Source organism: Rhipicephalus microplus, chromosome X, assembly GCF_043290135.1.
Source record: "Rhipicephalus microplus isolate Deutch F79 chromosome X, USDA_Rmic, whole genome shotgun sequence".
In the NCBI taxonomy this organism is placed as follows: domain Eukaryota; kingdom Metazoa; phylum Arthropoda; class Arachnida; order Ixodida; family Ixodidae; genus Rhipicephalus; species Rhipicephalus microplus.
Genome location: NC_134710.1, coordinates 10504426 through 10648604, shown reverse-complemented (window position 1 = coordinate 10648604; position 144179 = coordinate 10504426). Strand labels below are relative to the sequence as shown.

Here is a 144179-nt window from a genome sequence, read left to right as displayed (position 1 = left end):
CAGGCTACGAGTAGCGTTGGCGAATACTCGTTGATGCGCACCTAATGCATGGCGGCCACTGTAGGTATGTCGTGTGTATAATGGGCGTTCTACTTGACTTTTGCTGCTTGTATGTAAATTGAAAATGAGAGCTGCTGGTTATGTTTTATTATCCCTTTAGAATTTATTGCACAGGTGAAATACGTCTCAATTAACGCAGTTTTACACATATAAAATGCAGTAACATTTTAAAAATGGCCGTTAAACGTGGTTCATATTGTCTAAAAACTGAAGACCTGTCGTCTGCTGACAGCAGTTGATAGGAAGAGCTCAAGTTGAATAGATGGACGTTATAGTTAGAACATTGCAACGTCGCGAGCACTGCGAAAAGCCATTGTTTTGGTCTCTCGTTTTTTCATTTATCGCCGAAATGGCCTCTATGCAGGGCTTTGTTTCTGTTGTGTATTTCGGTATAGAACGTACAGCAAGAGCAGCTACTGTATAGCGTGTGGTGGTATCTCGAGGAGTGTATTTCAGTGCCTGATGTTTCCATTGCTCTGTTGGTAAGCACAACGAGGGATTCACTTTGGAGAACAAGCCAGATTTAGATACGTTCAATGTGCAATCAAGGAAAAAGAGCTTTTAATGAAGCACTGCATGTAAAAATTCACGCACCACGAATAGGTTAAATAGGCTCCTGAGTGATTGCATAGTAAATCGCCGAGGAAATGTTACACAATGTTAATGACGGAAGACGCTGACATCAGTGGAATTGATCAAGTTAATCACCAGAGAGTGGTGGCAAGAAAAAATCAAAAGATACCTAGAATGATATTTGGTTTCCACAAATCCTCAGGACTGTATCAAAACGTTCGGAAAAGGAGTAGGGATGATATCGGCCTACTAATACCACGTCTTGTTGAAAGAAACGTCACGCTTTATTGATTGTGTGGCAGTACGAAAACGGCGTATGTACATATTTTACATGAGCTGATAAGTCATTCGACTTCGATTTCTACTATTTGCTTACAACTTTACAGTTATGCACAAACTAAGCGTAACGTTTGACAAGATTGGTCACTAATAAAATGATGTTTATTGGTTCATTTGTAGAACGCAAGTATTTTGGCGAATTTCCAAGGTGAAGGAACGGTAGCAGAAAAAGAAATCTACTAGCCAATAAGGAATATCAAATAATCGCATAAATTTGAATATGTTAAAGCTTTCTTGTGTTTCGAGCTATGACGCCATTTACTCTGACCACAATGTCACTCAGTGATAACCTTCAGGTGTGCGAAGCAGTGATAGTTAGAATTCTTCGGCATGCCATGGGAATGCCTCAGGGATGTAATCTTGCCCCGCCGCGGTAGTCTAGTGGCTAAGGTACTCGGCTGCTGACCCGCAGGGCGCGGGTTCGAATCCCGGCTGCGGCGGCTGCATTTCCGATGGAGGCGGAAATGTTGTAGGCCCGTGTACTCAGATTTGGGTGCACGTTAAAGAACCCCAGGTGGTCTAAATTTCCGGAGCCCTTCACTACGGCGTCTCTCATAATCATATAGTGGTTTTGGGACGTTAAACCCCACCTATCTATCTATCTAGGGATGTAATCTTGGTTTTTGCTGGACATGCACTATCACTCGCAAAAGTTTGCGAAATCTGCAGCGCATGGCAGAGCGGTCGAAAACTGCATTACCACGCCGCCTACCGTGACGTGGCATGATGTTGAGATTATAGGCCACGGCTTCCGAGATTAGATCAGGAGCGGCGGATTGTCTAAACGCACCGTTACTAATCGCTGCGGCCACGTATGATAGCCTCAACACCAAACCGCGGCATGGTCGACGTTCCAGCAATGCACTTTTACTTAAAGCTCCTTGATCTTTAGAAAGTACCACCATCCACTGTAGTCACCGCCACGCGCTCGACCTCCTCTTTTTCTCTCCCCCTCCCCCGTCGGTCTCTGACACTTATTCTGCACGATGATTGGTCTTCTTCGCGGTTGCCCTTATAGACGCGTAAATCTTGCAATTTGCTTGTGTTTTTCTTTTGCGCTTACATCATTTTCCACCGACGCTGTAGTCTGTTTTCGCTGCGAACAATATTATGTGGGTTGACGCAGCTTCTCGATCGCGCTTTTTGTGACTGTTAAGATTCGTTTACGAAAACATTTGTTGGAGAAAACAAATAATGAATGACTAGAGATGACATTAACTGGCGCTTGTTTCCGTAAAGGCATCTATTTTATTGGGTTTTTTTTGCGAAGGACAGGGTATGAACACACACTAATCATGAAAGGGTTGCGGTTCATCGGAAAAGGAATGAAACACAGAGGCGCAACCAAAAGAAGGTATAGCACAGTGACAGCAAAAGTGAGCCATTTTCGAGGATACCGTGGCCGCAATCACTTTGGTCACGCCTGCGTGTTGACCAGTCACCAATAAGAAACTATAATATAGTTTATACCAGTGTCACACGGATACTAGTGACCGGGATTAGTCAGTCCAGATAAGATTTTTTGATCGCTATCGACGCGCAGATTATGATGACATTCCTGAGCAAGAGTTTATCCTCTCACAAGTAACCTGATCGCTAGTTTCTTTGACGAAAACGTCAAAACACATTTCTAATTAATAATTTTCTTATGTTTCTGTTATTGTGGTATATGAGTCACCGTTGGCGACACTTAATCGTATTGACATTGTTCAAAGGCTTTCTTCAGTTTGGAGACCACTGCGCAAGGCTACTTTCACGCCGGGTAGATGAACACAAGACTAAACGATCCACCATCCACGAAGCCATTGCAATATGCGACGCTGTAAGTACCTATGTTGTATACTGGCGCACAAGCACGAAAAAAATTCGAACACAGACGGACATGCCCTAAGCAGAACTATATCAGATCAGGCGTACAGCATGTTCTTATGCAACAGAAAAACATCCACATCGTAGAACTCCACATAAAAAGTTATATTTATTAAGCATGCCCCACTAATACGACCTTTGAACGAAGCTTATCTTTTAATAAATGGTTGCCTGAGTGTTCTTAGTTTTATTATAACTTTTTATACAATTTCAGCACTACTGTGGCGCGCAAAAGGCTGCAAATAACCCACATTCTTTGAGTTCTGTGGCACGCCCGCGGTAGAGCCAGCGATAAATGGCGCCGCGCAAACGGCAACTGGGCGAGGAGAATAGAGGAGGAAATGCGTGCGTGGAGGAGAGTGTCATTACTTTCCCAAGATCAAGGCGCTTTACCATAACCATCGTCGTTGCGCCGAACAGCGGGAGAGCTCGCAAGGCGCGGAGGAAACACTGCCGCGATTCCCCATCATGCCAACCCGAGGCCTCTGCAATACAGCGGCCACGCAACACCTCGGTCGTCGTGCTGCGCCTTCGTCCGAGCCCTCCGCATACCGGGCATAACAACCAGATGGTCGTCTGGAAAGCAGCCCAGCGGCGAGCAAGGGCACTGGAGGCCGCAGCCATTGCGACCGATCCTATAGTGGCGGGTACTGTACCGTCCCTTCACCCCTGGCGGCTTGTTCACGGGATCATCGCGCTTGACACTCGCGGCGGCGCGCGCCAGCAGCCCAGTGTTACGGCGGTGCGTGTTAATCACTGTCGGAACATCGTGGCTGTACACGCGGCAACGCCAGCGTATTTCTCCGAGCTCCTGACCATCAAGGAGCTCAGTGGCGTTCCCGTCTCTGTCAGGGAGCCTGCGGATCGTGGTGGCAGCGTCGGCTTCCTCCACGGCGTGGATGGTGATTTCACCGACTCGTAGTTGACCGGTCCACTCGCGTCGACAGTTCAGATCCGGGCTGCAAGCAAGGAAGGGCAGATGGTGTGGTTGCGTTTCGCCAGCAGCCAACCACCCGACCGGGTCACCCTTTGTGGTCTGAAGCTGCGGGTGTGGTACGCCAGACCAAGTCCGCTACAGTGCTGGCCGTGCGGGCGCTTCGGGCACGTGTCCGAGACATGCCTGCGCACCGGGGTCTGCATCAGATGTGGTCGTCAACACCTGGCAGCCACTACCTGCCATCCCCGCTTTGTCAACTGCGGAGGGGGGCATTCTGCTGACACACCAACCTGTCCTCGCTGGCAGGAGGAGTGAAAAGTGGCCACACTGCTGGCCACGGCACCAACGCCGCTCTCGAGACGGGCGGTCAAGGCCGCAGTATGCGATGAGTACCGAGAGGTTCGCTCCTATGCTGCTGCGGTCAGGGTCAACCTTCCTGAGAGCCTCACCAAGGATCCTGGCTTGCAGCACCCCACTCCAGCGCTGCGCCGATCCTTTCTGCCACCGGTGAGCCCGTCCGCTACGATCCCATTGCCTGCGCCACCTGCCGAGCCTGCCGAGGATCCGCGGGACGCCCTCATCTACTCCCTGCTCGCTGCACTGCGCGCGGTTGGCGACGCACTTTCACCGGAACACACGTTGTGTGCTGTGTGTCTTGCGGCGCTGAGCGGGCAATCCGGCATCACCCTGCTCCACTAAAAGCCCTGCCACCGGCGCAGAAGTTCCCCACTATGGTTTGATGTGAAGTGCCCCACTGTGAAATACAAAAGAGAGTTAGATGAAGGAGCGTGTGACTTGTGTGCAAGCAAAGCAGAAAACTCGGATGCAGTTGTAATAGTGTCTGTCGGCGTGCAGCCAGCTGTAGTGACAAATGTTGTTGGTATGGCTGATGGCCATATGGATAACTATCTTATGAACAGACAGAAGTTCATATTTAGTTCCTATGATATTTGCACTAGTGAGCTCAAAAAAGGGCAGAGACACCTGTCCAAGTGCATATGGCAGTGTCACAAGTGCAGCCAGTGAGAAACGATGAAGTCCAATGGCAGGAAGGCCGAAACATAAAGATCGACTGTATTCACAGTAAAACTGCCAGCCTTGCAGGAAGTGAACAAGACTATAGCAAGCTATCTCCACTGCAAAGCTCTTTCAGCTCAGGTGCCTTCTGTGGCGTCAGCTCATCAGGACGTTGTTCGAGTTACAATCTCCGAAAGACGTCTGTACCTAGACGAGGTGATAACGTGACTAAACAGCGCAGTGGAGTGTTCCAGACCGCTAACACTGGTATGATATGACTACTGCTGTCTTCCAAGCATTGCCGCACTAACCCAAATAACTTGTTGGACTGTCAGACTATCCTGAGGCAGAAATACAAGCAGGTGTCTGATAGGAAACGCTTCAAGATTTTCGTTTTACATTCGGATGAAATAAACAAATATGCTGTTCGTCTTGTGTGGGACGATATAACCTTGGAGTCGTGTTCATATAACCGGTTGCTCCATCCGGATTTAGACCATATGGACAAGGACTTGCATCCTTTGTATATATCATGGGTTTAAAACTGTAATTTCACGAGTAGCGTGATTTTCTTAGTTACGCTGTAGCTTGGCAGTGAACTGTGTGGTGAACTTGCAGTAAATTTTGTGTGAACGTGCAAAGTACAATAAATGGATTGCTTGTAATATTGTAGAGAACGTTGGGCAGGATGTGTGTTATGTGTGGTGAAACGTGGCCTTACCTGCAGTTTTTTCGTGTCGGAAAAACTTTCCGAAAGGGGGGCTTTTGTGATGTAATTATGTGCACTTGAAAAGTGCGCCACGGCATCAGTCTGAACCACAGATGACGATGAAGATGATGCTCGGTTGTGGCACGTGTGGGCGTGAACATTTTAAGCCAACAAGATGCCTTCACGGAGATTTAGGAGAGCCACGGGAGAAAAACAGCGAAGCCAGGCAGACGTGGCTCAGTCGGGACCGAGTGAAGAACGTGGCCAGGGCGCGGGAGTGGCCGCCAGCAGAGCTCCTGCATCAAGGTCCCAGCGCGCAACCGCCTAAACACAGAGCTCTTTTTTTCATCGCCTGACGTGGGCCAGGCTTGTTCTGGTCTTCTGTCGTTGGCCAAGAAACGTCTCCGGCTTTGTGTGTGAGCTGCGGCTGCCAAACGTCGAAAGGTCACTGACCTCGACCAGCCCGACGCTTCCTTTTCTGCCAGTCAACGACGTGAGTGTCTCAACCTATTCGCCAGTCTTCGCCTGCTGCACGAGTGCGTCTTCACCGTTGCTCAATCGCATCAATTGATAGCCCCGCATCACCGCTGTCACCATTTGCGTGCGTTCGTCGCTTGGTAGCAGAGCCTCCGCTGCAAGCACCACATCCCGCTATGTTGTTATAAGGGTTATTTTCTGCTGAACATATATTTCCACGCACTGTTCACGTTTTAGCCATTCGTTCTTCCTGCTAACCTCTTTCTAGTTATACTTTCTGTGTTCTTTGTCTGCTATTTCTATTTTAGGTGTTTCTGAATTATATTGAGTGTTGCTGAATGCAAGTGGTCTTATCGGCTCATTTCTCGATGTCGTCAGTGGTTTTTGCTTTACACGAACTGACACGAGAGCTTGCTCATTAAACAGCCTCATGACAATAGGCGTCTGGTGACAGGACGAGACCATTTTCATTTTCCACTTACCTCTCTACAGTAGAACAGGAACATGAGTATGGCAGACCTAGAAGAGTTGGCAAGACGCGTTGGTCTAAAGGGCGAGGAAATAGTGGCTAGGTGTGAGGAACGCAAGAGGCGCATTCGCAAAGAGAGGGAAGAGGAACTTGAGTTTGAAAGGGAACTTAGAAAGAAGGAAAAGGAAATTGAAGAGCTAAAGCAAAAGACGTTTCAGGTGCGGCTGAAACTGGCGGAGGCCGAAGCGAGGGAACTAAAAAGTAGAAACTAGCGAGAGGAATATTCGTATCTGAGCTCCAAAGAGCAGATAATCGATTTGTCTTCAAATGGTAGGACTTTTATGACTAATTCAGTTTCTTTTTTCGATGGCACACTTGAGAACACCTGTGATGAAACTTTAGGTGCAGATTCCCTACAAGTGGACGGTGGAGTAGAAGAGAAGAGTAAAGGCGAGACCAGTCGAGGTTGTGTGACCATGATCAACATGGCTTCGCATGAAATTTCAGAGAAGGAACAGTCGAGTTTCTTTATAGCCACGTGGCTACACGAACTGCTGCAACCGAATGCACAGTTTTAGAAGAAGTATGGAGTCCTCTGGACATACTTGACGAAAGGGTAGTTGATTTTCGCATAAAGTGCACCTCCGGAAACCAAGGGGCAGTCTCAAAAGAGACGCCGAGTCTTCCAGTACACCTAGTAAAGCAAGTGGTAAAGCAAGGAGCGTATGTCTTGTAGACAACTCTAAGGCGGTATCCGTAGAGTCATCCTGCGTAACACTGCCAGATGTTAGCAGCGGCACAGGCGTGGTCGAGGAACATATTGTTTAGTCGCCTCAACAGGACGCAATGATTATTTCATGTCAAAGTAGAGAGTGTAGCGTTTCGTGCGAAGAGCAAAAAACGACTACAAAATCGTTCGGTTTGAAAAAATTGGCCTCGTATCTGCATGTAGTCCACAAATGTCGTCGAAAGACGATCTTGAGTGTGGAGAGAGTGAAAAAAACATTTATTTGATGTTCTGCGCAAGAAAATTGGTGAATTGTATTCCTGAGGCGCTGCGTTGCCTCGAGCGTGCAGCGGAGGCGAACGAGCGCATCCAGGCACGTTAACCACGAACGCCATCTGGCCGTTATCTCCGAAAACGAAGGAAGGCCGTGTGCCTGCGGAGAAAGGTGCGTGCCTTCTCGGAGGCGACAAGGTGTAGAACGCAAAGCGACGGGCAGATGCCACTACCGTGTCGTTTTAGCAAACCGTTGGTAAAACTTGCTTTTTTCAGCCCCCCGTCGCACTGTCAGCGCAGCGTGTTTAACGCTACGGTCCTTAGAATTACTTGTGTGTGCGTTTTCTAGTATAAAGGCTCATATACAAGACAACGACGTGTTGTTATGGTACCTCAGATATGTGCAATGATTGCTTTTTATAGACAATCGCACACGTAAGAACGCTGTTGCTTGAGAAACATTGGTGGGCGCTGCAGATGGGGTCGGCCGTTCGGGCTATCGGTTGTGTTATTTTGATAACCGGTTTGCGGTAACGGTGGACAAACAGGCACATGTACAGACAGAGAGACAGACCGAAGTTTTTGCGTCGAAAGTCCCCAAGGAAGACTATCGTCTTTAAAAACAAAAATGAGTTGCAGTGATGGCGAGAGGAAGATGAGCCACGCATCAGGGCGGTCGGGTTTCGGACCCTAGCCAAGGCTGCAACCTCCATCGTCCGGGGACCAGAGGGGCTCCAGGACTACCTGGCTGCGCTGCCATTCCCGTGCCTGTGGACAGATCTGAGCTCTCGATCTTTGGGTTCGAGCTCAGACGAGGCTGTCCGGCCGGGACTTTACCTCGAGGCTAGTGCGTGAAAGGCAGCGTCAGCTGGTGCAGCGTCCACCGGCAGCCTAGGAAGGCTGCTTCTCCTGCGGTTCGTGTGGCTGTTCGACGCCGACTGGGGCGACGACATTAGGTCTGTCCTTCGCGCCCAGGCTCCTGCGCAACGACGTTGGTGAAATGCCGCTCCTTTAACGTTCAGCGACGCACTCTATGTATAGGAACTGCGTGCGGACGTTTTGTATAGGAACTAGTGTGCAGCTTCTGTATTTCTTGGTGACTGTATGTGAAAGATCGGACTCATATTTTGGGTTAAGTAGTCTGAAGTTGTTGCCAAAAAATGTTTGCGTCAAACGGACTCGTCCTTCGGGAAGTGTCCTGAGGTGGCTCCTCGGCCTTCCCAAATCGAACCTGCACGTTGTGCGAAACAAAAACAAGAACCACAACGTTACACCCACTACCACCGAGACGCTCCACAGGACTCTCCTCTACTCCTGGCTGCTGTTAATGCTAACGCAACTGCCTCCCCGTCCGCGTGTTGCGACCTGCGACCTCTGCTGACTGCTTCCAACCCTATCTTCTACTTTCCCATTGTTCATTCTCCTTACCCCATTTTCCTACAAGACGCTGCGCAGTGCTCCTTTAAGGGCTAAAGAAATAAGCGTCTTTTTCCGTTCTTCATTAAAACACTACCACCTAATCGCGAATTAGCCCCGTCGCACCTCTTCCCCCATCCTCTACCACCTCAAGGGCAGGAAGAACAACTTTCTCTCCCCCAGCTGAGACGCGATCGCAGCACAGCTCTCGAAGGTGCCTACACGAACCGAGTGCGCGTTAACTTCCGCGGCAACGTTGTTGCGGTTGACACCACACCCGGAGCTGACACCTTCCCTCTCCAGGCAGTGAAAAGCATCGGGGAAGTGGCTGTCAACGCCAAGACCGCCAAGAAAGGAACTTGTACCAGCGTCTTTTATGGAGTTGACGCAGCTTTTGGCGAGGAGGTCCTCAAAACCAATATATAGAGCTCTGCCCCCATCCTCTCTTGTACCCGTACTGGACGGACGCATTGTCCTTCTCCGATTTGCGGATAACGCACCACCACCTGAGGTGGCGTTATTTAAGCAGACCTGCGCTGTGCATACTCGTCGTCGTCGCCCTCTCCAGTGCGTTAGCTGTGACGCCTTCGGACACACTCATGCGACGTGCACCAGCTCCTCACGCTGTTCGCGCTCTGACGGCAACCACGCCTACGCTGACTGCGCTGCACCCGGCCCCAAGTGCCTACAATGCAGCGGCCTCCATCCCGCCACCGAGCCCCGATGCTTTCGCTGGCAACACGAGAGGAGGGTGGTAGAAATCATGGACTTTGCAGACCCACCCCTCTCTAGTCGTGAGGCCGAGAGGAACCTTAAGAGCGAGAGAAAAGGCGTGCCTGCTCGAGCACCGTGCACTGGCATTTCCTCGGTAGTGCAACTAGGCCGAACGTACAGCGCGGTTGTTTCGCCCGTGGCCGCCAAACCCTCGGCCCCCGACAGCGAGGTGTAAAGGACATGGTCAATGTTGTTTGGCCGCTGCCACGCAGGCGTTCATGTGGTCAACGCTGACATCCGGCCCTGTGTTCGAGCTGTGCAACGCATCCCTGACTGCCCACACTACCCTCAACCAAAATGGCTAGCAGCAAGGTGTTTCGGCCGCGGATACTTCAATGAAACGTTCGTTCCCTCCGCTGCCATCATACCAAGCTGTCTACCCAACTCCTGCGACGCGAGTACGACGTCTTGCTGTTGCAGGAAACCTATGCTCGCGTCGGAACACTCAACCTACCTGGTTTTGTCGGATATCACAGCACCACGCAGAGCAAACTTGAAGAGTGTCGCGCAGTCCGGTGCAGCACTCTCTGGTACCCTCCCGTCACGTCGCGGCTTTCGGTGTATGTGCGTGCCGGCCTCCCTCACGCTGTGGTGGACATCGAGGACATTCTCTGTGACACCCTCGAAACCGTCGCCATGACTGTGCGCATCGGGAGCACGGACACCAGAGTCGCGAGTATGTACGTGCGCATATCGAACTACTTGGCGCGCTGGGACACCAATTTTGTGTGCCGCCTCACAGACCGCCTAAACCGACACGCGATCGTCGGTGGCGACTTTAACTCTCACCACACTTCGTAAGGCAGTGCCGTGACGAACCACCGTGGACGCGACTTCCTCGATGCCGTGCAAAAGGCCGGACTGCTCGTTATAAACACGAGTAGCTGTACTCTCGCGCGCCGTGATGTGTCCGAGAGTACCATCGACCTGACTCTCGTGGGTGGTACATGTAAATATCAGTGGCAACAGGCACCGAACTCTCAGGGCTCCCACCACAACCCCATCGTGGTCAGACCCCCCTCAGCTAAAGTCAGAGGCACTCGGACCTACAATGTTGTGAAGTAAACGTGCTTCGGAGAACTGTGTGCTACAGCGCCAATACCTGCAAACTTCACCGCGCTGGCTGAGTGACATGACGCAGCTACCACCAGGGGCAGATTCAGCCACTCATTTTAGGGGAGGGGGTGGTCACTTGAAGTAACACCGGAGAGGGGGGCGTTGTCATTTCTTTTTTTTTGTTTTTACTAGCACAAAAACACTGTCACAGCGTAACTACTGTAAAATTGAGTCAAAGTGGTCCTACTCATTTGTCCTGCCACGTAGGCGTAGTCACTATAGCGGGGTCGTAATACGGCTTCAGGCGACTCACATGCACCATTTCTTGGCCACGACGGCGTAAGTCATGAGACTGTGTCAAAGGCTCAATCTCATAATTGACTGGTGACGTACGGGCGAGAATGTGGTAGGGCCCATGGTATTGTGCCAGTAATTTCGACGAAAGGCCAGGAGTGCTCGGTGGAATACAGAGCCAAACGAGAGCACCAGTCGTGAAAGTAGAGAGATGTCGGTCGGTGTCATGCCGTAGCTTCTGGTGGCCTTGGTCCTTGGTTGTCAGTGAACGGGCCAATTGCCTGCAATCTTCTGCGTACCTGGCAACATCAGAAATTGCAGTGTACTCAGAGGAGTTGGGCGTGTATGGGAGGATAGTGTCCAGCATGCACGATGGTTCGCGTCCGTACAACATAAAGAAAGGGGAAAACCCTGTTGTCGCGTACGTAGCGGTGTTATACGCATACGTGACGAATGGAAGGACAGTGTCCCAATTGGTCTGGTCTGAAGCCGTGTACATCGTCAACTTATCACCAAGAGTGCGTATCAATCGTTCTGTGAGGCCATTCGTCTGCGGGTGATATGCTGTCGTCATTCGATGAACCATGTTGCACTGAGCGAGCAAGGCTTGAATGGTGTCAGACAAGAAAACACGCCCCCGGTCACTCAAAAGTTCGCGGGGAGCACCATGGCGAAGAACAAAGTTGCGCAAGATGAAAAACGCAACTTCCCTCGCGGTTGCTGCGGGTAGTGCTGCCGTCTCCGCATAACGCGTGAGGTAGTCCACGCCGAATTATCCACCTATTTCCAGAAGACGACGTTTGAAGTGGTCCGTATAAGTCGATACCGACGCGGTCAAATGTACGCGCTGGACAAGGCAGAGGCTGAAGTGTATCAGCAGGGCGTTGAGGTGGGGCTTTACGTCGCTGGCATGCAGTACAAGCACGTACGTACCTGCGAACAAATGTGTACATGCCGCGGCAGTAGTACCGCTGACGTAGACGGTTGTACGTTTGAGAGCGCCGCCCCGCCGTGGTGGTCTAGTGGCTAAGGTACTCGGCTGCTGACCCGCAGGTCGCGGGTTCAAATCCCGGCTGCGGCGGCTGCATTTCCGATGGAGGCGGAAATGTTGTAGGCCCGTGTGCTCAGATTTGGGTGCACGTTAAGGAACCCCAGGTGGTCGAAATTTCCGGAGTCCTCCACTACGGCGTCTCTCATAATCATATAGGGGTTTTGGGACGTTAAACACCACATATCAATCAATCAATCAACGTTTTGAGAGCACCGGCGTGAGCGCTTTGGGGGTCGCTGTGGAAAGCAGTACAGATTTCCGAGCGCAAGTGGTTGGGTATCACTAACAGCCACCTCCAACCTTCAGACGTGTAATTCCGCCAATAGAGGAGGTCGTCTTGAATACCGAAATGTGTGGCTTGACGGCGAATAGTTCTTGAGACCAAATTAGCTAACGGATCAGTCAGAAAGGCGAGGAGTTGGGAAATCCACCCAACTTTGCGTTGTTCCGATGCCATGTCTGTGAAGTCGATTGGTGTTATCACAGCTGAAAAAGGTGACGAGGAGGTTGGGTCAGGCGGTAGCGGCGAGCAGGATAGCGCATCAGCGTCGGAGTGCTTGCGGCCGGATCGGTATACAACACGAATGACATATTCCTGCACGCGAAGCGCCCAACGACCACGGCGCCCCGACGGGTCTTTGAGCGATGATATCCAGCATAGAGCGTGGTGGTCCATGAGGACTTCAAAAGGGCGGCCATAAAGGTGTGGGTAGAACTTCGTCAAAGCCTAGACAATTGCGAGGCACTCTTCCCCGTGACGGAATAATTACACTCGGCTTTCTTGGGGGTTCGACTCGCGTAATCGACCAGGTATTCTTGGTATTCTGGTTTTTGTTGAGCCAATACAGCACCAAGACCGACACCACTGGCGTCGTTGTCGACCTCCGTAGGCGCATCAGGGTCAAAATGACGTAGTATTGGAGGTGATAGTAATAACCGCCAAAGCGCGGTGAAAGAATCGTCGCACTCTTTTGACCAAGCAGAAATGCCTTTGGAAGTTGTCAACAGGTTGGTAAGAGGCGCGATGATGGAAGAGAAGTTGCGCACAAATCGACGAAAGTATGAGCACAGGCCGATAAAACTTCGAAGCGTCTTGATGGAGCTGGGTTTCGGATAGTCGGCCACGGCGCGCAGTTTCGCCGGATCCGGGAGAACATCCTCTTTGCAGGCGACGTGACCCAGTATAGTGAGCTTATGTGCGACAAAATGGCCCTTCTTGATGTTTGAAGGCCAGCAGAGGTGAGATATGTGAGAATAGCACGAAGACGAACAAGGTGAGTTGAAAAGTCGGAGAAAAAACTACGATGTCGTCTAGGTAGCAGAGGCACGTGTTCCACTTGTAGCCACGAAGTATGGTGTCCATCATCCGTTCGAAGGTAGCTGGGACGTTGCAGAGCCCAAACGCCATGGCGTTAAACTCATACAGCCCATCAGGTGTTACAAATCCAGTCTTCGATCGGTCAGGATCAGCCATTGGAACTTGCCAAGATCCTGAGCGTAAATTTAAAGAGGAGAAATATTCTGCTCCTTGCAAGCAATCGAGAGCATCGTCGATCCGTGGCAACTGGTACACATCCTTCCGAGTTATCTTATTGAGCCAGCGGTAGTCGACACAGAATCGGATAGACCCATTCTTTTTGCGCACAAGTACTACAGAGGACGACCAAGGGCTCTGCGATGGCTGGATGACACCACGCTTGGGCATATCGTCGACTTGTTCATTGATAATACGGCGTTCTTCCGCTGAAACTCGATATGGTCGTTGGCGTAAGGGAGCATTAGTACCGGTGCCAATGTGGTGCGTGATGTTCGCTGTGCGACCCATAAATGGTTGAGCGCAATCGAAGGCAGAACGAAACTCTCGAAGAAGGGACAAGAGCTCGCGTCTTTGTGTCGGCGATAGCTCAGCTGCAACAGAGGGCTGGAATGAGTCTGGCGCGGGCAGTGTAGCCACAGGTGGCGTCATAGCATTGAGCTGGAGGCGAGGTGGCTGTTCGGCAAACTCCAGAGGGCGCAAGATGTCAACGTCTTGTATATTACCCAAACATTCTCCGCGAAGTAAGGTAACTGGCTACGATAGCGAGTTCGCAATGAGCATGGCGGTAGCACTGTATTCCACGGTGACTATGGCAAAGGGCAGGTGTAGACTACGGCGGCGGGTAAATACGTCAGACGGAGTGAACAAAACAGTTCCGGCAGGAGCGGCCGTACAGGTCAGGGCTACAAGGGTGGATGTTCTCGGTGCTATTTCCGTGTCTGGAACAAGGACAAGTTTGTAAGCTACAAAGCGAATCTACCAAAGAATAGGTTGGCAGCGATGTAAGGCCAACTTCTGCATGTGAGCAATCTATGATGGCCCGATGACGCGAAAGAAAGTCCCATCCAAGAATGATTTCGTGGGAGCACGATGCCAGCACAAAATATTCAATGGCATAAAGTTGACCTTGGATAATGACAAGTGCAGTGCATACAGCTGTAGGTTCTATGCACTGCGAGTTGGCCGTGCGGAGCATCAGGCCCGAAAGAGGAGTCTTCACCTTTTTCAACTTGCGGCATAAGGTCTCACAGAATATGGAAACGGCGGCCCCTGTGTCGATAAGCGCTTGTGCGGCGGTCCCCTCAACATTGACGTCGATAACGTCTTGCGGCGAGGAAGATGGAGGCCTTAAGCAGTTCGAATTGTATGCAGCTGTTGCCTCCGGAGCTGCAGCGATCAGTTTCCCTCTTCCGTAGCAGGTCGGCGACGCATAGGTGACAGGGAGCGTCGTCGGGGCGATGGTGGCCAATGGATTGCGTCGGGTCGATGACCGTCAGTTGTGTACCTTGATGGCGTCCTAGACGACGACGCAATTGGCCTGCCCACGGTATCAACCGGAGGGGAATCTCAGCGACAGTGGCGGGCGACGTGTCCAGCAATACCACAGGCGAAACAAGTGGGCCTATTATCCGGCGTCCTCCAAGCGTCTGAGCGACGGTAAAATGAAGCTGAAGATCTCGCGTAGGGATACGGCGCAGCAATTGGGGTTGTAGGCACGACATAGGATGGCGTGGCAGGTTGAGCATACGGCATACGCTGTTGCCTAGGCCGAGCAGCGACGGCGGCGTACGGGAGAGGCGTGGTGACAGGTGGTTGCTGATGCATCGGTGGAAGGGCCTCAGCGACTTGGGTCCGAATGGCGTGTTGGAGGTCCGGTGCCAAGGCTTGCGTGGGCTCATGTGTCAGTGGCAGCAGTGACAGCTGGCGCGCCACCTCTTCGTGGACGAAGTCCTTGATTGTCGAAAGCAGCGGCTGCTGATCGGTAGGAAGGGCAGCTAGGTGCAAGCTTGCGAGCGTATCTGGCGTCGTGAGCGCTTGACGAGCAATTGCGCGCTGCCTACGCAACTCATCGAAGCTCTGACAGAGGGAAACGAGCACAACGATTGTGGGGGAATTTCTCGCGAGCAACATCTGAAAGGTGCCGTCGTCCATACCTTTCAAAATGTGCCTGACTTTTTCTTCCTCAGGCATGGTAGAGTTGACGCGGTTGCATAGATGCCACACATCTTCCATGTAGCCCGTGTAGATCTCGCCTGGTTGCTGCGCACGGTGACGTAAACGGTGCTCGGCTTGAAGCTTGCGCGCCGCAGGTCGTCTAAAAACGTTCGTAATAGCAATCTTGAATGCAGACCACGTAGGAATGTCAGCTGCGTGGTTATTAAACCACAGTTGCGCGGCGTCCGCAAGGTAGAACGTGACGTAGCCCAGCTTACTTGGGTCGTCCCATTTGTTACTTGCGCCGACTTTGTCGTACATCGCCAACCAATCTTCGACATTCGACTCAGTGGAGCCTGTGAAGACAGGAGGGTCTCGTCGAGGATACACGGCGCCGCAAGTGACATAGACAGTCGAAGGTCCCACCTAGAGAGGCGTCTCGGTGGCCATGTTCATGCCACGTAGAGGGGGAAGCTTACGGGAGCGAAGTTCCAGGTTTGTGCGGGAGTCCACACACCTCTACCAGATGTCACGTAGTTTATTTACGTACAGACCTACTGGAAGGCCGAGGAATGTCAGAAGAGCGAGGAATGCCAGAAGAGCGAGGAAAATACAAAACAAGCGCAAACTTGGGCGGTGCGTGTGCACCAACACTGTGGCTTGCCGTTTCTTGCCGCTTCGTCGTCGTTCGCATAGTTCCCTACAGTCCTAATTGGTGACAGCTGGTGGACGGCAAGGACTAGAGAGAAGGAGAGGGGGTCCCGACGAGTTTTTTTTTGGGGGGGGGGGCGATGGCCCCTACCGCCCCCTATGGATCTGCCACTGGCTACCACTCTTTGCACCATGTGTGTCGGCTCGCAGAAGGTGGAACATTGGCGTCCCTATAATTGTATTGGTGCGACGTGCTGCAGGAACGCCAGACGCCGTCGCGACCAGAGCTGGGGGAACCTGTGCTCGTCACTAGAAGACTCTCAGAGCCACGCCCAAGCCTGGCGCATCTTCGCTGTTGTTCATCACACCAGAGAGCTTCGTTGCCCGGTTCTTTGTGTCGCTGTTGCAATGAATATTGCCACGCAGGAGTGTGTTGAGCTGCTGCAGACGAGTTTTCCCCTCCTGCTTGTTCAAAGCCAGCGCAGGGACTACCACCTCTGCCTGCATTCAACAGACCTGAGCTGTTCTCTCCCGAACGGTACTTCCCCACCGAGGGTATTTTTCTGGATATCCGTGCATTGTGCACGGAGGAGTTTACTCTCAGCGAACTGACCGTTGTGCTTAACAACCGCACGAAGCGGTCTGCCCCGGGAGTGGATGGCCTCACCAACCAGGTGCTGTGCAATATTGACCCCTCCGTGCGGCCGCGGTTGCTGGAAGCCTACAACAAAGTGCGACGCACGGGTCAGGTGTCTCCCGGCTGTAAGGAGACACTCATAGTGCCCATCCTAAAGCCACGGAACCCGGCCATGGAGCTTTCCTTCTACCGGCCAGTTTCACTCACCTTGGCCGCAGAAAAGAAATGGAAGCCATGGCATTGCGATGCCTTTGCTGGATTGCCACCACCACCAACGCATTCCCTTCTGAAAAGAGCGGATTTCGCTGAAGGCGCCGTACGTTTGACTCACTGGCTGACGTGATTGCCACACTCGAAGAGGCCAAATACCACGGCGATTACGGCATCTTCGTGCTGCCCGACGTGAGAGGTGATTTGACTGTTTGCCCCACGCATCAATTTTGCACACACTTCGTGACCTCGTTGTGTGCGGGCGGATTTTATGCTACCTCTAGAGTTTCTTAGGTTAGCCCACTCTTCGCATTCGTGTTGGCTCCACAATCAGCGGTCCCCACCCCGTCACCGCAGGCGTACCCCCATGCAGCATATTGAGCCATTATCTGTTCAATATGGCTCTTGCCAAGCTGCCCGACTACATCCCGCGCAACACGGCGTGTGAAGTGCATGTGGCGATTGCCGCCGATGACATTGCCCTGTTTGCCTGCAGCCCCAATCGCCACCAGGCAGCCCTTCTCGAGTCCCTCCAAGTGACCATCGACGCGGTTGACGCATTTCTTAGCGGTATTGGACTGGCGCTCGCCGTCTCCAAAACTGAGGCACTGCTCGTCCACCCGCGAGCGTCGACACGCCGCTCCACGCCTCGGCTCTCATTCCAGGGTCAAGTGGAGCACGAAGGAGCGCTACAGTGGGGTGACCCTAGACCACTGACTCAGCTGGCGACCGGGCATCAACGATCTGCTGATGAGCAACCACATGGTACTCGGCGCCGCATGCAGTCTCCTCGCGCGAGGTTCCTGCTGCACCCCTCCCTTACCCTGCGAGAGTTCAACGCAGTCACATCGGCACGCGTGATCTACACGGAAGCAGTGGCTTCGTTAAGTGCTTGCCAGCTGGCTTTCTTCGACGCGGACCATTGCAACGCCGTGCAGAAGTACTACGGACTTCGCCACATCTCGCAGGTGGGCCTAAAGCTCGCCGAAGCGGGGGAAACTCCCATATCCCTACGTCTGACCCAGACGACACTGAATCATGTACTGCGGCTGAAAACCACAAGGCAGGGGTAGCTACTTGTGAACAGGCTATACGCTTTACCTCACTCATTCATGGGGCAGCGGGCGAGTGTGCTCTTGACAGTTGTGCCAGACACGCAGCACCCCAGCTGTCCGGCCATCCCCACCCTACCGCCACATCCCTCTGGTGATCACCAAGACCACTGGCGGCATCAAAGCGAAAGTGCGCACTCCGCTCACAGCGATGCAGCAGGAGTGCTCAACCCTCGTTCACGAGCAGCTGAACGGCCCGCTACTTGTTTACCTCAACGAGTCACTGCTTCGCGATGGCTCCGCGGCCTACGCCTGCGTTGTTCCATCAGTCAGCGTGGTTCTCAGGCGCCGCCTCCCCTCCCTCACCTCCTTCACTGTGGCGGAACTCGCCGCTAAAAATTTTGCAGCCGATTTCTTGAGCGAGCGGGCATCCATCAGCGCTGCACCCACCATCTCCGACTCCCGGGCGGTCTTGGCCGCGATCTCGCGTGGGGAAGACGGCAACCTCCTTGCTGTCACGAGCATCGCGCCGACAAAACGATTAGAATTTTCTGCAATCTAGCACGAAAGATATTTAAGCGAGCAGCGGAGAAGGGAGATCACGAGAAGAAGAAACTTTGCGCCAGTGTGCGTAGGGAGGAGAAGAAGAAAGTTTTGCGCAAGTGTGCGTAGGGTCATTCCACCGCGTCGACGAAGGCTTCTGTCCTCAGTGACTAAGCAGGTGATGAAAAGAGTTTCCACCTGAGGGGTGGAAGCTTGTGTTACAAGCAGAAGAGTGTGTCTACAGCCAGCGAGCGAAGACGCGTCGCAGCAGCGGCACGTGGGAAGCCCAAGTGTTACCGGCGAATAAGTTTGGCGCTTGGAGAGCGGCCAATTGAAGACGCGAGGTTTCTTGGAAGAGAAACTTCGGGGGCAGTGGATCGACAAAAGTGCTGGACTTTGAGTGAGTGATTCTTGGAAGCGTATCTTTCAAACTTTGTTCCAACGACTATGGACTGAATAAGCTTTTGAACTCTTCAGTCTTTAAGTGTCTTGGTTGTTCGACGCATGAGATTGCATTGTAGCACGTATTTTTGTTTGTGTCAGTTGTTTCGGGTGCAGGTGATTTTACTGTGTGTTACGTGGTTTGATTCGTGACATCTCGGATTCAACTATTGTCGAGTGTGCATAGTTGTGTATCGTTTGATCTTCCATATTTTAAAATAAAATTCCGTTTTGTTTATCAACTCTCAGCTCTGGCTCATTTTTTGGTCCACAGTCGGTGTCCACTGGCGTGCTGAATAGGATCACTTCTAAACTGTCCGCGCTTTCGAGGTGCAGTTTGTGGGGCTGATACTTCGGCCCTTGGAATTAGCCCGGCGATCGCTTCCCTAAATAACGGGACCTGTGAAAGTATTCTGGCGTCCGCGACAAGGACCTTTTTGGTGTAAAGAGTGTCCAAAGTAGTGAAAAAGAGCCTAGAGTCATTGATAATGCTATCGGAACAATTTTTGTGTGTTCCTCAGCGTTCTCGTTAACGAGTTTGCAGAGGGTGTTTCGGTAAACTGAGTTAGGCAGATGTGTTGTGCACGCGGCTACAATTTTATTTGAGAGGCACCATGGATCTGGAAAAGTTAGTAGCTCTTGGTGAGGAGATGGGTCTTTCTGCCACCGAACTACGGAAGTGGGTCAGGCAGAAGGAAAAAGAAGAAGAAGAGAGGGCCAAGGAAGAAAAAGCAGCTGAGTTGGAGAGAGATAGAGAGAGAGGTTGGCAGCTGAGAGGTTGAAAGAAGAAAGAGATCAACAATTGAAGTTGAAGCTGGAGAGAGAAAGGCTGTAAGCTGAGAGGGCTAAAGACGAAAAAGAGGCAAAGGAGCGATAGCTGAAGAAAGAAAGAGAAGCGGAGATGGCTGAAGCGCAACAGCAGTGCCAGCACGAGATGGAACTCGAACAGCTTCGTTTGCAACAGCGAAGCAAAACTCCCGCCCAGGCTAGAGTCGGAAGCAGCGAACGGGAAGATCATGGCTTCAGTTTGAACCCAATCGAGCTGATCGTAGCATTTGACGAAAGGAAGGGCGACCTTGATGCGTACCTTCACAGATTTGAGACGATTGCAAGGAGATTGGCCGGAACATCAACGGAAAACTGCTTTGAGTACTTGCTTGAGTGGCGAAGCGCTTAGCGTGTATGGGAGGCTGACGCCACCCGATGCAGCCAACTTTACAAAGGTGAAAGCAGCTTTAATGAACAGATTTAGATTTACTGTGGAAGGTTTATGGGACAGATTTTGAACAGGAAAAGCAATTGATGGTGAGACGGCTACGCAGTACGCCGTCCGACTTCGCCATTATTTTGAGAGATGGATCGAACTTTCAGAGACAGCACAAGAGTACGATGAGCTTAGAGAGCTCTTTATTAGAGAGCAGTTTCTTACCAGTTGCCACCCAAGCCTGTCACTGTACTTGAAAGACAGAAGAGCTAAGCCACTTGAAGTAATGCTTGAACTGGCCGATCAATTCTTGAAAGCACAAGGTGGCACAAAGCTGGCCAAAGTTCAGAAGGAATGTCCCGAATATTCGAAGAAATCGGTGCCCGAAGAAAAGAAGCGTGCACCGGAGAGTGTTCCGCCATGTTTTTTGTGTAACCGAGTGGGTCATCATGCTAACAGCTGTCGAACTAACTTTACGACTCCCACTGTTGTAAAATGTTTCAAATGTGGTCAGACCGGGCTCAAGGCAGTCGCATGTCGTAATTGAGCGAGTGAAACATACAAGTAGCCTGTGTGCAGGCGGCACCAAAAGCCCATGATGATGACGTCGCCAACGGATTTGTAGAGTTGAAAATGGGAAGAAACTTCTGATTGTGGGTACTCTAATGACAAAACGGCCAACAGGTGTTAGGAAAGGGATGCCAACACTGCCTGGAAAAGTTGCGGGCAAGAAGGCTACAGTGTTAAGAGACACCTGTAGCTCCACTGTTATCGTGCGGAGAAACTTGGTACGGGAAATTGAGTTAACGGGCAAAACGAAACCGGTTTGCTTAATTGACAGTACGGTTCGAGTGCTTCCTGAAGCGGAGATTGATGTTGAAACCCCGTACTTCAACGGAAGGGTTACTGCCCTGCGCATGACGTCCCCACTGTACGACCTCATCATTGTAAACATTGACGCCCTATCGGAAAAATTGCCATGGTGGATACTGGAAAACATGGTGGGCGTAGTGGAAATAATAGTGGGCATGGTGGAAATTATGATGGCTATGGTGGGACGTAGTGGAAAATATGGTGGTTATGCCAGGATATACCGGGTGGTATGATGTACAGATGATGGGTAAAGTGGAAATGATGGTGGAAAGCAGAGGCTAGATAGTGGGCAATAATGGGACACTCTGCCCACCATTGCGATAATGCTGGGAAGCCCTAAGCATATGGTGGGTGGTGCTTATTATGGTGGGCTACATGGTGTACCAAGCTGAGTAACTCTTCCCACCATTTCGATAATGCTGGGAAGCACTAAGCAGATGATGGGTGCTGCTTGTTATGGTAGGCCACATGGTGTACCAAGCTGAGAAGCTCTGCCTACCATCGCGATAATGCTGGGAAGCAGTAAGAAGATGATGGGTGGGCTTATAATGGCAGGCAATTTATATATTGTACCAAGCTGAGATCTGTACACTACATGTTCTACCACCATGATTTCCACCAAAGGTTAGGCCTACCGACGGAGCCCGTACAATTGTGTTATCCGTGCTTCCGGGTTTCAGAGTACACGATTTCGACGATTAAGTATGACAATACAGCGCAGCCATGGCATCAATTAACCTAAATGAAGCATTTTTCATTGTGTATGGTGTCCGCTGAAGAAGCAACAAACATCGATGCGACGCGATTAAAGCACTCCCAGAGAACGTAATTAGGTGTCTTCTCACCGACAGCCGCCGGTCGCACTCGCCGGCCCTTCTCTAGCTTTTGTACGAAAACTCAGACGTGGCAATTCGTATGCTTGGTGAACCAATATGATAGCGTAATGTTTCCGGCACACTGCATTCGTTTTGGCCAAGCCGTTATGTAGTTGTTGCTTTAGCGAAAGAGCTACAGCATTGCGCTGGCGCGACCGCCCTCTACATTGCGCGAAAAGCATCCCAATACTCAATAAAATAAGTTAGGCTGGCGTATCTATGGAATGAGCCTAGAAGCGTCATAAAGCGTGAGCAGATGTCGCCCTTTAGAACGAGCGCGAAACGGATATTAAACTTGGCAGACCCCACCGGTAACCTGTTGCTGCTCCCCAGTTCACTTGGTTTTTTTTTCTTGAAGTTGTGAATTGTAAAAAAAAATAGCACTAGTGCCATTATCATAGTAGCAATCATTACAGGCCGCAGTTGCTTGTGTTTAATAAATGTGCAATTTTTAGTAGCAGGTGTAGATCTTGTCTATGTTGTGTACACGACAAACATAACTCAAGTTGAACCGTAAGTCTGTAGGCCAACAGAGTATTTAACACTCAGTCAACGTCATGTTGGTGTGGCGCAGTGGTTAGCATCTTCGAATGAGAATCCGCAGGATGCAGGTTCGATCTGTGGCACCTCGTTTTTTTTATTTTTTACGGGACGGGTGTTTTTTATACCGTTTTTATAGAATTCTTTTTTATTTTTTGTGGCAGCTCGTCACGGTGATTCTGACGTCATTTCGCGCTCAAGTGTTGCCGGCACTGCAGCACCCACCATACCCACCATGCGCCATGGTGGGCGTTTCCCACCATTCACCCACTACATTAATCCACTATAATGGTGGGTGGTGGTTCACACCATGCCCACCATTCGTTTTTTTCCGATAGGGCGGGGCGCGAAGGTCGAGCGATCCCGAACGTTTGGGGGGAAGACCCAATAAGAGAGCCCTCGCCGACATAGGGACCGCGAGATAAAGTGGAGGAGTATCCCACGACGGATTTCACCTGAGCTCAAGGAGAAGCCCGGGTACAAAAGACAGTGAATTGGGAGATGATCATGTTCAACGAGAGAACGTTCTGTGCAGCTGGACTTGCGGCGGAACGACCTCAACCAACCAACAGTGAAAAGGTGGCGGAGGCGGCCAGCAAGGCCCAATGTCGTGACGTGAACAAGCTGGTGAATAACCAGACAAGATCGGTTGAACGTTATGACCCCTTAACGGTTCCGAAAGTGTCAACGATGTCTGAGACGCTGCCGCAGATACCATCGTTTGAAAGGGCACATCCGAACAGAAATAAGAGCAATAAGAAAAAGGTCGAGTGAGCGCCGCAAGCGGGGGTGTAAGCGCAGCACTAAGTGTACAGGATAGAAGATTGGGTTGGATTTCAATGCGTGTGACAGTGCTGAGTGCATTATGTTGTGTTATTATTGTTGCTATCCTGTGTCACAAGTGTCAAAGTGTTTGTTGCGGTGACGTGATGGAAGGATTGTACAATTGTTCTAAAGACAAACCTTTGTACGTCCGACTTGTTTAAAATGTGTGATCGATTGTTGTACTCAAGTACCTGTGTTTATATTTCACATGATGTGAAATTAGATTAAAAGGGAAATTGTATTGAGTGTTCTGCTGTGACTGTGACGTGCCGTGAGCGACAGTCTGTGTTACGCACTTTTTATTGTGTGGTGACTGTTCGCGCTCGTTTGCATGGTTTTGAATATTATGTCATAATTTTCTTAAAGTGGGGGGCAGTGTCACAAATGAGCGCTCAGAAAAAGAGCGCGCCACCGAATTCTGGCGACAGTGATGATACCAAGCACCAGAGGGACGCCTCAAGGTCAATACTAAAGAAATAAAACAAGCATACGAAGACTCCCCGGGCACGCGTCTCTCCCCCTCGGAAGCGTAGTTTCGCCGACCAACCTTCTCACATCAGCCGCCAAGCAAGTTCTAGAAAGATCTGGAAGGAAAGGGGCGTGGTGATGTAGAGTTGCGTCACGAGTCGCGGATGGTCCTCAAACCGTCTCGCTCTTTCCCCAGCTTTGGCTGTGCATCGCGCCGATGAAACAATTAGAATTTTCTGGAATCTAGCGCGAAAGGCATTTAAGCAAGCAGCAGAGAAGGAAAATCAGAAGAAGGAAGTTTGCGCAGTGTGCGTAGGAAGGACATGAAGAAAGTTTTTGCGCAAGTGTGCGCAGGGCCATTCCCCCGTGTCAGCGAAGGCTTCTGTCCTCAGTGACAAAGCAGGTGATGAAGAGAGTTTCCACCTGAGGGGTGAAAGCTTGTGTTACAAGCATAAGAGTGTGTCTACCGCCAGCGCGCGAAGACGCGTCGCAGCAGCGGCGCGTGGGAAGCCGACGTGTTAATGGCGAAGAAGGTTGGTGCTTGGAGAGCGGCCAATAGAAGACATGAAGTTTCCTGGAAGAGAAACTTCATGGGCAGCGGATCGATAACAGCGCTGGACTTTGAGTGAGTGATTCTTGGAAGAGTATCATTCAGAATTTGTTTCAAGGACTTTGGACTGAATAGGTTTTCGAACTCTTTATTCTTTAAGTGTCTTGATTGTTAGATGCATGTGATTGCATTGTAGCGTGTATTGTTGTTTGTGCCCGTTGTTTCGAGTATAGCAGATTGTACTGTGTAGTACATTGTTTGATTGGTGACATATCGTATTCAACTATTGTCGAGTGTGCATATTTGTGTATCGTTTCATCTGCCATATGGGAGATTATAATATTGTTTTGTCTATCAACTCTCGGCTCTGACTTGTTCTCTGGGCCACAGCCGGCGTCCGCTGGCGCACTAAATAGCACCACTTCTAAATTATCCGCGCTTTCGTGGTGCAGCTGGGGGGGGGGGGCAATACTTCGGCCCTTGGAATTAGCCTGGCGATCGCCTCCCTACTTAACGGGACCTGTGACGCTTGCGCAGAGAGAAGCTACACGCCGTGCAGCAAACGGGTTGTGTTCTTTCGCTGCACTGGGTGCCTTCACACATCGGAGTAAAAGGCAACGAGGCGGCCGACTGTGCCGCGAGGGATGCGCACGACCCGGACGCCAGCGTCACCAACTTCGTGTGCTCTGTGGATGCCGGCCGTATCCTCACCGCCCGCTACGTGCGCGAGCGTCATCCCGATCATCAGAATCAGAATCAAATTTTATTATTACTATGATGTAAAGTCATTACAGACAGTATACAGAAGGAGGTCCCGTAGTCGGAGACTGAATTGGGACCTCCTGTGCATGATGAACATAAAAACAAATAAAACATAGCTTCGACAGGAAGGGAAAAATTCCAATAATCATAATGATATGGGTGATCAAGCACATTTTATAACATAAAGAAACGATGTAAGCACGAGATGTAAAGAAAAAAAAGAAAAAATATATATAAATATATACACACATATATACACACATACATATATACACACATACATATACACATATATATACACACATACATACATATGTGTGAGACCTTGCTTTAGGGGCTATGAGAATGAAGTGCTACGTGTTGTATTGGTTGACAAAGAGCTTTTTCAATTCTTTTAAAACGTAGCAGCTGGAAAGCCGCCTCGGCAGCTCCGTCTCAAGGGATTACTAGGAGGGAGAAGTGGTTATAAGATGAAAAAGAAGAGAAAAGTGAGCCCCGTAACTGTCTGCATCAGGGTGCGACACCTCACAGTAGCTCATAATGGATGCGGTGAGGAGGGATAAAAAAGATAGGATTAAAGGTATATATAGAGAGAAAGATGCGCTGGGACAGTGAGCGAGGACATATGAGGAATAGGAGAGACAGGGAAGGTGGAAACATGGTCACAGGGTTCCGAGGACAGGGCACCACTTGCGAGAGCTCTCGTCGGCGTCAGGCGATGGCGTAGGGCAAGTCCAGTAGGTCAGAGCTACGCTGTCGTCGGAGATCGGCGTCAGGAGATGACGCAGGGTCAGCCCAGTCGGCCAGAGCTACGCTGACGTCGGAGATCACGAGCGCACAACGGGTCGGCACGGAATCCAGCGAGCGAGTGATTACCAAGACAAGACCGTGGTTTCTTTCTCCGTTTTGTTGACGGAAGCAGACTGCGTGAGCGAACTTAGCGAATTCGCGCCCCGTACATTTGGTAGGCGATCAGAGCGTCCCCCCTTTCTTTTTGATCTCGTTGCTCGCTCTCTCCTTCCCTTTTCTTCTCTCCGCTCGAGTCTATTACCCTACCCATTCCCCTTCCCCTGTAAACCACTGCTGCGGTGTCGCACTTAGCTGCAGACAGTTGCGGGGTTCACTTTTCTTTTCTTTTCCAGTTTTAGGAACCAATTCTCAGAACCACTTCCCCCCTCCCCCCAGATAGAGTGCACTAGTACACTGTACCCCAGATGGACATAGTTGCTCATTGTTACACCTATTGGAAAGTTCCTGTGTGTTTTTAGCGGCGATGGCTGCACTATCTCGGCCTTTTTCTACGTAGTTCGAGGTCTCTCAAATGCGCCTACAAATCGCCGAATGGGCTTATATTTGTCGTAATCCCTGCCGAACAAAATGCATTAAAGGGGCCCTGAAACACTTTTTCAACTAACAATGGAAAGAATTCTTTAGAAGAGCTCATGGACTCACGAATTGAACGCCGCAAAAAATTTTAAGAATTCGTCCAGTGCGAGTGGAGCTACACAGGTTTGTATTGCATTATCTCTTTTCTCGTCCCGACGAAAGCGCTGGAAGCTAAGCATGGAGGGGTGGCAGGGGCAAAGAAACTACGTCTCCACGCCTCAGACTCACATAAACGCTTGCAAACTTTGGAGCAGTTATACAGGCTAAAGTGAACGAGAATTGTTTAGTCACAAATATTTTTCTGTGACAAAACCACAAAGTGTTTCGTCAGAGCACCTCAGAACAGGCCTTTTCTGTGTAGGTCATCCGCGCATGCGCGCCGGCGTCGATGAGGCACGCGGCTTAAGTTTTGGTCGCTTAAAGTAGACGACAGGAGTCGACCAAAGAACATCTTATTTGTGTCAAAACTTTCAAATTGCCTCCCTCCCCCCACAAACAAAAAAGAGCGCCAATGCCGCCCTCTGGCATTGCCTGATGGCGCGTGGAAGGCGATTTCAGTGGTCAAGGACCACCAGTTTTGATTTCGACGATCTCCGCTGGTGGGTTTGTTCCGACCCGAAAAAAGCCGATCATTAGAAACTTCTTGAGAGTTCAGTTATGCTTTCTTTGAGGGTATCGTGGATGACTGAATCTGATATTGTGTATAATGTTGCATTGATAGAAATGGGTTCACCATGTGCCACCGAGTCAAAAGCCATAAAATGTAACTAGCAATTTTAAGCCACTGTAACATTGCTAAGGTCCGGTACAATTTCGCAAATAAAACTCGTAAATTGACCATACTGAACATAAGTCTTTTTAGTTTGAAGTCTTGCGCCTTTTAAATAAATTTGATTGAGTGATTGATTTATTCATTGATTGATTGATTGATTGATTGATTGATTGATTGATATGTGGAGCTTAGCATCCCAAAACCACCATATGATTATGAGAGACGCCATAGTGGAGGTCACCGGAAATTTTGACCACCTGGAGTTCTTTAACAGAACCCAAATATCAGCACAAGGGCCTACATTTCCGCCTCCATCGAAAATAGAGCCGTCCCAACCGGGATTCGGTCCCGCGACCTTCTGGTCAGCAGCCGAGTACCTTAGCCACTAGACCACCGCGTCGGGGCTTGTGAATCAATTTAATATATAAAAAGCTTTTATTGAGAGTGCCTGTAACAAATACCCATTAATAAAGTTTATGATTGTGGAGTAACAGCACAGCTAATGTTCGTTACTTTTTGGTGACGGTAACGCGTTACTCTTTTTTTTGTAAGTTACGTAGGGCAGTAACGCGTTTCTGTTTTTTGCTTGAGTATTAGTTATTTTTGGTAATAGATACAACACTACTTTTGCGTGCACTGACACCACCATAAATTACCTATTGCTGCAATACGCGAGCTTTGGTACAACGGGAAACTCTTCTGTAAAGCTTTCATTGCTTGGCAGTTTGAAAAATACTTACGGAAGATATTATTTATGTTTGGGAGCGCCAATGAGTATTTCGAAATGAGTGCTGGTGGCTGGTTTGGTTGCGCCTTTTTAGCTAGGGGTCACTTCTTCCGTAGTTTACATGTTTCGTTGTACACCTTCTTGCTGGTCGTTTCTTTACACTATTGTTTCCTTCAGGTTGCTTGAGTGGTGAACGTTGTCACCATCGTCGTTAGAGATCCTTTTTACACACCTCGCCTGTCCTACAGATATTCCTAGTTTGCAGTGTCGCGGGCAATGACAAGTCTAAGATAGGTGTTGTTGAATTTCTGTTGGTTTTATGCAAAGCTTCGTATTTAATTAATCTGTTTCAATAGACACCATGGTGTAAGTTAATTTCACTGTAAGAATGATGTATACGGTAAAACAATAATAGAGTGATACCTGTTACAGTCATCAATGATTCGCAAGGTCAAGAATATTCTGACTTGTGTTCTCTTTTTTTCTCATCGCAACATGTCCTTCAGCCTACTCGCATAACTAATGAGAGTGCAAATACACTAGACTTTATTCTTTCTACTCAATTTGATGTTTTTTTCTGATTTATTTTATTTACCTGGATTAAGTGATCATTTGGCTATTTCATTTGATCTTTCTATCCCCACTAAGAAAAAAATAAAACTGACAAAGCGCATTATGAATTCTAAAAGAGCTAATTTCGATTAAATTAGCGCCGAGATGATCCATTATTTCGATTTTTTATAATTGCTTTCAAAAAGCGAAGAGTAATGTAAAATTGTAACCTTTTTCTGAGTAAAATTGGTGAACTAACGGAGAAGTATATTGTCTTGCGTAATATTTCATGTCGTTCTGGATCGCAATGGTACACTAACCGTCTAAAAAGATTGTCTAATAAAAAAGCGACTCTATCACCTTGCAAAGAATTCGTCATCAAGCACCCGCTAGAATAACTATGAAGCAGCAAGCATTGCCTACGTAACAGCCCTCAAACAAGCGAAAGCTCACTTCCAGCAACATATTTTACCATCCATGTTAACCGACAACCCAAGAAAGTTTTGGCGTGTCATTAATCCTAACCGTAACAGCATGTTGCATCTAATTGATAATAATGGCATCCTTATTGCCGAGTCTCATTGCGACGAAATATTAAACTACGTCATCTTCAACAGCTTCACAAGGTACACTAACGTGACACCTACTTCTCAACCCGGTTACAACTACTCAACAATGAATCATATTATCATTTCGCCCTGTGGTATCTCTAAACTTATTGATTCATTAAAGACATCGTCAAGCCCTGGCTCTGGCTCAGCTACTCCCAAATTTTTAAAAAAGCACCAGTGCCATTTTGTCATTGTTTCTTGCACAAATTTTTCAGCTATCCATCAATAACGGTGTTCTCCCGCAGGACTTGCAGGTCGGGAAGGTGGTTCTGATACACAAGTCAGGTAGTAAAGTTCACCCTGAAACTACCACCCCATATTATTAACCAGTATTCCTTGCAAATTATTAGAGCAAATTATTCACACTAACCTCGCCTCATTTTTGAAAACACACCTTTCTTTTCAGATGCGCAACATGGTTTCCTCAAAAATCGATCTTGCGAAACACAACTGGCATCCTTCATTCACCAACTTCATGTTACTTTAGATCGTAGGTGACTAACTGATTCTATTTTTCCCGACTTCTCTAAGGCTTTCGACAAAGTGAGTCATTAATAACTGCTCGTAAAGCTCAAACAACTAAACCTTGACAATAACGTCATCAGATGGATAGAACATTTCCTACTTAACCGCACGCAGTTTGTAACTGCCAACGGGTGTTATTCTTCATCTCGTGCTGTTCTCTCGGGAGTACCAGAGGGTTCCGTCTTAGAAACCCTTTCATTTCTAGCTTACATTATTACTTTGACTTTATGTGTTTCTTCTAACATAAATCTGTTTGCAGATAACTTCATTGTGTTCCGGGAAATTAATAGCCTAAATGACGTCACTGCCCTTCAACACGACATTGACTCCATCTTTAACTGGTGCACGACTTACGACTTGGCAAATGGAACTAAATATTTCCAAATGCAAGGTATTGCGCATTTCCCGAATATCTTCTCCTGCTACTTACTCACTTAACCGCATCCCACTCGAATCAGTCACCTCTTACCGTTATCTAGGCGTACACATCACCACTTGTTTATGCTGGTCACTCCGCATCCACCCCATTATCAACAACGCAAACCGCATGCTTGGGTACAATCATCGCAACTTCTATTCTGCACCTGTCTTACCTACACTACTAATGTACAAGACGCTGATTCGTAGCAAGATGAAATACGCCACTGTGGTATGGGATCCGAGTTCAATTAATTTGATCAATGCTCTTGAACTAATCCAAAACAATTCTGTTCGCTTCATTTGTTACAACTACAGTAATCACGCTAGCATTTCTGCCATGAAATATTCACTCGAACAGCCGTCTCTTTCTTCTCGTCGTACGCTCTTCCGCTTATGTCTATTTCACATAATTTATCATCATATTCCAACTCTTCGCAAGGCACTTATTTTTCAGCCTTCTTACGTATCATCTAGAATTGATCATCCTAATAATATTGGTGTTATGTCATATCTAACCCAAAAAAACGCAGCGATTGATTTGAATAGACAGGAACCACCTTTTCGGATCTGTGGCCACCTTGACCGATCATCACGTGTTTCTTTCTGCGCTAACTAGCATTGTATAAACACCCACACTTCTATACTTACTTGTTCTGTTTGTGCACAATGCTTATATTTTGTTCTCTTTTATTTTTAATTTATTTTTATGATTGGCTAACAAGTTATGAGTGAAAAATTGTGTTTCACCCCCCCCCCCCCTTCATAATTCTTTTGGCCCTCAGGGTATTACGAATTAAAATAAAATATTAAAAAATCGTTTTGGACTCACACCTCGTCGTTGTCGATGGTATTTCTGCTGCCGACGCTCACGTTCGGCGTCCCTGGCTCGCGCCTCGTCAATGTTACGGGCGCGACGTCGCCATTTGCGAAGGCGATCAGCTCTGCTAACCCTCGAAACGCCGGTGACAGCCAGGTTAGGTCGAATCACTTCGGCGCATATTTCGGTGGGCGAAGGGGCTTCGCTTTCCGGCGTCCTCACCATCGCAGATTACCGTGCCGAAAGAATGTTCACTTGATCTGCGCTCGAACGTTGCGAGCGCTGTAGAGGGTGAAGCGAGAGAAAGGTGACACATGGCGAGCGCGCAGCAGGCGAGAGACAAAGTGACGTCACCGTGCACTGCGAGGGAAGGCGTGACCCATCATGAACTTGTTAACAGCACAACACTAGAAACACAGGACAGGCAAGGAGCAAAAGGGAAAGAAAAGGCGGCGCTGCTCTTTTTTTGCTCCTTCCCTGTCCTGTGTTTCTAGTGTTGATTGATTGATTTGTGGGGTTTAACATCCCAAAACCATGATCTGATTATGAGAGACGCCGTAGTGGAGGGCTCGAGAAATTTTGACCACCTGGGGTTCTTTAACGTGCACCCAAATCTGAGCACACGGGCCTACAACATTTCCGCCTTCATCGGAAATGCAGCCGCCGAAGCCAAGATTCGATCCCGCGACCTGCGGGTCAGCAGCCGAGTACCTTAGCCACTAGACCACCACGGCGGGGCTGTGTTTCTAGTTTTGTGCTGTAAACAAGTTCATGATGGATCCCAAACAAGTGGCCCAACTTACCTTCTTACTGCAAGGTTGGCACCGGCCCGAAACATGCGGCGAGTGAAGTGAGGTGTGGCGCGTTGGCATGGAGACACGGACGGACAACGTTACACAGGTTAGTCAAAGAGCTGCTTCGCATCTAATATCTCATCTAGGTAGCGCTATGGATAGAATACTTGACTGCAGATCATTTCAACAGCTTCTAGTCTAACTTTCTCATAAATGTAATGGCGTATAATGGCAAAAGACGCTAGGTGAGGTCATGTTATATTAGATAAATGACTGTATAAAATTTTCATGGCTACTTAGTAGGCGCATTGTTTTTAGCTGATATAAGAATGAATGTGATTTTCGCGATAAGTGCGGAAACTTTCTGAATCTTCGAAAGAAAGTAGAAGCGACCTGCTTGCTTGTATTTGGGCATGAGGATCTGGTGCTCGGAGGGTGTATATAATTTCCTGATTACAAACTGTCATATGATGTGTTGTATTCTATGAATATATTCTTGTGCTGGGTGCAACACTAAGTTTAAATAGCGGATGTCACTGCTGAGTTCTCTGATAGCTTCGTTTTTTTTGTGATTTTTGTAGGCCAGATTACTGAAACTACCATCCACATCTGCAGGTTTAATACAATGTGCTTTCTGTGAGTCGTTTTAAGACATTATGTTCTGGATAAGTCCAGCTCTTTGGCACTGCAATCTCTTCTTCAGTTCTTGCTTCTATTTTTGTGCTGTTTTTATATCCCAAGCATGAACCAGACATTAGCCCAACTTTCACTTTTAGGGGCGTCATAATATTCATATGCAGGCGAACTAATCTTGTCATACTAAAAAAATCTGTAAACAGGGGTTGTGTCGAGCCTGGGTTCAACACAATCTTTTATTACAGATTTTTTTTATTGCAAGCTTCCATGTTCCTTTTCCTGCCGTTTTTTATAGTTAAGTTATTTACAACTTGTAGCTCCAAGACCATGCGAGGAGAGGGAAAAGTATTACACTCTTATTTTCATGCATATGCTTCTTTAAGATGTTATCTACTGTTCATCAATAAAAGCCCCAGTAATGTTAGCGGTTTTTCTATATTTGTCTGCAACTTTGCGATAAAACTAATGTTTATTTTTGGCTGCTTTCAGCTCCCGTTCTAGAAACTTACTTCTAGAAAATTACCAAGCCACAGTAAAATCTGCGCAAGACCATGTGCTCCCATACTCATTTACAATGATAGACAATGGTCGAAACGGCGATGTTGTGACAATTTTAACATCGCAGAGCGATCACTAATGACATGAGCAGTGGGCGAAATGAAGACAGGTAATTAAACACCAAACTTTTATTCGAAAGAAAACACCATAGAACTAAGTTAACAATGAGGTTGAAGTTTGGACTGCGTCTCAAAATTTGTAATTTTGCGCAATTTGGTAAACGACAAAAACCTAAACACAGTGTCACTGCTATATAAAACACCCCATATCTAATTTTATTCTGTGAGATTTATATACTAGTGACATCACAAAGCTATTACCGAAGCAGCTCCAATATATTCGTTTATTTTCACGACGTTATTGAGCACTACAACAGCTGTTCCAAAGAGTGAATCGTTGCCTCGTTTGGAACGCATCTGACGTTGCACTCTCATGTCTCGTATCAATTCATGACAGACAGCTTGCATAGTTCTTACTGTTCTCTTTTGTAAGCAGTACAAAGTATTTTATGACACATGAAAAAAATCAGCGTCCGCGTCAGCCATCACATGTCACCATATTATAGCACAACCTTGTATTGTCACATGCAAGAGTTCCATATAGGCCTCTCGTTAATGTCCACTCAAAGAAGAAAAAAAAAGAAGACGCACGGGCGACAAGTTGACACGCTTCTCCCAATGCTGCAGAGGACATCTCGCCTGGAAACATGAGAAGATTCAGCCACTTTGCAGTCTATAGAAGAGACTGACAAGGTTGGTAAACCTCGAGGACGCGCAGTCTGGCATGAGCAAGAATAACTCTTGCAGTACCGAATGTTGGGAGCACCTAAACGATTTAATGAAACCTTGCTTGGTGGAAAGCACTGCATGAGTGTATTTATAATGGTGCTAATGATCACAGCAGTTACTGCAGACGAGAAGCCTCGATCACTGGTCCCTGAATAGCCATCTATTCCATGGCTCTTAACTGGTCTTCACCTGCAACTGGCGACTTGGGTGTTAATGTGCGTCTCCTGTGCTCTGTCGAGGCACCCACCACGTGAGTGTTTTTGCTGAGGGCGTTGTGCAGCGGGCTCCCGAAATGTTCAAATCCCTGAAAGCCCAAAACGGGCCCACCTGCGTCTTCATCGTACGAATAGGCTTGGTAGCCACTACTAGGACCCTGCACATAGTAAGGCATATGGCTAGAGCTGGCCTGGTTATCAGCGTAGACTCCGCCACGGATTAGCTGAAAGTTTCCACTGCCCAGAGAGTCGTAGCCGGCAGAAAATGCGCTCGTGGTCGAGCGTCCATAGTCAAAGCCACCACCATAGGCTTGCTTGGAGTTTTGTTGTCGGCTGGGGCTGGCGTAGCTTGAGAAGCCAGTCGGAAAAGGTGTGGACGAGCCGCCATCTAGAAAAGCTGAGTAGGCAAGCTCCTGGCCGCCTCCGAACGGGCCCGCTATGGGTATGAAGCCCGTGGCTGCAGCTGTCGTGCTCGATGGCGCCAGAGTTTTCGTAGCGGCCCGGCGTACACGTGAACGGGCTGCAACGGAGACACGACCATCGTGGTTGCCAGCTTTCCAGGCAGAGCCATCCTTGTCAGCATGTTGATAACCGTCCATACCACGCCAGTGAGTGGTCGATAGGGGTGGCTCTACCTCTCTCAAGGCACGTGGAATCCAGAGAGTTCCCGCTGCCGCCGTATTTCTCTGCGATGTAACAATAGCTGGTCGCCTGTGGGCATATACGAGGCCCTGCTGACCACGAGGCGCTCTACCACCAAGCTCTTCTTCGGTAGACTCTCTCGACGACTCCACAGACCCGTCGGGAACCTCGACAGATTCCTGCTCGGGGGCGACTCGCCGACGCTCCTCAGAAAGTTCCTGTGATGCCAGGACCAAATGCTTCGGCACAAGAACTGCAACGTATGAGGTCAGGCGAGGGTAACGGGAACGTGGCTCCCCTGCGATAGAAAAACTCTATGTCATTGACACGTATCAACGCACTGACCATACTTTTTTTATAGTTTTTGGGCCTAAAAAGATTGCCCACTATTAAATCTCGGCTGAGCTGTTGTGTTTCAGCCTGAGCTGACGCGCATTCGTGCCGTAGCATCAAAGTTTGTGGAACACGTAATTTTATGTAGATGCACCCTATAAGGCTCCCCTCTCCTGCGTGCTAGGTAGGGTAAAGAGCTAGTTTTAGGGTAACGCGCTCTACAAAAACACCATGCTGAAGTCCTACTAGGCATTTCTTTGAACCGAAGGAAGCTCATAGAGTCAAAATATTAAACTTTGCAGAAAAAATAAACTCGGAATGGTTTACCAGCGCTACTTATTTGGAGAATATGTACAGTGAGCACAAACTGCACGAGGTCACTGCGATGGGGTATCAAAAACAAGCTTCTTGTGCGAGAAACAGACAATCCCTGAAAGCGACGATAGTTATAGCGCGAGAACATAACGGCGACACAGAGACAAGAAGGACACGGAGGACACACTGCTGAAGGCGAACTGTGTGTCATACACTGTTGCATTGTTCAGTGTGTAAATAAAATGGAGATACAAGAATGAAGCGCCAATAAGCAATCGCGCGTCCGCAGCTCTACACAAGTAACCATTGTTCTATGCACGCTATCAAAGCTTTCGGGTATATTTTTTTAACTTTAAGGATACTGGCGGCCACGGTAACTTATGCGCACTCTCAGCGAAATTTATTTTTGTTTGTAAGTTATTCGATGTTTCCTTATGACTCTTTATTTATTTATTTATTTATTTATTTATTTATTTATTTATTTATTTATTTATTTCAGCCCCGCCGCGGTGGTCTAGTGGCTAAGGTACTCGGCTGCTGACCCGCAGGTCACGGGTTCGATTCCCGGCTGCGGCGGCTGCATTTCCGATGGAGGCGGAAATGTTGTAGGCCCGTGTACTCAGATTTGGGTGCACGTTAAAGAACCCCAGGTGGTCAAAATTTCCGGAGCCCTCCACTACGGCGTCTCTCATAATCAAATGGTGGTTTTGGGACGTTAAACCCCACAAATCAATCAATCATTATTTATTTCAACATACTCCGCTTTGAAAAGCCATCGCAGACATGGAGGCAGAATACAAAAATTGCAATACAACGCAAAATGTACAGGACACGAAGATGACTGAATAATAATGTGCAAATTGAATTAATGATGTGTAAAGGTTTAATATAGGTGGGCAAAGCATTCTATATATGAATAAGGTGGACATAAAAGCTGTTGGCTTGATAAGTGTGATGTATAGTTGCTAAGTAAAAAAAGTCATGGGCAGTGCATGAGTGTAAAATAGATTGGGGAAATCTTACGCTTCGTCTTTAAGCGTTGAACGCTAAAGCCATATTTCCTACAGTGCTTCCAACCCCTAAAATATGAAATTTTTTCGCACTTGCTATGCACCCATTACGTAGGCTTAAGGGTGCAGTCACGTGTCTGCCTTTTGCAATAGGTTACTGGCTTTAAAGATGAAGTAATTATTATAATCCCATGTTATGACACCCGATCGATGGAAGTATACGCTTGTACCACGCCTTATTACGGTAATATGTCGTATTGTGAAGCATGTACACAAGATGCTTGTGTTTGTAAAGCATGAAAGTTACTTTCACTGCATTCAAAAGCAGAGGCGTGGCTGTGTGGTAAAACACCCACCTGCCTCGCAAACGACCCGGGTTGGATCCCCACTCAGACCCAGAATTTATTAAAGCGACAGCGTTAGAAAGCTCGTGTCACAGATATTCCGCTGTCGGCGTCGTAATCGTTGGTTGTGAGCGAAAATCAAGAAAGAAGCAAACAAAATAAAGAATAAAATTTTCAATGCTATTGACGATCGAACCAGGGCCGTTCGCGTGACAAGCAGGTGTCCTACCACAAAGCCACGATGTTACTTGCAGATGCTTTGGAAAAAAACACTACATAAATGCCATGTAGTCGAAGGAGTCTCCTTAACGCATTTTGTTCGACAGGCGTCACGACGAAAACGAGCCCATCCGGTGATATGTAGGCGCATTTTGGGAGGCCAACAAACTGCGCCGAAAAAGGCAGAGATAGTGCAGCCATCGCCAATAAAAACATACAGGAACGTTCAAACAGCTCTAAAAATGGACATATATGTCCATCTAGCGGCTATCGCAATCAACCCCCAAAGGCGAAGCTTACGCGTTCCCCAATTTTTAGTTATTTTATTTGCGCCTTTCTCAATTTGGCAGCCACGCAGAGATCATTTTTTGCTCACAACCAACGACGCCGATGCCGGAATTTTCGCGAAACGAGCTTTTTAGTACCATCACTGTAAAACGTTAATGATTCACTAATTCCCTACGAGAGTTGGTCCATCGGTACAACGCGATAATACACCGGACTTAGTATTTACCCGTAACGTCACAGGGTGCACCTGGACCAAGGGGAACCTGGGCAGCGATCACTACATCATACGTACTGAACTACCCAACGCATCAGCCCCACCCCGTACGTTACCGCTAACGGACTAGGATTCATTCCACACCCTCCGCAAAAACAACACAAAAGAACACAACAAATTCACTGAAATACTGACCTCACTTCAGGAAGACATAGCCAAAATAATGAAAACCATACAAGCGGAATTCGAGATGCCGAGAATGGACCCACACCTCGCACATTTGCTCGAGGCAAAAGCGCTAATAATATCGTGCTGGAAAACACTAGTTCTAAACAGATGCTTACGAAAGTGCGTGTCAGTACTAAACCAAGACATCGCGAAATATTGCGCGGAGCTCACACGACTCCAATGGCACGAACTCTACTCTGCCGATTCACAGCCGCGTGCAAACGAGGGATAAATAGAGCCTCCTAATATATATGCTCAACGACCGCCTAATAAAATACAACCAGAGCCATGCCATAGACAGTCTCCTACACGCGCAAAAAAAAAAAAAAGACGGGAGGAACGGAATCATCTTTTCTTGAAGAAATCGGCGACCGACACCTCCCCCCTTAAGACTGCACAACCCAACGACTACCCACAAATAGAGTGTGAAACAATACCCAAACTCAACGATCCTTTCACTTAGTCTGAAATTCGGGAAGCATTACACAACCTCAACAGTCGGTCCGCCCCTAGTCCTGACAAGGTAACCAACCGACTGTTGCGAAGTTTAGACAACCAAGTGATCACAATACTCACAAAAGACATCAACCACATGTGAGAAACCGGCTAAGTACCTGAACAATGGCGCACGGCCATGGTGATGCTTCTCTCAAAGTTAGGCATACCACTCAACTTCGACAATCTGCACCTTATCTCTCTAACCTCATATATAGGAAAACCAGCTGAACATGTCATTTTAAATCTTGTATCGCGTTACGTAGAGGATCACAAACTTTTTCCATTCAACATGGTCGGGTTCCGTCCGTACCTATCAACCCAAGACGTCATGCTATTACTAAGGAAACAGATCTTCGATTCAAAAACAAGAAATATCCGTCGCATCTTTGCCCTGAACCTCACCAATGCATTCGACAGCGTCTCCCATCACTTTGTACTGGAATTCCTTGCCCGCCTTGGTCTCGGTAAAAGATTCCAGATATCCATTTGTTCTGTCCTACAAGAACGAAAAGCCCAGCTACGAATATCGCAACTTACATCCGACACTTACACAATAGGTTCCAACGGGACACCACAAGGGGCAGGCATTTCTCCACTCCTTTTTAACATAGTAACGAAGGGACTGTCTGACAACTCCATGATATCCCTAACATAAAAGCCACGCTATATACGCAGATGACATCACCATCTGGTGCCCGGGAGGCTCTTTGGCGGTGTTAAAGGAGGCCCTTCAAACCACTCTCGATACCACAGAAGCCTATACCTAAAAAAACACTACAGGACTGCGACTGTCGCCCATGAAATCAAATTTGCTACTGTATCAGTATACGCGCCAAGACGTCCGTACTTTAAAGCCCTTATGTGAGCTGCCCTTAGCGCTACACGCCAAAGACGGGCAACGAACACTTCGCGTAGACTCCATACGCATTCTCGGCCTCCTACACTGTAAATGAAAATAAGCCGAGATGGGAGTGAATGACTTGTCCTCTAGCGCATGCCCCGATGGGGGTTTGATAAACTCTGTCCGGAGGGAGTAAAAAATTTACTCCCCAACAGGCCGGGGTTTTAGGAAGGATTTCCGGGAGGTATTATTTACCTCCATCGGGGAACTTTTTCACGTCAGTATGGGAGTATTTATTTACCTTCATCGGGGAGATTCTTTAGCTCTGATTGAGATTGCTTTTGCCAGTCGAGGCCAGTTTGGTCACGTGGCAGTAATTAGAAACATAAACCGCCATTTAGCAACGAGAAAAACAAAATACCGCTAGGAGCAAGCAGCGTGGCAACGCGAACCAACAGTAGACCACTAAACCAGCAGCAAAAAAAAAAATGCGTCTGTCTAATGAAGGTGATAGTATTATGGCAGCGCCACCTCGCCTCCTCCCGGTATTGTAGTTCAGTACGCCACTGCTATCATTATTTTGATACAGCAGCCAAAGGTACAGTTTCCGTTATCTAAAGGGGTGGGTGTTCTCGTGTGAAGCCCACTGAATCTCCTGCGCCCGCTGCTGCACCTATCCCCAATGGCCCCGAAGCTTTCCACCAGAGCAGCAGCGCAGCGTTGTCGTCGCTCTCCGCACTTGAGCTTTTGGGCTAAAAGACACGCGCTGACGCGCTGCAACGGGTACGTGTGGTCAGGCGTTCACCGGCGCGGACGTCAGCTTCGCTTGGCGTCCCCATAGCGTCTGCTTCGCGAGGACGCTATGCGGACGCCGAGCAGTTGACGCGACGTGGATGACTAGCAGCGTTTCAGAAGGCCACGGTAGGAGGGTGGCCATAGTAGGGAGACTGCACCATCAACATCCATGGTATTGTGGCGCCATCGAGTCTTGAATGAACAAACCAGCTGCGGAAATTGGTTTATACTTTTCAAAGGTAGCGCAAACTTTATGGAGGAAGGAAAAGCTCAGGAGAGTCCCTGACGTGATTCGTTTTGAAGCAGTGGGGAAGCCGGAAGTCGGCCATATTGACTGGGCAAATTCTCCTCTCTTTTATCTCTTGTTTACATTCGAATGTAAGCAGAAGGCACGACTCTCTTTTCGGCTCGGAAAGCATGTGGGCTGCGCGGTGTGCGTGTCGTGGTGATCCAAAACCAACGTAACTGGGCTGAAGATGCTGAAGATGCTGGGCCAGCGCGATGTCGTTGGAGAAATCATTTCGTCCAAATATAAAACAGCGAGTAACAGCTCGCCGACAAGGATGTAAGCACAAGAAAGGCATGCTAGATGCACTGATTATGGTGAGTGTGGTGCTAATGTTAAAACGATCTGCCGTGCGCCAACTCCTATAATTCCGTCGCTGACGCAGCCGACGCGGCACCCGGTCACCGTATCCGTGTTCCACGTAAAAGCTCACCGCCGTCACCATTGAGCAGCCGTGGTGAATTTGTGCACGATGCGAGTGTCACTCGAATGCAGTTGCTGTAATGGCGAAGGGGTGAGCATAGCAAGCGAAGCAGAAAAGCTGTTTTAATACGCACATGAAAGTTTTTACTGTACCCTTATCAAACACGAAACTATGTGTGCACATGGCGTCCTTAGCACAAATGTTACGTCCGTTGCCACAGACACGAACACTGCAGGACCTTCACTGATCTGCAAGACGTTCGTAATGGTATCATTTTGCCGTGGTGTTTAAACGATATTTCACTGAGCCCTTCAACTACTTCATCAGCCGCACATTACATGGATATACGCGCTCGTTCTACGCACTGCTGAGGCCCTCTGGCTGAAAACCGGATTTGTAAACGTTACTAGGAGTACACTAACCACCGGGAGAATACTGCGTAGCTAACAACGCGGTCTAAAGCATGCATATTATCCGCCACGGGACAGTACGAGACCTATGGAGGTGCACATGCCACCGGCAGCAGCCGCCGCTCACTGCTAGGCCGACTACACTGCACAACATGTAACCAAAGCAACGCCGCCATTGAACCCAGTGAATATGGCCACCATGACGTCATTTCCTCCACACTTTCACGTAGCGCGCCGTCTGGCACGCTACGTGAAAGCCTTGTCCTCCCCATGGTCTCCCTTTCCTCCGTGGGCGAGAGTCGAGACCAACGTTTTTAGATTAACTCCGCGGCCCTCTGCAATCGCCAAACAGGCGGAGGCGCTGTGCTCGCTATAGGATTAAAGTCAGTCTCGGCAGGTCGTCTGCTACTGCGCTACTTCTTCCAAGGGGCTGAAACGTGACTACTACAACGGTTAGCTCGATATGGTAGTTGATCTCATTTGACTTGGCTTGAGTTAAACACACGCTTTAGCTATATCTTAGTATTATAAAAACATACAAGCAACACGTAAGATAGCACATGGAAATATAAATAAATAAAAAACAAAAACACTTCGCATTGCGCGTATCTTCATTTTGTTTGGCGTTTTGCGGTCATTTATTTTTTGTCTGCATATGCGCAAGTATATTGCGATCCCGTAGGGCTCCATCACACTCCAATCTAAGTTCAACATGTAATACGCAGGCTTCAGAAAACCGCAGCAAGTTAAACATCAGCGCGAAATCCAGAAGAAAAAGAAAACAACTTCTTGTCAATTTTCTTCGATTTTGAGAAAGAAAATGCAGCGGGTACATTTAAAGCGACGTATTTACGGGGCGCGTGCACGAGTATTCAACAATTGACTTTCAAATGAAACAGTGCCTTCGTCAATAGTATCATTGCATCGAGAACTATCGTCTGTAAACCCGAATACCTTAAATATATTTCAAAACATCAACTGCACCAAAGTGAGGATGAAACTGGAACGTATGTACGATAAACTTAAGCCCTGTTGGCTTATTAGTGGTATGAATGACGTGAGCTCATGTAATGAGAACAGTTATTTCGCCTTCAATGAGCAATCACGATGTGTGAACAATTATATGGATACAAAAAAATTACTTATTCCCTCCAGATTCTTTCCTAACTTAAATCCTGCCGTAAAAGTGCTCTAACAATTTCGATTTGCTCCCAATAACTGTCTACAAGAAAAGTATCGTTCATGTGCATCCTTTCTACCATACGCCCACAATTTATGTGTACCTATAGCATGGGTCCTTTACAATACGTATCGACCTCCTTTCAGCTCTATATGCGTATATGCCAAACCTGAATTCCTCTATTCTGCTATGTGCGCAAAAACCTCGAGCGCTGACATTGCACAGAAATCGGGCGAGACGCACTACTCGTTTGTGGTCCAAAAAGGATTTAAAATATAACGCAGTAGCAGAAACCACCAGCAACTATTTCTGTGCAGACGTATAGTAATCAATTGAGAAAGATCTTAAAGAACTGTGGCAATGGAACCAGCAATAGACATCGGGGTAGCCCGTTCTGGTTTGCTCACTAGCGCGAAATGCTTGGCCAGTGATTTTACTTATTGTGATAAAAATATTTTGGTTTAAAATAGCTCTGTTCCATAAATAAAGTTCTTTTTCGCACACAGCGCGTTTTTTTTTTTTTTTTGTTGGCATGCCAAACAACTCCCGGTGGAACAATTTATCTAACGACGCCATATGTTGCGATGCGACTGACGCTCTGTATACTGAATGATCACCATAAACTTTCGGCAATGTAGATATCACTTGCATGTATTGTAACCACCCATGCACGGGCTGTTAAGAACCTGCAGTATTCTACAAACAAAAGCAATACATTTTTGACATTGTCCTTTCTGGGCTTACTTTGTTATTCTGTAATTTTCTGTTTTGATACCTTGAGTATAAGTAAATGAATGAATAAATAAATAAATACTAAAGTTATGAATACGAGGACGGAAACATCCCTTTTACATTTGTTCTAAGAACGGCTGTTTTATATTTGTTACTAATTGCAGTGACTACGGCGACCAGCTAGTCACAAGGTCACTGGTTTGATCGATGGGTGTGCAAGAGGACCATGTAGTGTGCGAAGTCACTCCACAAAAACGTCCGATGGTCCAAATGTTTACAGGCAATACAGCGGCGTACTCCATAATCATATCGATCGTGGTTTGGACATGTAAAGACTGCAGATATTATTTGCAAGTCACTATGAACGGGACAACCAACACTTGTCTCATCACAGCCCCAATGTGTGTCAAAGAGGGTCCGAACAGGCGGTTCTCTTGCAGCTGAATAGAAAACTTGGTTTCAAAACCTCTGAACACAGAAAAAAAATCTCCCCTGAAGCAATGTCACGTGACATGACTTGAAGTAGTGGAAATGCCTTCCAGCATTTTGGATCAGCCATTGAAGCAGGCAAAATGTGATTTTGGAGCAGCAACTTCTGTGTTTGGAGCACATTAGGGCTTTTCATGATACACAGAGAGAAAGAAAATTTAGCTTTAATTTAATGTAACGCTCCATTGCCGAGTGTTGTGAATTCGCAACATGCCAAAAAACTTCGAGCAAGCATGTCACCAAATACGTGCCACCTTTATTGCCGGCTGTCAAGTACCCACGGGGAATGTAGCTTTCAGCATGAACAATCTGGCATCGTCTCGTTCGAGATATTTATGCAAAACCGAATTCCTTTGTAGCTGATGGCGGAGAGCATAAGGCGCGTGCAGCAGCCTTCAGTTAGTTTTTTCTAGCCTGGGTGATGGACTTCTACAACCAATAATTTTGTTAACTTGCTGTGTACGCACCCAAGAGTTGGTACACGAGTTGGTACGCAGTTCTGAAGTACATTTTTTTGTCTCAAGGTTCTCACGTCTGTGGCATATGAATAATTTGCGACATGAATAAAAGTATGCATTCAAGTTGCATTTAAGATAATTTAACTGCAGAATCAAATAAAGGTCGTTATTTAAAACTGGAAACTGGACGCTATCGGGACTAGAATTTATAGTTGTAAAAGCTCCATGATTTAAACTCGATGGAGACAATAAGATTGTTCGATTTAAGCGGGGCTCGAATTACAGGGAGGGCTTTAAAACGTATACAAACATTGCACCACACTGCGCGGGAAAAACCTAAGGAAGCCAACTCGGACACTTCGTCTCGAACTAGGCGCTATTGTGCATTTTTTTCGATGGGGATTTTGTTGATTGAATTCGTCAAGGTTTTACTCAAGACAATGATACGCCTGAAACACACACCTGCCCCATGCATTCATGTAAGCAGTCAGCCTTAATATCGAAACTTACGACGCTATTTATGCTCGTAAACACGTTTATCTACATGGTATAAAGCTAACGCAATCACGTTAAATGTAATCAGAGTCTTTCCTGCGCGTTCTCTAAATCAGAATAAGGTCAACTCAACAAGAATAATAATTTTCCTCTGCAAGCACGTTTCTTCTGTCGCAACCTAAGTCAGCATCATTCGAAATTTCATCTGCTTGGAACTGGTTTTGTTTTGTTGTTGACCGTCTCTTTTATTTTGGTTTTGCAACATACTGTCATCCCTCCGGGCGCGGATCTACAAAAACCGGAGGCTGCCAGTGTGAATTAACCATCTTGGATACCGACTTGTTAAAGTATAGGAAGTTTCCACGCATAAAAATACACAGGACTGTGCCGTGACCAGGGCTTCAGTTCGAACTACCTTAGTTGTAACCAACGAGTTTTTACTGTATTTACACTAACTATTAAACAAGAAGCGGACTTGAACAATTAAGAGAAAAGGGGCACCTGGAGCTTTGAAGATAGAAGAGGCCAGATGAAGAGATAGGACAGATTATTTGGATTAGCTTTTTTCTAATAATTCCGTTATTTGGAACGCGAGAGAAGCTAATAAACACTGGGTGAATGTTTATTGTTCGCCCGTCTTTCTTTTATATTTCATTTCTCGCGAAAATAAGTAAGGCTCATGTCAAGACGGATAAGTAAAGCTCGTTATATTTTGTAATCACATTAAAAAGCCAGAGCCAAACATAGAAAATGCGGTGTTTACAAAAGCCACAATGAACTTTTTCGATGACAAATTGAGTTATGTTTGACTAAGTGTCCACATACCTGTCTTCGTGGTTCATCGTACCTTGTACATTTGGCGACAAACCAAGAAAGTCGCCCAGCTTGCGCTAAGTTGTGCCCCATGGGTGCAGAGCTGGACTAAAACGAACGCTCGGACGGCAAATACTGTTTATGGGGCCGCACGCTGCAGTTTTTTGTTCACCATCAGCGCCAAGCGGCGATTAAGCAGCGCCTCATGATGACTATTTTCGATGTACGATCCACGGCAGACCTCGATCATATGAGCTTCGCTATAACCTATTACTGTGCAGGTGCGCATGGCACCCCACTGATGCGCTGTGAAAATGCGTAGCACGCAACTATACAAATAGTTTGTGATTGTCTTGCTAAATCCCAACGTGTGATGCACCCATACTTAATGTATCAGTAATTATTACACTTTTAGAATCACTGCTACCACTCCTTTGATTAGCTAACAAAATCATCATCTTTTCTGAGCTATAAAACTACAAGCTAATGCGTGATCTGCTCTATTAGCAGAGACGCCTCGAGTTCTCATTCTATTACCTCGGTCAATTGTGCCAATAGTTTATCTTCTATCTTAAAATAAGCGATAATTTTTGCAAACTATCATAAATACCGAGACCCCATGGTAATGGGACACATACAGAAGATGTCAAAATAGTATCTAGTATGGTATCTCAGATCCATGTTTCTTTGATACTGCCCAGCCCTGTCCATCACCAAATCTTAAGCGCCCGTGAACTTTTGGTAGTCCACCATGATGGGGGCGCTACTTTCTTATCATTTTTGGTCGTTCGTCTTGAAGTTACGGAAATTGCTTATACATAGCAATGTCATCGCATTAATTATGCTACTAATTACGGCGTTCACGGCTATTTTTTACAGTATAATGGACAAAGGATCACCACAAACAAATTCCAGCAATGGAGGACTTTGCTGTGTCGCATCTTCTGGAAACCATTTTGGTTTTCTGTCCTTCTCATAATGTAACCTCACCAGGTTTTTCCTTTTAATAACTCCACCGGGGTGTGTCTAATAATAATAACTCCACCAAGGCGTATATTTTCTTTCACTGCTTGGTCCTTTCAAGTTTTATTGTTATTCATGTTTGTGCACGTATGTTACAGCAAGCAAAATGCCATAATCTTACATTTCTCGAAGTATGGAATGGCGCACAAGCTATTCTCAACTAATGACTGACCACTTACCAGTACCCTCTTCTAATACGACTGTCACTAAGATGAGAGTGGTACAAATATGCCATAACAGTTTCGGCGAATTCCCTCCACATAAACAGGTTAGCATTTGACGGAGTGATTTAAGGGCCTCGTCATAACTCTCTTTTTCTAATCACTTCGACGGTTTCGCTCTTTAGTACTGAATGATTTTCATTGCAATTTCTTGCCGTCATTGCTGAAGTGTACGATGTCGTCTGCTACTCGTAAATTGCTACGATAATACTTAAACTTTACCTCTTATTTAGTCATTTTTTCTGGACAAGCACAGAATAACGATGAATATATTGTTTCCTTGGCGGGATATATTTTAGATCAGCATGTTGTTAAGTTTCTCGAAGAAAAACGGAGCAGTTGTGAAATCTTATAATGGCTTTGGTATATTACACGTACTCCTGGCCAATGTCTCCAACCACTGGTATCTCTACCGAGTCAGATGTTTTTTTCATAATGCCTTATCATGCGTTTCCTTCTTACTTGGCAAGGCAGATTTCTCAATTAATGGGTATAAAGTGCAAGTCTGGCATTTCCCTTTTCTGTTATATATATATATATATATATATATATATATATATATATATATATATATATATATATATATATATATAATATTTGCGTCTTTGCCCACCGAAGTCAACTATAATCCACTGCAGGTTTTTACTATTTATAGATCTTGGTGAATGGCCGGCGCTGCGCACAATAACGGTACTGCGCGAGCCAGTTCAGTGGTGCGTGGCTCGCTTCCGGAGCGCGGCCCACTGCCCATTGGGGTTAGCGGTGGCGCATCTAATGCCCCTCGGTTCCGGCGCAACCGAGCGGCTCGAGCTTTCTCTTCGGGGACAACCACGGTCCGGCTATAAATAGGGCGCCGGAAACTGGGCCGACGACCCACATGCTGTCCGTCGATTGCACTGTCAGGTGTGACACTGCTCGCATTCGAACACTCACGTCTTTTTCAGAGAACAAAATCCGCCGTTCACGAATGCATATAATTCGCGTCGCATCTGACGTAGCTCACTCCAAAGCACACTCCGAGGAACTCACACACTCACTCACTTTGCCTGTTTACGGGGGCACTTTGCCTGTTTACGCAGCTTCAAAGACCGCCAGTCTAGCAGGTGCCGGACAACACTGCATGCTCCCACGAGTCACATAAATGACTGCTGCGCCACCAGACGCGCATCAAAGAGAGCCGCGTGATATCCGGGGTTTGCTTCGACTCGCGGGAAACAGGAGTAAGTTTGTAGCAGTGGGAAAAACATGCTCGACACCAGCCACGTGTGGAGCTTAAGCAAAAAAAAAAAGACAGTTTTGCTGATGTGGAACGAAGACAGTCTTGTTCGGGCTCGTCCGCTAGCGAAACGCCTGCCTGCCTCGTGTTTGAGACCTCCGTCGCATGTAGTACCACTTCAGTTGGGCGCCGGTTTAGCTGGTGCCGGAAAAACCATTTCGCCCCGCGCAACACGGCCGGACGAGCGTGTACTCGAGTGCGTCGTGCACGAAGGATCCGTTCCAGAATAAGCAAAGGTAAAGAGGAAGAGAAGTTCACTTTTCTTATATTCGGCAATTAATAAAGCGCCCCTGCAACGCTGCCATCGAAAGTCTTCAATAAACGAATTTGCTGCCTCACGAATCCACCACCACGGAAATTTTTAGACTAAGCCAAAAAATTTTTAATGCGTCAAGTCTTTAAAAAACCTAAAATTCTAGCCATAAAACATTTATAATTCTGACTAAAGAATGGTCATGCCAACAATTATTATTTTGGTTCAGAAGGATACTCTGGGAACATGTAATAACGAGAACAGATTTCACCATTTTACATGCAAAATTCTATTCACAAATGTATGTTCCTTCAAAAATAAAATTCCAAATATTTATTTTTGTTATTTTTAGAAAATATTTGTAATTTATTATGACATTCACCGAACTTATATTGAAATGCCCATTAAAGCAACTTGCAAAATTTCGTGAAGTTTCCTTTGAAATAACACAGCGGTTGGTTGTAGTAGTTGCAAGACTGCCCGTGCTATCATCCCACCATAAGACAAATGTTCGTGCAGTAGTGGGCATACACACAGTACTTCCAAAGCATCCATAGCAGAAGGTCAAAGACAAAATACAAAGAACATACTGTCAGTGAAGAAAGCAAAAAAGTAAACGGAAACAAAATCAAGATTCAAAATGGGCACCTCATGAAAAGCCACTGAATACAATATTGACAAATAAACGACGCAGTGAGTTACACTCACGAACAAGCATACGCTCAATAATATGTCCCTGTAAACACTTGATAGCAGGGACCTGCAAATAAGCATACAATAAAACAAGAAGAAAGCTGCAGGTTTAGAAAAAAAAAAGAAAACTAGTTGATATGGCACGTGCGGAAAGTTTGATGGCATACTAAATAACAGCATATTCATGTTTTTGATAACGGCTCGAGGCGCAACTGAAGTGCTGATACAAAAGCTGCCACATGTTGCGAACCAAGAATATCAGCTGGAGGTGAGCTCAGTAGCTCTATTGTTGAGAAATAAAAGAGTATTTCAGTGCGTTGCAGCGCGAAAAAAGTAGCATATTACATTTAACATGATTACTTCTATTGTAACGGCGTCCGAGTGGCCCCCGGAAGTTGGACTTGGTTGACTGTGTAAGGTTGTGGTAAATGAGATAAAGAAATTTCAAACGAGCTACCTTCCTCCGACAGCCCAGCGTTGATGTGCCTGCTTGGATTACACTGTAGTGCCTGGAATACTCTATATGAACTTGAGCACCCTGTTTTTAATATTTTCTAATGCGCAGCGTAAATGCTTTTCATGCAGGTTCCACACAATGCTGCCGTACTCGAATATAGGCACTTAGAGTCTTATAAGCGGTTTTTCCTGAAGGGGAGGCTGTGGCTAGCTCTCTTCGTAAAAATTCCAGTTGTTTAAACACTTCGGTGGAAACGGTATTTATATGTAGGTCCAATTTCAGTAATTTTATTATCATTATTCCTAAATACTCTACCGAGTTTATACTTGTTCTACGCTAGATTGTTCTGTATGTGATGTTTCAGGTCTGTCTGGAAACAGCGCAAAAGAGAAGGACAGTAAAGGCACACATATAACTGCTCGTAGCGGTGACTGGCAAGTGAAGCTTATTGCAGCGAAGAATGTAGACACATACATATACACGTATCAACCCTCATCGATATAATCAAGAACAAGAAAAAGAAGGAAACCACGCAATGACACCGATGCAAGATGCTTTAAGCACATGATGACAATGACTATATAACAAGATCCAGCAGCAGACACATACCGCCGCGATGGTCTATTGGCTAAGGTACTCGGCTGCTGACCCCCAGGTCGCGGGATGAAATCCCGGCTTCTGCGGCTGCATTTCCGATGGAGGCGGAAATATTGTAGGCCCGTGTGCTCAGATTTGGATTCACGTTAAAGAACCCCAGGTGGTCAAAATTTCCGGAGCACTCCACTATGGCGTCTCTCATGTTCCAATGGTGGCTTTGGGACGTTAAACCCCACATATCTATAATCAATCATCGAGCGAGTTAGGGATGGAATTTTTTCGAATCGTTGGGCCCAGTCGTTAACTGTGTGAGGAAGCCGGAGCTGTAGTACTATTGTTTTCAACTCAATCGAGCTGGATAGCGATCGAGAGCGGCCGCGCGACGGCCGCATTACGCGCAGCTCTCGTATTACGTTCGTATTACAATCGCGGCTCACGAGAGCTGATGTAAATCTTTGTTCAACAGCCTCGTCGCATCCAAGATTCATTTCGCTTAAGGTTTGAAAGCAGCATTCAATTCAAGTGCTAGTTGCCAATTCGATTATCTTTTTTTTTTTGGGGGGGGGGGGGGGCGCTTTACCCATCAGACCGATTTGGATATGCAGCAGACACACGCTGACCAACCCTGCATACATAACCTATTCGCTGCATCCATGGGTAATATAAATAGAGCAACTTTAGCAGTACCGTGAATAGCTAAAAAGAAGCCAATTAAGCGTTTATTCCTCCCTTACTGAGCAGTAATCTTTCTACAGCAACAGCCGCTGCACCCGCGTCTACTCACGGGCTGTATCTAGCACCATTCAACACAGATGCACTTGCTACCACATTTCTCGTGACCAACAGGCAACGTAGCCACAGTACCGAGGAAGTGCGGCGGGAATAACAGCTACAGGTGGTGTCAATTACGCTTGAGCTGCCCGGAATCTGCGTAGCATCGGTGTTGTCAGTGTCATCGGCGTGGTGTTGGCTTCTCCGCAGTGCAAATAAACCACCCATGACCACGTGATGACGCTCAACCAATAGCGTTGCTGAAATCGTTGAAGGCCGAGTGAGCGGCGTCGGGAAAACAGTAGCGCAACTCTGCTACTTACAGTAACTCTACTTTGCGCCTATATAACAAGCTTGCCAGGGTGGTAATGACGTTATTAACCCCACCTATCACAACGCGAGACTGCCATTACTGCAACGCGAGTCGTTAAGTCAGAGTTTGTTACATGTGTTGCGAGTGTTGTGTACAGAATACCATTGACATGTGTTCAATACCACGTGGGCCAGGCTGACAGTTGTTTAAACCAGTGGCTTCGCGAACACCAGTACAACATAACGAGGGTCTGTAAGCGGCCATCTTGGCATTCACCGCAAAGAGCGCAACTGCAGCCCCAAATTCCGTAAATGTGACGTGTTAGCCACCCACAGGAATCAACTAACGCGTGAAATCATCGAGACCCACAAGGAAGAAGGAAAAGGAAAGGAGAGGCAGGAAGGTCCAGTTCGCTATAATCGCCGACAACTTTGCTTGGCAATGAAAGGGAAGCTACGGGGGCGGAGCTATATACAGTACATGTACTCCTCCGTCAAGTAGTGCGGTACGGCTCGCGTTTTGAATGACGGCCTTGTTTGAATGGTATAACACTGCATTCAATTTACTACGTCTGCTTAGACAGCCATTTGTGGCTGAAATTCGTCAGACTTTTCTTGGGCGAGTCATTGAAATATCCGGATGGCGACGAGCGCTCACCCAAAAGCGAAGACGGCATTTTGACAGTGAGGTGTACCTGAAACGAGCGACGTTTTCACAAGAGCAAAAACGCAAGATGACAAATCATGAATTCGAAAGAAAGATATGGATATGTCATAGGTGTGAGCTGTGTCTCTTTATCGACAACATCCCGTAAAAAATAAAGTGGTCTTTTTTTGTAATTTTCACGTGGATGATACGGGCACGATTGCGGGAGTATAGTCTCCAGCATTGCTATATGCCCAGTTCGGCTATGTAGCCTTGCCTTCAATGTCAAGATATGTTGTGCGCGAGTATATCCTTCACTGGATGGGGAAGGAGGGATTGAAGAAGCCCGCAAGGTTGCTTTGTTCAATGTTTCTAGCCGTATGGTTTACCGAAGGCTTGGCATAGAATACACATGTAGATAAATTAACGATTGAGCTTAGTAGAACGGTGGGATGTTTATACAATCTCTGCTTAGTTTTGCCAAAATGCTTACAAGTAGAGTTATATTTGCACTTTTCTATTAGAAGATGACATACTTTATCTTAGTATGAGTAACTACCAAACAGACGAATTATAAAAAATTACTAGTTCTCCAAAAACGTTTTACGGAGCATTTGAGCAAAACCACGCCATTGTCAGAGACTTGAAAACTAAAGCACTCTTTGAAAAATATGAAATGTTGAAGGTAAAACAGCTGTATTACTTCAGACTTTTGCAATTGGTTAAGAAAAATATGCCCCAATGTCTTCAGAACACACGTGGAAGTATTAATTACCACATGCGTCAGCAACGCCGAAAATCCCAACACGTTGGACAACTTATGGTAAACAACACATTCAATACCACATACCTACAATGTTAAGTTGTCTACAAGGTCTAGTAGATTACAATTCCATACCTTATAACATCATTATCAGAACCGTACTAATGCATTACAATATTGAGTGCACTATTTGAAGTTTGTTTGATTTTTATTATCTTGTTTATAAATTTGCAATATTCTTGCAGGATCCCATTGTGTATTTTCACGTTGTGTAATCAATGAAATTCTGTGAAAATGTTGCTTTGTGATGAATTTTGTGTTTAAGTCACACTGGGTAATAATACTATGCTAATGTTTGTTGTATTTTGTGCAATAATATATTTAAAATATTTGTTAGATATGAAGATGCTCAGTGGCCTGCGCGCAAAACTATATTTAGGAGCAGAGGCCATTTTTCAGGCTCTATAGCGTTTAGCTACTGCTCCTGCTCTTGTAATCTTTTTCAAGGCAAATAAATTTTCAATTAAATTCAATTACACTGAAAATATGGTTGACTAGCTCCAGTTTGTTTGTGGACCTTTTCGGCATGTTCGGACATGCGAATAGAACACACTTTGTTGTTAGTAAGCGCCATGGTTTGAGTCTTTTTTTTTTTTCTCATCTTGCAGTGCTATTTTTGTTTACTGAAAAACAGCATGATTTTTTTGCAATTGAAGAATTTATAACAAGTCTCGTTTATGACAAAATAAGTGTCGAATACATAAACTGCACAAAAGTTATGACTCCATACGGGACCCATTTTGCAGGAAACATGGTTGCGGCGGCATCGCCCCCTAAAATAGCCGGCAAGGAGTGTGGGCGTTCTGCAAGTCACACGAAAAGCTACCAATGAATCCAAGGTGCGAAGACACCAAGATTTTGCAAACGCACCACAAGAATACCTGCACTTGTCGCAAATACCTTCAATCTTTGACAAAAAAATAGTGAAAAATGACATTGCTTATGCCGAATTCGAGCACTAAATGATTATCCGACAGCAAAGAACTAACCGTTTTCTTTGTTTCATTAAAATGGGTCAAGCATTACAAAAGTTTTTAATAGGAAGGTACACCTCTCACACACCTTGACACCATCATACATGAGAACAAAAACATAAACACTCCAACAGGCGCCTCTGTATCATGGAAGGTACGGTACAGGCACCAAATGTATGTTTCTTTAATGATATACGTACTTACACAATTACCTGGTCGATACTGAGTTGACTCAACAATTCCTCAGCCAACATTGAGGCGCCAGCGTGGCTTGTCACCGAAGTGGGAAGGCACTTTCCGGAGTTCACAGGAATACTAATGGGCGCGTGGTCAGTCACTGCCGTTGGGAATGCGAGACGAGGGCGAAGCTGTGGTTGTGTAGTATACAGAGGCGCACCTGTGAAACTGCTGCGTCGCGAAGCTAACACGGAACAGCCAGTGAAGCGGCACGGCCTCGTCACCCAGATTGGAGTCCGACTCGGTCGTCCGTGAAAACGCGGCCATCGCGCCTTTCTCTCCGGCCGCGCCCAAGGGCGGCCCGCTCTTCACCTTGCGCTATTGTTGGGCTACACGGCGCAAGTTCCTGTCCCGTGTGCCGGCTTCCGCGTGCATTGCCACGCCACATACGTGAACATTGTTAGCAGCTGTATTCCGTTCTCGAAGCCGTAGGAGGTAACAATACTGATTCTTGGCCTAGTTGGTACTTGCTTAATGACATGCTTTGGCCACAAATACAAAAACGCAAAGTAAAGTAACTTAGCAAGGTACTTGTTTGAGCTATTTAGTGCTCCACTGAACTGCCATGTAGCGCAAACTTCAGGGACGACCGACAAGAGAATGTGACACACAAGTGCTAACTTCCACCTGAATTTTCACAAAATAAACGCATGAAATATATAAAGGCAACCACGCGCCTGCGCAGTTCCACCGCCACAAAACCACATCTTAAAGTGATAAGATTAAGCTCTCAAGGTGCACCAACAGTTACGTTGAATAAATTATTATATATTAAATAAATAACTAATTAAGTTATTGAATCAGGTGGCTCTATAAGTCGTACACTTGGAAAACACAGGCACGTTCGTACAATGCATGGCTATCATCCTTGGCCATCTCTGCTAGTTCTTCCATTTCTCGCGTTTTTTTTTTTTTTTGTCGGCATAAGCGGAAGCACTGCACATTTCTTTCTGATTCCGGCGTACGATTACGCCTTCGGTAACGCATCGCCACGTCATCTAGCGAACCTCCCCGGACATTGTACAAATGCTCCGCGAGATGGTCGATTAAGCATGCAACCGGTCTTTCCCACACATCTGCTGCCACATATTAAGGAAAACGAATGAACAACTGCTTCTTTACACTCTGCAAAAAGCCCCGCCGCGATAGTCTAGTGGCTAAGGTACTCGGCTGCTGACCCGCAGGACTCGGGTTCGAATCCCGGCTGCAGTGGCTGCATTTCCGATGGAGGCGGAAATGTTGTAGGCCCGTGTGCTCAGATTTGGGTGCACGTTAAAGAACCCCAGGTGGTCAAAATTTCCGGAGCCCTCCACTACGGCGTCTCTCATAATCATATGGTGGTTTTGGGACGTTAAACCCCACAAATCAATCAATCAATCACTCTGCAAAGCATACGCTATGCTAAAACACATGCACTTTTCTTTGGCAGTTGGGCCTGTCGTTTTGCAAAGGCTTAATAATTTCTTTGGTGCCGACATGACAACATTGACATGTAGGAGCAAATAAGAGGAAGAGAGCGGGCGCAAGCCTAAACGACCATCTCAAGGAGCATTCGTACTATGTCCGGGGTGGCTTGCTAGTTCACGTGGCGACGCATTGATTGATTGATATGTGGGGTTTAACCTACCAAAACAACCATATGAATATGAGAGACGCCGTAGTGGAGGGCTCCGGAAATTTTAACCACCTGGGGTCTTTAACGTGCACCCAAATCTGAGTACACAACCCTACAGCATTTCCGCCTCCATCAAAAACGCAGCCGGGATTCAATCCCGCGACCTGCAGCTGAGTGGACCACCACGGCGGGGCGTGGCAACGCGTTGCCGAATTTGTGGTTGTACGCCGGAATTTGAAAAATGTGCAGTGCTTTTCGCTCATGCCAACCGAAAACGCGAGAAATAGTATAGAACTAGCAGAGATGGCCCAGGATGATAGTCATTTTATCAGCGTGCCTTCAGTAACTTAAAGAAAGAATAGTGTGTTTAGGTTTAGCACCTAATAGTGCCATGTGACTTAATAACTTTCATTCGTTTATTTTTTTTTCTACGTAACTTCTGCTGTGCATCTTGAGCACTGAATAATGACTTTGGGCTGTTGTAGTTTTGTGGACGTGAAATTTCGAAGGCACGCGGTTACCTGCATATTTTGTGTATTTCTTTAGTGAAAGTTTAGTTGGAAGTTAGCGCTTGCGTGTGTCACAATCTCTCGTCTGCCATCCCTGAAGTTTGCGCTACATAGCAGTTCGAGAGGTAGTCGTAGCGAGAGAACAACACGTGAAGAAAAAGCTCGTGCTCCACAGGCGCTCGGAGGCAGCCAAGAAACGCCGGCAGCAACTTTCTTTATAAGGCGAACGACTCATTGCAGACTACACTGGGCTGCCTCCATGACTACAAAGTGAAAGGCGTGACATACTGTTCACATGGTCGGTGCGTCCTGCAGCATGCAAGTTGGCACCGTATGGTATAACCTGCCCTTATAGCGATGAACATAAGCTAGAAACACAAATCGTTCATCGATCGATTCGTGTCTCTAGGACTTGCCAGTACAAAGAGCCGCTTCATAGACAGAGCAGTCTCGTACTTCGCGGCTCACGCCAAATTTTCTGTTTTGAAAGACCTCTGTGAATGTTCTTCCTGTATTCTGCGACAGCGTATAGTGGACAGGGCGAAACGAGGGGCCAATTGCCTCAGTGAAACCGGCTAGTCCTCCTGAGTGACGCGAACAAGGAGGTCCCGACAATCCGTAATTGGCGCGCGCTTTCTCTTTCCTCCTTCCGCGCGGCGCAAGGAAACTAACGCATGTTGCTGCACGCGATCGCCGAAGGGCCTTCCCGAACGCCTGTGGTCATTCAAGTGCAGTACGAGCCAGCACCTCACAATGGTAGGCCACAGCGCCAATGCACAGGAAGTGAAGCCAAAACAGTGCAAAGCCGCTTACGGGGCTGCCATAGGTGACCTGCAATGTATCGTTTAATCGTTTAAATGCTGCGTGCGGCTCACCCAAAGTGGCTCAGCCGTAGAATGCCTGCTTTTTAATTAGAAGGCCCTGAATTTAGTTGCCGTTATAGATGGTGGGTTTCACAGCAAAAGCTGTATGTAGCTAGGAGAAACGGAAAACCATTCAGCATCGGTGTCACGAGTGGTCCCCATTAGCTGTGCTATCAGTTACGTCATTCTGAGCGTCGTACCCAAACACGCGCGCCATTGGCCGCATTGCGAGTGACGTCGTCCATCCCGTCGCAGTCGTGGCGCCGAGCGTAAGCGCATCAGTTTCTACTGAGATCTTCTTCGGAAGGCCACGGAAATCTCTAGAGGGGCACCGACAGTGGAAACATGCGAGCTCACATCCGCAGGGCTGATAGTGCAGTCCATGCACAAAAACAGCCCCGAGAGGCCGAGTGCCGGTATCAACTTCGTACCGATGATCCGGCCGCCTTCCACGCCGCACAAAATTGTGATTGGCAATGCAAGCGCTGGGGGTGGGCGGATCCTTCAAACCACGCCGCTGAATTAGCTCGCGATGTCAAACGCTTGCCACGACGCGCGCCGAACAAGCGGCTTTGCGGGCGCAACGTGATGATTGCGAGAGAGCGTTCACCGGGGTAAACGCCCCTTTTCGGCGGGAGTTTATCTAGCGGCACTTTCGCTTCGGCTGTGACTGCCGTGACCGCATGCACGTGGCTTGAGAACAGCCACTGTGATTAACGCATTACAAAACGCATCTAACCGCTCGTTACACTATTCCATGACAGTGATCAGACGAGGTACATGTGTGGCGTGTGAAATAAACACTGTGCTCAACCCAAGCCAAACGCGTGTCTAACCTCATTAAGAAGCACGAACATGTAACCAACAATTGTGAAAGGCCTCAGTGCAGCATCGTGTTGAAAGCACAGTTAAACACCGGGGCCGCACGCTTGAGCTTTGGCTGGTTAACCATGTATACAGTGCTTGGGTAGTGATTTTGCTTAATTCAGTTTCCCTTTTTGCAGCTGTACTTTTTTCTTAAAACTACACTCTAAAGAACAATGGAGTAAAATGGTTGTGTGTTTGTACCACAACAATAATCATCGTCCGGATAGCCTGCTCTTCCTTTGTTGAAAACTCGGAGTTGACGGCTTTCATATCAAGAATGCTATACCAGGCTGAGCACACGTATGTAGTTCGTGACCTGAAACTGGGAGCACGGCGATAATGACAGGAAAGGAAAGCAAGAGAGATGACGATTATTGTTGTATACAAAATTACACCCCTTTTACTCGATAATTTGTGTAGCTTCACCTTCTACGTAGTCCTACAAAAGTAACACTAAATGTGATGTAAATTCAAGAATTTCGACAGAGATGAAAAAAAAACAGCTGATCCCTCTGTCATAGGAATCCGTTAAACATGAAAGTGAAACATGCCTTCACAGAGGTAGTGGAGCGTTTCTCTCCAACTGCGAGGAATGAATACTAATGTCATGCAAAGAATGACGAGCAGTAAAACAGAATACTAGAACAACAAACTGTAATATCACGCAAGGAACGACGAGAAGCTCGAAATTTGCAGCAAGGACGCACGGAAAGAACATACGAGCACTCGGTGAGAACTAACCATGGACAGTCACAATTGTTGCATCTTTCTGCGTGAGAAGCACGCTTCTTTCGCAAATGTGACCGTTAAAGCGAATGCAGTAACTTCCGTGCTCTCGGTAACTTCATGCAAACTTCCTGTGAAAGCACAATACGTGCGCACCGCCCCCGTCAAGGAAAAACGCGCGCCGCCCCCATCAAGGACAACGCCCTGTAGAGGAGCCTGCGGATCGCAACGCGTATACTCATAAGAAGAACACGCTGGAGCTACCGAGCTTTGAGTACATGGGCTCTGTGGCCGAGTGGATAGACCTCTCCCTGTTTGCAAACAGTGTGACGTCACTGCGAGCGCCCCTTCCACAATCCCTTCCCTCGGAGCAGGGGTGTATTGGCAAGCAAGTTCAACCGGCGGGTCCCTTCTGCAGAGCAGCGCTGTGTGTTTCTACATTTCTTCTAAAGAGTTTTCTCCATACTGTAATTTTCTAAAGCCACAGCTGTTAAAAGGAAGAGCCACTACCTTAATGCACGACTATGTAAGGGTAACGTCTGGCGATTTGCTCGTCATAGATGACAGCTATGAAAAAAAAATTTATCCTTTCACAAAACGAACGTTTTACACCTTCGCGATGACTGGCGCTTTCAGAAATATTTGCGTGGCGTGGATGCGAAGGTAATTATTTTCGTTGTGACGTGTTTATCGCAGTTTTAAAAGGTACACAGCGATGACGGCAGTATAATGCTGCTGTGCGCAAGGTCACGGAAAAGATTCTAAAGTGGAAAGATAGCAACCGCCTCCCCTTCAAGGCAATTACGGAATTGCCTCGAAGAAGGAGAGGGTTGCAATCTTGCCGCTGGTTCCATATCACCCATGACTGGTTGTTTTGCTCGCCTGGATGACGGGAATAGGGACTTTGGTTGATAATGCTCCCGCTTGAACGTGCTACAAGCAGCCGCCGGAGCACGCAGGCCACGAATTCGCGTGTTCCCTTTTATAAAAATTGACACTGTACTAGAGCAGCCATTGTACATTGTTTTACCCCAAGGGCGAAGGAACGAATGCTGCAGTCACGCGAGGAACGGCAAACAGCTCAAAACTTGTAGCGCACACCTCAAGCAGCAAGCAGTACACGAAAGGAGCCTACACAGGACGAGCGCGGACGAGCAACTGTCCCAACTCGATACTTGAAGCACGCTGCTCTAACAGAGAAAAGACGTACGAAACGAACGCATAAGTATACACCTGTACGAGCACGAACGGCCTCAATTTTTACTTGTTCGTGTATGAGCAGCGTGCATCTTTCGTAACAGTGGCCGTGGAAGCCAGCCATATAGAATAAAGAACCAATTGAGAGAAGGGAAACAGTAGCCGCAAGATAAGAAGCGGTAGCGCATGGAACTACCGCGGGCACCCAAGAGATAGAGCCGACTAAACAGGAAGCGGAAAACAATTTTTTGTGTGTGTGTAGGAAAGAAAACGGCCGCTTTTTTATTCCGTTCCGAGTGCATACGCGCCTACGAGGTTGCCTCGGCTGATTCTTTATTCTATGGCAATCCTTTTTAAACAGAAGTGGACGAAAAAAATCAGGACTCGTGCAGTGCTATGGGTGTCTCATCATCTTTCGCTCAATTGATTTAAGCGCATCGTCGATACGGCCAGCAGCACACCAAAGCGTTCTTCGGAACACAGTACCTATGCGTACAAAGGTTACATGGAACCGAAAGGCATTCATTGGCAGCTGGCACCAGTAAAAACAATTCATGAAGGAGTGCGGGGAACATTATTTATTGACAGAAAACCAGCAATCATGTTATCATGACAATATTTATTGACAGTAAAGCATAAATCTTGTTTCAATGAAAAAAAAAATCCATCGCGTTAGAAGCAGTATCGCGAGTTTACAAACGGCACATCTTCGTTTTCAGAGGCAAGACGAACAGAAAAGCGTGTCTGATTAGTGAAAACTATCATTACAAAACAGTCATAAAAATTAGCATGACGTGCTTTAGTAACAGCTTCGAATTACAGCTCCTGCTTTCGCCGAGAACGGCTTAACACCCACACTTTTTATTGCATTACGACATAGTGCGGCCAAGCTGAGGACACCATGAGGTTGGGTTTTTTGCATGGAAATCACGGTGGAGCGAAAGTAGAGAGAAGTGCAAGCATTCGAACACGTGCAGAATCGGTGCAAATGAACGTAGTACACAAATACACAACACTGACAGTGACAAGCTGACGGGAAAGAAATTACAAGCTGCCCCCGTCAAACCGCAGCAGCGCATGATTTCTGCTTCGTCACTGTCACCGATAACAAAATCTATAGTAGCACTGCCATGGCACTGCGATCACTAAGCAAATTTAGTGCTCAGAAGTACCACGCAAAATGCGGAATTGTAATCTCACCCTTCCATACTATAGAAAAGAGCACTTTTTCGCTAAAATACAGTGGCTCTCTTCACATTAAATTTTGAGCTTACTACGGTGCTTCTAGCGGTTTTTTTTTGGGGGGGGGGGGGCGTCCCCGAGGAGTAGTTTTGAACGGAGCCACTATGTTTTTTTTTGTCGATTTTTTCACCCATCATCGGCGATGGGTGCAGCTTCAGACTTTCCGAGGCCTAAGCCGGTGGAGTGACGTTTGTGCTCTGTTTAACTACTGTTACCTCAAAGCACACTAGCGGTGGAAACACAAGAGGTCCAGAGCGCCCGAATCCCGAGATAAGCGCGCGCGCTGGCGAGCCACTACGCTGGACAACATTTCAATTTTTCGAACAGGCCATGTAGAAGAAGGCGAGCACATCGACGCTTGGGATGCCCAGTACAACAACCTTTAGAGTGCACGCGCACAAAAAAAATTACGGCATATTCACGGGGTGAATGATGATGAATGGGCGAAGCTCCGGAGGGATTCATCGGTAAACTGTGAATCTTCCGTGTAATTCGCCCAGTCGATCATCATGTAAAGACGTGAGAAACGCTGTGTGTGTATATACACAAATCAACTTTTATTTGTTCTTAGACGATGAATGGCTTGCGATGTCCCTTGCCTCGCGCGCTCACACATCGGGATTCTGTCTGCGAGCGCGCGCTGCTGCCGCCTTGCGCTCTCTCCGCTGTGCAGCCTTATCCATCCGGCGACTCCGAGCGCGCGCCAACAGCGAACGGATTTTATTACAACACTCCCCCTAGCGTACGTCGCCGCACTAAATCGAACGATTGCCTTCAACCAATGACACGCGCCATATGTGACATCATTCCTATTTTATAAGATCTCGCGTCTTTCATCAACTACAAGTACCGCTTTCTAGTTTATAACATCTTGCATCTTTTCATCATCAGCTACAAGTATCACCATCTAGTAAACACTACAAGAACTAAACGAGAGGTGGCTACATACAGGAGACGGTACCACCATCTAGTGAACACTGCAAGAACTAAACTAGAGGTGGCTACATACAGGGGACGGTACCGCCATCTAGTGAACACTGCAAGAACTAAACTAGAGGTGGCTACATACAGGCTACAGGGGACGCACAGCCCACGCCCTAAGGAGCTTCGCCCCTAAAAGCGCTCGTCGTGCAATCTCGATACTGATTACGGAAACGCGCATTACGATATGTGCGTGACGACAGTGGAGAGCGTCGCGTCCCTTCCCTGTCGCTTCATAGCATAAGCCTTCTGCAAAGCTATCTCCGCATAACTGGCACCCAACTTGGATTCGGCATGGCTTCAGAGCACACTCCCTCGAGGCGCTCGTTTCTTTTCGATACCGTGGCGACGGACTTGATCTCGTTCGATGCGGACGACCTCGGCAGCACTAGGTATAGGCTCGCCTTGCGGCTCTGTTTTTGGCCACCGGGAGAGTGTTACGGGACTCTTTGGTGATTACCGCTCGAATGTGGACTGTAGTCCTAGCCCAGCCAGTTTCAGGTTTTCTCAGCTGTACGAGACACACGCGGGCTTTCGTGCCCCTCCAATGCATCATCTCCGCTCGCTGGTCTTCCTTTGTTAACAACGCAGCTCGGGGACCACAACGCTGATCGGAGCGTCTTTATGAAGGCCATTCCGTGGTGCTGGCGCTTACACACTCGCAGGCCCCTGTTTGTCACGAGCGTACAGCGTTTATCTTTTATTTATTGATTGATTGATTTATTTATTTGTTCATTTATTTACTTGGCCCTTTTTATGTCTATGAAGGGTGCAAAACAAGAGAGTATCTCCTGACTTGGCCCACTCTTCGTGAGGCACCTCGGGCAGGTGCAGCAAAGTAGTACATATATTCAACAATTACCAAACCAATAATAAATAAACGAGGAACACTACAACTAGCATAAAAATATCAGTTAATTATACAAACAAAGATGTTCCTTAGCGGTAAATACGTAATGCATTATCATCACTAATGTCCTATATTAAAATATATAAACATTGATTGTAATATGAGAAATAATTATGAAAAAACAATGATCACTATCAATATATTTCATACATTACCCATCTTCAGCACATGCACCCTAAAATTGGGTTTAGATTACTACTTTCATAACTCACTTCCTAAATTTTTTAACGTTTTTAGTCTCCCTAGCGTAGAAAGGGACGACGTAGTAGCAGCACTGGCAGATGTGGAAACATCAGCTCCTGTTTTCTCAAAGGTTTTATGCCAGAAAATTGCAACCCATGTTCCCAAAACGTGTTCCAATCAAGGTGTGAAGTGCTGTGGATTGCTCCGATATCAAGACTTTCCCGGTGGGCGGACAGTTTCCCAGTTTCTGAAGCTTCGTGAAAGGACCGCGCCCCATTGTGCTATAAGCCTATAACGTGCGCCGCACGACGCTGACCGCGAGAAAGGTCGGCGACTGCTCCCGACAAGTTAGCGATGACGGAGATGATTGTAGAAGGGGGGATTTACCCCCAGGAGAGTTCACTGGGGAATATGGCAGGAAAACAGCATCTTCGAAGAGGACGAGCGCTGCAACCGGCAGAGTCAACCACCACGTATACGTTCCGAGTCGGGATGGGCATTGCATCAGCGGAGCTCCTAGCATGAAGACGGGCGGCCATTAATTGAAAACCCGAATAGTGAGAGCATCTCGCATGCCACTAAGGCCGAAATAACACATTACAATTGTGATCAGACCAAGGGGAGGACTTGACATCACCAAGACTGGGCCCACCGTGATTGGAAGGGCAATCGTCGAGGCGGCCGGGCTCGACCCGTTATGTACTAAGGAGGACGTAATCTGTCCCAAGTACCTGCAAAACATCATGGTTGCTAGCACTCCTGCGAGGCGCAACGCAGACAAATACTCCAGAATCAGGCTAATCTCGACTGGAGGCAAGGACTTCGAAGTCAGCACCTACAAAATGACTCCGCACAGCACGCGTGCAAGGGTGTCAAACGCAATATTATTATCAGTGACGGTTCGGCGGTCCAGGAACATAACATTCTCAATGACAGGAATTCACTAACCCTGGCAGTGGAGAGAATCAAGAACGCGGGTACAGTCATAATCGGTTTTGATGGCCAAAAGGTACAAAACTTCATAAGATACGACCCGACCCTGGTGAGATGTTTTCTCTACCGCAAACACGTGGACGTTTGCTACGCATGTGGCAAGCTGGGACACCAAGCGGATACACGTCAGACCCTGGACGAAACAGTTTGCAGAGATTGGGGTACACCGAAGCCTGACAAGTCTCAATGATGCTCACCGCAATGTGGCCTATGGGGAGGACCACAACTTACGGCTGCCTAAGACTGCAAGCAACGTTTCGAGATATCATAGGTTGTCAGAAGGTGAAGATGAGAAAGGGCTAACGAGTAAGCGAGACTACTACAAAGAAGTGGCAGCACGCTCAACAGTGGTGAACTAGCGGCGGGAAGGCATGCTCGTTTCAAGGGACGCTCCCGTGCCAAGAATCAAAAGGCTGTTCGAGATCTAGGAGCCGATTCAGAGCTCGGGGACGCTATTTCTCCAGCGGGGCGCAAGTTGGCTTTCAATCACCTGGGAACTTCACGTACTAGGGAAGAAGATCGTCCACGACAGTCAACCTGAGTCAATCGAGTCCGATGAGGAGTGCATGGAACAGATGTAACGCGTGAGCGAGCGCCAGAGCATGAGCACTACAGAGCAGAGAGTAATAAGGTAGTGCAACTAGAAAGAGAAAATAATAAGCTCAAAGGTATGATAGGTAAACCCATTACGGAAATAGAACAAATTTGAGGTAGCTCTCAGATAGCCGTACAATATCGCCAAACCTCAGCTATAGCAATCAATCAGAAGTCTCTCGACCCATGGAAGTTGCCAATGAGAAAAGAGATAAGGAGGAACCCACGCTTAAGAATCGAGCCGTAACTCCATGTGAACAGGTACGTACGAGGGCAAACTCTTAAGGCAAAGAAATGCTCACAGCACTCAGAAATAGCGTGAGGCAGATAAACGAAAGGCTGACACAATTTCAGTCAGGTATTGCAGCGATGGAAGAGCGCACCAACCGGTGAATTCTCCAGATTGAAGCATAGCTGAACAATACGGTGGTTCCTGCTCTGACTCCCAGGGACCCTAAACCTGTTTCTCAACGTACGAAGCCTAACAGTTTTACAGAACTAAAACTGAAATAGTGAATCCCAATCGAAGTACGATGGCAGCACGAACTAGTAAATTTAAAATGTGGCAATGAAACTACAAGAGTTAGTTACCCACATAAAAAGCCCCCTTGCAGCAATTTATTCGATCTCACCCCGGAAAACCGCATGTTATCTTACACTAAGAAACGCTCACACCCAATGGCATTTTGCCCTGGTATTGTTCGGAGGTAAAGAATGTAGATTGTGGGAGGAGTATCGCAACCCCAGTTTATAAAAGAGCTGCATACGTCAGCTAGGATCTGAAGATCACAGGTAGCAAAATTGAATACGTCATGACGGAAATCATTCCAAACTCTTCGATTGTCAATCAGGAGAGCATATTCATTCTCTATATCTACAGCAGTTTGAAGAAAATGAAGCAAGCGTTCAAATTCCTACTTACCAAAACCATCCAACTAGCTCGAGACTCTTCGCTAATTGTTCCTGGAGACTTCAACGCTCCATATCACGCATGGGGTTCCTACTAATATAAAAAAGGGGGAGAGTCTATGGCGCAAAGCGACAGACCTAGAGTTAACACTCATCACACACCCAGCATTCCCCACTAGACTCGGCACATCGACATATCGAGACACAACTCCAGACCTCACTTTTGTGCGCAACGCTACGGAGCCCACATGGGATAACTTGAACCAAGACTTTGGTAGAGATCACAATATATTAAGGATCGACCTACGCATTGGACTAAAGAAACCACACAAATTTCTGGTCACAGACTGAGACAAATTCCGTAAAATAAAAAAGGAAAGGGGGATTGGAGAAGTGAGCCCGAAAGAACGAACTGCACAGCTGAGGGAGGACGTTGTCATCACTACTGAAGAAGTGCCCACACATCTCCCGATCGAAAGAATGGACAGCCGACTAGCGCACCTCATTGAAGCTAAACAATCCCTACTTAAGCGATGGAAGAGCCAAAGGCGAAACCGTAGGATGCGAAAAAAAAAACATCGCCCAAATCAGTCAAGCGTTGAAAGAGCACTGCAAAACCTTCTTCAAGCAACAGTGGGATAAGGTTTGGAACTCTATATATGGCCAGATGAGAAAATGAGAAACCTTGAATCTACTTAAACAGAAAATCTGCCCAAGGACCCGTCGGGATAATAAAAAAGATGCTTCGCAATTCGGAAGACGATTGTATAAAATATTTAATGCAATTATTAATCGAAATGTGGAAAAAAGGTGAAGTTTTTAGCGATTGGAAGACCGCTAACACCTTTTTAATCCCAGAACCAGGCAAACCTGCTGGCCTCGAGAATATACGACCGATTCTACTCACATCATTCGTGAGAAAGGAAGCTGAACATGCCATACTAAACAGATTATCTAGGTACCTGGAAGAGCACGACATTTACTCTCACACGATGATAGGCTTCAGGCATGGTCTGTCCACGCAAAATGCCATGCTCATGCTCAAGAACAAAATATTCAGTTACAAGAAAAGGGACACGCGAGCAATACTGGTACTAGACATGGGGAAAGCCTTCAATAATATCCATGACACCTTCATACTCAACACCATTTCGAACCCTGGTTTAGGTTGTAGCTTTTATCAATATGTCGAAGCATTTCTCAGCGGTAGGACGGTAACGGTCATAGCTGGGGACCTAAAATCAGATACAGTAAAACTAGGCAACCAAGTCACACCCCAAGAAGCGGTCATCTCGCCTGCCCTTTTCAATATCTTTATGATAGGTCTCGCCAGAAAACTTGAAGCATCGAAGGCATAAAGTGCACTATTTACGCAGATGACGCCACTATATGGCGTACTGGAGGCAATGACGGAGAAATAGAAGAAAAAATACAAGAAGCTGTAAACGTGAGGGAAGAGTACCTTATTCCCACGGGATCGACTCCGATGCTCACCTAAGAAATCTGAACTCCTGCTATACAGACCTAAAAGAAGAGGCCGCAAACCCAGAGTATGGATTCCAACACAGGAGAACGATATAACGCTCTATACCATCAGCGGAAGCGTCATTTCAAGGGTGGATTTTATGCGGGTTCTGGACTTGGTGATGGAAGCCAAAGGCACCAATGACCAAACTATTGAGCGTATCGCTAAGAAAGTGCACAACGCAATCACGCTCATCAAATGAGTTACTAAATGCAACGTCGTAAGACTAGTTCACTCGTTTGTGTTGTGCCACTTCGCCTACGTAAGCCATGCCCGAGTGTCAGAGATTCGAATGAGACAAACTTAATGCATTACTGAGGAAGACAATCAAAGTAGCTCTTGGGCTACCTATGTACAGCGAAACTGAAAAGCTCATGCAGCTTGGGATGCACAACACATTAGGGGAAATCGCCGAGGCACAAGAGAGAGCCCAGTTGATTAGACTCACAACGCGAGCAGGAAGACACATTCTCAAATGAGGTGGCACACCAATTACAGCGATAGATGATAATCACAAATAAATCCCCAACGAAATGACGGACGATATCACAGTTATGCCTGTTCCGATAAATGTTCACCCCAATCACAATGTGAGCAGAAAGCAAGCCAGAGCCACAGCTGAAAAAACTAAAAGTGAGACTGAAGAATGCTCGTTTGTCGACGTGGCTTTTGCGTCCAATAAACGAGCTTTAACAACAGTACTTGCGAACGGCAAAGGTCAACTAGTCAACTCCGCTTCCATCTACACCACAGAGTTGGAAATCGTCGAGCAAGTAGCTATTGCATTGGTACTTTTAGACTTAAAATAGATCGAGGATCCACAGCGATTCTAGGGCCACCATGCGAGAATTTGTCAAAGGATTAACCTCTAGACAGGCTCTAGCAATGCTCAACGGAAAAGTAATCAAGCCACACACGATTATTTGGTTTCCTGCTTACATGAGAGAAATCAACGGTGATCCAACAAACCTTAACAAATCTGCCCACGATGCTGCACTAGAACTTGCCAACCATGCAGCCAAAACGCAAGAAGATGCTGAGGTTTCAGAATGTGAGGATCACCTCCTCTCGTACAACGAGCGAACGAAACATTTCTATCTAGGACGCAGGGTCTTCCCCCCTCCACCCAGTGAACTAAACGGAGTTCAGGCCATTACGCTAAGGCGATTACAAACATAGGCGATTACAGACCATAGATCTTGCTTATATGCTCTGGCATATCTCCGCGTTACGCAGCGACAAGAAAAATATTGAATAACAATGGGACGCAGCTTTGCGCATGCAGTGCTATGTATACATTAGATGGACAATTATGGGCAGTCCAACGGGCCCACGAAGCGGCTGAACGACTATGTCTTTGGGTCCCAACGTGGAAGCAGCCCGCTTCGGGCTACACTAGCACGACCTATTAAACCTTAATAAATTTCTTTCATCGATCCATCCCTAGCGTATTCAATTACTTCAGAAATCTTGTTGCACAGTAGAACAATTTCGTTGTCAATTGACCGTTGATATAGTTAGTCCGACACATCGGCCCAACCAACTCAGTAGTACGGAGATCATACGTAAGATCTCTACTTAAGCATGTACAAAAAAACTCAGAACGTTGTTTTTATATTTTTATAGATTAACATGACTAGTCGTATCCTATAGCTCTTTGGGAATGGCATTATATTTACAGACAAAAAGGGGACCAATTTGTGGGGAACCAACGTAGTTGGCAGGCGTAGTGTGCATTTTTGGTTAATAATACTTTCTGTATTTGTTTTGTTACACTAACTCCAAACTAAATACTATGCGCGATTTACAAGTGGATTAAAAAAAGTACAGCGGCCGTTTAATTCTCCCTGGAAGTAGATTATGCAAGTGTCAGAATAAACCGATCAGCCTCGATACCTCTAATTGAAGGTTATCCCCATGCTCAGACCAACTAAGGTCGCTTTGAAAGCATACGCCATGAAATTGAATTTTGTTTACTTGAGCAATACTATCGCCATTAAAATTACATAAATGGCATGATCTGCAGGTCTATTTTTTCTGCTGGAAGAGCATTATTTAGTTTTTTTTTTGTATTTAGTTCTAACTGGTTCACTGTAAGCAATAATTTCAGTTCATCCAACCAGCTATTCTCAGTTGTCTCAATGTCGCAGAGATCTGAGCCAGGAAAGAATACGTTGGTATCATCGGCGTACTTGACTATGTTTGGTGTAGAAGAAATGCTCACAATGTCGTCGATGTAGAGTATGAATAGCAAAGGACCATGTGGTAATCCTTGCGGAATCTCATACTTACTTATACCCAAGTGAGACTTGAAATTATGAAGCTGTACATAATTTTTTTCTTGCCCTGAGGAAGCTTTTCATTAAGTCAAGCGTAATCTCGCGTATTCCATACATTGTCGTCGGCATGCTGGCTCGCATATGAGACACCACATTTTGACAGTCTGGTATTGCTGTCAGCACGATTATCCGTTTGCGTAGTCTGGTATCGCTGCGGGCACGTTGCATTCGCATCTGTTTGTCCCGGATTCGCATCCGGAACGGAAATACGTCACGGAGTCGTGATGGACTCCGGCATAAAACACTTTCGTGTTAAAAAAAATCACAGCATATCCACGGACGGAAGGATGATGAGTGAGGCGAAGCGTTCGCCCGTCCGTTCGTGCATCCATCCGTCCATCCAAGCATGGGTCGACCTGTCCGTCCGTGCGTCAGTCCATCTGTCTGTATGTCCGTCCGTCTAGTGAACACTTTAAGGATCACCATCTCGCATATTTTCATCGTATATTGGTCGTATATAAATACCACCGTCTAGTGGACATTGCAAGAACTAAACGAGAGGTGGCTACCTACTACATACATCGAGGACGCACGACGCACGGCTTAACAAACTTAGCTCCTAAAAGTTTATCTCCTGTGACACATACCCGCTCTCTCACGTATGTGCCACCGGTGGTTACAAATGATAACGGGAGACGAACGGGTGACGCCATAAGAAGTTTCGCCCCCAAAATGCCTTTGGTGTGGTCTCACTGATGACCACCGCCGGTAATGCACTCCCTCACCAGAGCAGAATTGACCACCCTGGTGCAGTACTTGGCCACTGCCTCCCGCATGAATACGCCTATTGACGCTCGGCCCTCATTCCTTAGCGACTGCGAAGCAACTGACCAAGGTGGCGGTCAGACCTGCGACGCCGTGGAGGTGCTACGAGTCTCTGGGTCTAGACCAGCTGCCACTGGAATCTGAGCTGGGCTACTTTTAACGCTAGAACGTTATCTAGTAAAGCGAGTCTCACTGTGTTATTGTAGGAATCGGAGGGTGTTAAATGGGGTGCAATAGCGCTAAGCAGTTAGGAAGGCGCATGCAGCTTATACACTGCTGCAGAACGCATACGGCCTACGCTGTCGAGGCTTAGTTGGCAGAAGAGAACTAAGGGTGGTAGTTTCTTATCCAGCTGTAAACTTCATTTAAATCAGCAAAAATTGCTGCTAGCAAAAAAAATGTAAAAGAACTCAATAATCTTCTTTGTCATCTTATTCAGGTAATCTTGTTATTATCTCTTATGCCTAATAAATATTTGAACAGCTATTATTACCAGACATCTTAAACTACTCGTATGTGTATGTGACTGATGGAAATGTATTTTGTATATGTTATTGTTGTATTTAGCATGGCACATGCTTTCATTCGATGTAGAGACTTCAAGTAAGGCGTAGCTGACACCGTGTATGACATTGTACAATATTGGATCATAACTGTGTACCACTTTTGTGAAAATCATGCTGCAACACGTGCCTGAACTACCGAAGATACGTTGGCCGCCGGTTGGGTGTACTGACACATCTTAAGCTTAAATTCCTCGGTATGCAGTGGACGCTAGCTGTACAGCGGAATAAACCTTTTGCCATTGATTTGATTCAATTCGCCACATTGCAGGACTTGTGCCGCTTGATTGTTCGTGACTACATATACTGTAGTATATTTCACTGATCTCACATGCGATATTCAATCAAATCTTTATGCATTTGTCTTGGGTCCCATAACTTGATTGGAAGTTGATTGATATTTGGGGTTTAACATCCCAAAACCACCATATCATTATGAAAGACGCCCTAGTGGAGGGCTCCGGAAATTTTGACCCCCTGGGGTTTTTTAACGTGCACGCAAGTCTGGGCACACGGGCCTACAGCATTTTCGCCTCCATCGGAAATACAGCAGCCGCAGCCGGGATTCGATCTCGCGACCTGCGGGTCAGCAGCCGAGTACCTTAGCCACCAGACCATCGTGGGGGGGCATGTGGCCCATAACTTGTAACCACGTAAATTGTAACCACGTAAACGGGAGTGATTTGCGTTTTTTTTTGTTTTAAACTACTATTCTTCGTTTTTTGCACAACCATGACTGAGAGTACTCATTATTAAATTAGTTTTACGTCGCTCATTCAGCTCAAATTATTTGACAGTGCTTTCAGAATTGAGAAGACTGACAGTGAAAGAACAGTCTTCAGCGCATCCTTTCCATGCCCGGCATAGTACGCTCGACCTCCCTGCCCTCACGCGTTCACAGAGCCTTTGTGCTTTTTTCGCACTTAACAGCCACAATCGTAAAGTAGAGACGAGCACTGGTGTCCGGGAAGTGAGATGTGCACGACGTGAAAATTGAAAGCACCGACATGAATCACGAGTGGCGAGCGAGCGGCGTGAGTGAAGTACCGCGTCACGCTCTTCTCTGCTGATCGTCCACAGGCACCACGCGCCGCAACAAGCGCTCGACAGTCGGCGTCTATTTTCTGCACCATCCCTTCATTTCGATGCGTGACTACGCTTCAGCGGCTCGAAAACGAGGTCATTTCTTTTTCCTGGAGAGCAGGCCCGCTTGTTTGGCAGCCACTTAGCAGTGATGTCGACCGATACGAAAATATAACCGCGCATTGACAAGGATATCAATTTGATAAACAAATAATAAAATGTAGGAAAGCTACGCGTCATGTATACGCCACGAAACCATTCTCTTTTCGTTGTTTATTTATCTATTTAATACATACTGCAGACCCTTAGGTCCAAGCAGGTAGACAGTTACAAGGGTACATAGTCAAAACAATAAGTGGCATAAAGATTGTTTGGGGCGAGTTTTTCATACACTCATAGTGAACACAAGGAGCGACATAGCAAATTATTTCATAATAACGCAAGTACCGTACAAAAGAGAAAAAAAACACCAGAAATTCATACTTCATATGTAGTGCGATTAAAGTAAAAATAAATACATAACAAATACAAAACAATAAACACAATTATTTTCACCGTTCAAGCCGAGAAAGCAATGAATACATAAGTATACAATAGGTACAGCACATACAAGATGAAAAAGAAAACGAAAAGAAAAGAAAAACGCTGTAATAAAAGATCGGAAACCTGAATTTTCAGGACAATGCTATTTAGAACGAAGGAGAAATAGATTCTCTGAGGATGCCCGAGTTGTTCCGTTCCAATCTGAGACCGTGCGTGGAAAATATGAGTACTTATAGGCGTCTGTCCTGCAGAAATAGGGTGTTAGAGATTTGGCGTGATGATGCCTTGTGGGTCTGGTTGATAATGATTTCAGGTACGGCGATGGGTAAATCGCAAGTTTGTGGTTCAGAAGAAGAGAAAGAAGGTCAATTCTTATCTGTTTTCGACGTGTGCTAAGAAGGGAAATGCCATTGGCCTACATTATTTCAGAAGGAGAGTCGACTTGTGAGAGCTTGTTTCGTTGTTTTCGGCCTCTACGTACATATTTAAAAAAACATAGGAAATAAACACTGAGAAAAGTAAACGCGGACGCGAATCGCGCTGCCGCTGTGGTTTATTGCAAATGACACGCAATAAATATGCAGCAAAATGGTCACATATTTCATGTTGCAGTGCTCGTGGGTTAACGGATTCGTCAAACTCTAAGTCTAAAAAGAGGAGGCGACGGAACATGGCCGCACACAGAAAGCTCAATGTGTTCACTACTTGTCTATTTCTAGCAGTTAAGAACGTCATGTTCATATTGCAATATCTCACCAGCACCTGCACATCGACTTTCGGTGACAAACGAGTGAACACCTGGGCATGTGTCACCAGGTGACTCTTGCGTAGAGGGGCGTACGTATGCACATGAAACGATGTTAGTTCTCTTGTTCGGAGGTCCTCATTGGCATGACAGTATAAAACGCCTGTTCTCGAGACGCAGACAAGATAAAATTTTGTTCACTTACTAAACCATAGTTAGCCAGCGTATTTGGATTACATCATTTTTTCTATTTATTAAGTTTTCTTTCGGTGACGCAAGTTCCGAGTGTTTGATTTCTGGTGTAAAATGCGCACCTCCCGAGCGAAACCCTGCCGTCTCTCCTGCGCACTCACCAAAAAAATGTATCGACTTCGCAAGTGGGTTTCGTAAAGTGTCTCCCCATAAACTTGTTTCTAAACTTTGTAGTGCAGGAATCAGTACGCAATTGCTTGACTGGATTGGTGTGTATTCATAACATCGTCAACAACATCATCATCAACAACATCAACAACGTTTAACGTGCCAAAACCACCATATGACTATGAGAGACGCCACAGCGGACGGCTTCTGGAATTTCGACCATATGGGGTTCTTTAACGTGCACCCAAATCTGAGCACACGGGCCTACCACATTTCCGCCTCCATCATAAATGCAGCCACCATAGCCGGGATGCGACATTGCCGCTGATCAAGGGAATTTTATACACTACACTTGCCAAACACTCTGTGAATCAGTTCCTAGACAGCGTCATGCATTGTGCCAGCTTATGCTTTCTTGTTATCGCACATATTTTTACAATTTGCATGGTGCACAAAAACGATTTGAACATTATGCTTCGAGGCCATATTTTCGATGTTGTGTGACAATTTACGGGGATAACATATTACATCTACCAGCCGTTTTTGTTCGTCTCGGCTAACTTTTTGAGTTCGGGGGCTTCAAAGCAGTCTCTTTAAAAGTGCGGTCATGAGCATAGACAGATACCTGGCTTCATTTTACCTCGCCACCTGAGTGCCGAAGCTTTCATCCAACAGGCCCAGACACGTCTTCTTTAAGGTAGAATGAAGTTAATTCGTTGCGATCCCTCTTTTTACACGTTTGGTGCGGAATGGCAGTAACCCATTCTGAGACCTCGCACTGCCCTGCCATGGTCATCCGTAAATAGCAACTGTAGAAAAAAACTGCTTTGTTTGGTCTCCAGGGGTTTCCCATGTAACAACGCAGGCCATTACCATTGCAAGTGAAAACCTTGACGATATCGTGAAGTTCTTAACATTTGGAACTATGTAAACTATTTATGCTTACCAGAAAAGTAATCTACAAACCTGCCAATTTTCCCAACACCTGCTTATATTTATTCAATATACGCTTGCCGACAGCTGCCAAAAATATGTGGCAAAGCACCGGAGCAACGAAGGAATCTTTGCAGATGCCTCGTTTTCAGCATGAAAAAGTTCCCTTCAGACTTCACTGCGGTCGAGTTCAAATAATTTTCAAATAAGTTTGTCCTTGAAGATTACTGCGGCAGTCTTAAGTTCGCTTTCCATACTTTGCTACCTTTTTTTCGAGTGCACTTAGTAGCCCTTGATGCGGTACAGAATAATACAATTCTTCTTGAAACACCCTGCGTGGCAGCTGCAAACGACTGACCTACGGGGCAGAAACCTTGCGACGAGGGTACAACATGAAGAGGCAGACAGAAAGTTCAGTGGGAAGATGAGCACGAAAATTGGCGGGAATGACGGCAAGCACAAGACGGGGGCAGCGTGTGGGCCCTGCAGCTCGAAGACGCCAACAGATATGCCACATCGTCGGCACGTCGACTCTGGCAGTACCGATGATGGGAAAACAGTGGGAATGGCGAAGCAGCATGTCCCCCAGGTGACAGCAGCGGGGCGGTACTTATGCAATGGAAGAAGGCAGAGCCCAGCTTTTCACTGAAACAGTAGGACATCACGCATGAGGTTCGGGCCACGTGACCCCGAGCCGAGAGTGTGTAGCAAAGCGTGCACACCTCAGGGTCGCAAACAGCTTCCCAGAAAAGTACAAGCAAGATCAACCTTGGTAGATACGTGAAAGAGCGTCGAAAATTCGAAAGCCGGTGGAATTTACCCGAGTCATCGTGAAATAAGGGCCCATGTTGCATCTTCGTGGCACAAGGAGGACAAAAAAGTGCGCAAAGAGCATAGAGGCGAACTGATTGTCAGTTAGTTTCGACGCTTCGTCCTCTTTGCACATTACCTGTCTTGAAGTATCAACCAACAATCCCTTTCAGCAAATAGGGCAATACGCGGCGAACAATTTCGCGTGAAGGAAAAAGGCAGGTAGTGGGGCTTATCGAAAAGGAGGAGCCAGCGAAGCATGGCGTACCTGTCTATCACTTCGCGCCAAGTTCTTTTTTCCAAATACCTTCATGCCCAGAATCAGACTTTCTTCACCTCTTCTCATGCCCCTTTATTCAATGCATGGGATTGGCCTTGGCAGAGCAACACTTCTGTTGCTCCACGACGACCACGCGTGAAACAACGAAAAGCAACAATTAATCGTGGTACGACGACAAAGGCTCTCGACAGAAGGTCAGGTTATGCCATGTCAAAAATGGCTTATCCCACACATTAGCACCGTTGCAGCCACCACCTAAAAAAAGAAAAAAAACAACAGCACAAATATCATGGAGCAAAAATGGTGACACCCAGTTGTCGTTTTGGATACGAGCGCGACATGCGATGCCAACTGATACGACGCAACGCGCATGCGCATCGCAGGAGGCGTCTCGTCGCCAGATAGTGCGTCGACGCTTTCGCCCACGCGATCCCGTGGTCTGCGCACTTATGCTCACGCCTGCATGTAGTGGGTGCATGCCAAGTTCAAAAAGATCTCATGCACTATATGTTTGAAGTACGCACTAAGGACAGGATGTCTTTAACGCTTTCGACACTTAAAGAGAAAGATTAAAGGTCTCCTCATTTTTTTCTTTGCGTTTTTCTGTTTTCCTACAGCGCGTCGCAATGTCAAAATTGGGGAAAGGACGAAAAAGGAAATGCTCAATGAGTAATGAGTGTTCCATGTGAATTGGTTACACAAGTGTTCATGCAATTCAATAGCCCTATAGCGGTGACTGCATCATAAAGTGAGCCACAACGTATGTGCAGGGGCAGCGAAGCCAGACTGACTTCTCTGAACGCATGAATTTAGGCTTCGCTGTTGGGATGCACTGAATAGCAACTGTTTGTGATAAATGACTGCTACTTCTGCATTCGCTATCTTTACTGGTTTTTTCATGTTTCGCGGCGGATACCACCGGACCCTTACGAAATTTTGAGAGTAAGTGCTTGCTTCTAGAGCGGGTGAATGCTATGAATCGTATCTTTGGTGACGTATATACTCTTTCATCACAAATGCATGACAGAAATAACTGTAAATATCATAGTTCTATGTTAGCTTTACTGTTTTCACTTACAATACTCAGCTTTTCGACTCGAAGACCGTTTAGTTGAGAGCGATAACCAGATGAATACCTTTCAGTGCAGCGGCAGATGGTAGCTTCTTTAGGAGCTGCCCATGAACTGAATACCGGAGAAACATCAAGGGAACCACGAAGCACTTGTTTTCTACACGTGATGGAAAGTAACACAAGGTTACGAAGTAAGCAACGGGAATTAACTTCTAAGTAATGGGAAGGTCCAGACTTCTAGGAAAGTACGTAGGTGTCCGTCTGTTCATAAAACGTCATACAGTAACAGCGCAAGAGAAAGCAAGTGACACCTCTGCCTGCACCGCTCACGTATCCCAAGAGGAGATCAAAGAAAGACTCTCAGATCGCATATGCAGTCTCACAATATCAACGCAGAGATACCACGCAAAAAGAAAGAATCACGCGGTGACATCTCACGACTGAGAGCAATGCAGAAAGTACTTACACAATCATTCTTTCAGTAGAGTTTCCGCCTTGATTATTGCACGCGTGACCTAACATTAGCATTTCAGAAGTGATAATACAGAATGAAATCTTGAGTATCTTTCGCCAGCAGGGGTTCCTGAACGTGCACCTATGATAAATACTTGAAAGAACTCTGGCGCTGCAATCATTGAGTCCAAGTGGGCATTGTGGGTAGTACATGGATTTGTCTATTCTTCACGCTTGCGGCTTTGAATGGGCTTTGTTTATTGTTGTTTTGGCCTTTGTTTCGGATACAAAAAATGGCTCACTGCGAACCTCGTTAGCGGATTTCGATTGGACAGCCTATAGAGGGTCAAGGTGGTCAATTGGGACTGCTTAACTTCGTGAAGAAGCGGCTACTGGCTACACGGGGTCCGTCCAATGCGCCCAAAAAGTTCATGAGGCGATGAACATTTCATAGGAACAAAGATGACACTGTAGCAACATTACTGAGAATTTGTGAGTGATCTTTTCTGTTTGAACACGTGGATGCAAAGCGTCTATGTGCACATTGCAATTATTACGATATGTTTTATTTGTAACTATACGGATTAGTAGCAGGTTCAAAATAAATAAGAAGGTCGAAGCGAGCGTTCTAGGTCACACACACGCACACACATACTTAGTGGGGATCTTTGATTTTCCGACCTCCTTCAGCTCTCTGGCAGCCACAACTTGCCAGAGGGTCAGCCAGCTAGTTCTGGCCGGGAAGGAAAACAGTGTCGTGGTCGCGTGTGTGGGGAACCCGAGACAACCTGAAGCTGCCTGTGAATTCCAAAATTGAACGCTGGGACAGCCAACGTGAACGTAAACAAACGCTATGGCCGTGGCAGCAAACGAATAATGCACCGCGTACACGCAGTTTTTTTTTTCTGCATAATTGGTGGATAAGTTTACCGAAGAGCTAAATATATTCTCGAGCGTACGCATTTTTCAAATCCCGGCTGCGGCGGCTGCATTTCCGATGGAGGCGGAAATGTCGAGGCCCGTGTGCTCAGATTTGGGTGCACGTTAAAGAACCCCAGGTGGTCAAAATTTCCGGAGCCCTCCACTACGGCGTCTCTCATAATCATATGGTGGTTTTGGGACGTTAAACCCCACAAATCAATCAATCGAGCGTACGCATTTTGGGTGTGACTTCGTACGCTCGCACAATTACTCGAAACTCGCCGCATCCGCGAACGAAACATTCAGCTGGTGCACGCCACATCAATAACAACACAAGGTGACTGCCGCGCCACTGACGGCTCGACAAGCTCACGTCTTCTTAGTGCATGTAACAGTCACTGCACAACACGACGCGAAATCACGCAAAAGTGATCGTGTCCCAAAGGAAGCTCGAGGATGCATACCTGCTCAGCTATCGCGTAGTATACGTCGCAAACACGCGTTGACCAACTTGCGTTTTTGTCTAAAGTTTCGACATGTGTATACGCAGCGGTACCACGAGTGCGCGTCGTACCTAAAATAAACTTCCGCATGACGGGCTTGCAACTCATTTCGAGACTTGCCTGAGTCTCTTTGCCAGTCCTAAGTCTCACTTACAAAGTCTCATTTATCTCAGCTCTGATACGAGCTACTAGGTCATAACATTACATACTGCACGGCATTGTTATTAAGAGGTGAAAAAAGACAAAGCTGACGATGAAATAAGCAACTAAAGGATGTATACACTTATGAATCCATCTTAGTTTTTTTCTTCTCGCGTGGAGGCATCGTAGCGTACCATTATACCATACCACATATGCTGGCCCGTATAGATCGAAGTACACTCACACGCCACGACCAGCGAGCATCACGCACCTAAAAACAACTGTCACGATCTCTATTAACCAATCAGAACATTCTATCACCATCGAAGACCAAGTGGTCAAGTACTAAAATGTTGACGCACGCAAACATACGACGAAGCGAACTCGAACTATTTCGACCACAATCGTTTTCACTAAGTGCACAAAAAGCAGGCATGGCACCACAAAGGGCTACTACAAAAAAATGACCCAGAATTTGTCTCCATGCGTGCGTACGAATGTGTACTACATAACTTTTGAGACATGTGCCCGACGCAGTTAGCAGGCAACAGTTCGCCGCGTTGTTCACAGACGGAAGCTTCACGAGAAACACAAGAAAAACGATGGACAGTAGCTTCAAACACTCGCCGCCACTCGTAATCGCCCCATCTCGCACGGCAGAATGGTTTTTAGAAGCTAACGCCTCGCGTAATGACAAGCGAACGCGCAGTCTCCAAGCGCCCGCATTTCAATTCGACGAGTCCTCACAAAGATGGCGGTGAGCGCGTATCGTATCGTTTCGGCGTGTGCTAGCCCGAAACCTACCCAAAACCTTCCAGAGAAGTGTGGTGGTATGGGCTAGTTGGTATGACATGACGATAGTTATAGTGCAAGAAGTTCTTGTCTCTTTCTCGTTGATGATATGTGGGGTTTAACGTCCCAAAACCACCATATGATTATGAGAGACGCCGTAGTGGAGGGCTCCAGAAATTTCGACCACCTGGGGTTCTTTAACGTGCACCCAAATCTGAGCGGACGGGCCCACAGCGTTTTCGCCTCCATCAAAAATGCAGCCACTGCAGCCGAGATTCGATCCCACGACCCGCAGGTCCGCCGCCAAGTACCTTAGCGACTAGACCACCACGGTGGGGCATTGTCGTCATTCTGTTCTCGCGCTATAACTTCCAGAGAGCTTCCACGACTAAATTGTCCTAGAAGCATCTGGCGACCCTCAGGCTCCCCGCGGGTAGCCAGAACCGTCCAACCCGAGAAAAGCGAACGCCAACCGGAAGTGCGCCGTGGGGAGCACGGAGCAACCCGAGAAAAACGAGCGCGTTTTGGCAACCCACGGGTTGCCAGAAACGGAATATCTAAGAGCCCGATATAATACATGGACAACATATTCATATTATAAACAGTACGTAAATAGGTATAAATAGGTGTAGAATCAACTCATAGTTCACATTTAAAATAAGTGCGAAGGGGCGCACATCACCTTTGGTCGGAGAAACCAGGAACGTCCCGGACGCGACGCCTCGCAACGTTGAGACGGGGCTCGATGTTCCACTGGGAGTCTCGGATTCAAACGGTGTGTCGGGAATGGTTGTCGTCGGTGCACTGCATGATGGCTCAAGTTCAGGTGCACTGTTGAGCCACGTGAGGACTTCTTCCAGTCATTTATATGCCCAGGCATCGGCTGGAGCCGGGGTTTCTTGTCCACATGGCTGCTTTTTCCACCGAATTCTCTCCTTTCACGCGCTGCCCCTGCGCTTTTCTCTCTTTCTTTTCTCTCCTAGGTGATCGTGTCCCGAAGGTTTCCCGTGTCTCTCATCTTCTTCTTTTTTTCTTTTTGTTGTCAGTGTCCCAGTGGCTCAACAGCATAAACGTCTTTCTCGTTTTCACTTCTCCAGAGTCCTTAGCCGCACCACATGACACAGTCGTTATAGCCAAAAGCCACATATAGCTGCGGTAACGTCGCCTATCACGTACTGCTCTTCATTCCCCTGCTGGCTGATGCGCCGCAATACGTTGCCCCTCCCAGAGACACTAGCTCCAGTTTACCAAAGAAGAAAGGCAAGTTGGTGTGCAGAAAACACGGCGCTCACGTGTACCTCATTTTTTTCTTTATTTTGTATTGAAAAAGAACTGCTTTTCCAGATTACCGTCCAGTGCAGGGGCCTGAACCCTCTTCCCGCAGATATGTTTGTCGCATTTTTTTTTTTTTGAAGATTCATAATAGGCATGTGGCCCCGCCGCGGTGGTCTAGTGGCTAAGTTAATCGGCTGCTGACCCGCAGGTCACGGGATCGAATTCCGACCGCGGCGGCTACATTTCTGATGGAGGCGGAAATGTTGTAGGCCCGCGTGCTCAGATTTGGGTGCACGTTAAAGAACCCCAGGTGGTCGAAATTTCAGGAGCCCTCCACTACGGCGTCTTTCATATTCATGGCGTGGTTTTGGGACGTTAAACCCCACAAATCAATCAATCATAATAGCCATTTGCGTGAGCTACATCGACATGACATGTATAAAGCATTGTTTTGTGGCGCACCCAGGTGGTCACCATGCGCTGAAACATAACCGTAAAACCAAATTGGCAGATCCCACGTGCAGTGGGAATTGATGATATGCGAAGCACGAGTGGGGAAGGTTCAAAGTCGGCACAAAATTACGAGGTGGACGTAAATTATGCCGTACATGACTTCCATGTCATGATCATTATGTTTGGACGGGTCACTTGCCTTCGTCGTGTATTCATCTCACGTGATACGAAATATGGCATGTGGGGAGCTAGCAAAACGACCACAAGTGCGCTTGATCGTAGCATGTAGTCATGTTTCATAAGACACGGATATGGTGATTATCATGTTTAAAAGTGTCATTTACCTTCGTCATTCATTGACGTCCCGTAATACCAAATTTGGGGTAGGTGAAGCTTTCGAACGGCCGCCAGCGCATCATGAGCGTGGTATGCTGTCATGTTCTTACATGACACGCAAGTCATAAATATCATGTTTGCACCAGTCATGTTTGCACCTTCGTCATCCATTCGCATCTCGTAATACCAAATTTGGTATATGGGAAGCTAGTGAAACGACCACCAGCGCACCGTGAGCATGGCGTGTAGTCATGACTTACATGACATGCATGTCATGATTTCCACGTGAGCACCTGTCACTTCTGTTCACCATGGAGTCATGTCCTACCATACTAGTCTTCAAAATGTCATGTGAGCGAAACCACCACAAGAGCAGCAAGACCATGAAACGTAAATCATGGCATTCAAGACATACATGTCATGATTTTCGTGTTATGACTAGCAACTTATGTTCATCATACAGTCAAGATATGTCATACCATTTTGGGTATCGATATCATTTTTTAATAATGTACCTGCAAAGTATTACGATTTCATGGTCTGAGCATCCATAAGAATGTATAACGAAACCACTTTCCTCCCAAAACTACTTCACAAATCATATTGTAAACACTTACTATGATGTCGATTATTTTTTTCTTTGTTTTGTGCTTGTGAAACCACAACGCAAAAACTGTGTGAACACATGCGGGAACACTTAGCATGTGTCTTTTTTTGTTTTATCTTCCGGTTTCGTAGCAGTGTACAGAGCTAACAGGCCTTTTTCCTTTGTAAATGTGGCCTTTTATGCATATTTCGCTACTCTTCCCCCACCCCTTATATAGTGCCCCATTAAGGGCCCTTAACCTTAAGCGATAATAAATGATGATGATGATGAGGAGGAGGCGGAGGATGATGATTATCGCAACGGCCAGGAGAGCTTAAAAGTCGTAGGTGGATACATACATACATACATACATACATACATACATACATACATACATACATACATACATACATACATACATACATACATACATACATCGATAGATCGATAGATACATACATACATACATACATACATACATACATACATACATACATACATACATACATACATACATACATACATACATACATACATACATACATACATACATACATACATACATACATACATACATACATACATAGATAGATAGATAGATAGATAGATAGATAGATAGATAGATAGATAGATAGATAGATAGATAGATAGATAGATAGATAGATAGATAGATAGATAGATAGATAGATAGACAGACAGACAGACAGACAGACAGACAGACAGACAGACCGACAGACAGACAGACAGACAGACAGACAGACAGACAGATAGATAGATAGATAGATAGATAGATAGATAGATAGATAGATAGATAGATAGATAGATAGATAGATAGATAGATAGATAGATAGATAGATCGCGAACTTCGGCGACTTCGAACGTATCTATCCAAGACAGGTCGTGGGATCGAATCCCGGCTGCAGCACCTGCATTTACGATGGAGGCAGAAATGCTGTAGGCATGTGCGCTCACATTTCGGTGCACGTTAAAGAACCCCAGGTGGTCAAAATTTCCGCAGCCCTCCACTACGGCATCCCTTATAATCATATCGTGGTTTTGGGGCGTTAAACTCCACAAAACTCAGCCAACTAAATATTGATCCCTTGGTCTTTATTTGGATTCGAGAGTTTCTTTCTAACCGAACGCAATATGTGAGCACTAACGATACTGACTGGGGTACCCCAAGACTCTGTTTTAGCACCCTTACTTTTTTTTAATTTACATCAATGACCTTCCTAACCAAATTGCAAGTACTATTTGTCTGTTCGCCGATGATTGCTTCATATATCGCGTAATTGAAAGCTCTAACGATACGTTAACACTCCAACAAGATCTGAATAACACTTCAACATGGTGCAAGCTCTGGATGATAGAACTTAACATGTCTAAATGCAAAACAATGAGAATTTCACGTAATCAGTGGGCCTGCTCTACTTACTTACTTAACAACACTCCCCTTGATGAAGTACTGTGCTATAAATACCTCAGTGTGCATAATACTAACAATCTTTCTTGAAAAAAACCTATAGAACACATAAAGTCGAAAGCTAACCGCATGCTTGGTTATCTTCAACGAAATTTTTATTTACCTCAACCGAAACTAAAACAACTTTACATCACCTATGTTAGATGTAACCTTGAATATGCATGCTCGATATGGGACCCTGGCCATGCTACTCTGAAAAACATAATGGAAAATGTGCAAAATTCAGCGGCCCGTTTCATCCTTAACAATTACCATAAATATTCTAGCGTCACTAATATGAAACTAACACTTGGCCTTCCTCTCCTTTCTTCTCATAGGAAGTTAGCTTGCCTTTCCCTCTTTCACAAGATCTACTATCATAACCATGAGCTCAAGTCCCGATACATTACCCCAGCATCTTATATCTCCCCACGTGTCGATCATCCTTGCAAAGTTCATGTACCTTCACAGCGCACAGCCTCCTACTCATGTTCATTCTTGCCGAAAACATGTCACGAGTGGAATCGCTTGCCTGCGTCACTTGTTGCTATCAGAGACACAGGTTGTTTCCGTAAAGCACTAACAAACGCATTATAAGCGTTACTAAGCTGCTCCCCTACTGCAGTTTCGATGTTTTGTTTGGTTGCCACTTACATTTTACACGTCTTTTTTGTTGTTTGTTAATATTTAACTGTGTTTTGCGTTGTTACTTTGCTTGCATTTTTTGTCATTCTAGTAATCCGGTATGTTTTCGTTCCTCTTCCTGCATCACAACTTTTGTATCTATTTACGAACATAAGTACATAATTCAAATTTCTGTGTTATATTATCACTTGACATCCTCTGTTTATCACTGCTTTATTATGTTGCGTCATATCAGCAGATGTATAAATATACTTTTATTTGTTACTATTTGTGCTCGTTTACCTACACTCCTATATTTTCCTTCTGCTATAATATTGTTTTTTTGCTTTATATTTCATTGTGCTGTGCATATTTGTTTTTGCATGTATCGATGTACCTTAGCCCCTCCCCTCTATAATGCTTCTTGTAAGCCTTGAGGGTATCAATAAATAAATAAATATATAAATAAATAAATAAATAAATATTAGTCAAATCAATCTAAGAAATGCTTAGCATTTCAAAACAGTATTTTGGGATTGGCATGCAGATTTCAGTCATTTTGAAGATCTGTATCGACATGTTCTTGGATGGAATCCTGGGCCCGAATCTTCTTCAGAAATTATCCGTACATGAGAAAGGTTTTCTTTTCAATGGTAATGCTTCCGGACAATGTGTACACACTAAACCACTCACGCTCTTGACTTTCATGATTTGGACCATGTAGGAATGAATTCTGCGACTGCGGCCCGCTCCCTGGCACGAGTTTGAGACGCCTGCTCAAGTGTATTCTTAAGAAGCTCTCGGCCTAAAGGCTTGAATATTCGTAGGATATTTTTCACCGCCCCAGAAAGGTCGCTTAGCACGCCACGCAATGCCATGCCATCGCAAAACGTTTTTACGCAGAAGTACACAGAACCGCTCCTCTCGGGTGCAAAGCGCCCTTCCTGCATCGAAAAGTAGACCCGGAGAATGACCGGGGCGGCCGCCCGTCTGCTTCCTGTATCCGCGTTGTTTATCTGCCGGGCTTGCCCGCTCTTGGGCGCCATCGCGAGGAAGTCCGAAATACTTCCTGGTATAACAACAAGTGAAACCGCCTCGACAAGTTTCATGGCTACGCTTCTTCCTTCACTTTCGCGCTTGCCATGAATGCAACCGCTTCAGAGCCAACATTTCAGAGCAATTTTAATTAAGCTCTCCACTATTGCTTGCAGTGGATACGCACACCGGAGAACTGAAAGCAAAATACAGTGTCATTGGTTAGAGACCGACACGCCTTCGGCGTTTGTTGTGGTCTTCCTAGCCGACGGGAGGTTACTTCAGCTACGCAACAATAGATGAAACGATTGCGAAAAAAAATTGTGCCTGGCCTAGATGGTGACAATACTTGCAAACATGCGTGCTCTACTCGACACTCAAATTCAGACATCTTGTCTAATTTCAAAATTGCTGCATTTTAAGCCAATCAGAGAGCCTATAGCAACCAGGCCAACCACATTTTCTATGGAGAAGAAAAAGCTTGAAACCTTTGTTCTTTGATTTTAGTGCACGGTACAAAACTCTACGAGGTCGAAATTTTCTGCAGCCCTTCACTACGGCATCTCTCATAATCATATCGCGGTTTTGGGACGTTAAACTTCAAACAATTATTATTATAAACCACAACCAGTCAACGGTGCACGACATCGTTCTCCAGAGACAACAACTCACGTTGAAATCAAGTGAACTACGGGCACGTTGGCACAAACCTTTGATCGCTTCGTGGTCTTATGCTACCGCCGTTTCTTTCCCGTTTCTATAGTGTTCTCTAGTTGTACGTACTCCTGGACTTGGGCTCGTGGCCGTCGCTTCGTATCAGGACAACTAAAAGGGCTACTAGCTACAACGTGTTCATTTTCAAAAACTAGACCACTCATATATAGGCAGACAGTTCAACACGTGGTATCACTACTCAAATGCGTGCGTAAAAAAGCCACTTAAGCGAAATCAGGAAAACAATATTACCGTAAATAAAAGCTTGTGCGAGAACCTTCAATTCCTTAGGCGACAATGCTATCGTTTGCATGCAACACAAAGCTCAGCAATTTCATCTATGAGTTCAGCTTCACACGCGTGATATCTTTTTTATATCGATCTGCAATCAGTGTTTTATCAAACAAAAGTCAGTAATCACACGCATGGCATGCAAGAAACCCTTCAAGCGTAAGTTTATTTTCGATTTATTGTTGCTGGTTTGTCCGATATATTGTTTTCCTCATGAGGGTGGAAAACAATGGATCGCAAATTTATTGCAAGCAGCATTTTCATGTGACCAACGTTTTTCAGCTCGAAGAGGATTTGTCGGGGCGCACAGTTTCCCGTGATTATCGGGCACTACTCGGATATTATTGTTAAGTGCCACCTCATGACAGGTGGTTAATTGCGGATCATTTCCATCGTAATGGGGCTATATGAGTGTTTTCCTGGCTTCTGCGAAATATCCTTAACTGCTCCTCTGCCTGACACTGAAACAGGCTTTGTAAACACGTTCACAAGGTTGGTGTCCAACGGGTGTCTTTAGCAGATCACCAAAATGAAGCGCCCCTTTCTATGGGGCCGAATTCAAGCATTTGTGTGTTACATTAAAATCGTCCACTATAAACAATGGTATGCCTTTTTTGTGTTTAATGCGCGCAAAGCGTCTTACAAGGCTTTCAATGTTTATTTTGGCTCCACCGACACACTTAACTGTGACTTGCCCATGGTGCATAATCACATACCATAGGAGTATGCAGCTACACTGTGGAAAAATACTTTTATAACATGCGCGACAGGCATGTCATGGCATTCAGATCACGACATGTCCGTCAGGTTAGCATACAGAGTATTCTCGAAAAGCTGAAACTTCCTCCGCTAATATTGTCGCTGCAAAAACAATTATGTAATATGTTTTTAAATATTTTTTTCTACCATCTGTGAGGAACGTTGTATGAGATTTTAAGAAAATCCAGGATGCAGTTTTTTAAATATTGATTTTTCAATAGGGTTTACTGTCGACGAATTCGAAGGCAAATCAAGAAACCTTTTAAAAATGTCACCTGTTCAGATATTTTTCCGAAACACTTTGCTTCAGCATAAAAGCTTCAAAGAATGCTGCTTCACTTTTCATTACGCGTACATTTAGTAGAAAACAATTGTCTTCACCAAGCTAATATTTGTGTTTTTATATCGTCGTTAACTTTCAAAAATGACAAAAGAAAAAATTGGTTGCTCTGTACAAATTAAGTTAAATACTTCCCCCTGCTCTAAACTATGCACCTAATAAAAGAACGATGTGCACTTTCAGGCTACTGGGTGGTATGTGCACAAAATATGAAATAAACAATCAAATCTAAAATATCGACTTTTCGACCCGTGTCGATCTCTCACGGAATCAACCAGCAACATAGTAGCATACTTTCAACGGCGTTTCTGTTTGTAAGGCACATAATATCTTCAATTTTTCTCGCTCCAATAATGAAAGAAAAATTTAGGTTTTGGTGTAAGAACATCGAACTACTTTTTGTTGCGAGCGCATCGACTGCAAGAAGTTCCGCTAGCTTCCACAGCGTTGCACCTGATGTATGAAACGGAGTATAAGCGCGCGCTTCCTATTGTCGCTGATTAAGAGGTCGTGAGTTCGATTCTCAAACCTCCAAAGTTGTGCTTTCTTTCTTCTGGTTCATTTTTTTGCATACTGCGCCTGTAAATTTTAACAACGTCAGTGAAGTCTTGGTGGACCCATCACTTTCATGTTAAAACGAAAGGAAGAAAGTAGGCACACACTGGTGCTACTGCCAATAAAAAATCACAGCATATCCACGGAGTGAATGATGATGAGTGGGGCGAAGCGTCCGTCAGCCCGTCAGTGCTTCCGTCCGTCCGTTCGTTCCTGCTTCCGTCCATCCGCGCGACCATCCGTGCGTCAATCCATGCGTCCATCCATGCGTCCGTCCGTTCGTCCATCTAGTGAACACTCCAAGTACCACCATCTCCCATCTCGCAACCCGTGTGGCACATACCCGCTCTAAGCGGGTATGTGCCTCCGGTGCATACATACATACATACATACATACATACATACATACATACATACATACATACATACATACATACATACATACATACATACATACATACATACATACATACATACATACATACATACATACATACATACATACATACATACATACACACATACATACATACATACATACATACATACATACATACATACATACATACATACATACATACATACATACATACATACATACATACATACATACGGAGGATCGACAGACCAGCGCCATAGTTAAAATGTTTCTTCACCCCTAAAATGTTTCACCCATAAAATGCCCTAAAAGCCCTAAAAGCTTCACCCTAGAAGCTTCACCCTAAAATGTTTATTTCAGTCACCAAGCGGACCCATTCTCACACACGATAGCTGTTTGACCACTTGCAGGAAACATGACAAAATCAACAATGTAATCAACAATACGACCAAGCTGAAAGCTTCTTACAACGAGGTTGAGCACCTATGGATAGCCGGAAAATGACAGGCCTTAGCACATGCGCACGTAGTCTAATTCTTTTGAACTCATGAAGAGACAGTGATGTTTCGATTACAGGACTTTCGGCCAAATAGTCTATCTGTTGAGTTTCGATTACTAACCTAGTGATGTCAGACCCACTCACGCCCACTCTTGCAGTCTTATTAAAATTAGGTCGGTTCGTGCATCCATGGAATCGCAGCGCCCAAAACCCGTCAGAGAGCGTTTCGCCCACTTTTTTTATATGTTCGCTGAGACTAAATATTGAGGCAGCGGCCGGTCTGCCCAATGGGAACTTTCTACGACGGCCGCAGGACAAAGGAATCTGCTAAATGACGCACGCTTTGCAAAGAACAAATGGCTTACTATGCTTTTCGTTCATACGACAATAATATTTGTACAAGGATTTATTTCTTACACAAGCTGCCCAGTTACACAGAACACGGATGATAGAATGTCGCGCAATTTTCTTAAGCTTGAGCGAGACTTGGTAAAGCACCACCGCTACAATTTCTTTCGCAGGGGTGGGCAGTGGTGAATTTGCGAAACTTTAGCCTGGCGAAGTAAGCATTCTGCTATAGAGATAAGAGAGGTGGCTGGCTCATTGTAGCCGTGACACTTGATGTTTGCGTCGACCAAATGTGAACACAGTTTGAAGGGCCAATCGTTGAGGCACATTTTGGCAATGCCTCTTCTGATGAGTGTTGAGTACCTCGAATCGAGAAACGCCTTTTTTTGCCCATATGACCAGCGTATCTCCTAAAACAAACTTGAGATGGACCAATCTAGCAGTGCCATCTACAGGCAACCCGACAATCACGACAAGAGGACTAATTGATATGTGGGGTTTAACGTCCCAAAACCACCATATGATTATGAGAGACACCGTAGTGGAGGGCTTTACAAATTTCGACCACCTAGGGTTCTTTAACGTGCACCCAAATCTGAGCAAACGGGCCTACAACATTTCCGCCTCCATCGGAAATGCAGCCGCCGCCGCCGGGATTCGAACCCGCGACCTCCGGGTCAGCAGCCGAGTACCTTAGCCACTAGACCACCGCGGCGGGGCGACAAGAGGACTAAGACAACCACGTAAAACGTTTACGATGTCATCCCACTGATTATGGAACCTACCCAGCGCACTGTTGAAAAATCCCATAAAATCATCTACAAATCTAAAAATGGTTGCAGTTTTACAGTATGTTGGGTAAGTGCTAAAGATAGACGACGGTCTTTTGTTACTAAAATAAATCACTTAAAATTGCAGCCATGCAAGCACCGACACATACTTCTTTTTCTGCAAAAAAAAGCATCATCATTATTATTATTATTATTATTATTATTATTATTATTATTATTATTATTATTATTATTATTATTATTATTATTATTATTATTATTATTATAAATTGTAATAACCATCATACCTCAGGTTTTACATTGAAAAACCCGGACATGATTACAAGAGGCGCCGTAGTGGAGGTCTCCGGAATTTCCGAGCATCTGGTGTTCTTTGAAGCTCGCATTTCTTAACATGAACGTATATGATAAGTGAAACCCGAGTAATTCCAGAAAAGCACCTACAGAAACACAAGCTTCCCAGGAAAACTGGGAAGCTTGTGGAAAATAGGCCCCATTTTTCTAATACATTTTTCAGTGCCTTGCACATGTTCGTCATGGGGCAGGGAGCAGTAAAGTCTTTCGCATCAGCAGAGAAGGCCACAGGGCCGTCATTGGCGTGATCATTCCCGAAATCTAAAGTCTGCAACTATAGTTATTTATAAGAAGGGGATCTCCAAGCTCAAGTAGTGTGAGTTTAATTAGCAGATACTTCGCACTATGTTTTTGTCACGTGCCTTTTCCGGAGACGATGACCCTTAAAAAAATGCAAAAATTCTGCGCTTTGAACTAAAGTGAAAGCTCAAGTACCATCTTTCCCATTTCGGACGCTTTTTTTTTTGTATTTCATCAAGTCCCAGGCATTTGCACATTTCTACGGCTCTGGCTTTCACTATACGTAAGCCAACATCTTTGTGGTCGTTAAAAAATTCACAAAAAACCTTGCATGCTTTCCCATTAAACCCATATCACGAAAAGGCAGCAAAGCCACCCTATTTCATATTGGCAGTGCAAAACTAACAGAACGCAAAAGAAGGAATTTGTGTCCTCCTTTGGCGTCCTAATATTTGGCGCTGCCAATATAACAATTATAGCCCGGTTTTCGACTCTTCTGCAAGGCTATTTGTTTGCCGGAATGATACAAAAAGAGTGACGTTCAAGCTATGGTTGGAACATGCGTTTTTCACAGCCTCAACGATAGGCTCGGTGCAATGCTTTCTTTGTTTCTTTCAATGCCACGGCAACTCGCGCTCCTCAAAGAGAGTCGTCGTTCCGCCATAGTTAAGGGAATGGTCGTGGCGCGACGCCCCATGTAAGGCTGGGCTGCTTGCTTCAAACGCACGTCCTAGGGCTTTCCCCTTGAAGATGCGATATACTTGTCCCTCTCCACTATCATACGCCTGTCCAATTTGTTCCTTCGGGCTTTTTCTTTGTAGCTCGAAGCAGTGCCGCCACCACCTCTCAGCGCTAATGGTTTGACCACATGTACCCGATGCAGCGCGCCAGCGCGTAGCTTTCCTGACGCAGCGTCGTACGCTCTTTCCATGGAGAAAGATGGCGCGTGGTTACGCAAAGCTGCGTACCCTCTCTCTTCTTAAAGAGAGGGCGCGGCGCCGCGTCGAACGGACACGCGCCGAAGCGCTGCAACGGGCACGTGAGATCAGGCCTGTACAGTACTGCCCACACAACCGCACCGCACGTGGTGGGACATCTGCCGCACGCAAGCCGGGGCCGCTTGCGTGTGGTAGGTGTCCCACCACGGGCGGCGCGGCTGTGTAGCTAGCGCGTGTACAGGCTCTAAAGTCAGCGCATGCAGCAGCATCGCAGTGACGCTTCCCCACTGGTTGCCTGCGTAGTGCCACCGAACGGCGAAACGCAATCTCATAACACCGTATACTTCTTGAAGAGCCAGCTTGACCACCAACATTGTGAACATGAGGAATGCAAGACGCCACTTCACGAATCTGTGCGATACTCAATGAAACATTACTTCCTACGATCTTCGTTGTGAGGCACCACATGATGGATTCTCTTCCTGATGACCGCAAAGCACGAGCGAAGGTTAGGCGATGGGCGAGAGCAGGAATGGGCTGGTGGTGAACGGCTGTATACGGGCGCATCTCACTAGCATTAAAAGAAAATTACAGGAGGCGCTGCACTGAGAACACAGGGAATAAATGGGCAAATCACCCCCTGACGGGTTGTAGGCCTACATTGCCATAAATGCACGTTCCAATTCAATTTTGATAGTACTGCTATAGCAGGTATGAGTAGGACTGAAATCTCAAGGTTAGTTATCGAAGCTGAACAGGTAGACTATTTCGGTGAACGTTGTGTGATTAAAACATCGCTGTCGTTGATTAGAAAAGAATTAGACTACTCGCGCATGTCCTAAGGGCTGTCTTGTTCATAAACGTTCAACTTCGTCGTAGAACGTTTCCAGCCCTGTCATGTTGTTGATTATCTTGTTGATTTTTTTAAATATTTTCGGCAAGTCGTCAAGTGACTGTCGTGTGCCAAAATGGGTATACAAGACTGCTTGGTGAGTGCTGAAGTCAATGCCATCTTTATTTATTTTAATGCTCGTGTGAACGCGCGCTTTTGAATGGGAGCCATCGGCCCACCTTAGTTTGGGAAGTGGTCGTGATCGGACGCTACTTGATGGGTTGCTCTGCTTGCGTCACACGTGCGTCCCAGTGCTTTCCTATGGAGATGCGACAGGCGTGTTTCCCTCTCCATAATAATACCACCCATATTCTAGAACCTCCCTTCACTCAATGCTTCGCTTTCACTTGAGAAAGCCAATGGGAGCGCCAACTATAGTCTCAGCAAGTCACTGCATATCAGCAATAGTCTGTTGCGATTCTTGAGTAGAGCAGCCTCATTTTCAGCCGAGTGGTGGCGCAGTGCTCAACTCTGTCAAGTGAAGGGTGCAAGTCGAGTCGAGGAGCGTTTGAGAATACCGGGGTACGTCTGTCAGATTAGTTCCTTCGTGGTCCTGCTATGTGGCTCGAAGCGATACCACCACCGCATCACAGCGCTTTTAAAGGGGATCCCTAACACTTTTCACGACCTCATTGTTTTACATATCTTTCTAGCTGCTTGCGTACACTGAAAACTTTAGAAATAAGCACCGCAATAAGGGCAGCGTTAGAGGCACGCAGCTCAAGATATTCAGTGTACAAAAATCAAGATACAATAAAATAGACGCCTATACTTTCAGCTGAACTTTAGCGGGCTCACCTGACAATGTTTCGCTCACCCTGTGACGCTGGATGACTGCCCAATGGAATAAACTAAAAGCCCTACCATACAGGAAGCTTGCGTGCCACATTGCCCATTCAACATCATTATCCACAGCAGTAGCCTGACTACACCCACTGCAAGGCAAAGACATCTCGCATGATCCGCCAATGAACCAGGTCTTGTGCTTTCTGCTGCCGCGTTATACCAGCGAACTTTTTAGTCTCATCGGCCCACCTAACATTCTGTCTGCCTTTCGTGCGTTTGCCTTCTTAGGAAATCCAGTCGGTTACTCTTAATGACAAGCAGTTATCCTGCCTACGTGCTAAGTTACCGGCCCGTGTCCATTTATTCTTGATTTCAACTATGATATCCTGAACCCCGGTTCGTTCCCTTACGCACTCTGCTCTTTTCTTGTCTCTTAAGGTCACACCTACCATGTTTCTTTCAACCACTGAATGCGCCGCCCTCAATTTAAGTTGAAACCTCCTTGTAATTAGCATCCAGGTTTCTGCTCCGTAGGTAAGTACCGGCAAGATGCAGCTAATATATTCCTTCTTCTTGACGGTTAGTGGTAGATTACCATTCATTATTTGAGGATGCTAGCCAAATATAATCCACTCCATCCATATTCTTCATTTCATTTCATTCTCATGATTCGGCTCCATGGTTACTATACCTGTCCTAAGTACACAGATTCCCCCCGCCGTGGTGGTCTAGTGGCTAAGGTACTCGGCTGCTGACCCGCAGGACGCGAGATCGAATCCCAGCTGCGGCGGCTGCATTTCCGATGGGGGCGGAAATGTTGTAGGCCCGTGTGCTCAGATTTTAGTGCACGTTAAAGAACCCCAGGTGGTCGAAATTTCCGGAGCCCTCCACTACGGCGTCTCTCATAATCATATGGTGGTTTTGAGACGTTAAGCCCCACATATCATCTAAAGTACACAGATTCCTTTACACCTATCCAACGTCTCTCCACCTATCCAACGTCTCTCCACCTCTGACGAGACTGTTGCACATTGCTTTAGTTTTGGGCATATTAATTTTCAGACCTACTTTTCTGCATTCTATGTCCAGTTCTGTAATCATGAGCTGTAATTCGTCCCCTGAATTACTCAAAACAATATCATCAGTGAATCGCTGGTTACTAAGATACTCTCCGTTAACTCTTATCTCTAACTCCTCGCAATATAGGGACCAGAAAACGTCATGTAAACACGTGGTGAATAGCATTGGAGAGATCGTGTTTCCCTGGCTTAAGCCCTTTTTTATTAGAATTCTGTCGCTTTCTTTGGTGGCTGTAAATTCACTGTACATTTCTTCCAGTGTGTTCATGTACGGTTCGCCAATGCCCTGATTCCCAAGTGCCTGCATTACTGCTGATGTCTCGACTGAGTCAAACAGACTCTCGTAATCTATGCAGGCTATCTATAGTGGTTGGTTGTATTCCGCGTATTTTTTTATTACCTGATTAATATATGGTACATTGTAGCCTGTACAAAATCCTGCTTTGTCTTTTGGTTGACTGAACTATAATGTCGCCTTAGTTCTACCAGCTAATATTTTATCACGAAAGTGTTTTTTCCCGGGTTACACCGCGGCTCTATTGTTGGCCATAGCAACATATTAGGAATTTTTATTTCGATGCAACGCCGCGATTGGAACTAACGTTACCTATATCCAATCACAGGCCTGAACCCTTCATCACCATATGCACTCGCACTAGTTATGGCGAGTGCCACTGCGTGTTGATGCGGTCAGCACCAATTTTGTGAAGCGTTAGAGAGCCTCTTTAAAGTAAGCGCATGCACAAGCGTTGCAGTAACGTTTCCCCATTGGTTGTCCGCACAACGCCACGGATGGCGACACGCTATCTCAAAACACCGTATCTTTTACAGAGCAAGCGCGACCGCCAACATTGTGAACACGAGGACTGCAAGACACCGCCCCATGGGTCTGCACACAACCTAACAAAAAATTACCTCATATGATGTCCATCGTGAGGCACTACATGACCGGTTCCCTAACCCATGACCACAAAGCACACGCAAAGGTTAGGCGATGGGCGAGTGCAGAAAAGGCCTAGGGCCGAGGGTGATGAACGGCTGGATCGGGTGCATCTGGCTGGCATTGAAAAAATGGAGGAGGAGCTGATAAACGTTTTTGTTGTCAGTAGCAGCAGAGTGCCTCTGCTTTCTTCCCTTCGTTTTTTTTTTCTTTTATCGCTCTCACATGCAAGAATCATGAAGAAGCTTCAGCCATCTGGAGACGTTTTAAATGCGGAGAACTTTAGGGGCTGTCGTCGTTGGTTGGCGTAACACAGGCAGCACAACACAGTAAGCATATTGAGCACGTTAATGAGAAATTTACTTTTTCCTGTTTTTCGAGCGCCTTCGTGGTGATATACACGCAGGCAAACCTACTTGTAGCATAGCCAACTGCACCATTTTGAGCACGCGCCCGAAAAGCAGTCTTCCTGCTCTTCCTTGAAGATGAAATCAAATGTGTAAATTACGGCTAGAGATAGACAACACAAACCGCGAATAAAAAGTGAAAGAGAAAGCAAACGCGAAAAAGATACCCAAAGAACGTAAAAAGAAGAATATAATAGAAAAAACGTTAACAGGAAATACAGCAAGGAGGAAAAAGCGGAGGAGGCTGCGCGCTTCCTTCAGGACCACTAGGGCGAAGTTGCCTTCATGTTTTGTCTTTCGAAAGTGTATGAAAGCGGAGCAGGCTTGGTTGGTCGTCCGTCCATGCACCTCGCATGATCGCGCTCACTGCAAATCGCTCAACACAGGTCATAACATGGCTATCAATGATGAAAACTGGGTTAAAATGAACGATCAAGGTATGAAGCAATCAGTCAACAGACATAACTAAAGGTAATCGAGTTACAAATTGCTAAAAAACTTTCTGAAAACCTGAGGCTGGTCGCGGGGCCACGCAAGAGTGGGTGTGACCAGCTCGTCGAGGAAGCGAATGCATCTACGCTTTGCGGGTGCTACGTTGCCACATCTTACGGGGGAAACAAGCTGAACTGACGTAGCTCCCTGCATATGACATGTATCGCAACTGTCCTAAAATGTCGACAAAGCGAAGCGAGAAGTACTGACTCTCCCTGCATGCGTCAAACATTGGCGTCGTCTATATATGTGCTTCGGTGAACGGGACCCGCTGGGTCGCACTTCCCCATATTTCACAGTAATGGAGCTGCCATTTGATGCTTCATTTCAACGATCATAGCTACAAGTAATTGTTGGGCGTTCTTAGGTGCCTGCCGACTTGAATGCGCTTCTGAGTGCACAGTGCATCGGCTTAGAAAGCTGCAGTGTAGTCGAACCGATAATTTCTTGCCTTCGACCGGACCCTGAATGCGCACCCTGTAGTCCGAATCATCGAGACGTCATCGTACTTCGCGCCTATAGTAATGTATTGGCTGGTGGCAACCTCGCCAGCCGATCACCCCATGTAGCCTGTGATAGCAGATGGCGGAAATGGTATTCATAATTGTCTCTCCTTGTTTTTTCCTGGTCGCCATACTGCAAACGTCCCGCGATAAACGTTCTACGTCAAGCAGTTGACCGCTATACCCATTTCGTGAGCACATTTTCTATCCGTTAATATCAACGTCGGTTGCTCTACATTAATATCATTTTGAGGCATTGCCCCCGATGTTTGCGATTGCAGGACAAAGTTTAAAAACAGCGGGTCGTTCAACGAATTATTTTGCTCTCTACAGCGGCGAGAGAAACACTTACATATACACCCGGCAGGTTTTTCCTTCATTACATCGCGTCTGGAAAATGAGGCTGCTTGCTCAGACGTCGGAATGAATTGCGCAGGGATACTTCCGCTGTGGGCCTCGTAATGAGCTATTCCCGACGACTCGCAACATAAACTGTTCGCTGTGCTTAAGCGGTGAAAGAAAGAGAAAGCGAGAAAATGGTTGCGTCGAACGAGATTGTTGCTGCAAAAGTGGAACGCATGATGCATCTCGCAACATAAAGCACCAACTTTCGATGTGTGCTCCTGCGAAGCTATGATAAATTCATGAGCTCCTATTAGTGAAAATATCAGTCGCGAAACGGCACGATCAAAGTGTTTCCTGACGGCAGAGTTGACTCGAACACATCGCGTCAGGATTCACGAAAGCAAAGGAGAGAAGACGCGCGTGCAGTACTCGCTTTCAGTCACATTTCCGGGGCACATAATAATATATGGGGTTTAACGTCCCAATACCACGATATGAGGCAAGCCACAGTGGTGGGCTTTGCAAATTTGTACCATCTGCTGGAATTCTTCCGCGTGAACTTACATCACACAATATGCGGGGCATTTGGTCATCATCGAAATTCGACCACCGCGGCCGGGAGCGAACCCAGGACCTTCGATCCACAAGCCGGGCAAAGGAACCACTACGCTATCGCGGCGTAGAACGCGTGCACAATCCCCGACGGTACGACACGGCGCAACAAACGAAAGAACCCCGCAACTGGTGTCACAGACGGGAGGCAAAACACTGTACCGTCCAGAAGCACAGAAATTTGGTCGGGTTTGTACTTTTGCATATCACTATTATGAACACGTAATCAGCCAAGATATGAGAAAAGATACAAGTTTCGGGAATAAACTTTAGTTTGAAGTGAGCGCTCATTGTGTAACTCTGTCTCTTGTATCTTGTCTGCTTAAGCGTTCCTAATAGTGTTCAAAGCTTTCAATGCGAAGCATTTCTAGTGAACTTCGGTGACTTTGAGCATATATCTATCTATCTAGCCACTTACGACTTTGTGCTCTCCATGCCGTATCTTTATTGAGGTTTATACCAAAAATTGTATGAAATAACATGACTGCATGGCTGACATGAATGGCTGGTTATATCATGAAAATCATGACTAACTGGTTATGAATTGTACGGTTTACACGTCATGACCGTGGTGCTCCTAAGACAGTTTTTTTTTACTTTAAATATCCTGAAGTTGGTATGATGAAGCCTTTCTTCATGAAAAACACAATTGACCGATGGTAATATGAAAATCTTTACGTGCAAATTATATAAACCAATGATTTAATGTCACGCTCATGGTGCACTCACGGACATTTCGCTAGCTTGATATACAACAAATCTTGTAATGCGTGTCACGGCCTTATGAACGTAAATGACAAATGGTAATATGGAAATCGTGACATGTCAAGCGCAAAATGACTTCTATGCCACGCTCATGGCACGTTCATGACCAGTTACGTACCTTGATACAGCCTAAATTTGGCATTGCGTTACTGTCAATGCTCCCGTTAAATGATTGATGGATATGTGAGGTTTAACGTCCCGAAACCACCATATGATTATGATAGACGCCGTAGTGGAGGGCTCCAGAAATTTCGACCACCTGGGGTTCTTTAACGTGCACCCAAATATGAGCACACGGGCCTGCAACATTTCCGCCTCCATCGGAAATGCAGCCGCCGCAGCCGCGATTCGAACCCGCGACCTGCAGGTCAGCAGCCGAGTACTTTAGCCACTAGACCACCGCGGCGGGGCGCAATGCTCCGTTAATGAGGAAGTCAATCGCCGGGCTAATTCTAAGGGTCGACGCATCAGCCCCCCAAATTGCACCACGAAAGCACGAACAATTTAGAATTGGCCCTATTTGGCGCCCCAGCGAACGCTGGCTGTGGTCCAAAAAAGGAGTAAGAGCCGAGAGCTGATAAAAAAACGAAAATATATTCTAAAATACAGCAGATAAAACAACACACAAATATGCACTGTCGGCAATAATCCAATACAAAACGTCGCCAATCACAAGGTATTATAAACGACGGGTAGGCAACGCAACAAGATATACTCAGAACAAGCGGCGCAAACAATCACATGCGCTACTATGCAATCTCATGCACTGACTAACCAAGGCACTTATAGATTAAGTATTCGTCAAACAAATTCAGTCCGAAGTTCTTGGAACAAAGCTTGGATGTTTCTCTTCGAGGAAACACTCACTCAAAGTCTAGCACTGGTTGTCGTTCCGCTGCTCCCGAAGTTTCTTTTCCAGGAAAGCTCGCGTCATCAAATGTCCGGACTGTCATCACCAAACGTCTTTGCAGGTAACTCGTCGGCCTCTCACGCACTGCTACTGCCGAACACGTCTTCGCCCACGGGCGGTAAACACACACCTTTCTTCTGCTTGTAATACAAGCCTTCACCCGTAGGTGGAAAACCTCATCTCCTGCTTTGTCACTGAAGACATAAGCCTTCGCCTGACGGCGGGAAAACTCTCCTCTTCTGCCCTACGCCCACTGCACAAACTCGTTTATCTCCTCATCACCACCATCCGCTGCTCGCTTAGATACGTTTGCCCTGGGTTCTGAAAGGCTTTAGCTGTTTAGTCGGTGCGCCGCACAGTCAAGGCTGTGGAACACTCGGGACCTCTCTCGTAGCGTGACGAAACTCTGTATCACCACGAACCTTTCCTTCGAGATTTTTCCGGAGATCACTCAGCGACAGATGCGAGGAGGTTGGTCGGTGGAGCAGCACTTTCGAGGGGAGAAGACGGCGCGCCCGAGGAGTCCTTTGATGTTTTTTTTTTCTTTTACGCCGGCATCTGTCGCGTCTATCTGGCGCCTCGATTTCACGTGGCGGTTAGAATTCGGAGGCGCGCGCTTTGTTGAGGGCTCAATTGTGACATTGACATGTATGTCAGACCGCCCCGGTGAAGTGGTCTCGTGGCTAAGGTACTCGGCTGCTGCCCGTAGGTCACGGGATCGAATTCAGGCTGCGGTGGCAGCATTTTTGACGTAGGCGAAAATGCTGTAGGCCCGTGGGCTCAGATCTGGGTGCACGTTAAAGAACCTCAGGTGGTCGAAATTTTCAGAACCCTCCACTGCGGTGTGTCTCATAATCAGATGGTGGTTTTAGGACGTTAAACCCACATATCAATCAATCATCATCTGTAAGACAAACATAAACGACAGATCGTAAAAGAAAAATAATTAAATCCGTGTCATGTACAGCATGATTCACATGCCACACTCATGGTGCGCTCGTGACCTTTTCGCTAGCTTTATATACACTAAATTCGGTATTACGTAAAATAACGAACGTAAATAACAAGTGGTAAGATAGAAATCATGATATGCCATGTGCAAAAAGACTTGCATGCAACGCTCATGGCACGCTCGCGGCTGTTTCGCCAGCTTGATATACAACATGTTTTGTATTGCATGAAGTGACTGTATGACGAACATAAATGACGAGAGGTAAATAGAAATTATGACATATAATGTGGAACATAACTTGCATGCGACGCTCCTGGCATGCTCACGGCCCTTTCGTTAGCTTCATATAGACCACGTTTGGCGCTGTGTGACATGACTGCACGACGAACATAAGCGGCAGGTGGCAGTATCAAAATCACTTAATGCATGCCAATACACTGTCATTTACAAGCCACCCTCATGGTGCACTTGGTTTCAGTTCGCTAGCTCTATATACACTAAAACACGTGTTGCACGTTGTGACTGTATGACAAACACAAATGGCAGCTTGTAACATGAAAATCAAGATGTACAACACGATTAACGTGCCATGTTCATGCTGCGCTAGCAGCTGTTTCCCTACTTTAATATATACACCCCAATTGTATTGCGTGCTGTGAATGTATAACAAAGATAAAGGACAGGTCCAAACATATAAGTAATTTCATGGATGTTATGTACAGTATGATTTGCTTCTTGCTGGCTGCTTCGCATAAAATTGATTCCGGAATAGATTTGAGCAGGAACAAACTACACACAAGAAGAAAAAGAACACGATTACACGAGCGCTCACTACCAAGTGTTTTCATTCGACAAAAAGAAACATGGGAACATAAAGCAAGATACACCACAGGCGTCTGTGTATTGTGGAGAAAAGGCTCTTTCACCTTTATTGATATCAAGAAAGATGAAAGAACATTTTCTCGAAGCGTGATTCATTACCTGGGACTCACTCACTCGCAAACACATCCATGTTAGGCTAACACAATCTGTGCCTTTCCTTCTTGCGTAAAAAGCCTCCAAAAGCTCGCGTGCCACGGTGTCTCCGCTGTGGCCAGTAGAGAACTGAGGCGTATAGTTTCACTACGCGCGCTATATTGCATTTGTGAGCTTTGTGAGCTTTTTAGTTGCATTTTTGAGCTGTAGTTCTTGCTTACGTGCCATGCCCTTGATACACCGGCTCGTTTGTCCGATGTTGCCGCAGCTTGGTGGGTCATCACCTCTGCACAATCCCGATAGGCCCGGGTGTGTTTTATTGCGATTGCAATTACATGGACACTCTCGGCTGGATTTCGCCGCCTGCGTCGGCTTGGGCATCGGCGTTGATGTCATGCACCGTATACGTATCCATATATATGAAAACGCCAGAAAGAAAAAAATCCAGAAAGGAGACTACGGCGCACGGAATTGAACGCGGCACCTTCGCGTCGTGAATGTGCGGCGTTAACCACTGAGCCACCGAAAGGTACCTCGTTGAAAGTTCAAACAGCAACCTATTTGTATCTACCCCTTACCGCTGTTGGCGGGCATCTCGAGGGTGAACTGTCGTGTTTTCAGCATTATCGGCAAGATGGCGATATGAGCGTGCGGCTGCTCTCATCACTCACGCGTACTTTGGCCCGTGGAAAGGAGGGGCATGCACAATCTTTCGCGCACCCTTATCTCCCGGTGGGGAAGATCATACGTCTTGGCTCGCGTTAGGGCGCACAAAGGTCACTGCAATCGTTGCACAGCCACTGTTTGGGAAAATGGCGCACTTTTCAGACACAGCGAAGTAACAACTGAGACGCTTATTCGTGTTCACTTGTACCTGTGAGTACGTTTCGTGCGTCATTTGTGCGCGAGAAACGCGGCGCACGTTTCAATCTGCTTGACATTCTGCGCATGACCTTCCAATTCATTGCTATAGCATTCATTGCTTCGCCTTTGCGGCAAAACTCTGCTTTTTTGTCGCAAAACACTTTTTTTATATACCACGCCAGCTATGCGCGCACGCAGCTTTGACCACTTCTTCGCCGCTGATATGACGATAGGCATGTTGTGCATAGCCGCCCCTTTTCAGGCGTTGCACTTTATATTGTACGGTAGTTCCTCGGGCTCTATGGTGCTTTTTAGTCTTTCCTTGCTCCTCCCCTTTCCATGGAGCAGCTGATTCGCAGCACCCCCCAGAATGGTTTCCGGATACCCTGAAGACTACACACGTTCCACCTGCTGGCAGAAACTATAATGAGGCTTCGTGTTCGCAAGACTTTCGAAGCGCAGATTCTAGAGGATGTGATGCGATTGCTCGCTTTAGGATCTTAGAGTGGGTCGAATTGAACGGCAGCAAAGGCTTGCGGGAGCATGGGTTAGAAGCCCAGCGAACATGGGAAGGTGTAATGCAAAGCTTTACATTTAAAAACTGTAGGTGCCCTTCTGAGCGAAGCCCGTGTATAAACGTCAACAACGCTCCAGCTGATGAAAAGTGTTTAAATTATCGATGAAAGCACTAAAATCACTAAAATCACTAAAATCGCTAAAAAACTGCCTAATAACAACAACTAAAATGTAATTGACATATCTGTACCCCTTAAGCACAGTATTGGGGCCACATACGAACCAATCTGCCAACAAAAATAAACCCACATGGGAGTAAATGGCTTGTCTTTTACACTCTAAAAACGAGTATTCGGGGACTGTTTCTGCTATACAAGAATAATCCTCATACACTCCGAGTACTTTCTTCACGCTAGCACCATGGTTCTGGTAGTTCGCGGTCATGAACGGTGGGCACGCTATCAGTGTGACATGGCATTTTTGACAAGAAAGTGACCAGCGCCAGCTTTTCAAGGAAGAAAACGCGGGCAAAATAGATAACGTTTATTGTTGTGTAGCAGAATTACTCCCCGAAAACCTAATTTTTATTAGAGTGTGGTGCATGCCACGATGAAAGTTTTGTAAACGGCATCCGAAGGGAGTAAAAGCTTACTCCCTAACAGGACATGGTCTTTGGGTGGATTTAGGGGAGCATTTATTTGTATTCATCGGGAAACTTTTGCAGATAAATGTGGGAGTAAATTTTTACATCCACTAAAGAAAGAAAAAATGCCCGTAACCATATCATGCGCAAGTGTATCATCAATTAAGTTACCTTCGAAGCACACCATATTGATCACTCGTCGACACTTACACTGACAACACCTCACCGCTCGCGCCGCAGATCTACTTTATTGTCGCCGGGTAAATATTGGCAAAGTATTTTCACTTCCCAAGTAGATCTGCAAGGACCCTGATTTTACGAATAATTACGCGCTAAACATTCTCGGCAGAGGTAAAAATTCGCGCTGGCATGATGGAAACCATTCGGCACGAATGCCATGTACCCTAAAACCGCGTAATATATAATGCTTTTTAACTATAGCGGAACTTATTCGTCAACTAGTGATCAGTTGCGTGGACTACATTTGCATTAGCTTTCCTGTGTGTGAATCCGTAAAATACACTAAATCGCACACAAAGCCCGAGCGGTCATACCGCGTTCTACCGCTAGACCTCTCTCAGGAGTATACGGCACGGCTACGCGATGAATGACAGCTGGCGATCACAGAATGCTTGCTGCTGTGCATTTTTCGTCATCATTATTTTTCACACGCACAGAAATAGGTGTCCGCCATTCACGCAGTTTAACTTACGCTGCAATATACTTAAGCAAACAAGACCGTTCGTAGTCGCGGTTCATGTTGCTTGCAGTGCATTCTGGTTACGTGTGCCTCTTCCTCGTTCGGCGCTCGCCTTCGCGTTAGTCGTTTGAAAGTTGCGGTCCCATGGCGCAGAAGTGACAATTTAAATGGTTATTTCTCCCAGCAGCATTTATTTTCTGTGAAATGCATTCGTTGCGTCACGTGTGGCTGGTGTTAGCTCGTAGAGCTCGCCATGGCGGCTAGTGTGGCAGTGCGAGCTCGCCACTCCGCCGGCTTGATACGGACGGCGTAGCGCGACCTTCTTACCATCTAGAAGTCGCAGCCAGTGAAATACCGGTGACACTCAGAGAAGCTATCGTTGACGGCGCAACTCTCACACCAGTCGCCAACTAGCTTGCCGAGGCCGAGCGACGCCTACTTTGGACCGCTTCGAAGTTTTGAACGGTGAAACTTTGTAGGAGCAACCACTGACGCTCGCAACAGCTTACTTTTGTTACATTGAGATTATTACTCGTAATTCTTCGTAAGTCGGCCCTTCGAAACGAGTTATTCGCGGTGTTTTGTTGAGAAATTGGGCCGATGTCCAGCGTGGTTACACGACGCGAAATACATTGAACAGTTCACACTGAACAACAACCAGTCATTGCAAATCTTCGCTGCACTGATAATTTTGTTGCCTGTAATAGCTTCTCGCCCACACAAGTCCCTGGAGTTTTACACCGGCGTGCTAAGCAAATGCCCGTAAACAGACACGCACGCGCACACGCACGAACGTCACAACCAAAAAGGTTTTTTTTCAAGCACTCATAGGAAGTTTCCGACCACGTGACCTGAAACTATGTAGAGAATATAACAAGCTTATGTCATTCATAAACTCCGTCGTTAAGCAAGGGGCGTTTTGCGACGACATGTGCTGAATTCACTCCGCTATCATGGAGTAAATAATTGGGACAGAAGCGTTCGGGGGGTTCATATGCTGGAAAATCGCCTATCTTGGCACATTTTCGCTTACAGTACACATACCTGCGCATAATGTTTACCGTCAAAGAAAAGAACAGCAGTAGCAGCGAAGCGAAATTCCAAAGAACAATTGGGGAACCCTTCAGCTTCTCCTTAAGGAGTGGAACGCCATAGCAATATCCTGTTCCCTAGAGCGTATACTTCAACCACTTGGAGCATACGTTTATTGTATGATTTTATTCGAGAGGTGTAAATGCTGAATTACTACAAGTAAACCGTAAAGTTCAAAGTAGCGTCCGCCTCGGTAGATACGTGGGTAGGGTGCCCGGCTGCTGGCCCGATGGTCACGGGTTCGATCCCAGCAGGTGCGGTCATATTTCAATGTCGCATTTAGGCGGTCGTATTTCAATGGAAGAAAAATGGCAGAGGCCAGTGTACTGTGTGATGTACGTGCACATTAAAGAAAACATCAGATGGTCGAAATTGCCCCAGCCCACCACTACGGCGTCTAGCATAATCATATCCTGGTTTTTTGGACATGAAAATCCGCATATTGCTTTAAATGTTGAAAGTGGCTTGCTTCATTGAGGCTTTCGTATATGGCTGCACTTACTGTAATCGGCAGCATGCCTAAAACCAAGAGCGATTATGCACGTGAAATGTTTTCATGTTGCTATGCAACCACTACGTGGTGTTAAAGGAATGTCAGAGACTGCTGCGTCACGCGGCGCACGAGCCACCTCCACATAGACACGGTTCACGTGCCACACGGAAATGACATCATGTACTTTTTCGGTTAAGCGCTTCATTTGAATAGTTGGAGTGCCTAGTGTTACCGTAACGATAGTAGCCATTAAAGCTACGTCCAAACGTAAAAATTAAAAAAATGTTAAATTTACGTCCAGCGTGACAACAAAACCGGCTTAATAAACCCTCTGAACCAGTTGGTAGCTGTGGCATAGTCACGTAAAGGACATTTGAGATCGGTGGTTCAAGCCCCAGTCTTTTTTTTTTTTTTTTTGTTCGCACAAGTATTGCTTTAACATTTGCACCTCCTCATCGGTCTTCGGTCAGCTGAACTTGCTGCTGGTGGTGCTGTCCACAGGCTTTTTTATATTGGATGTTTGATGACCCTCGCTGAATTGGCTATATTTATTATGATAAAGTGTTTGGTAAAATAATAATCTTCATCGATAAGACGCAAAACGACACGAAAAATTCAAATGCAGCAAGCTGCATTGGTTTCTCCAGCACACGCGTCAGGAATGTTGATAATGAAAATAAAATACCCTTGCTCGAGCTGCGCATAAACACAGAAAAATATTGTTCCGTGTATACGAATGCAATCGATCAGCGAATCTCCTTAGAAATTGGATGCAAACGACAATGCTTCTGATCTCGATACTGGCTTTCATGAAGGCGGTAGGGTGGGGAGAACTTCTGCTGGGCTCAGCGGCGGAAACGACTGAGCGAGAGTGTGCGGCGCGCTCAGAGCAGCGCGAGCCATATACCGCAGCGCCTGCGCTTGCTCAGCGCTGAGAGCAACGGCGACGACGTCGGTGACCACGTGCTAGCCTAACGAGCCTTGCTTCTAAAAAAAAAAAAGAAAGAAAGTGGTGTTCGTGTGGCGCCCGCTATAAGCTGACACCGGTACCTGTGCAGAGGGTGCCCCGAATGCAATCTTCGTGCATAAATTCTCTGCGCAAGCATCGCTCAGACCCCGTCCAAGACTTTCATATCGCTTTCTATGCACGAAAGGGTCATATGCGCATTCGTCTTCACGTTGCCTCGTAATTTATGCTCGCCTCACTCGGATCGTGATCGAGAGGCATTGACCGGCCTCGAAAGCAGCCCCAAGTCGAGCGGGACACGATCCTGTTGTCAGGCTGCTCTAATTAATGCGGCTACAAACGGGCTGCAGCTCCAGTTAAATTTCGCTTCTCAATAAGAAGCGGCTGCTCTAGTGAGGCACATCATGCGGCATCATTTAATCTTCCATGAAAGGAAACACAGTTTTGTGTTGTTAAAATCTAGCCATACAGGACGGAAAATATTTGGCGTCACGCTGAGAGACGAGAAGGAAAAGACCAGTGAAGGAAAGAAGACAGCCGCGATGGGAGCCCGAAACACACACACACCTCCGGTAAACATCTGAAAGAATATAACTGCGTTGCCAGTCTTGGTAAGTTAAAAGCGGTGCTGACAGCTTTGTGTATGTCTCTTTCAACCTTCGGCAAAACGTAATTAGTGACAACAAAAGTTTCGCGCGCACCGTAAACAAACGAGGTCACCATTTCGACGCAGTGGCCTCCTTGAAGAAAATCTTGCTTTTGCGCCACCAAACAAATTTCGATGGCTCAGGCGTCATAGCTCTCAAGAGACGGAGTGGCGTGGCTCTCGGCAAGATTTCAACCACGTAGCGTAACCCGACACACGAGAAACCGGAATGCGGCTGAGATATTGTTAGGTGGTTTATTGATACTTAAAATGACCTTATCAATAAGTGAAGGAAAGAAGAAGAAATGTAAGCGATCCCTTTTCCTTTGTTGGACAGAGTATTGATGCGAACATCTAAAGCACAGGTGACGTTATCAGTTGTACTTGTAGTGTTGATTGAATGATTCATTGATATGTGGTGTTTAACGTCCCGAAACCACCATTTATTTGATTATGAGACATGCTGTATATAGTGCTCCGAAAATTTTGACCACCTGGGGTTCTTTGAAGTGCACCCACATCTGAGCAGACGAGCCTACAACATTTTCCCATCCATCGAAAACGCAGCCGTCGCAGCCGGGATTCGATCCCGCGACCTGCGGGTCAGCAGCCGAGTACTTTAGCCACTAGACCACCACGACGTACTTGTAGTGTTAATGTGAATAAGGAACAGTGGACTAAAAGATGACTTGGCGCTTGCACGAACCGAACCTACGACCTTCGAATAATGCGTCCAATGCTCTCAGAGGTGTCATTCGAAGGCCCCAGATTCGGTTTCTGCCAGCGGCAACTCATCTTTTCGTCTATTTTCATTTCACAATAACACTACAAGTATTACTAATAGCATCGCTTATGCTTTCATTGGCATCATTCATACTATAGTGAATTGGCACCACAAAGTAATACGAATGCACGTGAAAAAAAAGAGGACATAAAACGCAAGCTGGTGGCGCCGTTTCAATATACTATAGCGCTATGCAGGAACGGCCAAGTTTCGCGAAACTTGGAATATTCCCGAGCTCTGGCGACACCCCCTTATGAACGAGTCAACAGGACAAACAAGTCAAATCCACCCTTCAGTGCACTGCGTTTCATTCGTTACGATGAAACCAGTCATCGCGTCAAGGACGGTCGACTAAAGTGGGCGGTGTTTTCAAACCGGAGGCATCTTCTTTCATTTATTTGTCGTTCGACTAAGTGCAGAAGTGCACCCATGTAATAAAAGTGTCAGAAACTTTTCGTGATATTTTTTAGAAGCAGGGGTGTTTAAATTTATTTTGAAGCTTTTAATGTCTGCACGTAGTCTGTTTTAGAAAAATCAGCACGGTGGCCTCTGAGATCAGTACCGGCCGAGCGTCTTACAACATCGCGCCCGCAGCTAAATCCAAGTCCACGTGTCGGCCTGTACATTCAAGCGCGCTGCTCAGCCGGTGCGCGTCGTCTTTGCTGTCATCACCCGCTAGTCCCCGAGCACGTGCGGCGGGCTAATTAGCTATTTGGACGGCCGGTATCCTTCGCTAGTTAGGCCAGGACATGCTATGACCAAGCTAATTATACAAAGTCATGGTAAGACCGAGGTAATTACGCTACAGCTTAAGAAGACCAGGTTGATGAAGCCATGTAAAGCTAGAACGCAGGTTAACTAAACCATGCTAGTTGATGAGATATAACTAAACTATGCTAACTAACGCGACGTTAATCATGAACACGCCAACTAAAACCATGCTAATTAACCCTTACTATTACTATGACAATCAGTCTCCTGCTAATCAGGATTACGTTTATTGACTTCATACTGATCATCGCCTTGCTCATTGGGCCCGAGATAACTGCCTTTTATTTGAAGCCTTATCATTGAAGACAAGACAGCTCAGTGCAATGGTCATTAAGCCTCAGTCAATTAGTTCAATGAAGCTTAAGAAAGAGCTGATGCGGTTTTAACTTCGAAGCCGATCACGCACATGAGCAGACGACGTACTTCAAAAGCTGCAAGAAGCTAGTTTATCACAAGCTCCTCTACGGCTCCATCCTTGCACAAGTAGTGTAAGCTCACCAACTTATTTTATATGCAAAGAAGCTGCCACTTAGCGTTCACCGCATCGAACGCTTGACAGTCGCACCAGCACCATCCCAGTCTCGAGTTGAAGTCGGGCCTTCTCAGAATCAACGAGCTTGAAACCGAGTTCACGCGTCAATCGGTTTGACTGACAGACGCGCGCGGTGAAGATCGAGTACGCCCCCCACGTTTGCTCTTGCCGAGGAGCAGTACTCACGTTCAGCAGCACGATTAATCAATCAGTTTTATTGATTGATATGTGGGGTTTAACGTCCCAAAACCACTATATGATTGTGAGAGACGCCGTAGTGGAGGGCTCCGGAAATTTAGACCACCTGGGGTTCTTTAACGTGCACCCAAATTTGAGCACACGGGCCTACAACATTTCCGCCTCCATCGGAAATGCAGCCGCCGCAGCCGGGATTCGAACCCGCGCCCTGCGTGTCAGCAGCCGAGTACCTTAGCCACTAGACCATCGCGGCGGGGCAATCAGTTTTATTGCCAAGACTATGCACGCACGGACGCAGAAGTGAAATAGGCATCACCACGCGGCTACGATGTTTCGAATTGAATTTCACAGAGCTCACGACGTCGTCAACCACAGCCGCGTCCCCGCCATGATGCGAGGGCCCATGATGACCACCTGTCCTTATATTTATCTGCAATATTTAATAGGAGTGAAAGAGCAGCACAAGAGTGCTGCGTGTGCTTCCTTGCTGTCTTCGAGTGTGGAAATTTTCATACTGCAGGTGGAACGGAAGAACCTGTCCGAAAGAGGACCAACGCCCACGAACACGCCTGCGGGAGGCGCGTATTGAGTTGGCAAAAATATAGCGCGGCAATCACGCTGACATCGCTGCACTATTGAAATGTTGACGCAGTGGCCACGCTAACGTGTTCGCACACGGTGTTTCTCTGATAACCACCTCAAATGTCCCACATGCGTTTCCAACGCCACGCGCGTTATTGTTGCCATTTTTATCAACGCTGCTATCAGGCGCTCCGCACTGTCTTTATGCTTGGCCGCCGCAGAGCGACCTCAAAGTGAACTCGTCTGCCCGAGAATTTCGGGCCATCCTGCATAGCACCCCAGTTGTCAGTTCTTCGAAGTTGGCAGCGCTGTCTGTTGATTGACTCATATGCGGAGTTTAACCTCCCAAAACCACCATTTGATTCTGACAGACGCCGTACTGGAGTGCTCCGGAAATTTCGACCACCTGGGGTCCTTTAATGTTCACCCAAATCTGAGCAGACGGGCCTACAGCATTTCCAACTCCATCGAAAATGCAGCCGCCGTCACCGAGATTTGATCCCGTGACCTGCGGGTCAGCTGCCGAGTACCTAAGCCACTAGACCACCGCGGCGGGGCGATCACTGTCTGTTAGTTCCTGTTGACAAATAAGAAATAAAAAAATAACAGATTACTATATTTCGTATTTTAACGCGTACGACGATTATGGTTTTCAAACTGAACGTAACAGTTAATACAGATTCGTAACATGACAAATATCACCCTTTGTTTACCAGATGATAGCTTCGTGATAGGTTATGGACCAAATTGATTGATATGTGGGGTTTAACGTCGCAAAACCACCATATTATTATGAGAGACGCCGTAGTGGAGGGCTCCGGAAATTTCGACCACCTGGGGTTCTTTGATTGATTTGTGGGGTTTAACGTCCCAAAACCACTATTTGATTATGAGAGACGCCGTAGTGGAGGGCTCCGGGAATTTTGACCACCTGGGGTTCTTTAACGTGCACCCAAATCTGAGTACATGGGCCTACAACATTTCCGCCTCCACACCTGGGGTTCTTTAACGTGCACCCAAATCTGAGTACACGGGCCTACAATATTTCCGCCTCCATCGGAAATGCAGCCGCCGCAGCCGGGATTTGAACCCGCGACCTGCGGGTCAGCAGCCGAGTACCTTAGCCACTAGACCACCGCGGCGGGGCAGGTGATGGACCAAGGTGACAATTTAGGCAGCACGAATTTGTATTTGTTAACGATATAGGCAGCATTCATTTTCGATGCTAAGCATCTCGTGTTTGGGTATATGTCCCGCAGCGCAACTCACGCTAAGCATGCGCAACTTTCCTCCTTCTCTCTCACCGACAGCTACGCGTCACTCTCTTCAGTTCTCTCTCACCACCTGCTTGCGCTTCACTTGCTCGCTCCCCCCTCTCTCTTCTCTAAGCATCCCTCGCAGCAGCGTTAACACCGCCACTGCGCATGCGCGTCCCCTCCCCTTTCTTTTTTCTACTCTCACCTCTCTCACCTCCCAGCGCCGATGCAGGCAGAGTCGGCATTGTATCTCGACTTCCAAGGTAGTGCTAGTGGGTGATTTCTTCTGTGCGTTGTTGAACAATGAAAATTCGCAGTCAGCGCATTAACTAAAAGTGGACTGCGGATCTCTGTATCCAATCGGAATCTTCTGTCTCTCACTGCCCATTATCAGCGATTGGAGTGTTCCAGTAGGAAACACCGGTCCATAACTGCGTGCTTAGCGCCTCCCCGGGTTTCTCTCCTGCCCAACGCCGCGATGAGCGCCAGCGTCAACGTCGCCGCCAGTGTAAGCGTTCGCATCTACGCATGGTTCCCTTTAGCGTGAGATGGCGTAGTTCTTTTTTCTCTCGCTACCGCTTGTTTCGTTTATTCGGGAAGTGCGCAGAATCGAGAAAGGGATTTTCTGGTCCTTCAAAATCTAGCGCAGCGTCGCCGAAAACCTACCGCAGCCTGCGCGGGGGAAAAGTTTGCGACGACGTTAGTTCTAGAATGAATTATCCGGGCAATGCAAGCGAGGATATGGGAAGAAAGGAAGGGGAAACACTCGAGCAGGCAGAGCGAGAAAGTTCCAAGGAGTGTCGCATAACAGAAGCCATCGCTGGAAAACAAAAAAATTCGGCAGATTCCACGTACCCGGTAATCCACGTTATGCGAAGCATGCGAAGGGAAGGTGGTCGTGTAGCATTTTTTTATTGAGCTACACGTCATGAAATGACGCTAAATTTATGTACAAATGTTGCACGTCCAGACATATGTTGAAGAGTTGCAGATGTTTCTATAACCAGTTGTTAACACTTGCGCAACAATGCCAACTGGAACATGAATATTAGCAACGCCAGAAGCTGATATGAAGCGCTGATGATCGCGAGGATGCTGGCGCTGGACACCTCTACATAAATCAACTTTAGCGCATGGCACCTAACCACCATTTACGTTAACCCAGCGTGACGGCTGTATCAAAGGAGTACATATGTAATGTTTAAAAAATTAGATACTCAGTACTGCAACCACTATTCACGTTTTAAAAAGATTAGCGTCTATTTAAAAGTAGTTCCGAGACCTAGCATAGCTCTGGGGTAAAATGCTTCATTGTCACGCAGAATGCTTGGGTTCGATTCCAGCTGGGACCCTGGCATTTATTCTTTGAATTCATCGGGTAGACGCTACTGATGTCGGGTATTTCTTAACGTTAATATTGCCGATGGGTGTTCTCGTCGTTCCTAGGTAGATACAAGTGTCACTGACACGTGGCACATAACTGCAAACTAGTGGCATATATCCACCCGCGGGTATGTGCCACTATCTAGTGGGAAGTGTTTGACGATGTATGCGACGGGATTGTGACATTATTCATGTCTTCACCAGCGCGTCATATTCGTCAAACCATCTTACCCTCCCATGCTAATTTTGGTTCACGCCAAGTCATTGGGGTGACCACGAGAGCACCCAAACGTAAGCGTCTAGATAGATAGATAGATAGATAGATAGATAGATAGATAGATAGATAGATAGATAGATAGATAGATAGATACGCTCAAAGTCACGGAAGTTCGCTAAGAAAGTTCTCGCATTTAAAAAAAACACTCGGTGCAAGAGCGCTACGTCGTAGGTCATCATGAAATGGCACGATAACAATCAAAGCAGATGGTGAACAAAAGAGGCTGAAACGTGCAGTCGCCCGTGTGTCCTCGCTAATTGTTGGTTGGCCAGTGTGGTGAGTAGGGAGATTCACCCGTTTCTGTGGTACCACATATGAACTATAAAAGTTCAACAGCAGAGCTGCTATGGCATTGGAGTTAAAAGATAGCAGCCAAGGGAACGACCACACAAAAAAAAGAAAACTAGAAAGAAATTGAATAAAAAGATAGGAAGGCAAAGAAAAAAAAACAAATGGACATATTGATAGGAACAATATCTGAGAATTTTTGTGGTAAAACCAAGATAATATTATGAGTGAGAGAGGCCATCGCTGACGGTTCCTAAAATTCTAACCATCTGGTGTCAACTGACATCACCCAGAAAGGCTAAAAAAATTAATGAAAAAGGGGAGCAAGCAAAACCATGTGTAGCTGCAGGGTTTCAAGGTTTTTGGAGTTTTATTTCCACGTAATTCAGAGTAGGCTTTTCAGGGTACGTTTTCGTGGAAGAAACTCGGCGTTTGTATCTCGTAAATCTACACATTATCCGAAATTCAGTGCTTATTCTTCATTATAAAATGTTACACTCCTATCTTAATAATACTGCACTCACAGAATTGACAGGGGTACTGCAAGAGCAGAAGGCCTGTGTTACTCTCCTTAGACTTCTTTAACCCCGTGGGGGGAGGGGGGGGGGAGTAGGGTAGAGTCGGCCGCGGAACATGTCCTTTCGTTAAATGCAGAGTAAACGAGATTGCGAACTCTCTGCTACTCAAGTGAAGTTCCCAATCCATGCAACTGTTGTGACGATGAGGAGTGAATGGGATCCGGCACTCCGTCCTTGCTGACCTAGCGTTTGCATGACACCACCGACGCCGCAAAGCAATAAAACTGTCTCGTCGCCATACGCCTCTGAGCGTAGACGCCCCAGATGCAAGTTTAATGCGTCAAGTAATAGGATAACTTTTAGTGACAACAAAAAGAATGCTTGTGTGATCATGAACGTCCATAGTTCCCGAAGCGCCACTATTAACAACTTCGAAGCAAGAAACAACGGCAATATGTAAATCGCCATCAAAAGTTAGTTTACCACACAAACAAATTGCTACTAGAGTAACTTCTACAGGGGGGTTCCAACTCGCCACCTACACATGACAAGGCAGGTACTCTACCACTACGCCACGTTGTACCACGCTCATGGCAAGGCAAAAAAAAAAAACAGGTTAAACGAAAACACGCCGTTCCCCGTTCCGCTTAACGGTTCATAGTTTGAACTCTTACGCGATTTACGTTTCTAACTAAACCTTGCGTACTAATGATTGGTAACTACTGGCATCCACGCACTGCATGCCACTAATGTCAAGACGCCAAGTTTCTTTCAGAATTCGCAACATAGAAAAGAAAATAAACAAATACTGCCGAGAACCTGGGGCAGATGTTTACTGTAGAGCGCGATAGCCGTTACTCGCTTTTTTTGCTGGTTGACGTGCGCCGAAGTTTTATGTTGGCTGTAACGCTCGATAAGTACGCCCGTAGTGGATTGAACTAGAGGTATTTTCGTGCGCAAGCGACGATATGATATATAGTGCAGAAGCCGTAGAGTGTGCTGATTTGCATCTGTAATCCAACAGCTGGAACTACTTAGCCGATAGCTACAAACCAAGTTGCATGTGCACGGAAGTGCCTTATCATGTTACTTTATCAACACGCACCAAACCACAAGCCTGTGTTTCCACGTGTGATTCAACAAAGTGCCACCGAGTGCACCCGGCGGCTGTCGGTGATGGCCCGTGTGCGCTGCACCGCATGCTGAAAGCACGACGATAGATATAGCGCGAGAACAGAACGACAACAAAAGGACCAACATACCAACTAGCCCAAACCACCACACTTCTAAGCTGAAAGCACGTCGCATCGATGTTCATCGCTCCTTGTGCGCACATCATACGCAAGAAACAATGGTTCATTCAAGTTAACCGATGGGTCTTCTGTACAGTCATTCTTAGTCCTCGGCATAGCATATAATTAAACCCAGAAGCGCCGATGGCATGTATGACGAACTCGGCCGGTAAGCTAGGCCTACAGTCGCTGGGAGCTGCACCGAGGGGGTTGGTTGTACTCGTACGGGTGACAATATACTTGGACCGATCTCAATATATATATATATATATATATATATATATATATATATATATATATATATATATATATATATATATATATATATATATATATATATATATATATATGAAAATCTGCCTTCATGTGCAGGTGATGAAGAAGTGTCTATACATTGGTTGCTTCCAAGAAACTTCGAGCGTACATGGGCACACACACACACCAACAGGCAGTGAAGTGGTTGAAAACTTTCTTCGACATCGGTCAAGACACCATGGTCATTTTGATGCACGGACGTTGCAAGAACCGAATGAGCTTATATGGTTTTATAGCTCTGTGCTACTTCATGATCATGAGGCCTATTAATGAGGTGCTAGAATTTGGATAAAAATTCAGTAGGTAATTACTTTATCTACGGGCTAGTTATAAAAAGAAGACAACATATTCTTTACACATCACCACCGGTATACGGGCAACTATCAGAAGCACTTGTTTTAGTGCTTTAAAAAGTGTCAAGTTTGATGTGCTGTCTGTCTCATTGAGCTATCCTTGAAGCTGGTAGTCTTCCCTCGCCATTCATTCGCTCAACTCATTGGCCCTAATGTGTCATCATGTCAAGCCATTCAAACAAGTACATCGCAGTACTGTGTCAGGCATAGCAGAGCCACGCGGGCTTCGCCATCTTTCAATAAGCAGATGAATGGGCAGAGCTTCAAAAAACGGCACAGGCAAAAAGTAGGTTTCATTTCTGAATAACGCTCCACTATTTCGGGCATTCCGCCGCGGTGGTCTAGTGGCTGAGGTACTCGGCTGCTGACTCGCAGGTCGCGGGATCGAATACCGGCTGCGGCGGCTGCATTTCCGATGGAGGCGGAAATTTCGTAGGCCCGTGTGCTCAGATTTGGGCGCACGTTAATGAACCCCAGGTGGTCGAAATTTCTGGAGCCCTCCACTACGGCCTCTCTCATAATCATAAGGTGGTTTTGGGACGTTAAACTCCACATATCAATCAATTATTTCGAACATTGGTGTAATGACGTGGCAACATAGGAACATAGTGTCGGCCGGAAAAGTCTGCGAAATCTGCAGTGCATGGCGGAGCGGCGGAAAACTACAATTCCTTAATATAAAGAAAGTAGCGACACTCTTCTCCACATTCTCTTTAAAGTGTCAAACTCTCCTCTCCCAAGTGTCCAAACCTTCTCTATATCCTCTCCCGAACGGCCACCTTGCGGGCGCCGGCCATATAACCCGGCTCGCGCCACCACTCTCCTATCAAGAAAGCTAAGTCACACTAATAACACGCACAATGTCCGTGGCAGCCCGAGAGGCGAGAGAGGAGGGTGCGCGGTGCGGCGGATATTTTCCTAAAGATGTCCACCGACATTAAGGAAAGTAGAAGTAGTGCCCCTTAATCTTGGGAAAGTAACGACACTCTCCTCCACACGCGCGTTTCCTCCTCGATTCTCCTCGCCCGCTTGCCGAACGCGCGGCGCCATTTTGCACCGATGCTTCCGCGGGCGCACCGCGGAACTCAACGAAGGCGCGTTATTTGCAGCCTCTTGCGCTCCACAGCAGTGCTGAAATTTTTTCTGGAAAGTGATAGAAAAACTGAGAACAATGAGGCAATCTTTTATCAAAACATTATCTTCTTCCAAAGGTCATATATGTAGGACATGCTAATTGAATAAATCTTTTTATGGGGAGTTCTACGATGAGGATGTTTTTCTGCCGCATAATAACAGGCTGTACGCGTGCATCTGATATAGTTCCGCTTGTGGCATGCCCATCTGTGCTTGTGCGCCTGTATACGACACAAGTACTTACAGCGTCACATATTGCAATGACTTCGTGGATGGTGGATCATTTAGCCATGTGTTCATCTACTTGGCGTAAAAGTAGCTTTAGGCAGTGCTCTCCAAACTGAAGAAGGCCATTGATCAATGTCAATACGATTAAGTGCCACCAACAGTGACTCATCTACCGCAATAACAGAAACAGAAGAAACTGATTAATTTGAACTGTGTTTTGACGTTGTTATCATACAAACTAGCGATCGGGTTACCTGTGAGGGGATAAACCCTGCACCAGGAAGGTCTTCATAATTTGTGCTCCAATAGCGATCAAACAACCCTATCCGGCCTGACTGATCTCGGTCATAAGTACACATGTGACGCTGGTATAAAAGATAATATAGTTTCTTAATGGTGGACGGAAAAAGTGCAGGCGTGACCAAAACGGTTGCGACCACGGTCTCTTAGAAAATAGCTCACTTTCGCTATCACTGTAATATAGGTTTTTTTTTCGTCGCGTCTCTGTGTTTCTTTCCTTCTTTCAATGAACCGCATCTCTTTCATGATTTTCGTGTGTTCCTATTCTCCCTAAAAAACAAAATAAATGTCTCTACGCAAACGAGCGCCCATTAGTGTCATCTATAGTCATTGATTCATTTGTTGTCTCCAACAAACGCTTTCGTAAGCGAATCCTAACAGTCACAAAAAGCGCGATCAAGAAGCTGTGTCAACCCACGTAATATTTCGCAGCGAAAGCAGACTACAGTTGTGCATTTTCGACGATTGCCGAGGTGAATGCGATACGATGAAGTACCAGCTGAATACTTTTATTTATCAGGTGGTCAAAATTTCGGGAGCCCTCTACTACGGCGTCTTGTCTCTCATAATCATATGGTGATTTTGGGACGTTAAACCCCACATATCAATCAATCAATAATTGTATTTATTTATTTTATTTATTTATTTAGAAATCCTGCATACCAGCGTTTTGCTCCAGGCATGAGGGGCATAAGAAACATCAAGTGATTCGTAACAGCAAAAAAAAAAGGACATGTATCTATATGCTAACAGACGTCACATGTCTGTTAAACAGCAACAAACTTTATAACACATTTGCACACTCTAATCTCCAAATGGATAACTTTCCAGCAATATAGCGAAATTCACACGCCCAAAAATATCTCATGAGGCAGTGAACTCCAGTCATCACCTATTCTAGGAAAATAACTGTATTTGTAAGCACTACTAGTTCGTGTAAATATCGGTGCCAAGGATCGATCATGTTTACGGCGGGTATTCCTATAGCAGCGGCTGGCTGAACGCAACAAGGTACATTTTAGGCAACTTTTCCTGTCATAAATTTGTACAAACACGTTAAACAATTCAATTTTCTTCTTGTTTCTAGCTAAGGAATTCAGCATATTGATAACAACTCCAGTCTGAAGCAACGCACAAATAGCAAAGAAAAAAATCACAGCATATCCACGAGGTGAATGATAACAAGCGGAGCGAAACATGAGGATGGACGAATAAACGGACGCACTAACGAATGTACACACGGATGGACAGACGCACAGAAGCATGGACGAGCTGACGGACGCTTTTTTCCCCCCTCATCACCATTCACTCCGTGGATATGTTGTGACACCGTTTTTATTCACATCCAATGCAACGCAACTGGCTACTATGACGACACGGGACATAAGACTCACAGCGTAAAGAGCTTCGCCCCTGAAAACACGTACGTTGACGAGCAGGCCCAAACAATATTTCAACTGCAGCATTCTGCTATGCTTTGATACGGGCAATAACAAAGGTGCCTTAACTCGCAAAGAACACTGCTCTTTGTCACAACGAAGCTTTTTCGGTCGATGTTGCGCAGCCACTGCTGCTTGCGCCACCCATCGTTTTCACCTTGACGTATCATTAAAAGTGCGTAACTATTTTCACTGTGGTTGTTGCAGTCATGGACGCAACAGCACTGCATAGCACCCGCACAAAGCACAGAAAACAAAGCGCGCGCTACGTTTGTTACGCGGAGCATCGGCAAAAAATGGCGCGAGCGCGAAAGAATGACACAAGCACAGCGCAAGATCCACGCGTCTCTAAGGGCAACCGCGAAGGAGACCAATCATCGAGCAGAAAAAGTGTCGGAGACCGGGAGGACGCGAAGGGAACGAGGAGGGAGAGGGGAGGTCGAGCTCGCGGCGGCGAGTACAGTGGATGGCGCTACTTTCTCAAGATCAAGCAGCTTTAAGTAAAAGTGCATTGCTGCAACGTCTACCGTGCCGCGGTTTGGTGTTGAGGCTATCATACGCCACCTCAGCGATTAGTAACGGCGCGTTTGGATAATCCGCCGCTCCAGATCTAATCTCGGAAGCCGTGGCCTATGTTCTCAACATCATGCCGCATTACGGTAGGCTGCGCAGCAATGCAGTTTTCCGCCGCTCCGCTACGCGCTGCTGATTTCGCAAACTTTCGCAACCGATAGTACATATCCAGCAAAAACCGGGATTAGATCCCAGAGGCATTCCCACGGCATGCCGAAGATTTCTAACTATCACTGCTTCGCGCACCTGAAGATCATCAATGAGTGACATCGTGGTCAGAGTAAATGGTGTCGTAGCTCGAAACGCAAGAAAGCTTTCGCATATTCAAATTTACGCTAATATTTGATATTCCTTAATGGCTAGTAGATTTCGTTTTCTGCTACCGTTCCTTCACCTTGGGAATTCGCCAAAATATTGCGTTTTACAAATGCATCAATAAACATCATTTCATTACGGACCAATCTTGTGAACGCTTAGTTTATGCATAACTGTAAATTTGCAAGTAAATAGTCAAAATCTAAGTCGAATGACTTGTCAGCTCATGTAAAATACGTACATACGCCGTTTTCGCACTGCCACACAATGAATAAAGCGTGACGGAAATTTCAACGAGACGCGGTATGGGTAGGCCAATGTCATCTCTACTCCTTTATCGAACGTTTTGAGACAGTCCTGAGGTTTTGTGAAAACCAAATATCATTTTAGGTAGCTTTTGATTTTTTCTTGCCACCGCTCTCTGGTGATTAACTTGATCGATTCCAATGATGTTAGAGTCTTCCGACATTCACATCGTAGAACATTTCCTCGGCGATTCGCTATGCAATCACTCGGGAGCCTATATGACCTATTCATGATGCGTGACAATTTTGCATGCAGTGCTTCGCTAAGAGCACTTTTGTCATCGATTGCACATTGAACGTATCTAAAAGTGCTTTCTCGTCGAAAATAAAGCCCTCGTTGGACTCATCAACAGAGTACTGGAAACATCAGGCACCGAAATACTCTCCTCAAGATACTACCGCAGTATATACAGTACCTGCTCCTCCTGTACGTTCTATACCAAAATACACAACAGAAACAAAGCCCTGTATAGACGCCTTCTTGGCAATAAATGAAAAATGGCTTTTCGCAGTGCTCGCGACGTTCTGCTGTTCAGTCTATAACGTCCATCTATTCCACTTGAGCTCCTCTTATCAACTGCTCTCAGCAGACGACAGTCCTTCAGTTTTTAGACAATATGAACCATATTTGACGGCCATTTTTTAATATTACTTCATTTTATATATGTGAAATTGCGTTAATTGAGACGTATTTATTTATTTATTCAAAAATACCTTACAGACCCGAAGGCATTGAGTAAGGGGGTTACAGTGAATGCGGAGGTAAACTTGTAAGGAACAACTATACAATACAGGTTATGATAGCAGCATAATGTGGCGCAACAAAAACTAACAATTCAGCACAACTTAAAACAAGAGATTACAACTTGCTGATGAAAATAAAGGCCAACATTTCACAACATAAAATAGCTCGAAAGTTAAACAAATAAAACAACCTCACGATGCTATTATCAAGGGGTACTGACACAAAAAAATTTGGCCTCACGTTTTTCTGCTGCAATGCGTTGCTGTAGGGCTGTTAGGGCTGTTAATCTTTGCTGCGGCACGCGCTAGATAATTAATTACAGGCCCCTTATTATCTATCAGTTTCAGTGTGAGAGAGTTCCAAAAACTGGTGCGATTGTCCCCCCTAGCGTGTGCAACCCTTGACCACGTCAGCACACAGAACTGTGACGCATTTCCTCGTGATGCACACCAAGAATTGATTTCGAATAGGAAACAGCACTGAAATGTTGCCAAACACAACTTTCTAAGCGTGCGCCACGGCCACGCACTCGCAACCAGCCGCCGAGAAATATAGACTTCGGAAACAAACGCGGCAAGAGAAAAATGGCGGCTATGACGTCATCATAACTTGTTTTGTTGACCGCAGCGTGGTGACGCGAGGGAAGTAGGGGGTCACCTCCGAGTGTGTCTATAGCGCTACGGAGTTGGCCGCTCACGCAAACTTCGAAATTAATTTAAAATACCGTCCATGCTATATTCGCTGTTGATATCTTGCAGATTATATACGAATGTTCACGAGAATTGATCCCGCAGGCTATCTCGGCCAGGAAATTATGTGTCAGTAACCCTTTAAAAAATGCATCTCAAGTTTTTTTTCCCGAAACGTGTTAGAATGGCTATCAGAGGCGATATTGTCGGTAAGATCATTCCACATGCGGATGGCTTGCCGTAGTCGTGATGTGTTAAACGTGTTTGTGTTACCAAACATGCGCGTGAGGCTCAGATGATTATGTGTAGGATGAGTATGTGAGAATATTATGACGATTGTGTAGGCTCGGATTATTATGGTGTGGTACTCTGCGACATGTAGAGGGGACGTTGACGGTGCAATGACGATGTTTTGTTACTATACACGTACTTATGAAATAAGCATAACCAGGACACGTGACGGCGAACGTGCAATGCTTGGAGGGAATGATCAAGTTTAATCTGAGACACACTGAAATGAATGTCCTAGTTCCTTGAAATTTAACGAGCGGCTCTGTTTTGAATTGCTTCCAGCGTGTTAATTTGATACTGAGCGGAAGGGGACCAAACAGATGAAGCATATTCAAGCTGCGGTCGGAGGAAAGTAAGGTAAGACAGTTTGCGAACTTTACTTGAACAATGTCGGAGGTTTCGGCGTAAATACCCTAATGTTTTGGAGGCGTGAGAGAAAACAGAAGTGCCGTGTTTTGGCCAGGAAAGTCCTGGTGCAAGGTGGACGCCCAGATAGTTGTAGGAAGATGCCCGCGAAAGTATGTCACCTTGTAAGTGGTGTGAAAAGTCGGAGATGGTATGTTTTCGTCCAAAACAAATAACTTTGCATTTATTAGTATTTAGTGCCATAAGCTAAGTGTTACACCAGCTAGTGTTAGTTTTCAGATCATTTTGAAGGATGCGGTGGTCGTTTGGACAGTTTATGGGTATGTAGATTATGCAGTCATCCGCGAAGATTCTGATATTTGATGATATGTTAGATAGAAGATCGTTGATGTAGATAAGGAAAAGTAATGGGCCTAGAACGCTCCCTTGTGGGACCCCAGAAGACACATACGAAGAGGGAGAGGCATAATTTCACCCGTGCAATAAACTCCGAAGGGATGATATTAGAACATAACCACCAGTTGCCATTTTCAGTTTATATATAAGCAGCGAAAGTCAATTAGGACACCCAACATACATACGACGTGCCTGCAGTGGCCACCGTGCATCAAGTGCGCATCAACGAGTATTCGCCAGCGCTACTCGTAGCCTGAGCAAGAAGGAGGCATGCAACGTGAAGGTTCACACAATCTACTTGGTCCAAAACGTTACGGCAGCGTGTCCACATAGTCATGGAAAATGTATGGCTTGGTATTGAATGCACATCTTTAAGTGATATCGCCCTGTATTTGGCGTTTGCCCAATCGGTAGCGAGCGTTCATTGTAAGCGAAATATACATTTGTTTTCACCGATTTACGTTATAAGAAGCACTTTCTTTCACTATGCACCCAATAGGAACTGGTGCGTTTGTCAGACGGTGTTGCACTATTTTAGCTTCAGTATCTTTTTTTGTGCGCTTCGGGAAAATTACGCAACATTTCTGCATCTTTATTATGCATCTAATCTTGTGATTGGCGCCACAGTGTTTATTTGCACGTTCTGGGCTCGAGAAGCAAAACGACCGCGGAAGACGCTCGGAAGTGAAGCCGAGCTCCATAAACGGCGTCTTTGACGTGGGGCCTTCCTGTAAGCTCTCTGCAGGAAAATACACTGCGACCGTCGTCACCATTTGACAAAGGTGCCAGGTGGCACATATACACGTCTTGTTATCACCTTCTCTGCTCCATCGTGGAGTTCGCCGCAAATGTTGAACACGCAGCAATTTGTGCGCCAAATCCACTGCGGCCGTCAGCAGCAATAGTACCTACACCTCTGATAATAATGTTCTCTGTGTTGCTATCGAGGCGGACCGCGCTGACTTACTACGCATGGTGCAGCCAAATTAATTCAGAGTCAACTGTAAAAATAACATCCAGCCAAATCAGTCCCACTACGCACCGATTGTCAATTTGTTTCGTACGAGACAAACAGCTGTCGGAGGGAGAGGCTTTCTAAGTCGTAACAAAAGCCGAAAGGGAATGCTCACTGCGCTTTGCATAGCAGCCCACCATTCTATTCCATTGTCGGGAAGAGTTGTGCATATATCTTATCATAACCTCTCCTATTTTTTCTTTGCTTCCTAAATTAACTATGCTGTAACGTGAAAAGGTCTCACGACGTAAGATGGACTGTCGTCGAACCTGTCAAACCTGCGGCCGCGTCGAGGCCTTCGAGCACGTTCGAGTGCGGCGCGCCGCGGTTGACGGGCCCGACCGTCCAACGGGCAAAGCGGGGAAGCGGCTACTCGCGCTCGCACTCACCGTGCGCCGCCGTCGCCAGGACACAGAGGAGAGCGGCGAGCTGCGATCGCCGCATGGCTGCTGCCAACTGCGCACCGGTCCGCACGAGCACTTGAGGTCCTTCCTCTTGCCCTCTTATACGCGGCCACTGCCCCCCCTCCAAGGAACCCCCTTGCCGCCGATGCTCCGCGCGCGCACCCGGACTGTCGTGCCCAGTACTAACATCTCGGTCAGTCGACTTGTCTTCGGAAATATCCTGCGCTGCACTTCAAGGCGCGCTGCTGTGTTGTTGGCCATCGAAAGGTGATCCCCTCCCCCACCCCCGAGCGTACGGAAGGTACTTCAATTTGTTCGCACAACTCGGTGACGAAGAATGTTCCCGCGGGAAAAACGCTTTCACCGTGCTTGTCACACTTACGACAGCAAAGAGTTTTACGCCACACCAGAGTGACGTCATTCTGCCGAATCGTTGTTATACCGTCGCTTGGCATCACAAAAAGCGTTTTTTTTTTTAATTCATTTCGCTCCCCGCAGCTAATAACTGCTGGAAAATCGCATTTGACCTCACAACGTCAGTTAATGAAAGAAGTCATGATATACTTGTGCCTAACGTGATGCATTTTCACTTAAACCGAGCAAACAAAGATGGCAATGCCACGCCAATTGATTGATTGATATGTGGGGTTTACGGCCCTAAAAGCACCATATGAGTATCAGACACGCCGTAGTGGAGGGCTCCAGAAATTTCTACCAGCTGGGGTTCTTTACCGTGCACCCAAATCTGAACATACGAGCCGACAGAATTTTCACCTCCATCAAAACTGCAGCCGCAGCAGCTGGGATTAGATCCCGCGACCTATGGGTCAGCAGCCGAATAGCTTAGCCACTAGACGACCATGCCGGGGCGAAATGCCACACCAAGTCTCACCCAATTGGTAAGTTATCTCGATCAATTCAAGCGTGTTCTTTTCTGGCGTTTTTTTTTTGTGGGCGTCCATTGCGTTTAACAACGACAAAGAGGAAAACTTGTTACAGCAAGTAAAATAAGCAGTATAATAAATTGGGGAGCTCTCCGTGCCGGAAACTATGACGCGATCATGATGTGCCGGGTTCAGGTGATCATGTCCCCACCCTGTCGCCCACAAAGGTCAAGAACATTATCTTTATGGTAAGTCCACACGGAGCTTTAAAAAAGAAAGCATTGAGACTAAAAATAAAGCATAGCTAATAAGCGCTGACCGCAGCAAGCGTGTGTTTTTGCATTTCAGCCCCACTAAAATGCGGCCGCTAGCTGTGAACGGGAATCAAAGCGTGAGCTGAGCCGTATGTGTCGGAATGTACAAACAAAATACTTCGCAAGTTGAAAGAGAAATGTGAGCACGTCCGACTGGCTGAGAGGCCGACAATGGCGCGCGCAAGTTGTCGGAGTGTGACAGCAGCCAACCGACAAAACCAGTCTGTTCGTGAAATGGGCACTGACATTTCGACGATTTGCAACAACGACCAAAGGAGAAGCCCGACACGACTTCATGCAACAAAACCTTGGTTTGGACGGGTCGGTTCATACTGCAAGAAAATTAGGCAACGCAAACCACTGGGTGCGAGTAAGCGAATGGAAGGAGCGGCCATTTGCAACTCACGTTTAATGAAGCAAAACGGAGAGGCTCGATCATAACGGCGTAAATGAAGCGCAAAAATAGACGAGGAGAAGACGAGAAGTGCTGTTCCCTGTCTTGTCCTCGTCTTTTTAAGAGCGAAGCATTTTCAGCGAACTTCGGCGAGATTGACTTTATCTATCTATCTATCTATCTATCTATCTATCTATCTATCTATCTATCTATCTATCTATCTATCTATCTATCTATCTATCTATCTATCTATCTATCTATCTATCTATCTATTTAGCCGCCTTCGACTTTTAGCTCTCCTGGCCGTTTCAATAATGGTATCTATACCAAAATTAGTTTGCCATAACATGAATGTATGACGAGCATAACTGACAAGTCATAACATAAAAATCACGACATGTATGTCATGAATGTTATGATTTACATTTTATAGTCTTGTTGCTCTTGTGGTGGTTTCGTTCACATGACAAGGTGCAAAACTGGTGTGGTATGACTTTGCTGCCTGGCGAACACAAGTGACAGACCCTAACGTCGTAATCATGACATGCACGTCATGTAACAGCTTGACTACACGCCACGCTCATGATGCGCTCGGAGTCGTTTCCGTTGCTTCGCATATACCAAACTTGGTATTACGGGGCGCGAATTGTTGACGAAGGTATATGACTAGTGCAAACATAATAATAATGACACCCGTGCCATGTAAAACATGACTGCATGTTACGCTCATGATGTGCTCGCGGCCGTTTCACTAGCGTCATGTATACCAACTTTGGTATTCCGTGGCGTTAATGGACGACGAAGGTAAATGATACGTGCAAACATGATAATCTTGATATGCATGTCATGTGAAACATGACTGCATGCTGCACTCCCCACACGCGCAGCCGTTTCGGGGATCTGGTAAACCGCATCGCGGTACACATAGTATATATAGTCCTGCCATTGGTTTGACATTGCACGACAGTTTTTTTTCCTTCAAAGATTGCAGATGGCTGATAGTTAGCAATGTACTGAAAAACTACATTGACATGATGTCGGTTATGCCTGTTTCAAGTTGCGAAACCTTCTTCAGTTGCTAGTTGACGCTCTTTCATTTCACTTATTTTTGCCCGGTGGTTTTCGTCTTCTAATTTTTTTATTTTGCGACTTCATAATGACAGCAATGGGAAACGACGAAACTGATGTGTAAACCTATTGAAACTGAAAAAAAAGTAGCTAGAATGAGAGGTTACTTCGATTGCCACAATATTCAAATATTTATCTGCTTTCCTAGAACTGCTCCGCAAGTCGGCGTACCAAGACGGACCACAAAGAGTAGACGAGAAACCCACTGGCGCGTTTGCACTGTTCACTTCGAAGTGCCATATCGCTCCTCTCCTTTATGTGTGGTCAGTCTTGATTCGCGCTCAAGTTGCCAACTTAAATGCTATGTGCCAGCAAGGCCCCGCAGAAATTTTATTCAGAATAACACTGGGCGCAGGGTGATGTTCTTTTAGGCAGTCTCAGAGAAAGAAAACATTACGTGTTATGTTTTTTATAGCGACCTCTTAATTCCTTCAAAAGCGAATTTTCTGAAAAAAATGATTTTTTTTAAATCTCACAATTCGAAGATTCCTCTTCATTGAAGATTATTATTCAAATGTACCGATCGATTTTTCAAACACATCTTTGTGCATCCGAAACCGAAAGTGGCGATTTTTAATTGACGGCATCAGCCCACTCGTCATAAATATATCTTCATAAACATATTACACAAGTCTAAGTCGTTTAAAGGTATTGTAAAGCTTCATTGAGCATGTTATCTTAAATGACGGTTCGGGTTTACTTCAACATTTTCATTAAAAGGCCACCAGGTGCCACGTACGCGTCATATCCAGCTTTGCGGGACAAGACGATCAGCGCTCCTAGCGGCCACTGCTGGAAGCCCTCACATCTTCAATGAGATAGGCTCTTTTTCCAGCAATAGAAAATTGTAGAGACACAAACTCCAAGCGTTCTTAGATGGGAAAGCTCTTTAAACTGTACCACAGTTAGCAAATGCAGCATTGTTAACATCGGAACTTGAGATTCTGTTCCCACGACGACTTTAAACAAAGGGAACTCCCGAAAGTACGTCTTATTTTTCGAAACATACACAGGTCATCTGAGAAAACTAGCCAGAAACCTGTGAATTGCTCTCTATTACGAAGATTAGGTTTTCACTTCAGCTCGCCATCATGCTTCTCCGTGAAGAAAAACACGCTCTACAACACCGTCGTATCTTTCACCATAGTATCTTGATAATACCCATCTTATCTCATCCCGCCTAAGGTGATATGTGGGTGGGATGAGTTACTGGCCAAATCAGGCATGGTTGCTCCGGCCCAGGTTCGACTAGCACGAAAGCTTGCTTTTCTTTAGAAAATCGTTGCCTTTGGTAACGGTGCTACGGCTGCTGACTCGAACGACGAGGGTTCGATCGTGGCCGCGGCTCTAGAATTTTTGCAGGGGGCGAAATCTTCGAGTGCACTTAGATATGAATGCGAGTCCTTACGCATAAATGAGCCTCCACCAAGCCCAGGTGGCCGATATTTTGGGAATTCTCCTCGACGCCCATAACGCGCTAATCGTGTCCATATGCCGCACCTCGTAGCAGGCACGTAAAGCTCTAGCAATTATTATTACTAGAGCATCGTAGCTCGAGATTCCGCTGGCTGTTTTTTTTTCGGTCAAGCGTCACACTCAAAATGCTTGCCGCAGTTTCGGCTTCGCTTCTGTGAATTCAGCAAGTAAACTTTTCACGGTTTAACACGTGAACGTTAAGAAAAGAACTGACATCACCAGCGTTTAACGCATACGCTTGCAATATATATACACCTTCCTGCTCACGGCTGGTTATTTTTTCACCCACTTTTCTTTTTTCCTATTTACATTCTATTGGTTCTAACTTCCCTTATACATTCCTGGGCATTACTGTCTGATAAATCTTATTAATATTGTGTCAAAACACGGAAAAACGAGCCCTTATGTATACACGTTTTTCCTATATATATATATATATATATATATATATATATATATATATATATATATATATATATATATATATATATATATATATATATATATATATATATATATATTGCAAGCGTATGCAATATGAATATTGCATATGTCATTTGGGTACGAGCCTCTGGGCAGCGGGGAACAGAAAGATTAGATAACAGGACGTTCGACTAGCGAGATAGGCATCCGTTGCACGACACCTTCGAGTCTACCAGCACGTCACAGTGGAATAAACCCATTCCTTAAACATAACAAAGTGGTGCAGGTGCTGGGTACAGCGCGTCGACGAACCAGGGAGCCACAGCTGTTTGAACTTCGCCGGAGCCGTCGTCTTGCTGGTCTGCCACCAACGACAACCGTCATGGCCAAAAGCGAAGGTCACGGCTTCTCAACCACGCAGAGGTCAGTGCCGGCTGCACCTTGGTATCACTATATGGAACCCTGCCAGTTCACGGGAAGGGCTGGATTAAATGTGGATGCATGGCTGACACATTACAAAAGGGTGAGCAGGTACAACTGCTGGGATCCCAGCAACCAACTGGGAAATGCCGCCCTATTTCTTACGGAAACCTCCCTGATGTGGTACGAAAGCCACTAAGATTCCTTAACAACGTGGGATCGTTTCACTGAAGAACTCAAGAAGTGCTTTGGCGACTCTGATTCGTAAAAGAAAAACGCGGAGCACACCTTGGCTCAAAGAGCTCAGACTCCTGGAGAAATGTGTACGACCTATATAGAGGATAATCTGGTGCTTTGCAAGATCGAAGACCCGTATATATCTGAAGAGGACATGGTCGGACACCTTCTCATGGGTATAGGAGAGGACGTCTACAATTTTTTGATAGGTAGGGAAGACCTCACCTCCATCTCTGCCGTCCAACGTCACTGCCGTACTTTTGAGAAGCTGAAGACCCGTCGTATTGCCCCGAAATTTCGTAGGCTGGCATATGTAACAACGGTCGCCAGCGTCGACGTCAGGCCGCCCGCCGATCTTGCCGCTACTATCCGGGAAATAGTGCGCGAAGAGCTACAGCGGCCAGACATACTGGTCGGCGACACCATCCATCATCCAGGTACTGCAACTACCGGCAGCCACCGAGCTACGACCACCCACCAAGATCTTACCTGCCCAGCTATACACAAGCATTAACATTCCCTGGAAGCAAGCGCATCTCACGAGATACCAAGGCCGCTGCGAAACCGTTCCCTGGCCTCTGACCGCAGTCTGACACCCGCGCCAGCCCCTCGCTCCAATCGGTCGCCATCTCCTAGGCGCCGCTACCCTTCGCCGCCTCCGGAAAACTAGTCGGCGCGACCCTTTGAGGGGAAGTCGCTCGACGGTCTTCGATTTCCACAGAAATGCCTTCTTCAATTTGCATGTTTAGAAATAAGTTCCGTGCGCTAATGGACGGTGTCTCAACAATGGCCTTAGTGGACAAAGGTGCAACCATATCAATGACGATTCTAGCATTCAAATTCTTTCTTGTACAAAATGCTATGTTCGGTTGGAAACATGCTGATGCGTTTCGTGGAATGAGTGGAGACGTTTTACTACGTGTTGTTATCTGCACAGTGACTGTTAGTTTTGGGTGCCAGAAATTTATTTCTAATTTTGCTGTTCTCTTTCATTCTACGCATGATGTAATTCTAGGACTCGATTTTCTGAAGATTTGTGGTGCCACTGCCCATTGCCGCACAGGAGAGATTATGGTAGATTCAAATATTCCAGTAGCATTTATGGTAAACCCGCCCTGTCAGGAAAGCACCCTTCGCGTAACCATGAACACAACTGTACCACCCTTGTCTGTCAAGTGTGTTCCTGTCGTCAGTTCCCCTGCAACCGAGACGACATTTGATGCCACCGTAGAGCCCATTTACCTGAGCTGCATAAAGAAAAAAATTTCTAATACCCTATTGTACGTTGTCACTTGTGCAAGGGCATACTGGTTTGTAGGTCATCAACTGCTCCAATGAACTTTCGGTACTGCCAGAGGGTCTACAGCTTGCTAAGATTCGTCAACATCAAGTGTTCTCCCTTGCCATCTTTGCAGCGATCTTCCGGGTAAACCAGATTCCGATCATCTGCACGCCAGGGACACCTCCATAATGGCAATGATCGACAAGTCTCTTAGCACCAACTAGAGTAATTACCTGGCGAGTATTCTGCGCAAATATGCTGGTCCCTTCGATTTCCCACCGCTAAAGGCTCCACCTGTCATTCCCTGCTTCTCGTATAAAGAAAGCACCGCATAGATGCGGCATCCCATAGACCTCTAAAACAAAAAACCATACCAACTATTGCCTTCGGAACGCGCAGTGACAAATGAACAGCTTGGCGAGATGCTAAATAAGAATGTAATTCAGAAGTCATGTAGTCTATGCACCGCTCCCGTGATTTTGGTCATGAAGAAAGGTGGAACATGGCAATTTTGCGTCGACTACCGCCTTCTCAACGCCATCAGAAAGAAGGATGTATACCCACTACCGCACACTGATGATGCTATAGGCTGTCTTTCATCAGCTTTCTACATTTCGTCTGTTAAGTAGAGGTCAGGGTATTGGCAGATTCCAGTGCACAAGAAAGACAAAGAGAAAACGGCATTTGTTACACCAGATGGACTTTTTAATTCAATGTGATGCCGTTCGGACAATGCAATGCATTTGCAACTTTTGAGCACTTTATGGACAACATTCTGTAGGGTTTGAAGCAGGAAGTATGCATGGGTTATCTGGACGATGTTGTGATTTTAGGGCGCACTTTATCTGAGCACAACACACGCCTCGACCTTGTGTTGAACTGCCTAAGCAAAGCACGCTTGGTGCTCAACTTAATGCAATGTTTCGGAAAGTGCCAAACACTCGTCCTTGGACACTTAGGGAACAAAGAAGGCATACGGCTAAATCCCGCGACGACGTGTGCAGTAGAGGCGTTCAAGCAACCTCACTCAGTGAAAGAACTACGCAGCTTTTCGGGCCTCTGCTCGTACTTCCGTCGATTCGTTCCTGGATTTCTAATATCGCGTGCCTACTCACGTGCCTGCTCCAGAAAGGCGTGTCGTTTGACTGGATTTCGGAATGTGCGTCCGCTTTTTCTGAGTTGAAGTTCGTTTTGACATACCATCTGATTCTTCGACACTTTGATCCTATGGCTCCCCCAGAACTTCACACAGACGATAGTTATAGCGCGAGAACAAAACAATGACACAGAGACAAGAAGGACACGAAAGACACGAGCGCTAACTTCCAACTGAGTTTATTGCGCAGAGCATGAAAATATACAGAGGAGACTGTAACCATGTGATAAAAACCATATGGCACAAAGATCAGAACATGAGTAAAAGAAAAACAAAAACAAAAAAACACAAAAACAAAAGCACAAAAAAACGGCAAAGAGAAATATATAAGAACACGAAACAGAAAGGTGAAGATAATATAACTACCTGCGCGCACCGAAACCTTCGAGGAACCTGAGTTCCTTCTCGGACCGAGCCACGGAGGGCTTGCTAATACAAGGCACCTGTTCGCGTGCCGTCTGCGCGGCCTCGACAATGACTCGGGTGCGCTCATCTCTGTGCTTGTACAGCGTCGCTGTGTCCTTGAAAAGGGGCGCACAATTGCACTCAGTGCAGTGCTGAGCAAGAAAACCATCTTTCCCGTTTCTAACATTGTTAGCGTGTTCTCTCAGCCGATCGTTCAGACACCTTCCGGTCGTTCCAACATAACAAGCACCGCATGAAAGGGAGGTCCTATAGACAACTTCCCGGGAGCAGGCCGCATACCTGTTTCTATGTTGAACTCTGCATTTGATGACTGTGTTTTCAGGGGGTTTGTAGATTTGGCGAGGCTGATTAATTTGAACGGTGCCGAGAACAGGACATGAACTCCAACACGTTTTCCGATTTTCTTGAGCCTGTGTGATATCTGGTGTTTGTATGGAATCACGGCTGTCCTTTCTCGTTCTGTATCCGTGTTGCTCGGATTCTGTCGCTGCCTCTGCTCTGCCTTATTAGTCCGCAGGATCGTCTCAGCAACGGAAGCGATAAACGCCTCGGGGAAACCCGAAGCCTTGAGCCGGGAAACTTGAGCTTTGAAGCTCGCAGAGATATTGTGGGCGCTCGACCTATTTAAAGGCATTCTCAAGGCAGGTTCGTGCTATGCCTCGCTTAACTAACTTGCTGTGAGCGGAAGAAAAGGGAAGTAGAGGTTTCTGCGCACGTGGTTCATAACACCAACAGAAGTGCTGTGAGCTCAAACGATAGGTGTGTTCGAAGATTGTTTAAAGCCTCTTGTGTTGACACATGAAATGCCCGAGAATGACAAGTTACGCTTTTTGGATTTAAGACTGGTTTTTAGCTCACAGCACATCTGTTGGTGTTATGAACCACGTGCGCAGAAACCTCTATTTCCCTTTTCTTCCGCTCACAGCAAGTTAGTTAAGCAAAGCATACCACGAACCTGCCTTGAGAATGCCTTAAATAGGTCGTGTGCCCACAATATCTCTGCGAGCTTCAAAGCTCAAGTTTCCCGGCTTAAAGCTTCGGGTTTCCCCGAGGCGTTTATCGCTTCCGTTGCTGAGACGATCCTGCGGACTAATAAGGCAGAGCAGAGGCAGCGACATGCAGAATCCGAGGAACACGGATACAGAACGTGAAAGGATAGTCGTGATTCCATACAAACACCAGATATCACACAGGCTCAAGAAAATCGGAAAACATGTTGGAGTTTGTGTCCTGTTTTCGGCACCGTTCAAATTAATCAGCCTCACCAAATCTACAAACCCCCTGAAAACGCAGTCATCAACGGAATGCAGAGTTCAACATAGAAACAGGTATGCGGCCTGCTCCCGGGAAGTGGTCTATAGGACCCCCCTTTGTTGCGGTGCTTGTTATGTCGGAACGACCGGAAGTTGTCTGAACGATCGGCTGAGAGAACACGCTAACAATGTTAGAAACGGGAAAGATGCTTTTCTTGCTCAGCACTGCACTGAGTGCAATTGTGTTCCCCTCTTCAAGGACACAGCGATGCTGTACAAGCACAGAGATGAGCGCACCCGAGTCATTGTCGAGGCCGCGCAGATGGCACGCGAACAGGTGCCTTGTATTAGCAAGCCCTCCGTGGCTCTGTCCGAGAAGGAACTCAGGTTCCTCGAAGGTTTCGGTGCGCGCAGGTAGTTATATTATCTTTACCTTTCTGTTACGTTTTTTTATATATTTTTCTTTGCCGTTTTTTCTGTGCTTTTGTTTTTGTGTTTTTTGCTTTTGTTTTTCTCTTACTCATGTTCTGCTCTTTGTGCCATATGGTTTTTATCACATGGTTACTGTCTCCTCTATATATTTTCGTGCTCTGCGCAATAAACTCAGTTGGAAGTTAGCGCTCGTGTTTTTTGTGTCCTTCTTGTATCTGTGTTGTCGTTTTGTTCTCGCGCTATAACTATCGTCATGCCATATCCACTAGCCCAAGCTGCCACACTTCTAATTCACGCAGACGCTAGCGGTGTCGGTGTAGGTGCCGTCTTGGTTCAACGCTTGGATACCAAATAACGTGTCGTTGCGTATGCAAGTCGCTCGCTATGCAAGTCCGAGCGTAACTACACCGTCACAGAGCAAAAATGCCTAGCAGTAGTCTTCGCAGTGCAGCGCTTCCAGCACTACCTGTACGGACCCCCCTTTACCATCGTGACAGATCACCATTCGCTCTCCTAGTTGGTCAATCTGCGTGACCCATCTGGTCGACTAGCGCGTTGGGCACTCCGTCTACAGGAATACGACTTTACGGTTTCCTATAAAAGTGGTCGTCGTCACGCTGATGCAGATTGTCTTTCGCGACTACCGCTTCCATCGACGGACTGTGACGCGCGCAACTTTGACACCTACATAACTCCATTTGACCTGCCGTTTCCTGATACCAATGCTTTCAAAACTACCGCACCATACAGCAGCTCCTTGCTACCGAGTCTAGATCATCGGCGACTCGCTTCTGCATCCGCGATGGGCTAGTGTACAAAAAAAAACTATACCACGACCGCTTCACAAGATTTTCTTGTATTTCCGAAAAGTCTTCGCGCTTCCGTCTTGCAGGCTATCATTATGACACAACGTTCAGCCATCTAGGCACAGCGAAAACTATTTGCCGGCTTCAAGAAAGATTTTACTGGCCGAAAATGCACCAGAAGACGGAACAGTACATCTCTAGTTGCAACAAGTGTCAACGCAGCAAGCGCCCAACCAGTGCTCCTCCAGGGTGACTACATCCTATTCCACCCCCTACAACTCCATTCAAGCAAGTTGGTATCGACCTTCTAGGGCCCGCATCTCTCATAATCAGATGGTGGTTTTAGGACGTTAAACCCTACAAATCAATCAACCTTCTAGGGCCCTTTCCGCTGTCTTCTAATGGCAATCACTGGATAGGAGTATGCACCGACCATTTAACACGGTACTGCGAGACAGCTGCGATACCAAGGGCAACTGCCGCTGAACGTGCATTTATTCATGCTGCGTTTTGTGGTTCTACGACATGGACATCATAAAATTGCTATCAGTGATCGTGCCACATCGTGGGCGACAATTACCTGCCGACGTGGTGGAAGATATTCTTCGTCTATGCACTTCAAGCTTTCGGTACTCTTGATTGATTGATATGTGGGGTTTAACGTCCCAAAACCACTTCATGATTATGAGAGACGCCTTAGTGGAGGGCTCCGGAAATTTCGACCACCTGGGGTTCTTTAACGTGCACCCAAATCTGAGCACACAGGCCTACAACATTTCCGCCTCCATCGGAAATGCAGCCGCCGCAGCCGGGATTCGAACCCGCGCCGTGCGGGTCAGCAGCCGAGTACCTTAGCCACTAGACCACCGCGGCGGGGCAAGCTTTCGGTACTCTACGCCATATCATCCCCATACAAACGGCCTGACGGAACGAACTAACAGGACTCTCACGAACATGCTATCTATGTATGTCACAGCAGATACAGCAGAACTGGGACGGCATGCTACCTTTCATCACTTACGCATTTAACACCACAGAGTATGAAGCTACCGGCTACAGTTCGTTATGTCTTCTGTATGCTCGGCCGCCTCGTCATACCCTCGATACCGTCTTTGCGCTTTTGGGCCGCCATAATTCCAGTATATCCGAGATCGTCTGCCATGCAGAAGAAGCCCGACGTCTTGCTTACCTGCGCACCCTCGCTTCGCAAGATCGCTCGAAGACACGTTTTGACCGTCGACGTCGACACGTGACGTATAATCGCGGAGACCTCGTGTTGCTGTGGACGCCATATAGGAAACGTGCGTTGTGTGAAAAACTGCTTGCACACTGTGCGGGACCTTATGTTGTTCTAGAACGTATAAGTGATTTAACCTACCGCGTAGCACGTCTTCATTCAAATGGCCGACGGTCTGCAAAGACTGAACTTGTCCATATAGCACGTTTGAAGCGCTTTGTTCTCAAAGAGACCCTTCAACTCGCCCGGTGGGCTTCGCCTGAGCGGAGGGAAATGTTACTGCATATGCGATTTGAGTATGAGCCTCTGGGTAGCGGGGAACAGGGAGTGTATACTTATATATATATATATATATATATATATATATATATATATATATATATATATATATATATATATACATAAGGGAAAGAAGTGTATACTTAAAGGGGCCCTGCGACACTATTTCAGCATGTATTTTTTATTAGTTCTTCAGGTGCTCTGGAACGCGCCGATATCATTGCGCAAATGGCAACGCCGAAATCGACGCTCTTATCATTTTAATTCACGGGACAAACTACCTTTGTGTCAGACTGCGGCAACACACATCGGCTATTTTTGTTATGGGAAGCGACGTAATGTCATGTGACGTGACGGCAAACACCATTCACTTTCTATTGGCTGGACGCGAGAAACAGCGTGCAATATTCATATGGTGGTAGCTAGGCCATACGAGTGATTGCTAAAAAACCAAAAACCTTTTTTATACTTTCTCAGAAAGAAATCTTTCCTGTTTCGAAGTGCTGTATTTCGAGAACAGCGAACAAAACACAGCCTGCAAACGAGGTTATGGTACGCCAGCAAGCAACTAAACATGGAGAGGCATGCCACGTTTTCAGCGAGCCAACAATGCGACGGGCGGTGGGTGCCGACGTTGACGTAGAACGAGTTTTGCATGCAAGCTGAGAAGTAACCCTGCCCAAAGTGTATGTGCGTATTTAATACCCCTGTCACACGGGCACCCGTGAAGACCGTTTAACTCCCTCGTCTTTACGACAACGAAGATGCGGTTGGTGTCACACGGCCACCCTTACGCAAACGAAGGTGAACGGAGCATTTTGCAAAGGACGTTCAACGATCTCCCTTCGCAGCGAAACGAGGTACTCTCGTCCTCAGCAGCCTAGAGGTCAGAGAAAAATTTCGAGCACTAAGTGGCCGCAGTGAAAGAATAATACATTTTAGCAATATTAAACGTTCTTTCGTTGTAGTACTCATTCACAACGCGTGTTTGTTTACAATATTTACGCCCGCCAGACTTCACTTACTCTCAACACCGATGCCCTACACACCGTGCCTCGCGAGTCGGGCCGGCCGGCGCCAGCCGATCAACGTCATTACCAGCGCAATATCGCACCACTTCCTCACGTCGTCCGCTGTGTAACTCGAGGCTGAATAACACAAAATGTGCGCTCATGAGGCAAGGAAGCATAAGAACTTTCGTACTGGGCGTGTACACAGGCAACAAAACAACTAAAAGCACAATGTGGCCAACGTCACCAGCAGCATTGCTACAATTAGCAAATGCGTTTTTATTTGAAATTATTTTTAATAAATTGTTAGTCACATACCTACTTTATAGTGCTTTTTGTAGAATCCGAATAACGAGGATTTACAAAAAAATCAATAGTGATCAAATTAGAATACTTTTCCGAAAATCAAACAGCACCAGCTGAGCCCCCTCGCGGCAACTGTTACAACCTTGTCATTGCCGTGTGACACTGCCACAACTCCTTCTCCGTCGAATCCCCTAGGGGAGATTTACGTTGACGTTGTTCAACGGAGTTTGGTGGTGGCCGTGTGACAGGGGTATTACACAGTGACCGTGGGAGCGTCCTCTAAGGTTCTACACGACTCACGTGGTTTATAGTAACCATGCTAACGACGCCGTCAAAAAGAGCGGTAGTGAGGTATTGTGTGAAGACCACCATGAGGTGACATTTCCGGAATGTCTCAAGGAGACGCGCACTATGACTGGAAGCGGTCTTTGACGTCAGCCGGCGAGTGAAATGCGAAAGAGAACGCTTCTCCTCGTCATCTGCTCGGGGTTTGAAGTTAGAGGACTCATGACTTCACTGTCCGTGCACCATTTTTCATCATTCTTGTTGCATTCTTCTCAGTAATCATTGCTACGCACGTTTCGGTGCTAAATAGGGCTGTTCAAAAAGTGTCGCTCGCAGGGCCTTTTTAAGGGCTCGTTTTTCCGTGTTTTCACACAATATTAATGAGGTCTAACAAGTAAAGTAATATATATATATATATATATATATATATATATATATATATATATATATATGTATATATATATATATATATATATATTTGAACGATTCAAATGAACCTGTCATGCTACCCTGCGGATTGCGACTCGCCTCCTTCGAACAAAATGCGAACAGTTTTATAGAATATTTAAGTGGCGTGAGCGTAGATCCTATCCGTGCAACGCACTATACAGAAGCCAACTTTCTGAAGTTGGCTTCAGGTCGAAGTCCTTGCGTCTAAGATTTGGTCAAAGTCCTTGCGAAGCACGTTATTATATTTGACTTTGCGCAGAATGAAGAGCAAATAAGTGTACCCGAGTCGCGTACTCGCCTCGGGATTGACACAAGATCCGCTCGCCCTATCCGGCAGAAACCATACCGTGTCTTATCTGCGGAGCGCAAGGTCATTGCTCAACAGGTAGAAGAGATGTTAAAGGAAAGAGTCATACAAGAGTCGTGTAGCCCTTGGGCTGCCCCTGTGATTCTTGTCCGAAAGCAGGATGGTACATGACGATTCTGCGTGGACTACAGACGGCTCAACACTTTTACTAAAGAGTATGTCTCCCCGCTTCCCAGGATTGATGACGTCATCGATTGTTTACATTCGGCATCGTACTTCTCCTCGGTGGATTTGAGATCTGGTTATTGGCAAATCCCCATGCACCCGAATGACAAAGAGAAAACGGCCTTCAATACCCCAGATGGTCTATTTTAATTCAATGTAATGCCTTTTTTGCCTATGCAATGCTTTAGCCACGTTCGAGCGCTTCATGGACTTTATATTACGTGTAATGAAGTGGGAAGTTTGTCTTTGCTACCTGGATGACATTATAATTTTTGGCCGTACATTAGATGAGCACAACCATCGTCTAGACAGTGTTCTCACCTGCCTTGAGAGGGCTAAGCTCACCCTGAACTCTAAGAAGTGTCACTTTGGCAACCGTGAGACTATCGTTCTTGGTCACCTGGTGGACAAGCATGGCGTTCGACCCGGCCCCCAGAAAGTCGCTGCAGTCAGCAGCTTCAAACAACCTCAGTCGGTACGAGAGTTGTGAAGCTTTTTGGGCCTATGCTCGTACTTCCGTCGCTTCGTGCCCAAGTTCGCTGACCTCGCTTACCCTTTGACGTCCCTACTCAACAAGAACGCACCTTTTCGTTGGTCAGCGGAATGTGAGTCGTCTTTTTTGCAACTCAAGTTTGCTCTTACGTCAGGATATATATAATTATATATATCTCAGGATCCCAGCAGGAATCGAGCCTCAACATTTTGTGTGGCACTGAAGACTCAAGTATTCTACGACGGAGCCACGCCAGGCTTTTTTTTTCTAATTTATTGTCTGGTTTAGGTATTGTACAGAGCAATCACTGCACACTCACAGAAAAAAATACAGTAAAAATTTACAAACAGTGCCTGCAGTCCCGTTCGGAGTGGTGTTCTCCACTTAAAACTACTGAATAAAGCGTTACCAGAGGTTTTAACTTTAACAACCATTCTGCCATGATCTGTATTTTACCACGCTCAATAAACGTAAACATGCTTTGCTTGAAACAAATTATTGCTTGCTTTGAATCCGGGTCGTAGTGCACATGGTACAAAGCCGTTCGCGCATGCCATATACAGTGGAGACCAGTCAACATCGCAACATGAAATGGGGCCTCGTCGTTTTTTTTTTACGGCGAGATACCTTATCCAATGTGAATGCAGTGGGAAAGTCTTTTTTTATTGTTCTCTGCAATATTGTCAAAAAAAAAACTATATCCCCTTCGAGGAGTGCAAAAAAAACATGGTCTATAGTTTCGCGTTTCATACATAATAAGCAGTGCGATCTCCATGGCGTAAAAATGCCCCATTCTTCTGTGAATATCTTTAATGATCGTGTTCCTGTGTGTGACTTGTAAAAAAAAGTCTCAGCTTTGCTACAGAGGTGAAGCAATGAAATCGATAGCAATGAACTCGAAGGTCCCGCGCAGAATGACCAGCAGATCTGAACGTGCCCCACGATTCTCACGCACGAATGACACACGACACGTACTCGCGAGTATATGAACGCGAAGAAGTGTCACAGTTTTTACTTCGCTGCGTCTGAAAAGCGCACCCTTTTCACAAACGGAGGCTGTGCAAAGAATGCAGTGACCTTTGTGCGTCAATCCCAACGCCAGCAAAGACGTATGATCCTCCCCTCGCAGTCATTGCGCCATCTTGCTGATAATGCTGAAAACACGTTAGCCCCCCCCCCCCCCCCGAGATGGCCGCCAACAGCGGTTTGGTAGTAGATAGAAATAGCTTGCCGTTTGAAGGTTGAAGAAGGTGCCCCTCGGTGGCTTAGTGGTTAAAGCCTCGCATTCACAATGTGGAGGTGCATGACACCGACGCCAACGCCGTCGGCTAAATCCTGTCGAGAGTGTCCATGTAATTGCTATTGCAATGAAAGGCTTTGACCCCTGTGGATAACTGTGTCTTTTTCACCCGCATCAATACATTTTGTCCCGGCTTTCAGTTGTATATGGTCCTGTACAATGGTGCTTGAAAAGCCACATCACATACATATTTATATCACTCTTTTCTTATATCACTTGCTAGGTAATCCAAAGAAAAAGGAACGAATAAAAAACGTACACTATTTACCGCTTCCTTGAGATAGTCACACAACATCACAGGCCTGCTATGAGTTGTGACAAGTGTCGGTAAGGCACTGCCTAACCTGAGTTTGCATACCATACGCAATAAGGGATCACTGACGTCACGGACGAAAAAAAAAATCTATTGACTGATTGTCTGACAAATAGACAGTGCTGTATCCGTTACTGAAAAAGTAATACCCGTGCCACGTGGGTATAAAAAATGACATTTGGTAGCGAAGCCATTCAGTTCCCGAATGACATTTTTTTCGGCGGCACTGCTACACCTCCAAAGCGAATGACATTTGACTTGATGTCGATCACAGTACCTTCCTCGTGAGCATTAGTGAGTAGCAATAAGTAAATAAACAAGCGTTTACAAGCTTAATACACATCAGATACTAAATAAATGCATAAATAAGCATATTACGCTGCCGTTAGATTTCGTTCATTACTTTTTTTCACGAAGTTGCTACCGACCATGTATCAAGTTCAGCCAAAGCTAGTCAGATCCGCAGCGTAAAAAGATTATGGCGCCTGTCGAATTTATCTCACAGTGTCTACCAGCTAAATAAAAGTTTTAGGCACTTGTTTAATTGATAAGTGTAAATATTATACGCGAAAGGTTTCTTTCCTGTCGAATCAATTGTTGTTTTATACAATTACTTGATCAGCTGTACCATCGCGAGTACGCATTTCTCAATCGAAAGAGTTCTGGCGATAGCTTTAAGTGACGAATGGCATTTGGGCGAATGTCATTTCGTTCATCTGTGTGACACCACGCGAACGACATTCAATAGGAAGGCATTAGGAGGTAAATGTCATTTTCTCTGCTTGTGTGGCACGGGTATAAGGCAACAAGTGTGCGATGCCATCAACGTTACGCCTCACCTAAAGATGCATAGTTAACAAAAAGATTACTTAAAGGTCTACATATACTTAAAGGCCTACAAATACTGTAGCGATTTGCATATACTTAATCGCTACAATCAATATTGTAACACATTGCATACCATATAAACGAAGCAAAAAAGTGCTAATATTAAAATTAGACCTATTGTACTGGCTCAGACGTAAAAAAGCAATGGTGACTGATCGATTATTTTCTTAATTATTGATTGATATGTGGGGTTCAACGTCTCAGATCCACGATATGATAATTCTCTTCTTAATAAAACCATTAGTCTACCTAAAGCCGCCATCATTCGTGAAGGTTTGGTGAGGTCGAATTCCCTAGACATTGCCAATACATTTCGTTACTATTTCTCCTCTCTTGTCTCTGTTCCACCCAGTGTGCATGAAAAATTCGATGGTTGTGGTCGCTCATTTTTTTTCTTTTTCCTACCACGTCTGAGGAAGTAATAAGCACAATTGTTAGCATAAAATCCTCTAGCGCAGGCATTGATAGCAATTATGCTAATCATGTGAAGATGGTTGCTCATGTTGTCGCAGATGTGCTCACCTACATAATGAGCCTAACTTTTGAGCCTGGTGTATTCCCCCATGACCTAAAAATTAGTAAGATCATTCCAGTATTTAGAAAAGGTGGCAGATGCTCAATTTCTAATTACAGGCCCAAATCCATTCTTTTTTTTTCAGCAAAGTAATTGAAAACCTCATCCTTGTTCAACTGTCCAGCTACCTCACGAAATTTCACTTATTGCATCAAAAAACAAGTTGGGTTGAGACAAGGATATTCGACTAACTTAGCCCTCATTTACTTTAAAGAAAAATTAAAACTAGCAATAGACAAGGGTAACTTCCTTGGTTTTGTTTTCCTAGATTTTACTAAAGTGTTTCATACGCCTAATTATGACATTCTCTTCACTACACTATCGTCTTATGGCATTGCAGACAACTTTCTCAATTTTTTCCGCAGTTACTCATCTCATCGAGAGCAATCTGATCGAGGCATCTATTCAACTAAAAAGTAATTATTAGAGGTTTTTCACAAGGCTCAACTCTCGGCCCGCTATCATTTCTACTCTACATTATTGACCTTCCGCAATGTCTAACCACGCCTACTGAATGCATTTTATATGCTGACGACACAACTCTCCTACTCCTAAGTCATTCACTAAGCCACCTCATGGCAGCCCTTAACGCTGAACTTCCTCACGTTAGTCCATTTTGTACAAAAAATAAGCTTTTGATAAGTTCTTCTAAAACTGAGTTTTTAATTCTCGCTCAATAAATAACTCCTAAGTTCCACCGTTTTTTATACACTCGTATCCCATCCAAATACCACATCAATGTTTGTTTCTGTAGAATTCAGCTGGATTTCGAGTGAAAATTTAACTGACGCATTCAAGAGCTGCAGTGAAAAACATCTTACGGTATTCGGGCACTACTAAAAGCTAGGTGTTATTTTTCTTTGACTACTTGGATAACTTTATATTATGCATTCATTCGGAGTCATCTTAAATATTGAATTGCTTCATGGGTCCAAACATGTCATTGTCATCTTGCTTTCCTCCATCATGCATGTACAAAATCAAGCCATTCGCATTATCACCTGGACCTCCCGACGCTGCCATGTTACGCACTGCCAGAGCGCATTCAGGTGTTCTGAGAGAGGTACGGAGGGAATAAATTCTAATTACATGCGAAACTTGCAATGAAGCCTGGCTGTACAGTAGGCCCACGACAGGTCCAGATGGTTGATTGATATGTAGGTTTTAACGTCCCAAAACCACCATATGGTTATGAGAGACACCGTAGTGGAGGGCTCCGGAAATTTTGACCACCTGGGGTTCTTTAACGTGCGCCCAAATCTGAGCACACGGGCCTACAACGTTTCCGCCTCCATCGGAAACGCAGCCGACGCAGCCGGGATTCCATCCCGCGACCCGCGGGTCAGCAGCCGAGTACCTTAGCCACTAGACCACCGCGGCGGGGCGACAGGGCCAGATGGCTCCACCTCCATGTTCCCTCGTGGGAATAGCCAGGCAGGCACGTTGGTGTCATGTACAAGATGCCCAATAAAGTTTAGCCGAAGAAGAAAACAAAAACTACTTTCAACTCGACCTCCCGACGCTCCCATGTTACGCATTTGTACCGGGAACTAAAAATACTAAAATTTGACAACCTGAAAAAACCTAATGTCTACACATTCGCTTGTCAAGTAGTTAAAGACTACAGCCTTCTAAAATTTGTTCTCATCCAAGACCTTCCTACTTCGAACATTAACTGTTTTTCCTCATACAACTTTTCACTTCCCAAGGTGCGAACGAGCTATGGTTCTCAAAGACTAGCTTTTTTTTTTTTGAAACTCTAGAATGCTTTGTCATATAATAATAAGTGTGCATTTACTGTTTCGTCATTGAAACATCAACTTTGAAAATGCATATTTAATGAATAGCATTCCTTAGTGAATGTTCTTCAAACACAACTATAATCATGTTTTTGTGATTAGTGTCCGCTTTTTAATACTATACAGTTCCTTCTCCCAATATTCTTATGTTTTACATTGTATAACTGTTAGAATCTCCATTGTTTAAATTTTTTTACTCTTTACTATCAATATTATGCTGCATCGATTTTGATGTTGAAGTAGTATTTTCTTTTTTACCATAATATTAAAGTCCTCCTACAGTGTTTACAGTTTGGTACTTTTTTTCTGTATAAATATCTATGTTCTGTATATGTTTTTAATACTAAATAAACTTGGAAGTTCAAGTTTTGAAACTTGCAAAAATAGTTACTTGTTACTCGAACAAAAGAGGAACACGTTACCGTCCTACGTTATTAACAAAAAAGTAGTACCTCTGCCGTTAATACGTACTTATAAACATTAATCAATGCGACCTTGTTACAAGAACTCACAATAAGAATGTTTTATATTCAAATTGATATTCCACATAAAGCTTCTAACCCTAAACAGAACTATGTTCAATAAGCTCATTTAACGGCTATTTGTACAAACGTAGCAGACCTTACCAATGTTATAGTGGGTTAAAGTTGCTTGCTGTACGTGATGGCTTGTGACTCTGTAGCACCTGGTGAAGTAATTTTTTCTCAATGCGACGTTATACACACTATAAAATTCAATCATCCACGCTAGCCAAAAAAAAAGTGTCACTGAACTCTCAAGAGATTTGCAGTAATCGGCTTTTTCTGAGTCCGATTAGCCCCTCCAGTCGAGATCGTCGAAATAGAAGCTGGTGGTCCTTGGCCTCTGAAATTGCACGCTGCGCGCCATTAGGGTATCGTGAAGGCGTGCATTGGCACTTATTGGCACTTTTTTTCTTGGGGGAGGGGGAGGGGGGGGGACATTTGCACGTTTGTGACACCAGATGTCCTTTGGTCCACTCCTGGCATCTCGTTTAGGCCACCGAAACCTCTGCACGTGCTTCATCGTCACCGGCACGCATGCGCGGATGACCTAGCACTATCCTGATGACACAATGAATAAAGTGTTTATGGC

The 144179-nt window shown here is 46.1% G+C and overlaps 1 protein-coding gene across 1 annotated transcript; it reads right to left on the bottom strand.

Annotated features, from left to right (window-relative positions):
- Nucleotides 1-33055: 33055 nt before the first annotated feature.
- Nucleotides 33056-123062, bottom strand: LOC119175656 (uncharacterized). Its single transcript, XM_037426583.2, has 2 exons — nucleotides 122955-123062; nucleotides 33056-34885 (listed from the first exon to the last, which is right to left on the bottom strand). Exons 1-2 carry the CDS (start codon nucleotides 123007-123009, stop codon nucleotides 33891-33893), a joined length of 1050 nt encoding a protein of 349 aa, XP_037282480.1. The 5' UTR covers nucleotides 123010-123062; the 3' UTR covers nucleotides 33056-33890.
- Nucleotides 123063-144179: the final 21117 nt, after the last annotated feature.

Bases quoted from the DNA above. Each gene is read 5' to 3' on its own strand.
- LOC119175656 (XM_037426583.2), bottom strand. From the start codon at position 123,009: ATGCGGCGATCGCAGCTCGCCGCTCTCCTCTGTGTCCTGGCGACGGCG. The intron at 34,886-122,954 runs GTGAGTGCGAGC...TTTCTATCGCAG, and splicing joins CCTGGCGACGGCGGCGCACG to GGGAGCCACGTTCCCGTTAC.